This window comes from Oncorhynchus mykiss, chromosome 21 (genome assembly GCF_057628025.1).
Source record: "Oncorhynchus mykiss isolate SJ-2025 chromosome 21, ASM5762802v1, whole genome shotgun sequence".
NCBI classification, from domain to species: Eukaryota; Metazoa; Chordata; class Actinopteri; order Salmoniformes; family Salmonidae; genus Oncorhynchus; species Oncorhynchus mykiss.
In genome coordinates this window covers 53005594-53149772 of record NC_143042.1, presented here as the reverse complement: position 1 = coordinate 53149772, position 144179 = coordinate 53005594, and the positions used below count along the sequence as shown (strand labels likewise).

General features: G+C 43.7%; 1 protein-coding gene across 8 annotated transcripts; it reads right to left on the bottom strand.

The window, feature by feature from the left end:
- Window positions 1-28989: 28989 nt before the first annotated feature.
- Window positions 28990-116897, bottom strand: elavl2 (ELAV like RNA binding protein 2). Of its 8 annotated transcripts, none has more exons than XM_090214908.1 (8): window positions 116776-116897; window positions 62894-62984; window positions 52799-53042; window positions 46019-46122; window positions 42062-42215; window positions 40312-40537; window positions 38794-38832; window positions 28990-31829 (listed from the first exon to the last, which is right to left on the bottom strand). In XM_090214908.1, exons 1-8 carry the CDS (start codon window positions 116784-116786, stop codon window positions 31499-31501), a joined length of 1200 nt encoding a protein of 399 aa, XP_090071034.1. In that variant the 5' UTR covers window positions 116787-116897; the 3' UTR covers window positions 28990-31498. The 8 variants fall into 8 exon arrangements, with proteins under 8 accessions (XP_090071034.1, XP_090071038.1, XP_090071035.1 ...); XM_090214912.1 differs by having other exon boundaries at window positions 40351-40537; XM_090214909.1 differs by lacking the exon at window positions 116776-116897 and adding an exon at window positions 116604-116743.
- Window positions 116898-144179: the final 27282 nt, after the last annotated feature.

Sequence of the window (144179 nt, the reverse complement as noted above, 5' to 3'; positions counted from 1 at the left end):
CACTAGTCAACCTGGCTTGCTTAGCAATGTAGCTAGCTAATGTTACTCCATACACTAGTCAACCTGGCGTGCTTAGAAATGTAGCTAGCTAATGTTACTCCATACACTAGTCAACCTGGCTTGCTTAGCAATGTAGCTAGCTAATGTTACTCCATACACTAGTCAACCTGGCTTGCTTAGAAATGTAGCTAGCTAATGTTACTCCATACACTAGTCAACCTGGCTTGCTTAGCAATGTAGCTAGCTAATGTTACTCCATACACTAGTCAACCTGGCTTGCTTAGCAATGTAGCTAGCTAATGTTACTCCATACACTAGTCAACCTGGCTTGCTTAGAAATGTAGCTAGCTAATGTTACTCCATACACTAGTCAACCTGGCTTGCTTAGAAATGTAGCTAACTAATGTTACAGCCCTTACCTTATGCATTGATTCAGTACGCTCCCTCCTCTGTCAATAAATGTCCTTCTTGTCATTAGGGTTAGGAGGAATAATGGTCGGGGACTGTTTTTCATAGTTTGGGCAAGGCCCCTTAGTTCCAGTGAAGGGAACACTACGGCATACAATGACATTCTAAATAATTATGTGCTTTCAACTATGTGGCAACAGTTTGGGGAAGCCCCTTTTCTGCTTCAACATGACAATGCCCCCGTGCACAAAGCGATGTCCATACAGAAATGGTTTGTCGAGATCAGTGTGGAAGAACTTAACTGGCCTGCACATAGCCCGGACCTCACTAATGCTGTTGTGGCTCAATGGAGGCAAGTCCCCACAGCAATGCTCCAACATATAGTGGAAAGCCTTCCCAGAAGATTGGAGGCTGTTATAGCAGCAAAGGGGGGACAAAAACAGAAATGCTGAATTGTTTCAATGAGCACTTTGTATCATCTGGTAGGCTGTTTGATTCAGTGTCCTCTGTCTCTGTACAACCCTGTGTGGATGAACCAGTGAGAGCTGGTCAAACTTTTAGCTTTTTGCCATTCTCAGTGCAGGTGGTACATAAAGCCCTAAAATCCTTAGATCAGAGAAAGCCTGCAGGTTCTGATCTTTTGGATCCCTGCTTTTTAAATCTGGCAGCTGATTTCATAGCTGAATCACTTACATATCTGTTCAGTCTAACAGTGGAATGTAATGAAATTCCAAAGATCTGGAAATCAGCATTTGTCCTAACACTTTTAAAAGGGGGAGATCCAAAACTATTAAATAATTTTAGGCCAATCTCAAAGCTGTCACCCCTGTCGAAGTACTTGAAACCGTTGTTAGTGAACAGCTAAAATAGTTTTTATATACTAACTCTATTTTATCAATGTACCAATCGAGCTTCAGAAAGAAGCATAGCACAATTACAGCATACTGATGCAGATATTGTCGAACGTAGGTCTTTAGGAGCATGCAGTTGCATGGTTTGCTAACTATCTGTCTGATCAAACTCAATTTGATGGGCTCATGTCTGTTAAATTGTCTGTAATGGTGTGCCCCAGGGCTCTGTACTTGGTCCCCTCTTACTCCCCATTTATATAAATAATTTAGACAAAAATGTGCAAAATGCACAACTTCACTTTTATGCTGATGATACTGTCATTTGTTGTGCCTCGTCTCTCACAACAGCTTTCCAGAACTTGCAAACTGCTTTTTATACTGTTCAACATACCTTGTGTCAATTGAAGCTTTTCCTCAACACTGACAAAACCAAACGAATGGTGTTTTCTAACGCAATAAATATAATTTAATTTTAACTGATGATGGCCTCTCTTTGAAATTACATATTCAACAACTTACAAAAAAATTGAAGCTGAAGTTAGGATATTAGGAAGTTAGGAATAAGGCGTGTTTTTCTTTTGAAGACAGAAGGAGGCTAGTATCAGCTACAGTTATGCCTTTACTATGGTGATATTTTATACATGAATGATTCAGGTCAGTGTTTGAGATCAATTGACACCCTTCACCATGGAGCATTGACACTTATTTTGGACTGCAAAACCCTTACGCACCACTGCATTTTATATACGGGGCGGCAGGGTAGCCTAGTGGTTAGAGTGTTGAACTAGTAACCGAAAGGTTGCAAGTTCATATCCCCGAGCTGACAAGGTACAAATCTGTCGTTTTGCCCCACTGTTCCTAGGCCGTCATTGAAATGAAGAATTTGTTCTTAACTGACTTGCCTAGTTGAATAAAGGTAAAAATAAAATATACAAGGGTTGTCAGGCTTTTAGTTTTATTTAACTATCTTTTTATTGTTCAGAAATGTGGCGGGTCTCTTCGTTCACAGGACTTTATCCTGATAACTGTTACAAATGTCCAAACTGAATTTGGACACCATCGGCTTGGAACGCCTTACAAAATACTTTTAAACTGGAAGAACTTGTTCCGATTGGTATTTTTGATGAAATCATTGATGAAAGATTTTGAGGCTGATTCCTTTACCTGCCAATGTTATTAATTATCTGTTTTGTGATTTTGTTATACATAATTCTGCGTGTTTTTACTAGATTACCTGAAATTTTTCATGTTGTCTGTCTGTAATTGTGTAATGACTTGGTGCTGCCTATCTGGCCAGGACACTTGAAAAAGAGATTTCAAATCTCAATGAACCCTTCCTGGTTAAATTATTATTTTTATTTTTTTAAACTCCATATTAATTCCCATGATTTTCGAATGACATATGCAGGTCTTCGCATACATTTGGACATGTAGTCTAGCTACTGTAGTAGGTCAAAGCTGTATGCTGGAAAACCCTTGGTAGAGCACGGGTAGGGGAGAAGTTGTTTTAAACTATTTATGGTTGTGAAAGAAGTTATAGTAATGGGGTTATACAGTAGTTGAACAAGTACGTAGATTGATTGCATGAATGATAAATTGATTGATTGAATGAGATAGGATAGCATGAACATGTGAGATGTTCAAGAGTTATTTTCTGCACATTTATATAATTATAGATGATCAAAGTTTTTTTGAAAATGTGACGTTAGGATAGCCGGAACATGACAGTTGGTTTGGCATCTTTAGCTTGAACGGTTCAAGTGTTACTGTTGGTGAGTATACATTTGCATGAAATAATAGTAATAGTTGATAAAGAGCTTAAAGAATTTAAAGTCAGGATATCCTGAACATGTGGAAGTTGGTTTGGTGTCTCTAGCTTGAACATTATTAAATGTTACAATTATTGTTGTTGGGTATTACATGCTAATTCCTGCACATTTAATTGATAGTGCAGACCAGAGCAAGATTAGAGCAAGTGTGAACCAGAGCAGTAGTTGTGATCAGTAGTTCTTTGGTTGTGGTCAGTAGTTCGTTGGTTGTGGTCAGTAGTTGTGGTCAGTAGTTATTTGGTTGTGGTCAGTAGTTCTTTGGTTGTGGTCAGTAGTTGTGGTCAGTAGTTCTTTGCTTGTGGTCAGTATTTGTGGTCAGATGTTTTTAGGTTGTGGTCAGTAGTTGTGTGGTTCATTAGTTGTGGTCAGTAGTTGTGGTCATTAGCTGTGTGGTTGTGGTCAGTAGTTGTGTGGTCATTAGCTGTGTGGTTGTGGTCAGTAGTTGTGTGGTCATTAGCTGTGTGGTTGTGGTTGTGGTCATTAGCTGTGTGGTTGTGGTCAGTAGTTGTGGTCAGAATGATTGATTGATAAAAAGGATAGGATAGTCTGAACATGTGAAATTTGGTTTGCTGTGTCTAGCTTGAGCAGTTCAACAGTTACGGTTGGCAAGTCATTTATGCAAATTATGCACGTGTATATAAGTATAGTTATTAAGTTGGGATGGCCTGAATTTTTTTTTACAATCCTTCTTGTAGGTTAATTGGCCAAGAAGCAGGACCATTTTGAACAGCTAACACAGTATTCCTATGGTTCTCATTCAAACCCGTTGTTCATTTATGATAATTCAAAAATGTATAGTTCAAAAAGTATACACAGCATCCAAAACCCTTTGACAAAACCCTTTTAACCACTGAAATGCATCGAGAGCTCATTTAAATATTGTTATAGTTTTAAAAAAAGTAAAAAAAAAAAAAAATGTATTTTCTTAAGCAATCTAAGTTGGGGCAGTCTGGACATTTGGGAAGTTAGTTTTGTGTTAATAGCTTCAATTGTTTAATCTCTAGTGGGTGGAATAAATAGAATAACAAACGATAACAGTATGTACTGTAAAAAAAAATAAAAAATAAATCTAGAGTTGTGCTTTGCCCGTCAGCAAGCACACCTAATTATTGAGTGAATTCTAAAATGTATTCTTAGGGACAGCCAGCCACAGCATTTAAAAGGATTCGGCTTCTGTGCTAGCAGAATGCAGATTTATTTTACATTGGGAATCTTTATGGTGTATTTATAGCTATATGTTTTTGGTGTGTAGGCAGATGAGTCAATTATTTTGTTCTGCTCATGTTGGTCGATTTGTAAAAGCTCAATAAGCTCAATCTAAAACGTCCGCTTTTAACAAGAATGCGGAATATGAAGCGGTCATTGTCTAGTATATCAGAGGACAGTTTGTAACTGATGTATCCTCTTTTGTCGAGCCCTTCCCTGGGTTTACTGCACTACTATGTGTTTACATTATAATAAAAGTTCTCTCTTGAAAAGCAGTGTGCCTCTGCAGAATGTTATTTGCTCTTCGCTTCAGCACAGCAGAATGTGCAAACCTCAGTTGAAAAGTGTTATTTGACATCCCAGTCTCCAAAGGGATACATATTTCAGCCGCATAAAATAAAGGGATACATATTGTGGGAGAGGCAGGTACTCCTCATGGACTGTCCTATCTCCCCATGGACTCTCCCTATCTCCAGGCAAGATTTCTGTTGTTTGATGGAGCTCAACAGACTGAGGTAACGTGAAGGGGGAAACGACAATTATGCCCCCAGGGTAAAACATCTGCAGTTTGCCAAATCTGTTATAGTAGAAGAAAATCAAAGTCGTTCAGCATCTATATGCATTAATAAATATCACAACACAATATCACAAATGTGGTGTGCTTAATAGCTTGTGAAGTATTGATTGATAGGATAGACTCTGAAGATGTGAAAGTTGGTTTGGTGTCTCAAGCTTGAACGGTTCAATAATTATTTTATGCACATCTGTATAGTTACCGTTGATAAAGATTTCAATAGAATTTGGAGTTCCAATAGTCTGAACATGAAAAAGTTGGATCGGTGTCTCTAGCGTGAAGTTCAAGCATTAGTGTTATTCACTCTCTGAGGTCATTAAAGATCCCATGGCACGTAAGAGTAGGGGTGTTAACCCCGGTGTCCTGGCTAAATTCCCAATCTGGCCCTCAAAACCATCACGGTCACCTAATAATCCCCAGTTTACAAATTGGCTCATTCATCCCCCCCCCCCCCCCCCCCTCCTCCTCTCCCCTGTAACTATTCCCCAGGTCGTTGCTGCAGATGAGAATGTGTTCTCAGTCAACGTACCTGGTAAAATAACGGATAAATAAATCAATAAATTGAGTTATTATATGCAAATGTATGGCATCCTGATCTCTCAAATCTATCCGTGTAGCGAAATAGAGTTTAAGCTCACAAGATCGGGATGGTTCGTATGAGGCTAGTGTTCCCACGGTTCACATTTGAACCCATGTTCATTTTAAATCCTAATAGTTCAGAAAGTAAACCTTGTGTCAAAAATCCTTTGACAATCAATCTAAGTAGGGGTAGTCTGAACATCTCAACATTGGTTTTGAGTTGATCGCTGAAAAGATGAAATAGGAAGACAGGTCTACAATATGTTGTTATAGTTAAATGCTGTCAAAAAATATTTTCTCAAGCTGTTTAAAAGTTGGGGCAGTCTGGACATTTGGAAGTTGGTTTCATTTTAATATCTTAAATCGTTTTAGCTAGATCGGGTGGAATAAATTGAATAATAATTATAAGACTACGTAAGAAATCGAGAGTGGTGCTTTGCCTTAAGCAAGGACACATAAACACATTTTGATAACTAAAGCAACCAAAACAGTGGTGGATATAAAATCAAACCAATAACCTAACAACTCCAAACCGCCAACTCGGTTTTAAATCGATCGATACAATCCAGTTTTGACCAAGTTCAAGACTCTCATAGATGTCGAGGATGAGTCATCACTGTGGTCTATCTTTTTTCTGTCTGTCCTTTTTTTTTCCGTCTGCCCTATAGTGTTTCCTAAACCCACAGGTTCCCCCCCATCCCGCTGGCCTAGCTGTCCCTCAGTTTGCAGCCTTGCCTCCGGGCTGGGGATGTTGTATTAATTAACTTGCCTCACTGCACTCTCATCAAGCTGCTGGTAAATGGCTCCGGTCCAAGTTTCCCCTCCTGAAGCGTGTCAAGATGGCAGGGTTGTAAAACAACTTCCAAAATGTATGGTACCCACAGTCACAGCGTTCCGTACACATTGAAATAAGCCTTGGCTTCTTTGTATACGTTCAATTTTAGTGCTGCAGTGTTTTAATTTGTAAATGCATTTGCGCTGCTGTAGCCTACACTCAAGACTTTAACTGTACGAAAATACATTTGTGATTTGCAATTACATTTCGGGGGAAACAAAAGACAATCCATTTGCTGTTCGCTCCAGCATCAGGAATGCCTATTGCTTTCTGATTGTGAAGTCACAAACAATGTTACAATACCTTGTGGTATTGCCATTGTGATTAAAAAGTCAAGAGATTGTCTCAATATTAGCTTGAATTTGACAGGCTACGCTAACACTGCGCTGATGCTAATGTCTAGCAGTCAGAGAGAGGTACATAAATATTATGAGGTAAATAGTGCCACTGCGTTTCACCTTTTTAGGGTGTCAGAAGAATTTGAGCCGGGCTGCTGAGAGAGAAAACTCCCAGGAGGCCTCTGGGCTCCAGTTTAACTTTGATTAGCTGCAATAAATTACAGTCAGATTGGAAATTGTAATAAAGTGTGTTGTCAGCAAAACCAAACTAATTAATACCCAGGAACAAATTACTGCTGGTTTTTTTTCTCTTCTTCCCATCTCTCTGTAAGCCCCTGCGAGAGCAGTTTACCCCAATGGAGGTAATCATTTCTGATTGTTCAATGAAGCTCTGACAGCAGACGCTAACTAGGCCCCGCTTTTAATTTCCGGCAGTGGCAAAGACAGAAGAAGAAGACAAAAAAAAAAAAAACGCAACCCGGGATTTAGAGTTTAACATCTCTGGATGTTACAGTGAATAATTAGCAGATAATGGTGCTGGGGTTCATTATCCATAGTCCCTGTGTTTCTCTGGCAACAAATAAAAAAAAGGTACTGACTTCAAGATTATGGTATTTTCTTTTCAGAATGCATCCATATGTTTGCCTAACGCTTGACTCATAGCAATAGATTGAGGACTCTAGTGCCCAGAACTCAGTTTTACCATGAGCAGCGCCATTGAGGACTTCCACCATTTTGAAGTAAGTCAACTGGGTGGGCCTTCCTATGGGTTAAGGATCACATGATTCCATCCGGGTCGTCGGGGGGAAAATCAGCCAATGAATGCTCGTGAGCAAACGTTCCATAACTGCAGGTGGTACTAAAAATCTCCAACCTTGCCGAAAATGGAGACGGCCTCAATAGCGATACCCATGCTCTCACAGAAGCCATAATTGTACAGATACAATGATGCGATGTTTAATGTCGGACTTGAACTGCTGAGTTTATCAGAATAGGAAGTAAAAATTCAGCTCATGTGATTCTTATAGACTAGGTAGCTCAGAGCTTAACTCACACTAACCTAATTACAATTCTACTGCATAGGCCTACAGCTCTCTCTCTCTCTGCAGTGTATTGGCCTAGTGGTGCACTGCATGGATCCATCCTTCAGCTGGTCCTCACAAATAACCACTAGTGGGATGTACTCTCCTGGTGTTTCTGTCCTACTGGTAACAAGGGGGGCAGTGAGAGTAAATATCCCTTAGAGGCACACCTCGCTGTGAGTCAAATCAAACATCATTATTTCCTGACCAAATATTTGGAGAAGATGATATCTTGGTTCAACGCTGAGTAAAGGAGAGGAGAAGCCTCCTCCTGGTGATGTTTGGGCATCCTTAATTCAGCTCTTATTAGGAGATGAAAGCAGGAGCGACTAGCAGCCTCAATACTCGACACACAGGGCCGGCTCCAGGCATAAGTGACATTAGCGGCCGCTAGGGGGCCCCAATGACCCCCCACCCCCCCAAAAAACATATATATGCTTTGCCTTAAGCAAGGACACACAGTAACAGTCAAAGGTTTGGACACACCTACTGTTTCAAGGGTTTTTCTTAATTTTTTTCTACATTGTAGAATATTAGTGAAGACATCAGAACTATGAAATAACATATGGAATCATGTAGTAACCCAACATAATGTTAAACAAATCCAAATATATTTTACGTTTGAGATTCTTCAAAGTAGCCACCCTTTGCCTTGATGACAGCTTTGCACACTCTGGCATTCTCTCAACCAGCTTCATGAGGTAGACACTTATAATGCATTTACATTTACAGATGATAATTTGTGGAATTTCTTTCCTTCTGCGTTTGAGCCAATCAGTTGTTTTCATGACAAGGTAGGGGTGGTATACAGAAGAAAGCCCTATTTGGTAAAATAAGGAAAGACAAACGACAGAACTTCATTACTTTAAGACATGAAGGTCAGTCAATCCGGAACATGTCAAGAACTTCGAGTTTCTTCGAGTGCAGTCACAAAAACCATGAAGCATTATGATGAATATGGCTCTCATGAGGACCGCCACAGGAAAAGGAAGACCCAGAGTTACCTCTACTGCAGAGGATAAGTTCATTAGAGTTACAAGCCTCAGAAATGGCAGCCCAAATAAAGGCTTCACAGGGTTCAAGTAACAGGCACATCTTAACATCAAATGTTCAGAGGAGACTACGTGAATCAGGCCTTCATGGTCGAATTGCTGCAAAGAAACCAGTGCTAAAGGACTATAAGAAGAAGAAGAAACTTGTGCCAAGAAACACAAGCAATAGACATTAGTCTGGTGGAAATCTGTCCTTTGGTCTGATGAGTCCAAATTTGAGATTCATAGTTCTAACCACTGTGTCGTTGTGAGACGCAGAGTAGGTGAACGGATGATCTCTGCATGTGTGGTTCCCACTGTGAAGCATGGAGGAGGAGGTGTGATAGTGTGGGGGTGGATTGCTGGTGACACTGTCTGATTTATTTAGAATTCAATGCACACTAAACCAGCATGGCTACCACAGCATTCTACAGTGATACACCATCCTATCTAGTTTGTGCTTAGTGGGACTATCATTTGTTTTTATACGGGACAACGACCCAACACACCTCCAGCCTGTGTAAGGGCTATTTAACCAGAAGGAGAGTGATGGAGTGCTGAATAAGATGACCTGGCCTCAACAATCACCTGACCTCAACCAAATTGAGAAGGTTTGGGATGATTTGGACCGCAGAGTGAAGGAAAAGCAGCCAACAAGTGCTAAGCCATGTGGGAACTCCTTCAAGAATGTGGGAAAAGCATTCCAGGTGAAGCTGGTTGAGAGAATGCCAAGAGTGTGCAAAGCTGTCATCAAGGCAAAGGGTGGCTACTTTGAAGAATCTAATATATATTTTGTTTTGCTTAACACTTTTTTGGTTGAGGTCTTCACTATTATTCTACAATGTAGAAAATATTAAAAGAAAAATCCTTGAATATACACACAGTGGGGCAAAAAAGTATTTAGTCAGCCACCAATTGTGCAAGTTCTCCCACTTAAAAAGATGAGGCCTGTAATTTTCCCAAACCTTCTGTAATGAATGGGGCCATGTATCGTGAGATTGTGAGTGAAAAACTCCTTCCGTCAGCAAGGGCATTGAAGATGAAACGTGGCTGGGTCTTTCAGCATGACAATGATCCCAAACACACCGCCCAGGCAACGAAGGAGTGGCTTCGTAAGAAGCATTTCAAGGTCCTGGAGTGGCCTAACCAGTCTCCAGATCTCAACCCCATAGAAAGTCTTGAGGGAGTTGAAAGTCTGTGTTGCCCAGCAACAGCCCCAAAACATCACTGCTCTAGAGGAGATCTGCATGGAGGAATGGGCCAAAATACCAGCAACAGTGTGTGAAAACCTTGTGAAGACTTACAGAAAACGTTTGACCTCTGTCATTGCCAACAAAGGGTATATAACAAAGTATTGAGATAAACTTTTGTTATTGACCAAATACTTATTTTCCACCATAATTTGCAAATAAATTAATAAAAAATCCTACAATGTGATTTTCTTTTCTCATTTTGTCTGTCATAGTTGAAGTGTACATATGATGCAAATTACAGGCCTAATCTTTTTAAGTAGGAGAACTTGCACAATTGGTGGCTGACTAAATACTTTTTGCCCCACTGCATACACACACACTGACCAAAAGTATGTGAACACCTGTTTGTCGAACATCTCATTCCAAAATCATGGACATTAATGTAGAGTTGGTCCCCCCTTTGCTGCTACAACAGCCTCCACCCTTCTGGGAAGGCTTTCCACTCGAAGTTGGAACATTGCGGCAGGGAAATTCTTCCATTCAGCCACAAGAGCATTAGTTAGGTCGGGCACTGATGTTGGGCGATTAGGCCTTGCTCGCAGTCGATGTTCCAATTTATCCCAAAGGTGTTCGATAGGGTTGAGGTCAGGGCTCTGTGCAGGCCAGTCGAGTTCTTCCACACCATTCTTGACAAACCATTTCTTTATGGACCTTGCTTTGTGCCCTGGGGCATTGTCATGCTGAAACAGGATATCCCTTGCTTGGAACTAAGGGGCCATGGAAAAACAGTCCCTGACTATTATACCCCGTTCCCGAAACTTTACAGTTGGCACTATGCATTGGGGCAGGTAGCGTTCTCCTAGACATCCGCCAAACCCAGATTCATCCCTAGGACTGAAAGATGGGGAAGCGTGATGCATCACTCCAGAGAACGCGTTTCCACTGTTCCAGAGCCCAATGGCGGCGAGCTTTTACACCCCTCCAGCCGACACTTGGGCTTGTGTGCAGCTGCTCGGACATGGAGACCCATTTCGTGAAGCTCCCAACGAACAGTTCTTGTGCTGATGTTGCATCCAGGTACAGTCTGGAACTCAGTAGTGAACTCAGTAGTGAACTCAGTAGTGAACTCAGTAGTGAACTCAGTAGTGAACTCAGTAGTGAACTCAGTAGTGAACTCAGTAGTGAACTCAGTAGTGAACTCAGTAGTGAACTCAGTAGTGAACTCAGCACTCGACGGTCCCGTTCTGTGACCTTGTTGCTCCTAGACATTTCCACTTCACAATAACAGCAATTACAGTTAACCGGGGCAGTTCCAGCAGGGCAGAAATTTGACAAAATTTGACTTGTTGGAAAGGTGGCATCCTATGACGGTACCACGTTGAATGTCACTGAGCTCTTCAGTAAGGCTCTTCTACTGCCAATGTTCGTCTATGGAGATTACACACCTGTCAGCAACAGGTGTGGCTGAAATAGCCAAATCCACTCATTTATCCACTTAGTTTTGTACATATAGTGTATCAACACACACACAGTGGGAGGGTTATGGCCCCAGCTACTGCAATCTATAAGAGTGTCCGGTCTGTCTGCCATGGAGGGAGGAAAAATAGTCAGCTTCGCCTCCCTCACTCTCTAGTCTCCTCGGGCCCTCAATTACGTTTTACGGGGGCCCGGCGAGTGGCTGTGTGTGCCGAGGAAATGGAATGGGCATCGGCGGCAGGTACCTTTCTCTGTCAGGGGCCAATGCACAGTGGGACAAAAACAGGACTTTGGCTTTTAAAAAAAAAAATTTAATCGGTGGCACACAGGGACCCGCACTGCACAATGCCCCACGAATACGCCTACAGTACTTGTACAGTAGCTGTGAAACGGGCATTCTATTATGCGTTTGTATTGTTCCACTAGGCTGTATAAGAGAATGGCTGGTGTGTCGGCTGTTGTCGTGTGCGATCACAGTGCGAGTCCTCAGAAGATTGAATTCATATAATAAACCTGACATGCTCGTACTGTAGAGGTTCAGAGTGATGCTGCCTCGTACTGTAGAGGTCAGAGTGACGCTGCCTCATACTGTAGAGGTCAGAGTAACGCTGCCTCGTACTGTAGAGGTCAGAGTAACGCTGCCTCGTACTGTAGAGGTCAGTGTAACGCTGCCTCGTACTGTAGAGGTCAGAGTAACGCTGCCTCGTACTGTAGAGGTCAGAGTAACGCTGCCTCGTACTGTAGAGGTCAGAGTAACGCTGCCTCGTACTGTAGAGGTCAGAGTAACGCTGCCTCGTACTGTAGAGGTCAGAGTAACGCTGCCTCGTACTGTAGAGGTCAGAGTAACGCTGCCTCGTACTGTAGAGGTCAGAGTAACGCTGCCTCGTACTGTAGAGGTCAGAGTAACGCTGCCTCGTACTGTAGAGGTCAGAGTAACGCTGCCTCCATTGTCATTCAGGTCAGTGTTTGCATCCCGGAAGGAAATGAGCAGCGGCCTCCTCCACCATTCAGTAGATCTGGACATGTAGGTATGATGATTTCATAGACTTGATTACTGTAAGTCTGCTACTCTATGGAAGCATTGGAAGTTATAGGCCGTCTAGTAGTACAATGAAAAATGGTTGCTTTTCTTGACATGCTTGCCGATCCCAAAAGCAGACCACAGAATCATCCCGGCCATCCTTTCACCACGAAGACTGTGAACGACAGTCGACATGTCCCCCCCTGTTCTTCCTTGAGAACACCAGCTGAACCCTCGAGGAAGACTTGTTGATAATGAGCATTGGAATAGCCCTCACAGTAGCCCTCCCCCCCTTTGCTTCATATGGGATGATTACTGATGGGCAGCAGTCAGACGAATGTAATTCTTCTCCATTTCCTACCAACCGATATTGCGAGAGAGGAGGAGAGGAAAGGGCTGTTTTGTTGATGCTGTCCTCGCGCCAGCGGTCTTCCACCACAGAATGTTTCTTCTCTGGGCTTGTTTTTTTTTTGTGTGTGGGGGGGGGGGGGATTTTTCAGTCACACTGCGAAATGGGAAATGACATGCTTTCCCCCACGCGCGCCGCCTCATCGGCCTGATATGGATTAGTTAAGGATGTTATTCTAATCTTCCCCTCTTTTCTTCATAGCCTCATTATGAAATGGAGGTGCCAAGACCTCAGAGAGAGTTACAGTACAGAGCACAGCTCGAGTGCTTTCTAAAAACACATGCTTCTTCCTCACTGAAGGTGATCGCTACATCCGATGGCCGGGGCTCTACATCCGATGGCCGGGGCTCTACACCCGATGGCCGGGGCTCTACATCCGATGGCCGGGGCGCTACATCCGAAGGCCGGGGCTCTACATCCGATGGCCGGGGCGCTACATCCGAAGGCCGGGGCTCTACATCCGAAGGCCGGGGCTCTACATCCGAAGGCCGGGGCTCTACATCCGATGGCCGGGGCTCTACATCCGAAGGCCGGGGCTCTACATCTGAAGGCCGGGGCTCTACATCCGAAGGCCGGGGCTCTACATCCGAAGGCCGGGGCTCTACATCCGAAGGCCGGGGCTCTACATCTGAAGGCCGGGGCTCTACATCCGAAGGCCGGGGCTCTACATCTGAAGGCCGGGGCTCTACATCTGAAGGCCGGGGCGCTACATCCGAAAGGCGGTCGCTACATCTGAAGGCCGGGGCTCTACATCTGAAGGCCGGGGCTCTACATCTGAAGGCCGGGGCTCTACATCTGAAGGCCGGGGCTCTACATCTGAAGGCCGGGGCGCTACATCCGAAAGGCGGTCGCTACATCTGAAGGCCGGGGCTCTACATCTGAAGGCCGGTCGCTACAGCCGAAAGGCGGTCGCTACATCTGAAGGCCGGTCGCTACATCCGAAAGGCGGTCGCTACATCTGAAGGCCGGTCGCTACATCCGAAAGGCGGTCGCTACATCTGAAGGCCGGGGCTCTACATCTGAAGGCCAGTCGCTACATCTTAAGGCCAGTCGCTACATCTGAAGGCCAGTCGCTACATCTGAAGGCTGGTCGCTACATCCGAAAGGCGGTCGCTACATCTGAAGGCCGGTCGCTACATCCGAAAGGCGGTCGCTACATCTGAAGGCCGGGGCTCTACATCTGAAGGCCAGTCGCTACATCTTAAGGCCAGTCGCAACATCTGAAGGCTGGTCGCTACATCCGAAAGGCGGGCGCTACATCTGAAGGAGACCGCTACTTCTGACAGTAGGTGCAAACCCAAGTGGAGGTAATGGCTCCGCACCATATTACTCCAACTGTTGGCCAGTCGGATCCTTGATCACTTGGACTACGGAGGGCTAGGACGGAGACAGTGCCACTGACTGGCATGAATACAGTATGTGCCTTGTGAATGTGCAGTTCTGTTTTCTGTGAATTCTGTAGGTCTGTATGGAACAAATTAATCATTTCAGTCACTAGAGCAAAAAGGTTGTTCCACAGAACTGTGACCATCCTATCCACCATTTTACTCTGGCCTGCATGGTGTACACGTTTTAGCTCTATGTTACGTTTTAAACTGTCACCTCTCATTTTGATTGGCCTAAAATTGACAACAACCATAGAGTGTGAACCCAAAGTATTAAGCAATTATCCTTTTTAAACCTGCGTGAAAATGTCTAAACCTCGGTCGTTAATTACTACAAAAAAGGATGTTTCAGAAAGGTGCTTGTTGAAAAATCACTGCAGAGAGGGCCCTTGTGAATGTATCGTTGAAGTATCTGTGATACTTTGCCATTAAAAAGGACCACTCAACGTCATCCACTTAAGATCTTTTCATTTAATACGTCCAAGTGTTAAACCGGCAGATGAAAGACATTCGTATTAGAGGCCACGTTTTTTTTAATGAACAGCCGTTTCGTAGAGCTCTGGTCAACAGTAGTGCACTACAGTATATAGTGAATAGGGTTGCATTTGTGACACGGCCATTGAGACCCTCTGGGAATAGGGTTTCATCCTCTGCTTTTTTTAAACATGTATTTATTTAACTAGGCAAGTCTGTTAAGAATTTGGTTCTTATTTACAATGACGGCCTACAGGGGAACAGTGGGTTAACTGTTCAGGTGCAGAATGACAGGGATTTCATCCAGCAACCTTTCGGTTACTGGCCCAAAGCTCTAACCACTAGGCTACCCGCCGCCCCTCCACTCTAACCACTAGGCTACCCGCCGCCCCTCCACTCTAACCCCTAGGCTACCCGCCGCCCCTCCACTCTAACCCCTAGGCTACCCGCCTCCCCTCCACTCTAACCCCTAGGCTACCCGCCGCCCCTCCACTCTAACCCCTAGGCTACCCGCCGCCCCTCCACTCTAACCCCTAGGCTACCCGCCGCCCCTCCACTCTAACCCCTAGGCTACCCGCCGCCCCTCCACTCTAACCCCTAGGCTACCCGCCGCCCCTCCACTCTAACCACTAGGCTACCTGCCGCCCCTACACTCTAACCACTAGGCTACCTGCCGCCCCTACAATCTAACCACTAGGCCACCTGCCGCCCCTACAATCTAACCACTAGGCCACCTGCCGCCCCTACACTCTAACCATTAGGCTACCTGCCGCCCCTACACTCTAACCACTAGGCACTAGGATTCCATGCCAAAATATCTCTTGTTCACCGGACAAAATAAGATTGTCAAGCTTTGTGGTAGCTGTATCCATGGGGTACGATTACATTTGCACTGAAACAGTGACACCTTTAAAAATGTCCAAGTTCAAGGAAATAGAAAGGAAATAGATTAGTGCTGGTCTGCCCCTTCTTTCCCCACTGGGTGAATTCATACAAATATAGTTTTGGACATGGTGGTGCACGGTATCATGCAGATTTTTGTTTTTATACTGGGCTGTGTATAAATGTTCACATTTAATCCTTTTTCCTATATCCAAATAGGATACATTCATTTTATGGCATTTTGAATTACTCATTGATGCATACATTCTCACCGAATCATTAGACCACTATTGTATTGTAGGAGGATGCTCTTTATGCACAAAATATAGCTTTTCCAAACCCCATTCATTTGTTTTAATATATATATATATATATATATATATTCCTATAACAGTAAAATATATACTTTGCCTTCAGACTGTATTCATACCCTTGACTAATTCCAGATTTTGTTGTGTTACTGCTTGAATTCAAAATTGATTACTGTTTTTATTTCTCACCCACAATAACCCATAATGACCAAGTGAAAAGATGTTTTTAGACATTTTTGTAATTTTATTAAAAATGAAATACAGAAATGTCTAATTTACGCAAGTTCAAAACACCCTGCGTCAATACTTTGCAGAAGTCTTTTGGGGTAAGTCTCTTCACCTGGATTGTTCAACATTTGCCAATTGTTATTTTCAAAATTCTTCAAGCGCTGTCAAATTGGTTGATTAACTTTATTCTGTACAGGCATCCTTCTTTTCACACTGTCATTTAGTTTAGTATTGTGGAGCAACTACAATGTTGTTGATCAATCCTCACTTTTCTCCTGTCACAGCCATTAAACTCATGGTGAAATCCCTGAGCGATTTCCTTACTCACCGGCAACTGAGATAGGAAGGACGCCTGTATCTTTGTAGTGACTGGGTGTATTGACACATCATCCAACGTGTAATTAATAACTTCACCATGCTCAAAGGGATATTCAATGTCTGCTTTAAAAATAAAAACAATTTTTAAACCATCTACCAATAGGTGTCCTTTGCAAGGCATTGGAAGAACCTCCCTGGTCTTTATGGTCGAATCGGTGTTTGAAATGTACTGCTCGACCGAGGGACCTTACAGATAACTGTACTGTATGTGTGGGGTACAGAGATGAGGTAGTCATTAAAACTAATGTTAAACAATATTATTGTACACACAGAGTCCATGCAACGTATGTGACTTGTTAAGCACATTTTTACTCCTAAACTTATTGAGGCTTATCATAATAAATAGGAGTTGAATACAGCTTTTTACATTTTTTATTAATTAGTAGAAATTTCATAAACAAATTCCACTACGACATTACGGGGTATTGTGTGTAAGCCAGTGAAAAAAGGGGCCATGGGATGGGACTACTTTCTGAAGGCACTGTAGTAACACCCACCCGTAGAGAAAAGAGGAGACGAAAATGGCTTCATTGTCGTTCGCCTGCCGAGCAGTGTTGTTGACAGGAAGATAGGTGCTATAAATGAGTGTAATAGAAAATCCGGCGTACCATATATCACGTCGACAGACAGCCGCATGTAAATGTGTTTACGGCGTCTTGCTGACAGCGGCGCCAGACCGAATTTACTGACATGTCCCATTCCACCCCCCCACCCCCCGACTGTGATTTGAGCTAGGGGTGGGAGGAGAGCTAGGACGAGGGGTGGGAGGAGAGCTAGGACGAGGGGTGGGAGGAGAGCTAGGACGAGGGGTGGGAGGAGAGCTAGGACGAGGGGTGGGAGGGGAGCTAGGAGGAGGGATAGAAGGGATGGGAGGAGAGCTAGGAGGGGTGGGAGGAGAGCTAGGAGGAGGGATGGGAGGAGAGCTAGGAGGAGGGGTGGGAGGAGAGCTAGGAGGGGTGGGAGGAGAGCTAGGAGGGGTGGGAGGAGAGCTAGGAGGGGTGGGAGGAGAGCTAGGAGGAGAGGTGGGAGGAGAGCTAGGACGAGGGGTGGGAGGAGAGCTAGGAGGGGTGAGAGGAGAGCTAGGAGGAGGGGTGGGAGGAGAGCTAGGAGGAGGGGTGGGAGGAGAGCTAGGAGGAGGGGTGGGAGGAGAGCTAGGACGAGGGGTGGGAGGAGAGCTAGGACAAGGGGTGGGAGGAGAGCTAGGAGGAGGGGTGGGAGGAGAGCTAGGAGGAGGGGTGGGAGGAGAGCTAGGAGGAGGGGTAGAAGGGGTGGGAGGGGGGCTAGGAGAAGGGATAGACGGGATGGGAGGGGAGTTAGGGGGAGGGATGGGAGGGGAGCTAGGGGGAGGGATAGACGGGATGGGAGGAGAGCTAGGAGGAGGGGTGGGAGGAGAGCTAGGAGGAGGGGTGGGAGGAGAGCTAGGAGGAGGGGTGGGAGGAGAGCTAGGAGGAGGGGTGGGAGGAGAGCTAGGAGGAGGGGTGGGAGGAGAGCTAGGAGGAGGGGTGGGAGGAGAGCTAGGAGGAGGGGTGGGAGGAGAGCTAGGAGGAGGGGTGGGAGGAGAGCTAGGAGGAGGGGTGGGAGGAGAGCTAGGAGGAGGGGTGGGAGGAGAGCTAGGAGGAGGGGTGGGAGGAGAGCTAGGAGGAGGGGTGGGAGGAGAGCTAGGAGGAGGGGTGGGAGGAGAGCTAGGAGGAGGGGTGGGAGGAGAGCTAGGAGGAGGGGTGGGAGAAGAGCTAGGAGGAGGGGTGGGAGAAGAGCTAGGAGGAGGGGTGGGAGGAGAGCTAGGAGGAGGGGTGGGAGGAGAGCTAGGAGGAGGGGTAGAAGGGGTGGGAGGGGGGCTAGGAGAAGGGATAGACGGGATGGGAGGGGAGTTAGGGGGAGGGATGGGAGGAGAGCTAGGAGGAGAGCTGGGGGAGGGGGAGGAGGGTTAGTAAGTGTTGGGAGGGGAGCTAGGGGGAGGGATAGACGGGATGGGAGGAGAGCTAGGAGGAGGGGTGGGAGGGGAGCTAGGAGGAGGGGTGGGAGGGGAGCTAGGAGGAGGGGTGGGAGGGGAGCTAGGAGGAGGGGTGGGAGGAGAGCTAGGAGGAGGGGTGGGAGGAGAGCTAGGAGGAGGGGTGGGAGGGGAGCTAGGAGGAGGGGTGGGAGGGGAGCTAGGAGGAGGGGTGGGAGGGGAGCTAGGAGGAGGGGTGGGAGGAGAGCTAGGGGAGGAGAGCTGGGGGAGGGGGAGGAGGGTTAGTACGTGTTGGGAGGGGAGCTAGGGGGAGGGATAGACGGGATGGGAGGAGAGGTAGAAGGGATGGGAGCGGAGCTAGGGGGAGGGGGAGGAAGGTTAGTAAGTGTTGGGAGGGGAGCTAGGGGGAGGGAAAGACGGGATGGGAGGAGAGCTAGGAGGAGAGGTAGAAGGGATGGGAGGGGAGCTAGGGGGAGGGATAGACGGGATGGGAGGGGAGTTAGGGGGAGGGATGGGAGGAGAGCTAGGAGGAGGGGTGGGAGGAGAGCTAGGGGAGGGGGAGGAGGGTTAGTAAGTGTTGGGAGGGGAGCTAGGGGGAGGGATAGACGGGATGGGAGGAGAGCTAGGAGGAGGGGTGGGAGGGGAGCTAGGAGGAGGGGTGGGAGGGGAGCTAGGAGGAGGGGTGGGAGGGGAGCTAGGAGGAGGGGTGGGAGGAGAGCTAGGGGAGGAGAGCTGGGGGAGGGGGAGGAGGGTTAGTACGTGTTGGGAGGGGAGCTAGGGGGAGGGATAGACGGGATGGGAGGAGAGGTAGAAGGGATGGGAGCGGAGCTAGGGGGAGGGATAGAAGGGATGGGAGGGGAGTTAGGAGGAGGGATGGGAGGAGAGGTAGAAGGGAAGGGAGGGGAGCTAGGGGGAGGGATAGAAGGGATGGGAGCTAGGGGGAGAGGTAGAAGGGATGGGAGTGGAGCTAGGAGGAGAGGTTGAAGGGATGGGAGGGGAGTTAGGCGGAGGGATAGACGGGATGGGAGTTAGGGGGAGGGATAGACGGGATGGGAGTTAGGGGGAGGGATAGACGGGATGGGAGGAGAGCTAGGAGGAGAGGTAGAAGGGATGGGAGGGGAGCTAGGGGGAGGGATAGAAGGGATGGGAGGGGTTGACAATGGCTAAAACATCTGTGACCCTTATCGTCCTCCATTATCACTGAATCTTAAAAATATGGCTGAGAGCGAGACACACTAGTGAGATCACCTTTCGGAACCACATGCCTCGCCCATACGGGTGCAGTGATCTAGAGACAAGCTTAATGTTAGTAATAATACTATGAAGATAATACTTTCTGAAGGCACTGATACCCCCTTAACTAATTTAGCATTTTGTTGTGTTACAGCCTGAATACAACATTAAAATATTATTTCATCACCCATCTACACACAGTACCTCATAATGACAAAGTGAAAACATGTTTTTAGAAATGTTTGCAAATGTATTGACAATGAAATACAGAATTATTCACACCCCTGTACATTAGCCTGTATTTACACCCCCCCCCCCCCCCAAAAAAAAATGAAATGCTAATTAGCTGCTAAAGTGGCTATCATAAAGAACTACAAATACCATCATGATCTGGATGAGACTGCCGAATCGAGGCAACGGTAAGAATCTCTGGGATTAACTACAGCAGCTAACGTTACCTAAATGTAGTAATGAATACATTCTTTAAAAAAATGGACAAGTCTGTGAACTGTCTTGCGCAAGTTTTAAATTTACACAATATCTGTTAGCGAAGGTGTCAGTCAGCAAGAGATGACGTGTAGGAGCTTGCAGGGATTTGTAGTTTTGCATGATGTCTACTTTGCCACTAATTCCCAAATTTTAGAATCTGAGAGGAAATAGGGCCAAATATAATGATAAAAGTCGCCTTGTCCGAGAGAGATTTACACGATTCTCAAAACATCACTCCAGCGTAAGCCGATACGAAACACAGCCCTTATTTTTTGTTTTTCTAAAATTCCCTATGGAAAAAAATGACTGGTGGAAAAACTGTTAGAACCATTTCCTTGTTTAACAACTAGGTATTTATGGGTATTATGACACGCCCACAGTGGGGCTCTATACTTTCTAGAGAAGCATCTTTGGCAGCGATTACAGCTGTGAGTCTTTCTGGTTAAGTCTAAGAGCTTTCCACTCCTAGATTGCGCAACATTTTCCCATTATTATTTTCAAAAAATGTTCAAGCGCTGTCATCATTGGTTGATGATCATTGCTAGACAACCATTATGTCTTGCCATAGATTTTCAAGTAGATTTAAGTCAAAACTGTAACTCGGCCACTCAGGAACGTTCACTGCCTTCTTGATACGCAACTCTAGTGTCGATTTGGCCTCATTGTCCTGCTGAAAGGTGCATTCATATCCCACTGTCTGGTGGAAAGCAGACAACTATGTTTTCCTCTAGGGTTTTGCCTGTTCTTAGAGTCATTCAGTTTCTTTCTTCATCCTGAAAAACTTCCCGGTCCTTAACGATTACAAGCATACCTGTAACATGACGCAGCCACCAATATGCTTACAAATGGAGCGATACTCAGTAATGTGTTGTATTGGATTTGACTTCAGTGCCTTGTTGCAAACAGGATAAAAAAATATTTATATTCTGTTAAGGTTTCCTTTTCACGCTGTCAATTAGGTTAGTATTGTGGAGTAACTACAACATTGATCCACCCTCACTTTTCTCCCATCACAGCGATTAAACTCTGATTTAAAGTCACCGTTGGCATTATTGTGAAATCCCCGAGCGGTTTCCTTCCTCTCTGGCAACTGAGTTAGGAAGGACAGCTGTATCTTTGTAGTGACTGCGTGTGTTGATACACCATCCAAAGTGTACATAGTAACATTATCATGCTCAAAGGGATATTCAATATCACCTTTATTATTTTACCCATCTCCCCCATAGGTTCCCTTTTTTGTGAGGCATTGGAAAACATTCCTGAATTTGTCTGAAATTCAATGCTCGACTGAGGGACATTACATATAGATACTTGTGTGGGGTAGAGAGATGAGGTAGTCATTCAAAAATAAATATGTTAAACAATATTGCACACAGAGTCCAAGCAATTTGTGACTTAAGCACATTTTTACTCCTGAACTTATTTAAAGCTTGCCCTAACAAAAGGGGTTGAATACTTACTGACATTTCAGCTTCTTATTTTAAATTAATTTGCATAAATGTCTAAAAACATTTCAACTTTGACATTGGGTTTTGGGGTGTAAATTATTTATTTTTTTTATAAAAAAATTCCGGCTGTACCACAACAAAATGTGGGAAAAAGTCAAGGTGGGCGAATAGTTTCTGAAGGCACATGTAGTAGAAAATAAATAAGATACTGAATGCAGTTTAGCCCAATGGTCTTGGCTATTTTTAAACCATGGCTTTCAATCCAAACGCAATGTCATATTTTGGCCCCTGCTGCGTGCGCTGAAGGGTCACAGAAAATAAATTGCAGAGCTCTTACATTTTTAAAACCCATTCTAGCCCTTACACTTACTCATCATTCACTTCTGTGGCTAGCAACAACATCTGAATGGCTACTCGCTGAAAGAAAACTATATTAAAAAAAGTATCTTTGTAGAGAAATCACTCTCACAATATATTACCATACGTCAAAAGGATATCAACTTAAAACTAACCCTGTGAGCTGCTGTTTAGCCTCTGTAGTGGTATTCGCAAACTCCTGTCACTGTGTAAATCAAGACACCGCTAGCCTGTAGTACCTCAATCACGTTGTTTTCCGCCAGTCTGTCATGGTAATGAGAGTCTACAGCTGGGAACAACTGTCACAAGCGCGCATTGGAATAAGGGTACACACGGAGTCAGTCAAAGACGTCCGATATGATCACTTCTGTTGCCACAAGCAGACTTAAAATGGACCAGTGTGTTTGAGGATGCTTTAAAAGGCCCTAAAAGCACACAGATTAGTTCCCTTATCCTTTACCAGCCATGCAGAAACACTAAGATGACTTCATGATTGAGCACAAGGTAAATATTGTCTTCATTAAACTAAAGTGGTTTGGCTCTTTTAACAACCCCCCCCCCCCCCCCGGACAGACCAATCTGCAATCTGGGTTTCATAACACAAAATAAATCACCCCAACTTGTTTTTCTAAACAGCTGAAGGAAGTTCTATTTTTCAAATAATCAATTTCTATATTTAAACAAGTCCCCCCCAAAAAAGAACTGTTTACGACAGCTGTTGTATCCCTGCATCCATCCAATGCCACTTAAATGACAGACGGGCAGCGCGAGGTGTCTCCGCAGTGGGGAAGCGCACTTCAAAGCAGGTCATTTCATTGCAGAAGCGGTTGGCCCTCAAGTGGAGCGTGAGGTAAGGAAAATCAATGCTCTATATCAAGCTTTCCTACAGCCCTTTTTTTTTTGCCTGGCTCGGTGACAGCAGCAGTGCATTCTGGTGCCTGAACTATACTTCAATTAACTGTTGGGGGCAGCTCGTAAAACAGTTGGGAGTTTTCTAGGACTACGTTCCAAATGGAACCCCACTCCATGTATAGTCCACTACTTTTGACCATGACCCAGAGGGTGCCGTCTCAGGATGGTAAGTTGGTGGTTGAAGATATCCCTCTAGTGGTGTGAGGGCTGTGCTTTGGCACAGTGGGTGGGGTTATATCCTGCCCGTTTGGCCCTGTCCGGGGGTATCATCGGATGGGGTCACAGTGTCTCCTGACCCCTCCTGTCTCAGCCTCCAGTATTTATGCTGCAGTAGTTTGTGTCGGGGGGGCTAGGGTCAGTTTGTTATATCTGGAGTACTTCTCCTGTCTTATCCAGTTTCCTGTGTGAATTTAAGTATGTTCTCTCAAATTCTCTTTCTTTCCCTCTCTCGGAGGACCTGAGCCCTAGGACCATGCCTCAGGACTACCTGGCATGATGACTCCTGCTGTCTCCAGTCCACCTGGCCGTGCAGCTGCGCCAGTTTCAACTGTTCTGCCTGCGGCTATGGAACCCTGACCTGTTCACCGGACGTGCTCCCTGTCCCAGACCTGCTGTTTTCAACTCTAGAGACAGCAGGAGCGGTAGAGATACTCTTAATGATCGGCTATGAAAAGCCAACTGACATTTACTCCTGAGGTGCTGACTTGTTGCACCCTCCACGACTACTGTGATTATTATTATTTGACCCTGCTGGGCATTTAAGCACATTTGAACATCTTGGCCATGTTCGGTTATAATCTCCACCCGGCACAGCCAGAAGAGGACTGGCCACCCCTCAGTTTTTCCTAGCCACCGTGCTTCTACACCTGCATTGCTTACTGTTTGGGGTTTTAGGCTGGGTTTCTGTACAGCACTTTGAGATATCAGCTGATGTAAGAAGGGCCATATAAATAAATGTGGGATGTTCACAGACATCCAAGTTGAAGTCAAAGCAGCCCTCTAATCAAAGCAGAACACTGATTGGCATTCTTTAACGTCTACCATTCACGCTGCTTCTTCGGATAAAATCTTTACCAGACAAAATGCCAAAATCAACCGGAGCAACAGTCTTCACAATATAAAACATTCCACTATGGGAGATTACATTTCTAAAAATTGTTGCAAATGTCCACCATGCACCTCCAGTCAGAGTGTAACTTAGTGGTTTTTAGTGATTTCCTCACCACAAAGACCACCAGTGAAAGTCATAACAGCGGAGCCTCGATAGGTGAATGACCTGAGAAACTTAAAGCTACAGTCTACAGCCCCCACTTGTTTTGGTATACAGCTGGGTATAGGGGGTAGTGGAAATGTGAACCCGCTCAAATTCAGACAGCGCTCTAGACGCAATGATTGACAACTCATCACATCCGAGAGATGGGGGGGGGGGGGACGTTTTAACCCTATTTTGAAACTATACAGTTAACTTTTTTGGGGGGGGGGGGGTAACAATGGATTTATTAAAGTTTATATTTTGGGTAATTTTGAAGACCGTTGTGTTCCGCTCATGATTCATGTATTCGTTTTTTTCATCCAGGAACAATGGGAAAATATCAAGGACAGACATGACCAACGGACAGCTTTCCAAATCCAAGACCGTCGCTCTAAACACAGCACATGGGAGTGATCACCATTACTTAAAACAGGTGTCACAGGAACTATAGTAGCCCGGCGCTATAGGGGGGGAACCTACAGTAACCTGCTGATACGGGGGGGGGGGGGCACAGTAACCTGCTGATACGAGGGGGGGGGGGCACAGTAACCTGCTGATACAGGGGGGGACCTACAGTAACCTGCTGTTACGGGGGGGAGGCACAGTAACCTGCTGATACAGGGGGGGACCTACAGTAACCTGCTGATACAGGGGGGGGACCCCTACAGTAACCTGCTGATACGGGGGACCTACAGTAACCTGCTGATACAGGGGGGGGGACCCCTACAGTAACCTGCTGATACAGGGGGGGGGACCCCTACAGTAACCTGCTGATACAGGGGGGGGGACCCCTACAGTAACCTGCTGATACGGGGGACCTACAGTAACCTGCTGATAGAGGGGGGGGGGGGGACCTACAGTAACCTGCTGATACAGGGGGGGGGGGGGGACCTACAGTAACCTGCTGATACAGGGGGGGGGGGGACCTACAGTAACCTGCTGATACAGGGGGGGGGACCTACAGTAACCTGCTGATACAGGGGGGGGGGGACCTACAGTAACCTGCTGATACAGGGGGGGGGCCTACTGTAACCTGCTGATACATGGGGGGGGGACCTACAGTAACCTGCTGATACAGGGGGGGGGGGGGGACCTACAGTAACCTGCTGATACAGGGGGGGGGGCCTACAGTAACCTGCTGATACAGGGGGGGGGGGCCTACAGTAACCTGCTGATATAGGGGGGGACCCCTACAGTAACCTGCTGATACAGGGGGGGACCCCTACAGTAACCTGCTGATACAGGGGGGGACCCCTACAGTAACCTGCTGATACAGGGGGGGACCCCTACAGTAACCTGCTGATACAGGGGGGGACCCCTACAGTAACCTGCTGATACAGGGGGGGACCCCTACAGTAACCTGCTGATACAGGGGGGGACCCCTACAGTAACCTGCTGATACAGGGGGGGACCCCTACAGTAACCTGCTGATACAGGGGGGGGAGACCTACAGTAACCTGCTGATACAGGGGGGGGGGGGACCTACAGTAACCTGCTGATACAGGGGGGGGGGGGGGAACTACAGTAACCTGCTGATACAGGGGGGGGACCTACAGTAACCTGCTGATACAGGGGGGGGGGACCTACAGTAACCTGCTGATACAGGGGGGGGGGCCTACAGTAACCTGCTGATACAGGGGGGGGGACCCCTACAGTAACCTGCTGATACAGGGGGGGACCCCTACAGTAACCTGCTGATACAGGGGGGGACCCCTACAGTAACCTGCTGATACAGGGGGGGACCCCTACAGTAACCTGCTGATACAGGGGGGGACCCCTACAGTAACCTGCTGATACAGGGGGGGACCCCTACAGTAACCTGCTGATACAGGGGGGGACCCCTACAGTAACCTGCTGATACAGGGGGGGACCCCTACAGTAACCTGCTGATACAGGGGGGGACCCCTACAGTAACCTGCTGATACAGGGGGGGACCCCTACAGTAACCTGCTGATACAGGGGGGGACCCCTACAGTAACCTGCTGATACAGGGGGGGGAGACCTACAGTAACCTGCTGATACAGGGGGGGGGGGGACCTACAGTAACCTGCTGATATAGGGGGGGGGGGGGGGGACTACAGTAACCTGCTGATACAGGGGGGGGACCTACAGTAACCTGCTGATACAGGGGGGGGGGGCCTACAGTAACCTGCTGATACAGGGGAGGGGGACCTACAGTAACCTGCTGATACAGGGGGGCCTACAGTAACCTGCTGATACAGGGGGGACCCCTACAGTAACCTGCTGATACAGGGGGGACGGACCTACAGTAACCTGCTGATACGGGGGGGGCCTACAGTAACCTGCTGATACAGGGGGAGGGGGGCTACAGTAACCTGCTGATACAGGGGGAGGGGGGCTACAGTAACCTGCTGATACAGGGGGGGGACGCCTACAGTAACCTGCTGATACAGGGGGGGGGGGACCTACAGTAACCTGCTGATACAGGGGGGCACCCCTACAGTAACCTGCTGATACAGGGGGGGACCCCTACAGTAACCTGCTGATACAGGGGGGGACCCCTACAGTAACCTGCTGATACAGGGGGGGACCCCTACAGTAACCTGCTGATACAGGGGGGGACCCCTACAGTAACCTGCTGATACAGCGGGGAACCCCTACAGTAACCTGCTGATACAGGGGGGACGGACCTACAGTAGGGGGACGGACCTACAGTAACCTGCTGATACAGGTTGGACGGACCTACAGTAACCTGCTGATACAGGGGGGACGGACCTACAGTAGGGGGACGGACCTACAGTAACCTGCTGATACAGGGGGGACGGACCTACGGTAACCTGCTGATACAGGGGGGGACCCTACAGTAACCTGCTGATACAGGGGGGACGGACCTACAGTAACCTGCTGATACAGGGGGGACGGACCTACAGTAACCTGCTAATACAGGGGGGGCCTACAGTAACCTGCTAATACAGGGGGGGACCTACAGTAACCTGCTAATACAGGGGGGGCTACAGTAACCTGCTAATACAGGGGGGGCTACAGTAACCTGCTAATATAGGGGGGGGGCCTACAGTAACCTGCTAATACAGGGGGACCTACAGTAACCTGCTAATACAGGGGGGGACCTACAGTAACCTGCTAATACAGGGGGGGCTACAGTAACCTGCTAATACAGGGGGGGCTACAGTAACCTGCTAATATAGGGGGGGGCCTACAGTAACCTGCTGATACGGGGGGGACCTACAGTAACATGGTCATTTCTCAGGTTGCCTGAACACACACTTCCATATGGGTTGTGGTCTGACGCCTGCAACCTTGTGATATGGGCCACACCCTCAGGGCCAGGGACACTAAGAGTAGGAAGGACACTAAGACAGTCATCTTTAGAACTGTACCTACCAACAACAAAAAATCTATATTATCAGCAAAAATAAAAATAAATACCTCAAACTAATGACCTCCAACAAGGTTGAGTGCATTTTGCTGTGGCCAGGGATCATTGAGTCGAACTATCTACCAGGGCGGTCTTCCTACCTGCTCTGCCGTGTCTACTGTCTGGTGGCCAGGCACCAGCCGTTCCCTTAGGGGTAAAAAGCATTATAAAAACAGAATAATGAAGGGATGGAGATCAATCACAACCAACAATAAAGTCAAATCCACATGGACATGCTTTGCAACGCATTGCCTCTGGTATTTTCCACTAAATACACACAAGAGTATGTGGACGCCATTTCAGCTACTGATAGAGGTAAAAAAATTAAGCACACAACCATGCAATCTCCATAGGAAAACATTAGTAGTAGAACGGCCTTACTGAAGAGCTCCGTGACATTCCAACGTGGCAACGTCACATCTGTCCAACAAGTCCGTTTGTCAAATTCCTGCCCTGGTCAACGGTTAAGTACTGTTATTGCGAAAAATGGCAACATCGGCGCCAAGGCTCATCCGCGAAGAATTAGGCCACACGAGCTCACAGAACGGGGACAACCCGAAGTGCTGAAGTGTGTATTTTTTGTTGTTGTCTAACTCACTATAGGAGTTCCGAACTAACTTGAAGCAACAACCCGAAACCAGAACTGTTCGTCGGGAGCTTCAATGAAATGGGTTTCCGTAGCCAAGCAGCCGCACGTACACAAGCCTAAGATCCACCCCGTGCTCAATGCCAAGCGTCGGCTGGAGTGGTGTAAAGCTCGCCGCCATTGGGACTCGGGAGCAGTGAAAACGCATTTCTCTGGAGCGATGAATCACGCTTCACCATCTGGCAGTCTGACGGATGCAGCCGAGTTCGGCAGATGTTAGGAGACACTACCTGCCACAATGCAAAAGTGCCAACTGTAGAGTTTGGTAGAGGCTACGCCCCTTAGTTCAAGTGAAGGGAAATCTTAACGCTACAGCATACTATTGACATTCTAGATGATTCTGTGCTTCCAACTTTGTGGCAACAGTTGGGGAAGGCCCTAAGCCTGTTTCAGCATGACGAAGTGAGGTCCATACAGAAATGGTTTGTCGAGATCGGTGTGGAATAATTTGACTGGCCTGCACAGAGCCCTGACTTCAACCCCCTTCGAACACCTTTGTGGATGAATTGGAATGCTGATTTTGAGCCAGTCGTAAATCGCCCCAACATCAATCCCTGACGTCACTAACGCTCTTGTTGCTGTCCACAACAGCAATGTTCCAGCACCTAGTGGAAAACCTTCCCAGAAGAGTGGAGGATGTTATAGCTGCCAAGGTGGAGGGACCAACGCCATATTAATGCCCGTGGTTTTGGAATGAGATTTTTTTGACGAGCAGGTGTCAACACTGTTGATCGTGTAGTGTAATATGAGACATTTTGGAGAAGTTAACTTGGGGGGGGGGGGGGGGTGCTGAACACACAGGGTCCATCCACAGGGCTGCATTTCCCTTCAACGTATTTATTGATGTACTGAACATGAAAAAAAAAAATGTACAAAGTATTCCAAACAAAGAAAATAACATGTACATCCTCTTAAATACTCAAGATATATTCTATCCCCCCCAAAAAACGCTGTGGAACCAAGTAATACTGTACAACTTCAAATAAATAGTAATTCTCACATTTAGAATTTAAATAAAGTGGGGGGGGGGGGGGGGGGGCTCATTTTGCCATGCCTAGATCGTCAGAGCCCCCTCGGGTCCGTTAAGTTATCCTCAATCAAGACCCGTGAGAGGCCGGGCATGAAAAAATGGGCGGGGCCCCCCCTCCCCCACAGCAGCAATGTCACAGCTAATCTATAATCAAAATTGAACTTGTACAAGTAACAAAAACAACAAAATAAAGAACCAAATAAAAGTCTAAGAAAAGCAGTTGGTAAATATATAAATGTATATATATATATATATATATATATAAATAATGCACAGCACACTGCTCGATAAGGAGACGCATGACTAGTAATGAGCTCAAGATAAAGCAGGATGCAGGTGCAGTACTCAGTGCATCTAAGGGCTTGATCAGACTGTTTCGAGAGAAGCAAGATGTTGTTTGGCAATCTCTTGCAACTCTTTCTGATATGGTCATGGAACCGCTTCAAGTGAATAGAGCAATATATATACACACACACAGCTCTTACGAGTTTTAAAGACAAGTTATTATGCATTACGTATATATGAATGAAAGAAAGTAAATCAGAAAGCTAAAAAAAACGGGTTTATATCCATTCTTTACCACATAAATATATATCTATGATGTTTTATATATATATATATATATATATATATATATATATATATATATATATATATATATATATATATATATATATATATATAAAACAAACCAACTTAAATGTCTATAGTTTTCTTAATAGCAGAAGCAAGACCATCTAAAGACCAAATCACCAACAAATCTGACACTGTAATGCTAGTCCATAGGACAACAAATCAAGTATTTTAACCGAATGTGAACTTTCAAAGTCGAACTGAAATCAAAATAAGGCAATATCTCCCCTGAAAAAAAAAAAAAAAAATCAATAAATCACACTGTAGTTAATCAAATAAAAAAAGCACTTTGCCATAAAGTCCCCCCCCAAAAAAGAACAAATATGCTAGCTAAATAGTCAACATAAAAAAGGACTTATTTACATTGCGCTAAAGTCCAGGAGTAATCTTCCCCATCGTTCATTCAAACCAGTTTACTTAATCAGCTGCCTTCGTCAGCTCGTCCTCTCCCTCCTTTCATACAAAGTAAGGTAAAAAAACCTTTGTTTAATATAAAGACAAAATGGAGTAAATTATATAGTAAGTACACCACAAACCACCATGAGCTGTCTGAAAGGGAATTCTTTAGGAAGAACTGATTTTTTTAATCCTCCGCCCCCCCCCCCCTTTACCTTGGAAGATATTTCCAGTATAATTTTGCATGCACTTTTGCAAATAAACCTTCGTATTTTTTTTTCTGTCTGAATTTCCAAAAGCAAAAGTGAATGGGAGTTGCTAGTCATAATAGCCAGGATGATAGGACAACCCCACAGGTGATTATACAAATGAAACCATCACTGCCATTGATTCTAGAATTGAAAGATAATACAAAGATGTCAAAAAGGGTTCTCTCTTTTACATCAGAAATCTCTCCAGAAATGTCAACCACTGCAAACTTCCTGGTCAGGTGTCATATGAAGATATTTCTCAAAGTATCCCAAGTCAAAATATTTTTTATTTTTTTTCTCCCCCAGGTCCAGTAAAAAGTTTCTCCAAATTTGTCTTTTTATAAAAATAGATGCTTTTTAAACCCACATCAAAGAGGTTCTTAGCTCTTTGGCAAGGTACTGCTTTTTAAGACATATTTTTGTGTGTTTTTCTCCATTAACTTTACAATAAGCAATATTATGCAGCCAACCAATAACTAACTAACTCATATTACAATAAACATAATACTAACGTTTTTTTTTTTTTTAATTTAATTTTTTTTTTTTTTAAACGGAATAATCAAAAATAAAATAATTTGTTAACCACTTAAGACGCAGAAAGCACCAAGGCAAATCAAGACACAGAAAAAAAAATACAAAAAATAAAAATATTACTACACAAAGCCTTACAAAAACTTCCTGTTTTTTTTTTTTTTACAGCAGATGTGCAACAAAACAAAAAAAACAACCCTTTAGTAACATTTTAAAAGGTCCAGCTTTAAAGACAGGCGTGAAAACCTGCAGTATTTTTTTTTTCTCTTGGTTTTACCGCAAAGTATTTTAAGACGTTTCAAAGCCTAGCAATGAAGGAAAAGAAAGAAAACACACTTTTGGACGCTAAGTATAGTTTCCCTTCGTAACACTGATTTACAAAGATGTTTTTTTACTAATGTAGAAAGTTTTACGGTCGGTAGGTTTCCATTTTAGGGTTTTTTCCATTTTCTGTAGAGTTTTCTATAAACAATCCGAGATGGAGATTAGGCTTTGTGCGTTTTGTTGGTTTTGAACGAGACTTGCAGAACTCTGTCCCCAAGGCGGTATCCGTTCAAGCTGGCGATGGCCATGGCTGCCTCGTCGTAGTTAGTCATGGTGACAAATCCGAACCCTTTGCACTTGTTTGTGTTGAAGTCCCGGATGACCTTGACGTTTGTGACGGCGCCAAACGGCCCAAACATCTGCCACAGAATGCTTTCGTCTGCATCCGGAGCCAGGTTATAGACGAAGATGCACCAGCCGGTGCCCGCGTGCCCTGGGATGTTGATGCCAGCCAGGCTGGTCACCCCATCGATGGCCATGGGGGAGAACCGGCTGTAAAAAACAAAAACACAAAGACAAGCATGGGTCAGTACAAAACCCAGACAGCAGACGAGCATCATTGAAGGTGGTGACAGTAATATTTGTCATGAAATACAGTACTGCATTTCAGTGACTTTTCATTGAACTCATTAAATAGCTTTTAGGTTTATATAACTGCACAAAAACTAAGATGTTCACTTGACACAATCGCTTGCAACTTCATGTTTATGACCACATTTAAGGTTGAGCCAAAACATACCTCATTTAGGGGATGACCATTTTGGTCAATTTTGCTGCTGACAAAACTGACCCTCATTAAACCAGTCAACAGTAAACATGAAGTGACCAACAGAAAATACTAATCAGAGACCTGTATATAAATGACACGATGCTTAATGTTTCCCGACCCAAGGAGGAAGGCAGGTGACAAGCTTAGGCCCCAAAATAAGCATATAGAAACGCAAATGAGCTTATTTCAGGACAGATTTTGTTGAGCATGAAAACCTCTCGCTTCGCCCTCTCTGATACTACGCGTGTATACATGGACTGGACATTTTTTCCACACAAACAGCTTAATAGAAACCAGCAACAATAGCAAGCCTATCGGTCTTAGTTAAAAGGCTATATAGCCTAGTAATAAACATGTCAAAATGCAACTTAGAGGAAGACCACGTTCTAAAAACAACACGAGTAATTCCACGTGACATGAAAATCTCAGTTAGAAATATTAGAGGAATCTAATACCAACAACTACGACGGGTTGCTAATACGACCAGGATTGTGCCTCTGGCTTCTGGACAATGAAAGAACGTTGATCTGAAAACCGAACAGGAGAGAAATGCCGGTTAAATGGCATAATAAAACAATAATAATAATAATTGCCTCCACGTTTCTGTGGATGGACTTTCACTAGGCTACTTATCTAAAGTAAAGTAAAAACGTTGAGGTTTCAAAACAATTACGACGCCTCAAGCTCCCAGTGCGAAGCGGTCAAGCAGTAGGTGATACGCTGAGAGTCCAACGGTAGGCAGGAAGGATATGGTCGCAACCCTATTCAGTCGAACGGGAGGCGTGGCTTAATTACAAGTTGAGACTGAAAAATAATAAAATGGCTCCTTTAAAAAAAATAATAAATCATGGCCATCAAAGTTAACACTCGATTGCATCTAGAAATGGTTATTTGTTGTGTAATGACTGGGCTGACCAATGAATGGCCATACAAAAGCAGACTTCACTGCAGTAGTCTACAGACCTTTTGAAGATCTACTCTGGCGCAGTCTGACAGTTGGTAGACTATTCCTCTACTAGAACTAGTCTGTCTGACAGTTGGTAGACTATTCCTCTACTATAACTAGTCTGTCTGACAGTTGGTAGACTATTCCTCTACTATAACTAGTCTGTCTGACAGTTGGTAGACTATTCCTCTACTAGAACTAGTCTGTCTGACAGTTGGTAGACTATTCCTCTACTAGAACTAGTCTGTCTGACAGTTGGTAGACTATTCCTCTACTATAACTAGTCTGTCTGACAGTTGGTAGACTATTCCTCTACTATAACTAGTCTGTCTGACAGTTGGTAGACTATTCCTCTACTATAACTAGTCTGTCTGACAGTTGGTAGACTATTCCTCTACTAGAACTAGTCTGTCTGACAGTTGGTAGACTATTCCTCTACTATAACTAGTCTCTGTCTGACAGTTGGTAGACTATTCCTCTCCTCTAACTAGTCTGTTTGACAGTTGGTAGACTATTCCTCTACTATAACTAGTCTCTGTCTGACAGTTGGTAGACTATTCCTCTACTAGAACTAGTCTGTCTGACAGTTGGTAGACTATTCCTCTACTATAACTAGTCTCTGTCTGACAGTTGGTAGACTATTCCTCTACTATAACTAGTCTCTGTCTGACAGTTGGTAGACTATTCCTCTACTATAACTAGTCTGTCTGACAGTTGGTAGACTATTCCTCTACTAGAACTAGTCTGTCTGACAGTTGGTAGACTATTCCTCTACTAGAACTAGTCTGTCTGACAGTTGGTAGACTATTCCTCTACTAGAACTAGTCTGTCTGACAGTTGGTAGACTATTCCTCTACTAGAACTAGTCTGTCTGACAGTTGGTAGACTATTCCTCTACTATAACTAGTCTCTGTCTGACAGTTGGTAGACTATTCCTCTACTAGAACTAGTCTGTCTGACAGTTGGTAGACTATTCCTCTACTATAACTAGTCTGTCTGACAGTTGGTAGACTATTCCTCTACTATAACTAGTCTCTGTCTGACAGTTGGTAGACTATTCCTCTACTAGAACTAGTCTGTCTGACAGTTGGTAGACTATTCCTCTACTAGAACTAGTCTCTGTCTGACAGTTGGTAGACTATTCCTCTACTATAACTAGTCTGTCTGACAGTTGGTAGACTATTCCTCTACTAGAACTAGTCTGTCTGATAGTTGGTAGACTATTCCTCTACTATAACTAGTCTGTCTGACAGTTGGTAGACTATTCCTCTACTAGAACTAGTCTGTCTGACAGTTGGTAGACTATTCCTCTACTATAACTAGTCTGTCTGACAGTTGGTAGACTATTCCTCTACTATAACTAGTCTGTCTGACAGTTGGTAGACTATTCCTCTACTAGAACTAGTCTGTCTGACAGTTGGTAGACTATTCCTCTACTATAACTAGTCTCTGTCTGACAGTTGGCAGACTATTCCTCTACTATAACTAGTCTGTCTGACAGTTGGTAGACTATTCCTCTACTATAACTAGTCTCTGTCTGACAGTTGGTAGACTATTCCTCTACTATAACTAGTCTCTGTCTGACAGTTGGTAGACTATTCCTCTCCTAAACTCAAAGAAAATAAACTTCCCTTTTTCAGGACCCCGTCTTTCAAAGATCATTCGTAAAAATCCAAATAACTTCACAGATCTTCATTGTAAAGGGTTTAAACACTGTTTCCCATGCTTGTTCAATGAACCATAAACAATTAATGAACATGCACCTGTGGAACGGTCATTAAGACACTAACAGCTTACAGACGGTAGGCAATTAAGCTCACAGTTATGAACACTTAGGACACTAGAGGCCTTACTACTGACTCTGAAAAACACCAACAGAAAGATGCCCTGCTCATCTGCGTGAACGTGCCTTAGGCATGCTGCAAGGAGGCATGAGGACTGCAGATGTGGCCAGGGCAATAAATTGCAATGTCTGTACTGTGAGACACCCAAGACAGCAGTACAGGGAGACAGGACAGACAGCTGATCGTCCTCGCAGTGGCAGGCCACATGTATCACCTGCACAGGATCGGTACATCCGAACATTACACCTGCGGGACAGATACAGGATGGCAACAACAACTGTCCAAGTTACACCAGGAACACACAATCCCTCCATCAGTGCTCAGACTGTCCGCAATAGGCTGAGAGGCTGGACTGAGGGCTTATAGGCCTGTTGTAAGGCAGGTCCTCACCAGACATCACCGGCAACCGGGCACAAACCCACCGTAGCTGGACCAGACAGGATTGGCAAACGGAGCTCTTCTCTGACGAGTCGTGGGTTTGTCTCACCAGGGGTGATGGTCAGATTTGCGTTCATAGTCGAAGGAATGAGCGTTACACCGTGGCTTGTACTCTGAAGCAGGATCGATTTGGAGGAGGGTGGTCCGTCATGGTGTGTCACAGCATCATCGGACTGAGCTTGTTGTCATTGCAGGCAATCTCAACGCTGTGCGTTACAGGGAAGACATCCTCCTCCCTCATGTGGTACCCTTCCTGCAGGCTCATCCTGACATGACCCACCAGCCATACTGCTCGTTCTGTGTGTGATTTCCTGCAAGACAGGAATGTCAGTGTTCTGCCATGGCCAGTGAAGAGTCCAGATCTCAATCACATTGAGCATGTCTGGGACGTGTTGGATCAGAGGGTGAGGGCTAGGGCCATTCCCCCCAGAAATGTCAGTGAACTTGCAGGTGCCTTGGTGGAAGTGTGGGGTAACATCTCACAGCGAAAACTGGCAGATCTGATGCAGTCCATGAGGAGGAGATGCACTGCAGTACTTAATGCAGCTGGTGGCCACACCAGTTACTGACTGTTACTTTTGATTTGGACCCCCACTTTGTTCAGGGACACATTATTCAATTTCTGTTACTCACATGTCTGTGGAACTTTGAGTTTCTCTCAGTTGTTGAATCTTATGTTCATACAAAAATGTACGTTAAGTTTGCTGAAAATAAACACAGTTGACAGTGAGAGGATTTATTTGTATTTTTTTTGCTGAGTTTATAACTAGGCTCTGTACGCGGTCTGACAGGTAATAATCCTCTCAAATTAGGCTCTGTATGCTGTGCGCGTGATAGATAAAAATGCATGACGATTAGCAAAAATACACACATCAATTTAACTTCACTAAATTGTGCATATTAACCCAAAAGCAAATGTATTTTCGGTGACTAACCGATTAAACCACCATAACCCTACTTTCTCATTGCCACTTGACCACCTTAAGGGGGGAGAAGAAAAAAAATGGGATACTTCCAAAATAGCACAGTGGAAGAATTTCATGAAAAACCAGGAAGGAAATCCCACCATAAGAAATTAGATTTCAGGTTACAAAGACAATAATGAAGTCCCCTGAAATCTCAGCTCGTAGGTAATCGTGGTTTTGCAGTTTGAGAGAGAGAGAGAGAGAAAAAAAAAGCAAAGTGCACAGGAGAGCATGAATTATTTCCGCAGTTGTCAGATGAGATGAGCTGCTTCAGTTGTCCTCTCTGGGAACATGCATCATGACAGGTGTGCTCAGAGCATCACGGAACCAAGACACCAGCCCACGAGCAGTAAGAAATCACAAGTCTACCAGTGAAGGAAAGGAGAGCCTTCAGAAGGATTGAACTTCAATCAGACTTCGGGAAGAAAGGGGGGGGTGAAATGAAGCGGAAACAAAATGCCAGATTGGAGTCAAGTTCCTGAGAGGCGGCTGACACAGCCGTCTCGGTTGTTTAAAAACGGGACACGATTGTCAATAATGGATCAAGGTAAGAGCGCGAGAGGTAGAGCGCGCGCAAGAGAGAAAGGCGGAGTGAGAGCGAGAGAGAAAGGCGGAGTTGGAGAGGCAGAAAGAGTGCCCGGGCTTATAGGATCAGGTAGGCACTCACTGTCTGACATGTGACCCTTCACTGGCATCTCTCCTGCCAGCGTGAATCACCCTCAGAACCCAGCGGCGTGTTCACCCCTGACCGGCTCTCCTTCACACACACACACGATACGCGGGTTGACCCGCAGTTCCCACGGTGATATCCGTGGGGCGGGTCGAATCGCGAAAAAAAAATAAAAAATTGAAAAAAATCACGTTCTTGTGCAATTTCTATCTATAGGCTACATTGACGTTTTTCTTTTCATTAGTGAAGTCTATCTGGTATTAGTGAGTGAGTCTGAGCTTTAGAGAATAACTGTACATGGGGCCCAGTAACCTACACACCAAATACTTTTGGGGAGGAAGAAAAGGTCCATGTTCATCCACAGAGGTAAAAAAAAAAAAAAAGAAGGACAACGTCAACATTTAATTCAATAAGAGAAAGCCTGTGGAATGGAAAGTTGAAAAGGAGAGAGGCTCAGAACAGTATAGTGATTATTTTTAGGCTATCTGCCATTAAGCTTTAGGGCCTACCTTTACGCAAACCTAACAGCCAATTGCAAAAAAATGCTGTTGGGAACGAGCAGAAAAAGTTAACGTTGATCCACTGATGCAATGTTAGAGTTTAATCCAATAGGAGGAAGGCTGTGGAATGGAGATTTGAAAAGGAGGGAGGCTCAGAACAGTAATGTTTGGGAAGGATTTTAAGGGGTAAAAAGAGGATTGGTGGCGATGCCTATTTTTATGCGTGATGATTGTGAGGCGCTATACGAATTTAACAATCAAGATGGGGGACTTCAAATAGGCCTACGGCACCTTAAGGGAACTGTAGCCTACTGTTCAGATGGGTTAAAATGGAAACTGAAATCTGGACACTGACTGAAGGTTGACAACCTCTCACATAGTCCTTATTAACTCCTGCGGAATTAAGCATTTTACGCCAAATGTTTTGACTCGGGAACAGGAGTGTGAACATTTTTAATGTTTAGTTCATAAACATCTGTGTTGACGTGGAACTTTTATCGGCATCATAAAAGCTGATTGAAAAATACTAAAAACACATAAAATATGTATCCAAGCCGAACTGAAATCTTATCAGAAACATGTTGGGACGTTTTCAAAGCTTTCCATGACCTTACAACCGGTCAAACTGATGTCATTTTGGACATTTTGCACCAACATTTTTTTTTTTGTTGCATTTTCTCCCCGGTCCCTAAACATCTTTGTTCCGCGAAAGAAGCAGAGATCACAGAACTTTACAGATGTGAACTAGATTGAAGCATTCATTCTATCATTCTGGTGAGCAAGGGTTTATTTAGTCTTGCAGGGCAACATAATGACAAAAGAGAAGCTGCATGTATATCTAAATTATAGACAAGTTGACTAACAAATGGCTTTCCAAAATAAAATTACTGGAAGTTATACGCAGAAACATATCTAAAAATCAGGCCAATAAAATCCTGCATCCCCCTGTCAAAATCATACCACCATCAGACTGTAGCCTACAGAACATGTTCTATATTAGAGGGTTAGGGGTCGGGTGCAGCCCTCGGATTGTCACATCTAGTCGGGTGGTTGAGGAACAAACAGCTGACCCACACTCCACTAACACACACACACACACACACACACACACACACACAACCCCCCCAAAGCCCTCACTGGGTTTTCACAAAATGCCAGAATATTTGACCGACAACCTCAAAAATTCTAGTCAGTATGGGGTTCAGGGAACAGCTGAACACAGGTCATGGAAAATGATCTAGGCCTCACCTCGAATGGAAAACACCCAATGTGTCCCAAAGAATTTCCTAATGCAAAACTGCAACAGTAGTAATAGATGAATTACCTCTTGACTCCATATGCCATGTTTAGCAGATTGTCCAACCTGAAATGAAAGTGGAGTTAAGTTGAAGCAAATACTACACAGTCTCGCAGAACATTGATGAAGATCAACACATTCATGCAAAGAGAGACCCAATGAGCATGTTGTTGTTTTCAGAGATCGTCTCTCATAATTGACTGGCTAACGCGAGCTAAGCAATTTAACTCGCTGGGAATCCCCAGGGAAATTACATCCAAATGGCCTTGTTTACATTGTGTGGTATAGATGCACTAATGTTGATGTGAAAAGGACATGCCATTATATGGTTTAACAAGAATAATGAAAATACAAAGCCGTTGTGCACTACAAAAGTGTAACACATTAAATTAAAATAAAACATTTAAAAGGGCAATTTTTTTTAAATCAGTCACTAGGGAAGATAAGTATTGTTAAAAGTCCCAGTGCAGTCAAATGTGATTTTCCTGTGTTTTATATACACAATTCCACACTATGAAGGATGGAATTATATTGTGGAAATTATCATAATGTCATTTTAGTGTTTGAAAAGACCACCTGGATTCTCTGCCCGTTTTGGTGGGACGGAGTTTTGGCTTTGCATAGTGACCACCAATCACCATGCAGTAAATGAGCTAAATGACCAATAAGAGAGTTCCAAACCTCGACCAATAACAACAAATGTTATCTTTTGTCATGCCCACTCAGTCCTAGCTAAAGGCTTTTTTTTATATCACTTTAATTGAAAACAAAAATTACAGTAAAGTACTTAAATAATTCCCCAGAAGTGGTTTGATAGATTATTATTTATTTTTTTAAAGGCTGCATTGTCCCTTAAAATAAATATTCAGCTTTCATGATAGTTAGAATACACTACATTTCTTATACCAAGACTGCCAAAAATGTGCATTTGGACAGCTCAATGAGAAGTCACTCAGCAGCAATAGGAAGGGTGGCAATACAAAACATTAGCTAATTAGGTTTTGTTGTTGCCTCTTTTCCTTGAGGTGGGGTGGGGGGGGGGGGGCGGTGTTTCAAATAGTTAAGCGTTTTAATGACCAGAATACTAAAATCCCTCAGACCCACATTCAACAATATTAGATATTTGCAACAAGGAGGAGCACAAAGTAAAACTGTGAATAGCGTAATTATTTTTGAATAACTCTGGGATGTTTTGATAGTAAGTAAAAACAGAACGTTACAGCGTCATGTAGTCTAAAGTATTTCAATGTAAAGTGAGACAATTCAAATTAGGATTTTTTAAAATGTTTTCCCCCTGAGGAATAAATGGATTTCATGTCATTGTAGGTAGGCTATGACTTGGCTCTAATCATAAACGCAGTAGGTTTTTGGTATACCCCTTTACCTGAAGCGCCTGCGGTGGTAGGTGGGTTTGCTTTTGGTATACCCCTTTACCTGACGCGCTGTGCCTGCTATGGTAGGTGGGTTTGTTTTTGGTATACCCCTTTACCTGACGCGCTGTGCCTGCGGTGGTAGGTGGGTTTGTTTTTGGTATACCCCTTTTACCTGAAGCGCTGTGCCTGCTGTGCGAGGGGTCCGGGGTACCTTCGATTGGGCGACTGGTACAGCTGGGAGAGCAGAGCCTGGCTCGTCTTCTGGCTGGGGTTGTTGGCGAACTTCACGGTGATGGGCTCTGTGGCGCCCGGTGGCTTCTGGCCATTCAGGCCCTTGATGGCTTCTTCTGCTTCGATTCGCCGGTCAAACCGGATAAAACCCACCCCTCTGGAGACACCTGGGAAACACAAACATCATGTTTAGACAAGTGGCAATATTGTGGTGCTCTCTGACTTGGTTAGCTACACGTCATATTAGTAAGTAAGCCTAGTATGAGCCAGAAATGTGGAAAAAGTGAGACAACTTGACGTACAAGTACACCGCCTGGACAGGACACGAGTGAAGACGCTAGTTGCCAGGACCGTGAATAAGAAACACTGCTAGTTTATTGCAAGGCAATGTCAATATACTTGGGGGGGGGGGGGGGGAAGAAGAAAAGAAAGCTTTATAACAGATATTTGTGATCGACCTGGGTCATCAAAACATCAAGCCTACAACTGCTATTAGAAAATGTAGTTATTTTTCAAAACTCAGCGCAACAAATCCCATAAGGCAACGATATCGTTTAGTCAATAAGCTAACTGATTGAACCCATCCGCAGAAGCATGAATAAGATTCCTTCTCCAAAACCCACTGTTGGCACACATCCTTACAACAACAGAAAAATTATAATTGTATTGGCAACAAAATTACATTTGGAAGCCTTGTCCCTAACCCTTGACTGAATATTATACATCGCTACAGCAGAGAGGTTCTGTTTATTAGTATTTCATAAGGAGCGTACAGATTCCATTTCCACATGGCAGTTTGGAAACAGAGGCGATTTTAACATTTATATGATTTCAAGCCATGAAACGGGCATTACAGCTACACCTTCAGGGGCAATACGGAGGGAGAGCGAGGGGCAGAGAGCGAGGGGCAGGGAGCGAGGGGAGGGCAGGGAGCGAGGGGAGGGCAGGGAGCGAGGGGAGGGCAGGGAGCGAGGGGAGGGGCAGGGGCAGAGAGCGAGGGGATGGTAGAGAGCGAGGGGAGGGCAGGGAGCGAGGGGAGGGGCAGGGGCAGAGAGCGAGGGGATGGTAGAGAGCGAGGGCAGGGCAGAGAGCGAGGGCAGAGAGCGAGGGCAGAGGGGGAAGGGCAGAGAGCGAGGGGAGGGGTAGAGAGCGAGGGGAGGGCAGGGCAGAGAGCGAGGGTAGAGAGCGAGGGGAGGGCAGGGCAGAGAGCGAGGGCAGAGGGGGAAGGGCAGGGGCAGAGAGCGAGGGGAGGGGCAGGGGCAGAGAGCGAGGGGAGGGGCAGGGGCAGAGAGCGAGGGGAGGGGCAGGGGCAGAGAGCGAGGGGAGGGGCAGGGGCAGAGAGCGAGGGGAGGGGCAGGGGCAGAGAGCGAGGGGAGGGGCAGGGGCAGAGAGCGAGGGGAGGGGCAGGGGCAGAGAGCGAGGGGAGGGGCAGGGGCAGAGAGCGAGGGTAGAAGGAAGTTGTAGAGATAGAGGGAAGACGTACATACTATTAAATTACTACACTTCAATCTTTCTACTCTACAATCAATTTCATATTTTATCCAGCTATGTACATTAATGAAAGGCTGCAGCAGTACAATGGAATGTTGGGACCCAGTGGTTCCTCAGATTCATTCCTGAGGCCTGGCTGGGAGGGAGGGGGGTACTGGGACAAAACACAAAGAGAGAGCGAGTGGGGGCTTCCTACTCACCGGTCACTTGGTCCACCAGAATGCGTGAGGTAATGATTCGTCCATACTGAGAGAAGAGCTGCTCTAGTTCTTTCTGAGTCATGGTTTTTGGTAAGCCACTGACGTACAAATTTGCATCTCTAATGGAGGCCGAGCTTGGACGAGCGTAGGACACCTAGAGCGGGAGCAATTACAAGAGACTGGCTAAGTGTCCTCTTCAATACACCAACCACAGACTGGTGTATTGAAGAGGACACTAACCAATGACAGTTCACAGTGAAGAATACCACTAGTGCCCTTACAGAAACGGTGACGACAGTCTTGAGACACTACCAGCAGTGGAGAAACACGAGAACCCCCCCGTGTTTATGTCTAACGAGTGCAGGGAAAATCAAAAGCATTGAATTCAATGATAAACATTCAGTGCCCTGAATAAATTGTTCTTTATTTGAAAAAATAATAATAATAATCTACATCTGACACAATTATGGGGAAATTCATATTCACAAGTCTCAATCTCCATGCCGGTTTCTGGAATGTTCCAAACCCAAGGGAACAGAACCAGGGTGGGAGTGACATCAAGTGTTTTCTGCACTGATGAAAACATTTCCGGTTCCAGGCCTAGTCTGGTTCCAGGCCTAGTCTGGTTCCAGGCCTAGTCTGGTTCCAGGCCTAGTCTGGTTCCAGGCCTAGTCTGGTTCCAGGCCTAGTCTGGTTCCAGGCCTAGTCTGGTTCCAGGCCTTTTTGTAAACAGTAGGCTTGTTTAATATAAAAAAAGTATCGTAGGAGAATATTAATATTAAGTGGGCTTTTTCGTGAGGTTGTATTAGGGCACGATTATTCAAATATCCAAAAGGGATGTTAGTATTTGATCACTTGATTGAGTTTATTTGTTAGACCCATTTAACAAAAAAAAAACAGATTCAATTGTATTATCCTTGTGACATCGTCTGTCACGCACATATTACACCACAATAGTGTATTGAAAGCAGGTGGTTCCCCGAGTTGATTAAGCAATTAACATCCCATAATGCTTAGTCACTTATTAAAATGCTCTGTGGGCCATTATTTTGACTACCATGGGTATGCCCCCATAGGATGACAAAGCCCCCATCCACAGGGCACGAGTGTTCTCTGAATGGTTTCCATGAGCATGAAAACCCATGTAAACCACATGACCGTCTCAGTCACCAGATCTCAAACCAATTGAACATGTATGGGAGTTTCTGGAGCGACGCCCGAGACAGCGTTTTCCAACTTGGTTGTGTATGTTAGGGGTGAAGCCTCACATAGGGACCCTCTGGTCCAGAATCCGAAGGGATGTAGAACCTAGGGGGGGGGGGGGGGCAGGGAGAATCCGAAGGGGCGTAGAACCTGGGGGGGGGGGGGCAGGGAGAATCCGAAGGGGCGTAGGACCTAGGGGGGCAGGGAGAATCTGAAGGGGCGCCTGAAGAATAGAGTTCCAGACAGTTGTAGAATATATGTCAACTTGCGGCTGTTCTGGTGGCCCAAACGCCCAATTAAAAAAATGAAAAAGACAGCATGTTGGGGGTTTCCTTATTTACGGCGGTTACCTGTACCATGACATTTGACATGCTTACTTTAATAAAAACAAGTTGACCATCATAGGTGTTAGTGCGATGCACTAACTTCAAAATAGCAATTATTGGCTCGTACTCTTCCATCCAAGTTCTTCTGTACACAACCTGTAGGTGTGTTTCGCCTGAACACTGGGACCAAAACTACCTGCTCCGGGTTAGCCAGAAGAATGTGTGTGTGTGTGTGTGTGTGTGAGATAGTTTTTTTTAAACACACCCATGCAATAGAAAACACAAGGATACCAGATAGTCCACTAGACATGAATATCAATAGAATACACACCTCAAGTCACCTCATTATCTGAGGATACCAATCCCCTTCTACGCAGGGCACGTACGCACAGAGTGAGAGTTTAAGCGTGGGGACAGTGTTGAGCAGTGTGGGTTGCTGCCTCGTGGCTGCCCACAAGGTCTGTGTGATCTGGACAGTTTACCACGGCCCTATTTCATTAGGCGTCAAACCTGCTAAAACGGTCCTCTACCAAAAACAGCTTCGCAATCTGGCCCGATGGATTTGATCAATAAAAAAGTCACTCACTCCAATTGAACTCCAAATAGGAATCCCCCCCCCCCCCCCATCCTCACATTTGATGCCAATACAAAGTACCTTCTACTGGCTCATGTTTTTTGCACTTCTGAAAGAGCAGCTGGAGAATTGTGTGCAATACATCTCTATATCTCTCTCACACTTTCAGTGTATGTGGACAACGCTTCCAAATAGTGGATTCTGCTTTTTCTGCCACGCCCCGTTACTGACCGATGTATAGAACCGAGCACAGCCACGCAATCTCCACAGACAAACACTGGCAGTAGAATGGGCCTTACTGAAGAGCTCAGTGACTTTCAATGTGGCACCGTCATTAGGATGCCACCTTTCCATAGAAGCAAGTCCCGCAGCAAATGTTCCCAACATCTATTGGAAAGCCTTCCCAGCAGAGTAGAGGCTGTTATTGCAGCAAGGGGGGGGGGAACAACAACTCCATATTAATGCCAGTGTGCTAATTTCAGAGTAGGGACAAGTATTCAAAATAATTTCACCATTCAAATAATAAAAATATGGATATCGAGATAGCATCAAGTTTACGAACCATTCATTGAGGACTTTCTGCGCAGCCTGGGCAACTCGGGAGAGAAGGTGCAGAGGGAGATGAGCAGGGGCTGGCATGTGACATGGGGCATAGGAGAGATACAGTAGCTACAGCCAGGCTAGCTCAATACTTGTAGCTGCCATAGGTGGTCTATGAACTGACCTGTAAGAGGCCGTCTTTAGCGCTACGTTAGCTAGCCAGCTAGGCTAACTGGAGGAAGTGTTTTACTTTGCTACACCCCTCATCTGCTACAACAACGCCATTCAGATTAAAACATGCTCCCCTGTTGGTTACTTGTTGTAGCCTACTCCTAATTTAGCTAACTTACCTCCGCTCATTTATTTAATTCTATGTTGCATCTGCGATCTCCCACTTCACGTTGCTCCACACGGAACCTCTGACTAACGCGCGCAACTAGCCTAGTGGTTAAGAGCGTTGGACGAGTAACCGGAAGGTTGCAAGATCGAATCCCCGAGCCGACAAGGTAAAAAAAATCTGTTGTTCAGAGGGCTGTCATTGAAAATAAGAATCTGTTAATGGACCTGCCTTGTTAAATAAAGGCTATTTACTTAACGTCCCTTTGTATATTTTAATAAAATGTGCCCATTCCTATTTAAGAGGTTTGGAGGGGGGGGGGGGGGGGGTTAGAGACGCAGAACACGTTTTCACAAGCAGCCATTTTCTCCCTCTCTTGGATCAGGCCAGTGTATGTACCGTGGTAAATCACATCCAATAAAAATCAGCCCCAGCGTTCACAGGTCCTGACGCACTGCATGAAGCAAATGAGTTTCTCCAGCACATCAATACCGGCTCTGCCACACGAATACCAATAAGAGAGCCACCTCCCTGTACCGGCATCATACACAGGCGCTCGGGCACACTACAGCAGCACATGCAACCATAGAAACAGCTCTGCTCTACATATTACAGGCTCCCTCTCCTTGCTTCACAATGACTCTACTTAATACCAAACAGGAAGTTAGAACATTTGGACAGTGCACAATTACCGTGCAATGGTTCTTTTTTGCAACTGGATACTAAGCGTATGGAAATGGCTTAGAATAACAGAATAGAACAGAGTAACATAATAGAACATTGTTATATTCTAAAGTAACATAATAGAACATTAGAATATAACAGAGTAACATAATAGAACATTAGAATATAACAGAACATTAGGATAACAGAATAGAACAATAAGAATTAAGTTACCAGGTTAAAATTCCATCATAGTGGACAATTGGATGAAGAATCCCATGTGATACTTGAGGGATCGGTGGGTGTTTGCTTACCTTAATGGTTTTGGTCTGTAGTCTCAGGCCATTTAATGTGTTAATGGCTTTCTCTGCATCTTTCGGGTCCACGTAATTCACAAATCCATAACCTAGGCTCTGCCCTGCAATCAGAAAACAAAACCAATTAGAATTACTAAAGTTAAAACTGTGGGCAGGTCAGGTCTGTCTTTTATTTAACTAGGCAAGTCAGTTAAGAACAAAATTGTTATTTACAATGACGGCCTACCGGGGAAAAGTGGGTTAACTGCCTTGTTCAGAATGACAGATTTTTACCTTGTCAGCTAGGGGATTTAGATCCAGCAACCTTTCGGTTACTGTGCCAACGCTCTAACCACCAGGCCTACCTGCCACTCCACCCACACACACACACACCAATGCATAAAGACTGGAACTGTTGTACATCTATCTACTTTAAAAAGAGCCTATGATGAACTTGAAGCCTCAAAATGGTTCTGAGCTTAAAGTCACAAAAAAAAACCCCACCAGATTCCCAACTTTGAATACCACAGATTTAGAAGGTGTTTGGAAGTCAGAGTCTGTTGAACAGAGGAAAACAGGTCCTGGAGGCCTCATTTCTCTTCATGTTCTGTTTGAACTGGCTGGTGATTTAGAGTCTCCCATGGCCCAGTGTATTTAGCTTAAACCGTATGCTGCTCGTGCTAACTACCTCAGATGTTGGGTAAATCACGAGACCTCCCTCCCCCTTCTAGCTTACAGCCCCGCACGTCCCTCCCCCTTCTAGCCCCGCACGTCCCTCCCCCTTCTAGCCCCGCACGTCCCTCCCCCTTCTAGCCCCGCACGTCCCTCCCCCTTCTAGCCCCGCACGTCCCTCCCCCTTCTAGCCCCGCACGTCCCTCCCCCTTCTAGCCCCGCACGTCCCTCCCCCTTCTAGCCCCGCACGTCCCTCCCCCTTCTAGCCCCGCACGTCCCTCCCCCTTCTAGCCCGCAACCCTGTACGTCCCTCCCCCTTCTAGCTTACAACCCTGTACGTCCCTCCCCCTTCTAGCTTACAACCCTGTACCTTGAATATCTACAATAGAGGACATCCCATGTCTTTCAATAACAATGGATTCAACCACAGGATATTCTTAAAAAAAATGAATCCACATGCCAACTGGCAACATTTGAAACAGCTATTAAGGGCTAGGCTCAGAATCTTGGCCCATCTTGACAAAAGGTCGTGAAGTCACCAATTGCCGGAAGATTCCTCTGCTTCGAAGTGAGTCATCTGACACAGACGAGCGCCGAGGTTCAACGTGTTCCCCCTCTATCATACATTTCCAAAATCTACAATAGATTTGACACCCACTCCTTATGGGCACACTGTCAATTCAATTTCCTCCACCCACTCCATTTAGTCTGCAATTCCACCGGTGGTCAAGTTCACAAGCAACTTCAAAATATATGAATAAATATAGATATTAATAAATTAAGATATGGAAACCTAATATGAGATTAGATTGAAATATTGGGAGGGAATTTTCATAATCCCATGGTAGCACCCACAAATGACCCTTTAAACTAAATGCACAAAATGTACACCTTCAATGTGGGATGCAGATTCAACAAAAAGGGTGACTTTCTACCGGCCTCTCTTCAGTCTGTCATTTTACATGCTATATAAAAGAAGGAAAAAAAAAGATCCACTCCCATTCTGGCTCAAATGTGGGCCATCACCGTGAGTCAGTGCTTGCACGGGGTTCCTCAACTGCTATAACGAACAGTTGATAAACTCAAATTCACCTTGCATAAAAAATTTTTAAAAAAAATCGGGGAACGCTATAGCCAGGAGAAACACAGTGAGCCTTTGAAATGAGCTGGTGAGATGACGCTTCCATTTGAGCCTGGAGGGGGGGAAACAAATCCTGACTGGATTCTGCCGTGTTGAGAAAACGACAGAGCTTCCTATGGATAGTCCTTTCCTATGGATAATCCCTTTGTTCTGATTAGGCAGATGTTTGAGGAGCCCATACTCTAAATTGGTTCCCCAGACATTGCAGGCAATCCGTTAAAAAAGAAAACATGGAGATTAACCTGTATGTCCTCTAGTGCAATCTCTCAGGATGTCTGGTGATTACTCAACAATCTGGAGGTAGCTAGCACGAGACACTTCCTGTTGTTCACACTCGTCTGAAGATTTAAAAATAATAATAATAATTTAAATCCATACCCAACTTGCCAACAGCTAAAAGCTTACCAACGCAGGCAATCACACTTAGTCCAAACCATTATAACAGTCCTTAGCCACCTCATAGTTACATTGTTTAAAAGACATTTGTGACAGATTAACAATTCAGACGTATTCCACACATGTTCCACTAATAAATCTTGTCTGTCAAAAGTAACACACCACTCAAGACTGATCCGTTTGTTTTAGAAGACGACCAAGAGAATAAAAGAAAAGGGGCTTCAATGTAAATAGCGTAATTTAAGATTATTAGAGCCGGGGACAATGCCAGTATTGCAATTTGTTTCATGGCAACAACAAAAAAAAATTGCTAAATTTGTATAAATAGTGTGATTATAGCTTGGATGACAATGTTTCCGACATTAGGTCCGATTTCCTAAAGAAGTTAAAACCACACTGCGTTTTAGTTCCTTGCCACAACAAGAATGTGTATTGCGTCGCTAGTATCGTCCCGATCCCCCCCCTATCCATTATGCATTCATACGGTTTCCATACGCATCTCTCATGGGAGAAAAGGCCTATTGCAGACATCATCCCGCGTGACAGTCTAAATAGTATAGCCGGTATACATGCAAATGCATCACTTTTTCAAAATGGAACAAGCAGAATATGGCACGAAGCACAGTAATTTCACAGGTTGTTAGCCTCGCTGCGTATTGTGTATAATTATGGAGAGTGGCTTTCCCCCCCCCCCCAGAGAGAAATGGGTATCCCTCATTAGAGACAGAGCACAGTGTAGTACCGGGCATGCAGGGACATGGATGCATTTAGCTCAAAACACAGAGAATTATATTTTTAGACCCTGAACACACCATTATGGAGATGGAGTTACGGAGAAGCACAGGAGCCTACCAGGAGAGCGTCTTTCTTTTGAAAAGCTTCTCAGCTATATGTATGTAAGCATGGTAAAATATTCAACACCATTCATATTTTAGAAGGGAGAGGGTTGTTCGTGTACAGGTTAAGGCCTATTTAATGAAGACGGGCTACACCAGGAATAGATCAACGTCATTGACAGTCACCTACGGCTCTATTTCAAATGGGACTAGTGTTACTAGAGATGTTGGTTGTGTAATTCTTAACCGTGCAGGTGCCTGATTCATAAGGACGATTGACACAGGATTCCTTTTTCCAAACTACTCCATGTAAAAAACAATATATATACACACTTTTTTTTACTTCTCTCATTCAATTGATTCATGAGCTGGAGACTTTATTCTAGGTATGAATATCGTCAACAACCTGTCTAGACAACGTACGGCTACAGTAATAACTCGTGCTACGCTTCCAAATGTATAGGTGTCCCCATAATATTTTGAGGCGGTGTGATCATTATTTTAGCGAGTTACAGTAGACGCGCCCCCCCCCCCTCCTAATGAAGACACACACCACCACTCCCCCCCCCCCCCCCGCTCGTGAGATGCTGAACAGCTCACTTGAGATGCGTTATTAGGAAGTGAACTTGCCGTTTCCAAAAAGTTTACCTCAGTGGGGAAACCTGGGATTTTTATTGCCATTTAATTAAAACTGATGGATTTGGAGACGTTTACTTTCTGTTCATTGGCATAAAACTCGCTGTGAAACTTGATAAAATAATGTAGGTAATTCATATGAACTATATGCACAGCACTTTATCAAAATCAGTTGTTTTCTTGCTCAAACTGCATTTGTCAAAGGAACGTCTGGTAAAACACAGGCCTGTTGCACGGGGCTAGTATTATCAGAGGACCTTGGCGTTTGCCAAAATAAATCAATAAAACCACTCGCCCGCCATATCAAAAAATAACCGAAAAGGCAGGTACACACACACACGGGGCTAAATTTTACAAACTTATGAACGTTTGCTCAAATATATGTTGCACGGAGCAAATTTGTTGTGCTGGGCGAGAACTTGAAAGTTGTAAAAACGCCAACTTCCAGCGCTCATTTACTGTGAACACGGAGGCTGTACCCGTTTTTAATGTTAGTAGCCTGTTTGGCCACTGTTAAAACTACGGCTATATTAAAAATGTAGGCCTACCATCAAAAACAAAATGGAGAAAAAGCATGCCATTACATTTTACCAGCTGTTCTGTCAGTCAGCATACAGACTATTGGCTAATACATTGACCACCACATTGGCTATGTAGAATCCATGACAACAACAAAAAAAAAAAAATGTACCTTCCATGAGACTTTTGAAAAAAACATGCACCCGTTTATCCACTTGTCCTTCATACACAGTGAATTTTTGTACATTTTTACCCCCTTTTCCTCCCCAATTTCGTAGTAATTACTATCTTGTCTCATCGCTACAACTCCCATACGGGCTCGGGAGAGACGAAGGTCGAAAGCCACGCGTCCTCCGAAACACAACCCAACCAAGCCACACTGCTTGCAGTGCCCTAGACCACTGCGACACCCGGGAGGCTTGTGACTGAATGTTTGACGCAAGAAACCTCTAACAAATAAAGACGCATAATTCCCATAATATTATTACAGAAGACGAATTATACTACCCTCTTCCTATTGGCTAATTCAAGTCATTAAACTACAACACCCCTTTAAGACAAATAAACAAAAAGCTCGCTTTTTAAATACGTATAGAAATGCACACATTTTGTGCTCTTGTAGGAAGCAATCGGACCCCAATAAAATAACTGGGCAAATAACTCACTAACTAGCAAAGAATATGAACTAAATCTTCACACGTGGCTACAGTACATGCAGGGGGGGGGGGGGGGGTCTTATGATCTTCAGAGTCTACCAACGGTATAAGGCAACGCACTGTACTGAGGCACAGTAAATGTTTCAGGTTCAAACGCAAATGAAAACAGATAGAATTCTCGCTATAGCTACAGACTCACTACCAAGTCCCTGTGTGAGAGTTATAACCAGCTGTGATGTCTAGGTAACCTTAATACACTGAGCAGTCACGGTCCATCAACGTCGGCCTCATCTGGGGTCTCAAACTCTTTCCATGGAAGGTCTAGTGTCTAGCTGTTTTTTTTTTACCTTCAATTAAGACCTAGACAACCAGGTGAGGGGAGTTCCTAACTAATCATTGACCTTAATTCAATCAATCAAGTACAAGGGAGGATCAAAAACAGGCAGACACTCTTCCCTCAGTGGAATGAGTTCTGACACGCGATCTACAGTCATGTCCGAGACGTCATGTCAATGTGTGCTTAATGCCTTTTGCTTGAGCTCTGCAGCGTTTCCCCTTCCTTCACACAGCCACGGATCTAAAAAAAAATTGTGATATTCAGATTTCCACCTAGAAAAGCCATTCAAACAAATACAGGTGTATTGCAGTGAAAAATGTCACCTCAGGTAAACATTTCTGGACAAAAAAAAAATCCTGTGAAATGTTAAGCCTAGGAAGTAGTCGTTTTCCATTAAAAACGAAAACTAATGTTTCATGTCCAGATACCCAAAGGGTTGTCCAGAAGCCCCCCCCCCCCTTTGCCATTGCTTGTGACAGAATGGATGACAGGAGCAAGCCATCTTAAAAAGAACAAGTTAAACCAGTGATATTTAACCTTTTTTTTTATTTTTTTTATTTTAAAATCAGTCCTTTCTCGAGTAAGTCAATCTCTGGTTTACTGCTGGGTAAGTTTCATAATGGCTTTCACTTAGAGATGTCATCTAATTATAACATTTTGCTCAGAGACTTATCGCCTCACTAAATATAATCTTTAAAAAGCAAGATCCACGCTTTAATTGGGGATAAAAAGCACAACGTTCCATAATTCATAACACTGGAGAATAAAATGGTATCACGTTAGCGAGGGGGGGGGGGGGGGGGGGGAATGTATGCAATAGAGACAAATGCCCATGACATCATCCACCCATAAACCACCACATGGCTGTTGTCTCAACTGATAAACAACCCCCCCCCCCCCAAAAAAAAATTAACATTTACAACTTTGAAAGAAAACAATTGAGCACCTGTTAACAATTCACCATAGCATCTCCCACCTGCAGCACACGCTCCAGCAGGTATATCTCTCTAGTCACCCCCAAAACCAATTCTTTCTTTGGCCGCCTCTCTTTCCAGTTCTCTGCTGCCAATGACTGGAACGAACTACAAAAATCTCTGAAACTGGAAACACTTATCTCCCTCACTAGCTTTAAGCACCAACTGTCAGAGCAGCTCACAGATTACTGCACCTGTACATAGCCCACCTATAATTTAGCCCTATCAACTACCTCTTTCCCAACTGTATTTAATTTATTTATTTATTTAGCTCCTTTGCACCCCATTATTTTTATTTCTACTTTGCACATTCTTCCATTGCAAAACTACCATTCCAGTGTTTACTTGCTATATTGTATTTACTTCGCCACCATGGCCTTTTTTGCCTTTACCTCCCTTATCTCACCTCATTTGCTCACATCGTATATAGACTTGTTTATACTGTATTATTGACTGTATGTTTGTTTTACTCCATGTGTAACTCTGTGTCGTTGTATCTGTCGAACTGCTTTGCTTTATCTTGGCCAGGTCGCAATTGTAAATGAGAACTTGTTCTCAACTTGCCTACCTGGTTAAATAAAGGTAAAATAAAATAAAAAAATAACAATTCAATGGCATCTGCATACCTTACCTGTTATTTTGTCTCGAACTAATTTACAGGACTCAATTTCCCCGATGCTCCCAAACAAACTCTTGAGCTCTTCTTGGGTCATGTTCTGAGGCAGGTAGTTTACTATCAAGTTAGTTTTACTGTCCTCCATGCTCCCCGACTCGACCGGAGATGAGCAGTTGTTTGAGATTGTTGAGGGGCCGTTGCTCGTGTTGTTGCAAGTGGGCCCATTGGACAGCTGTGTTTCCATGGCTGCAATTACCTGCTAAAAAAGAGACAGAAAAATAGAAAAAACTACTTCAAAAACATTAATTACTTCTACATACAGTCAAGGTTTATCTCTTTTATTTGAAAATACAAATTCGTTAATATCAAAAAAGTGTAATTAAAACTTGGAAAGCATTTTAAATTATAAAATGCATTTACCTCTAGGGTAGGGGGCAGCATTTGGAATTTTGGATGAAAAGCATGCCCAAATTAAATGACCTGCTACTCGGGCCCAGATGATACGATATGCATATAACTGGTAGATTTGGATAGAAAACACTCTAAAGTTTCCAAAACTGTTAAAATAGTGTCTGTGAGTATAACAGAACTGATTTAGCAGGTCGAAAACCTGGAGAAAAATACATTCAGGAAGTTTGTTTGTTTTTGTTTTGTAGTTTTCTATTCAATGCCATAGGACTCAATTTGCAGTTCCTATGCCTTCCACTAGACCACTTCTTATAAATGAGGGAGTAAGACCAGTCTGAACGAGTGGACCTTAACGTGCCGCAGAGTTTTTTTCAGGTGCATGTGCATTTCTTGTTTACCTTTTATATTGATGACGTTATTGTCCGGTTGAAATATTATAGATAATTTAGGCTTAAAAAAAAACAACCTGAGTGAGGGTTGAATATAAACATCGTTTGACATTTTTGTCTGCCTGTTTTGACTGAGTTTGAGCCTGTGGATTACTGAAGAAAACACACTAACAAAACTGAGGTTTTTGGATATATAGAGACTTCATTGAACAAAAGGAAGATTTGAGTAAATGAATGTCTTCTGATTAACACCATATGAAGATCAAAGGCAAGGGGTTAATTTTCTCTCTATTTCTGAGTTTTGTAACCCTTCTGCTTGGCTGGTTACCGTTTGTAATAATTTGTCAACCTGGGCTATGTTCTGGGCTAGGTATGCTTTTCGCCAAAAAGCAATTTATAAATATGACACTGTGGTTGGTTTAACAAGAAGTTCATCTTTAAACCTATGTAAAACATGTTTGGTTTTCTGAATGTTTATAATGAGCATTTCTGTATTTAATTTGACGCTCTGCAACCTCACTGGATGTCGGCCAGATGGGACGCTAGCATCCCACATACCCTAGAGAGGTTAACCCCAGTATTTGAAAACTGTAAAATACAAATTTTGGTAAACTTTCACAAATAACCCTTAAAATACTCAAATAAAAACACTTGTATATTTAAATGCGCACAGTTATACAATTAAAAAGTTATATTAAATACCAGATACTCAAATACACATGTATTTGAAGCAGGCTAATGTTAATAAATCCAACAGCAAGCTGACAAATTGGATAGTTAAAAAGGATGTTCTTCACATGGAGGATTGCATTCAAACTGAAGCCATATCACACTTATAGCCTCACTTTTGGGAAGAGTAAAGTTGGACCTGAACTATAAAAATCAACAGAATACAATTACATGAACACCAATTTATAAAAAGGCTATTGAACACTATGCTAGTTATCACAGAGTACTCAAGGTTATTACTATTAGGCCTAAATAACTTAAAACCTGAAAACACATCCCTCCCAGATCCGTGTGTTACAGGCATAGGCTATTGTATCCCCATTATATAATTCGGTGGCTGGGGTTCCAGAATATGTGGAACTAAAGACTGTTTTTTTTGTATATCCTGCACAAAGTAGGGGAGTGGATCAGAAATTTGATCACCATTTGCAACACATTTTCACAGAGTTGATATGGCTATTGATCATGGCCTGTGGAATGCTGTCCAACTCTTCAATGGCTGTGTGAAGTTGCTGGATATCGGCGGAAACTGGAAAACGCTGTCGTACACGTCGATCCAGAGCATCCCAAACATGCTCAATGGGTTACATTTAGCTCACTGGAGAACAGGGACATTGTCAGCTTCCAGGAAGTGTGTACAGATCCTTGCGACATGGGGGCCGTGAATCATCATGCTGAAACATGAGGTGATGGTGGCAGATGAAGGTCATGACAATGGGCCTCAAGATCTCGTCACGGTACCTTTTTGCGCAAAACATTTGAGAGAAATAAGTTTTGTGCATCTGGAAAATTTCTGGGCTCTTATTTCAGCTCATGAAACCAACACTTTACATGTGGCATTTATATTTTGTTCTCATCACAAACACAAAAGTTTGGCGTCACTTAGAAATGTCCTTGTTTCCGAAAGAAATGCCCTTATGTTCCATTAAAATAACATCAAATTGATCAGAAATACAGTGTAGATATTGTTCATGTTGTAAATGACTATTGTAGCTGGAAACGGCTGATTTTTTAAAATTGAATATGTACATAGGCGTACAGAGGCCCATTATCAGCAACCATCACTCGTGTGTTCCAATTGCATGTTGTGTTAGCTAATCCAAGTTTAACATTTCAAAAAGGCTAATTGAGAATTAGAAAACCCTTTTGCAATTATGCTAGCACAGCTGAAAACTGTTGTGCTAATTAAAGAAGCAATAACACTGGCCTTCTTCAGACTAGTTGAGTATCTGGAGCATCAGCATTGTGGGTTCAATTGCAGGCTCAAAATGACCAGAAACAAAGAACTTTCTTCTGAAACTCAGTCTATTCTTGTTCTGAGAAATGAAAGCTATTCCATGTGAGAAATTGCCAAGAAACTAAAGATCATACAACGCTGTGTACTACTCCCTTCACAAAATAGTGCAAACTGGCGCTAACATGAGTGGGAGGTCCCGATGCACAACTGAGCAAGAGGACAAGTGCATTAGAGTGTCTAGTTTGAGAAACAGACGCCTCACAAGTCCTCAACTGGCAGCTTCATTAAATAGTATCCGCAAAACACCAGTCTCAACGTCAAAAGTGAAGAGGCAGCTCCGGGATGCTGGCCTCAGTTATGCACCGGGGCCTCCCACTCCTCTTTCTACTCTGGTTAGAGCCAGTTTGCGCTGTTCTGTGGAGGGAGTAGTACACAGCGTTGTACGAGATCTTCGGTTTCCTCCAAAAACAAGGACATTGCTAAGTGACACTTTTTAACGGTAGTCATTTTTTGTATTTATTTCTGAACCGCTGAAAAAAAAAACCTGGTGGTGATTTGAATGAACAATCATATCTATCTATCTATCTATATGATTGTTGAGGTAGGCATAGGGTACATCATGTAGATCAAATGGGTTGAGGGTTCAGAAGGAGGGCGAGAGCAAAGCATAGTGAAACTTGAATGTGTAAAATAACACGCGCAAAAGGTGATTTGGATCCTTAGTTCTGAGAAGTAAGTTTCCAGAAGGGCGAAAACTATTTGTACCCTCTGCCCAGGGCCTATATACATTTCACTTCTAAGACTATAGCAGAGGTTATAGTCTTAGCAGCAATGTGTAATTTCCCTTCGTGTAACAGGGATGGGACCTTAAAAGGACCATGAAAAGTGCAATGTGTTACTGTAATCAAGTTATCAACTTCCTGGTTCCATAATTACCAGTTAAATTGGCCCTTGGTCAAGACTTGTCAGAAATAAATAAATTCCGTCCATTTTAACTAACCCATCCTTCAAAACGGCATCGCAAATATGAGAGAGGTGCATTGACTGCCTTTGAATAAGTGTTAAGTGGAGAAGTGTTAAGGGAAACCAAAATGGCTGCTGCAGGCTGCGGTCCTTTCCTCTTAAGAGGCCAATAAGAGAAACTCATCATTGTCAAGCGGATATCAAGCTGGCAGAAAAAAAACACTGATCAACTGAATGTGGATCAAATATCGCTATTGAGATATCCAAAACAAAACTTGGGTGAACTGTTAGAATCATAGCAATGAAACAAGTATATGATTGGAATAGTGTTTCCCAGGGGACCCTAGTGACATTTGAACACTGAAAATTCTCCTCCCGTTCCTGTCCGATTCAGAACATGTGGTAGCACAAATATGCAGATCTAGGTATACCACCACTGTATTAGAGCTAAAGTTTTCTAACCAGAATTGCATATGTGCAGCTTGCTAAGACTAACTAGCATTTTGCTGATAGCAATTTGGAAACGAACAGTAATCTGCCGGAGAACTGGCACCTGTGCCTGCCTGATTGAGTGACAGGGAAAGGGGGATACCTAGTCAATTGTACAACTGAATGCCTTCAACTGAAATTTGTCGTCCGCATTTTGCCCAACCTCTGAATCAGAGAGGTGCCGATGGGCTGCTTTTCTACATTGGCAGTAGAATGGCCTCACTGAAGAGCTCAGTGACTTAATGTCGCACCGTCATAGGATTCCACCTTCCCAACAAGTCAGTGTCAGGTTTCTGCCCTGCTAGAGCTGCCACGGTCTACCGTAAGTGTTATTGTGAAGTGGAAACGTCTAGGACAGGGCTGCCCAACCCTCTTCCTGGAGATCTACAGTCCTGAGGGTTTTCAGTCAACCATAATTTAGCATATCTGATTCAGCTAGTTAAGGTCTTGTTGAGCAGCTACATTAGTAGAATCAAGGTGTGTTAAATTAGGGTTGGACTGAAAACCCACAGGACAGTAGATCTCCAGGAAGGTGGTTGAGGAGCCCTGATCTAGGAGCAAAAACGGTTTGGCCAGGAAGTGGTAAGCCACACAAGTTCTCAGAATGGGACCGCAAAGTGCTGAAGCATGTAAAAACAGTCTGTCCTTGGTTGTAACACCCACTACCGAGTCCCAAACTTCCTCTGGAAGCAACATTAGCACAAGGACTGTTCGTCGGGAGCTTAATGAAATGGGTTTCCGTGGCCGAGCAACTGCACACAAGCCTAAGATCACCATGCTAAGCATTGGCTGGAGTGGTGTAAAGCTTGCCGCCATTTAACAGTGGAAATGCGTACTCTGGAGTGATGAATCACACTGCACCATCAGACACCGACAGACAAATCTGGGATGCCGGAAGAACTCTACCTGCCCCAATACATAGTGCCAAATGTAAAGTTTGGTGGAGGAGGAATAATGGTCTGGGCTTGTTTTTCCATGGTTCGGGCTACGCCCCTTAGTTCCAGTGAAGGGAAATCCTAACGACAGCATAAAAAGACGTTAGATGATTCTGTGCTTCAAAATTTGTGGTAACAGTTAGGGAAGGCCTTTTCCTGTTTCAGCATGACAAAACCAGGTCCATACAGAAATTTAAATTAACTAAAATGATTTTACCTTTAACTAGGCAAGTCAGTTAAGAACAAATTCTTATCTACAATGACGGCCTACTGGGGAACAGTGGGTTAACTGCCTTGTTCAGGCGCAGAACGACAGATTTTAATCTTGTCAGCTCGGGGATTCATTTACTGGCCCAACACTAACCACTACTCTACTTGCCGCCCCAAAAGTGACATACTAGATGGTTTGTCGAGATCGGTGTGGAAGAACTTGACTGGCCTGCAGAGCCCTGACCTCAACCCCATGGAACACCACTGGGATGAATTGGAAAGCAGACTGCGAGCCATGCCTAATCTCCCAAAATCAGTGCCCGACCTCTAATTCTTGTGGGTATATGGAAGCAAGTCCCCGCAGCAGTATTCCAACATCTAGTGGAAAACCTACTCAGAAGAGTGGAGGCTGTTACAGCAGCAACGTGGGGGGACTAACTCCATATTAATGCTCATGATTTTGGAATGAGATGTTCAACGAGCAAGTGTCCACATACTTTTGGTCATGTAGAGATGGATATATAGATACACGCACACCAAGAATAAACGCAACATGTAAAGTGTTGGTCCCATGTTTTATTAGCTGAAAGACCCTATAAAATTGTTCCATACACACAAAAAGATTATTTCTCTCAAATTTTGTGCATAAATGTGTGTTTGCATCCTTGTTAGTGAGCATTTCTCTTTTGCCAAGATAAACCATCCACCTGATATGCCACACATATCAAGAAGCTGATTAAACAGCATGATCATTGCACTGGTGCACCCTGTGCTGGAGACAAAAGGTCACTAAAATGTGCAGTGGTCTCACAACACAATTTCACAGATGTCTCAAGTTAAGAGAGCAATCGGTACAATTGGCATGCGGACTACAGGAATGGCTCCCAGAGCTGTTAGATGATCATTTCATGTTCATGTCTCAACCATAAGCTGCCTCCAACGTTGTTTGAGGATTTGGCAGTACGTACAACTAAAAACACACAATCACGTTTAACCAAGCCAGCCCAGGATATCCACATCTGGCTTCACCTGTTGGATCGTCTGATTGGCTGGGCCTGGTGTCCCAGTGGCTGCACCCATGCACAGTTGTGAAATCCATAGATTAGGGCTTATTGAAATTTAAAATTGACAAATTTATGTATATGAAGTATAACTTGAAATTGTTGCATTTATATTTTTTGTTCAGTATGTATGCATACAAACACTGCATATGGAAAGTTCAGACCCCTTGACTTTTTCAACATCGTTAGGTTACAGCCTTATTTTAAAAACAGATTAAATAGTTTTCCCCTCAATCTACACAAACAATAATGACACACCAAACACAGGCTAAGAATTTTTTGCAAATTTCTATACATTTAAAAAAACATTTTTTTTAAATGAAATACTCAGTACTTTGTTGAAGCACCTTTTGCAGCCTTGAGTCTTACCAGGTATGACGCTACAAACTTGGTATACCTGTATTTGGGGAGTTTCTCCCATTCTTCTCTGCAGATTCTCTCAAACACTGCCAGGTTGGATGAGGAGCATCGCTGCACAGCTATTTTTCAGGTCTCAAGAGACGTTTGGTCAGGTTCAAATCCGGCCTCTGGCTGGGCCACTCAGGGACATTCAGAGACTACCCACTCCTGTGTTGTCTTGGCTGGGTGCTTAGGGTCGTTGTGAACCTTCGCCCCGTCGGTGGTCCAGAGCACCCTGGAGCAGGTTTTCAAAGAACTCTGTACTTTGCACCGTTCATCTTTCCCTTTATCCTGACAAGTCTCCCAGTCCCTGCAGCTGAAAACCATCCCCACAGCATGATGCTGCCACCAAGCTTCACAGTAGGGATGGTTTTGGCCAGGTGATGTGCGGTGCCTGGTTTCTTCCAGATGTGACACTTGGCAGTCAGGCCAATTAGTTCCAACTTGGTTTCATCAGACCAGAGAATCTTGTTTCTCATGGTCCGACAGTCCTTTAGGGCTCCCGAGTGGCGCAGCGGTCTAAGGCACTGCATCTCAGGGCTAGAGGCATCACTACAGACAGCCTGGATTTGAAATAGGGTATCCCAACCGGCCGTGATTGGGAGTCCCATAGGGTGGCGCACAAGAGAGGCAGGTTAGGCAGGATGAGGTTAGGCAGGATGAGGCCGTCATTGTAAATACACATTTGTTCTTAACTGACTTGCCCAGTATATATCAGTGTTTTATTTAAGGTGCCTTTTGGCAAACTTCAAGCGGGTTGTCATGTGCTGTTTACTGAGGAGTGGCTTCCATTTGGTCACTACCATAAAGGCCTGATTAGTAGAGAGTTGCAGAGATGGTTTTCCTTCTGGAAGGTTCTCCCATCTCCACAGAAGAACTGTCAGAGAGACTATAGTTTTTTGGTCAATTCCCTGACCAAGGCCCTACTTCCCTGATTGCGCAGTTTGGCCGGCCAGCTCTAGGAAGAGTCTCGGTGGTTCCAAAATTCCATTTAAGAATTGAGGCCACTGTGTTCTTGGGAACCTTCAAATGCTGCAGACATTTTTTGGTACCCTTCCCCAGATCTGTACTGCGACACAATCCTGTCTGAGCTCTACGGAAAATTCCTTTTGGCTTGGTTTTTGCGCTGACATGCACTGTCAACTGTGGGACCTTCCAAATCATGTCCAAACAATTGAATTTACCACAGGTGGACTCAAAGTTGTAGAAAAATCAAGGTTGATCAAAGAAAACAGGATGCATCAGAGCTCAATTTCAAGTCTCATAGCAAAGGGTCTTTAATACTTATGTAAATAAAAGGTGTTTATTTTTCATAAAAATGTGCAAAAACTTTAAAAACCTGTTCTCTTTGTCATTATGGGTTAGTGTGTGGATTGAAGGGAAAAAAATATTTAATCCATTTTAGAATAAGGTTGTAACGTAAGAATGCACTGTGTGTATACATACAGTTGAAGTCAGAGGTTTACATAAACGAGTTAAGTGTTTCAACCAATCCACAAATTTCTGGTTAACAAACTATAAGTTTTGGCAAGTTGGTTAGGACATTACTTTGTGCATGACAATTTTTCCCAAAAATGTTAAGACAGATTATTTCACTGTATCACAATTACAGTGGGTCAGAAGTTCATACATTAAGTTGACTGTGCCTTTTAAACAGCTTGGGAAAATTCCAGAAAAGTATGTCATGGCTTTAGAAGCTTCTGATAGGCTAATTGACATAATTTGAGTCAATTGGAGGTGTACCTGGATGTATTTCAAGACCTACCTTTAAACTTAGTGCCTTTTTTGCTAGGTTGCGTTAGTCAGCGCTAGTTGGCTTGACATCATGGGAAAGATTAAAAAATATCAGCCAAGACCTCAGAAAAATAATTGTAGACCTCCACAAGGCTGGTTCATCCTTGGGAGCCATTTCCAAACGCCTGAAGGAACCACGTTCATCTGTACAAACAATAATATGCAAGTATAAACACCATGGGACCACGCAGCCGTCATAACGCTCAAGGAGACGCGTTCTGTCTCCTAGAGATGAATAACAGCCAAGGACCGTGTGAAGATGTAGGCCTTGAAATACATCCAGAGGTACACCTTCAATTGACTCAAATTATGTCAATTAGCCTATCAGAAGCCATGACATTTTCTGGAATTTTCCAAGCTGTTTAAAAAAGGCACAGTCAACACAATGTATGTAAACTTCTGACCCACTGGAATTGTGATAGTGAATTTTAAAAAATAATTAAAAAACATTTTTAAATTAAAAATAAAATAGGTCTGTAAACAATTGTTGGGAAAATGTCCTAACCAACTTGCCAAAACTATAGTTTATTAACCAGAAATTTGTGGAGTGGTTGAAAAACTATTTTTAATGACTCCAAACTAAATTGTATGTGAACTTCCGTTTTCTGATAGAAATGGGGCATTATTTGACAAAAAATTGCAAGGGTGCCAATATTTTTGGCCACGACCGTATATATAGTAATGATTGGGGGGGAAATGTAATTATAATTTTAAAAAGGGGGGCATACCACAATATTATTTTGGCCGAAATATCGCTACTTTGACTCCAAGGATTTATCAATTTTTTGCTAGGTTGCGTTAGTCAGCGCTAGTTGGCAGTAACTTCGCCAAAACTCAGGTATTTTTCATCCTGTAGCTTGTTCTCCATCTTTGTAAATAGTGAGCCATCATTTTCCTCAGCATTTATTTCCATGACTGATCAAAATCACATTTTCTTATTCTCACACGTCTCTGCAGCAGACCTAGTGAGCAATATGTTTGGAACATCAAATCGCAATATTGAATCACAATACATAAAGAAATCGCATAATATATCCTATCGCCACCTAAGTATCGTGACGTCCCTGGCAATCCCCAGCCCTAACGGACCGTGAAAATCAGTAGGTCATCTCCATCATTCAAGTCAGTGTTGTGAATACAAATACAGTTGCTAGACTACAACCGTGAAAATACTGGGACTACAAAAACAAAAATGTGCAAGGGGACCTTCTACAAAAAAACTACATCTCCCAAAAGTATTTCAAATGCTATACTGCTTTAAGTGCATACATTAACAGTCATTATCAAAGTGACAGTTTTAGACCATACCAAAGGGACAGACTACCACAAGTTTCTCGTAACCAAAGTGGAAAAAGCAACCGTAAATTAGCCTAATATTGAACACAAAAGACATTTCTGGCAAAATTGGTGAGAGCTAGTCAGTCCTTGGTATGGCCTTGACACGATGAGCATTTAAAAATTTGGCCCAAATGAATTGAAGATGAAGTGCAACCAACCCCAGTCCAAGGCTCTGCCGCCCACGAACCACTTCTAAGCAGAGAAGCCACGTCGCACAGTCTGACTGCCATGTTAGTTTGGAGTTGCCGTCTGCAAATATGGGACACAAGAAGCACTGCATGTTAGATTCAACGGAACAAAAGCAAGTCGGGGGGGTGGGGGATCACTTCATTGTTGGGAGAGGGTAGGTCATAATAAGTAAGTCATCTTTAGGAAGGAGCAGAAATGAAAACGGGAGGAAATATCTGTAGGGAGTTGAAAGAAAAAAAAAGAAATCAGGCCACGCAAAACAGGAACAACAAGCATGAGTAATGATAATTAGTTGAATGGATGGGCTGCGTCAGAGTAAAAACCCATAGAGTTGCACAGTACAGCTTACATCTGAAGCTCGCCCGATATAGAGCCACTGCTTTTTATTATGTTGACAGTCACTAACCAATGATCAAGTAGCTCACAAAGCACTTAAAAGCACCTCCCCCCCAATCTGATGTCAATTCAAAATGACATTTTGCTTGATCACATGAGACACATTGGGCTACAGTCAGGTCTTTATAACCCTAAGCCAGGTTATAACCACAACAAGTCAGGTAAATCCAAGCCTTGCGATCTAGAAGAAAAATAAACGCACACCTATTTAGGCGAGGTGCTGGCTAGCGGAGTAGAAAACTTAATAAAAGAGCCGCACACTCTAGGAGCTCAGATGCAAAAAATGTAATTAGCAACGTATCGACAGCCAAGCTGTCTTCATCAGGGTAGACAAGGCTGTCCAAGCCTTGCTACATCAAAATCACTAATAATCAAAGTGGATACGTTTCGCCACAGTCGAAGTCTGAGGAAGGTCCAGTTCAACCACAACAAAGCATGACAGATCTCCCTCTGGAGACTATGGTATTACAAATATATATATATATATATTTTTTTTAAAGCTGTAGTCAAATGGAAACATCACCTAGTTAAAAAATAAAATAAAAAATCTTTAACTGCTATAAATGTAACCAGAAAACAAAGCTAAGCATGACTTGGAAAAAGGAAACCTCTCAAAGCAGTGGAAGTGTTAAATCACTGACCCCCCCAAAAAAATAGAGGCAACCATTTCAAAGGCTGTTACAGTTCATAGAATTTATTTTTTTTTTAAATAAAAAAATTCTCATTGGTCAATTAAAATATATTAATTAGGCCCCAAGCTATGGGGATGTCACATGACTGGGAATACAGATATATATCGGTTGGTCAGATACCTTAAAAAGGTAGGGGTCAGGTGGATCAGAAAACCAGCCAGTATCTAGTGTGACCATATCTAATGCAGCGTCACACTTCCGTCACATAGAGTTGATCAGGCTGTTTATTGTGTCCTGTGGAATGTTGTCCCCCTCCTCAATGGCGGTGCGAATTTTGCTGGATATTGGAGGGAACTGGAAAACTCCGTCGTGGGAGTTGATCCAGAACATCCAAAACATGCTCAATGGGTGTATGAGTATGCAAGCCATGGAAGAACTGACATTTTCAGCCTCCCGGGAATGTTGTACAGAGCAGTGCGACCTTGGCCCGTGCTTCACCATGCTGAAACATAAGGTGATGGCGGCAGATTCAGGATCTCAAGGTATCTTTGTGCATTCAAATTGCCATTGATAAAATGCAATTGTGTTCATTGTCTAGCTTATGCATGCCCCATACCATAACCCCACCATGGGGCATTTTTTTTCCCACAATGTCGACATCAGCAAACTGCTCGCACACACGATGCCATACACGTGGTATGTGATTGTGAGGCCGGTTGAAGGTACTGCCAAATTCTCTAAAACGACATTGGAGGCGGCTTATGGTAGAGAAATTAACATTCAACAGTGGACATGCTTGTAGTCAGCATGCCAATTGCACGCGCCCTCAACTTGAGACATCTGTGGCATTGCGTTGTAAGAAAACTGCACATTTTAGTGCCCTTTTATTGTCCCGAGGACAAGGTCCCCCCCTGTGTATTGATGATGCCGTTTAAGCAGATTCTTGATATGCCACAGCTGTCAGGTGGATGGATTATCTTGGCAGCGATAAACAAATGTCAAATTTTGGGGGGGGGGAGAAATAAGCTTCTCGTTCGTCTGGAACATTTCTGGGATCTTTTATTTCTGCTCATGAAACCAAAACACATTACATGTTGCGTTTATAATTTTTGCTCAATGTACATGTATCAAGCGCTACTCAGTTTAGTGCAAACATGCAATCAGCACACATGGGCTCTTATCGTGAAGTCACTACCTTTGCGACTAATAAAACCAATGCAGAAACACAGTCAAAAATCGTAATATGGTACAGTTATGTCTGAGCCCTGATGACCAGCACGCTCTAATTTACACTTACATTTCAATATGATGTTTAGGATAATGACAAGTCAATTAATGTATGCATTTCTTTAAAATATGAACACAAGACTAAGCCCCTGTGTCGCATTTTAAAAATCAATATTTTATCGGTAGGAACAGGACTGTTTGAGCTCTTGAAGTCACAACTGCAAAATGGTTCGATACTCAGGGTAGTTTAATAGACACGAGAATCTGCAGCCCACTCAAATACATGCACAAAAGTGCAATCCAGAAGCAATGTTGCCACTGGCAACAGACCGACATCGAACTATGAAAAGACAGCTTGCTTTGAATTGTTTGAAACAAATACACTTTAAAATCAATGGTTTATCGTCTCCCCATGAACTCCAATAGTCACTTATGTTTACTTAGCCGGACAAAGCTGAAAAGAATAAAACACCTTCAGTTTTACCCATGACTCTTAGCGCTGTACATCATAACCCACATGATGTACCTTAACACATCTCAATTGAAACTAACCTTTCTGTATTTACCCATTGGCTACAAGTGTTCGAGGAAGATTACATATTACTGAATTTAGATGAGACAAAACCAAGCTAGCGTGTTTTCTTGTTAGATAACTATAGTTGAACAACAGGTTGAAGGTTAAGTTGTTAGACGGCAGCATTTCTAATGAATATTTAGAGTATTATCACAATGCATGTTTCCCCTAGATTTACGTTTCAGGCAGTCAAAAAAAAAGCCAAAGCCAGCAACCAGGACAGTCAACCTAAAACCAACAGAGTATGCCAAACTTCTACAGTGAGGCAACATCAACAGGCTTTTAGGTAGTAATGTCCCCTCTACCAAGGTCAATGCTGTCAACTAAACTAGGGCTCTACAGCTGACCGCACAGAATTACACAGCTCTTTACAACAGTAGTGGCAGTCACAAGGACACCATAATGAGATCAGTTAGGCTGAACATGGCGGGACTAGAATTATTTCCAACATGGTGTGTACTCTGGCTTTTCTGCTCTTAGTCATGCTTGAACAGCCCTTCATCTGACTGGTGTGGCTTTTATCATTAAATGGATAGCCCTTCAGATGATCAAAACAATGGATTAATTTCATTTTCATCTCCAGACCAAATATCAATGTAGGGCCTACACTTCACCTCAAGGTTAATAATCCATTGAGTCGTTAGAATTTATAAAAATTAAAAATATATTTAAAAAAAAAAGTTGACTGTCAGAACTGGCTGGTTTAATGAAAAATACTTTTGGCCATGTAGTGTGTGTGTACGTGGAACATCCCATCGAACGGCTCATTACAAAATCACGGGTATAAATATGGAGTTGGTCCCCTCTTTGCTGCTATAACAGCCCCTGAAGAGTGGAGAAGGCTTTGCACTAGATTCCGGAACATCGCTGCAGGGACTTGCTTCCATTCATGAGGTCGGGCACTGATGTTGGGCGATTAGGCCTAGCCTGAGATCGGCGGTCCAACTCTTCCCAAAGCTGTTCGTTGAGGTTTCGGTCAGGGCTCTGTGCAGGCCAGTCAAATTCTTCCACACCAAATCGACAAACAATTTCTGTACGGACCACACTTTGCGCACGGGGGGGGGGGGCAATGTCATGCTGAAACAGGAAAGAGACTTACCAAAAACCATTGCCACAAAGTTGGAAGCACAGAATCGTCTATGATGTCATTGTATGCATACTGTTGCGTTAAGGTTTCCCAGTCACTGGAACTTATGGGCTCAGCTCAAACCATTATTAATCTGCCACCAAACTTTACAGTTGCCACTATGCATTGGGGCAGGTAGTGTTCTTCTTGCGTCAGCCAAACCCAGATTCCACTGTCCCAAAGTCCAATGGCAGCGAGCGTCACACCACTCCAGTCGACGCTTTGCATTGCGCATGGTGATCTTAAGTCTTGTGCTTAGTCTTCCATGCTCAGCCATGGAAACCCAATGCATGAAGCTCCCAACAAACATTTATTGCGCCGACGTTGTGTCCAGACGCAGTATGGAACTCCGTAGTGAGTGTTCCAACCGAGGACAGAATTTTTACGCGCCAAACACTTCAGCGGTCCCATTCCGTGAGCTTGTGTGGCCTACCACTTTGCAGCTGAGCCGTTGTTGCTCCTACACTTTTCTACTTCACAATAACAGCACTTATGGTCGACCAAGGACGCTCTAGCAAAGGGGGGGGGGGAGACATTTGGCAAACTGCCTTTTTGTAAAGGTGGCATCCTATGACGGTGCCACATTGAAAAAAAGTCTGAGCTCTTCACTAAGGCCATTCTACTGCCAATGTTTCTCTTCGGAGAGGGCGTGGCTGTGTGCTTGATTTTATACACCTGTCAGCAACGGGTGCGGCTGAACTAGACAAATCCACTCATTTGAAACTTCACAAGAGCTCCATCTCATCTCCTAGGTTGACAGAAAACTGCCTTCACTCTTAGCTGTAGCCTCTGCAGAGTCCAACTACAAACTCCTCCTCCACATTTACTGGATTGGTTGAACAGTGCAGAAGAGAACCTCCCCCCCTCCCTCCCCAATGTAATGGCTGGAGCGGAATCAAATACATCCACCAGTTTCCATGCGTTTGATACCATTCCATTATTATGAGCCATTCTCCTCTCGGCAGCCTCCACTGAAACCTGGCTGATTTGTTAAGAAATAAATCCCATCAATAAATGTAAAAAAAAATACATTAAGCTGAGAATACCAAGAAAATCAGGTTGTAAAGTTAGGCACCGCTACCCCCCCCCCCCCCCCCCACTCCGGTCCTCAACATCTTAACAGGCACCGTATTCACAGCAATCTAGGATCAGATTAGCCTTTTTAGATCATAAGAACCTGATCCTAGTTCAGCACTTCTGTGCAACACTGAATACAGGACCCCGACGTGTAAAACAATGCAACAGGTGAAAGGTAAAAGCCCATAATGCTTTCATACCGGTCACCCTTTTACAGGTCAGTGCGGACGAGAACGAGGGAATGAAGACCATTTACATATCAACTCGCTCTGCCCTAATAGAATGTTAACATTACGTCCCAACAAACACAAAAACAAACAAAAAAAAGCCTTGTCTCTCTAAATTGGGCCAAAACAGACAACGGTGCCACCAAACACCCAGGGAATGAAGGCCATTTACATATCAACTCACTCTCCCCTAATAGAATGTTAACATTACTTCAACAAAAACAAACAAAAAAAAGCCTAGTCTCTCCAAATTGGGCCAAAACAGACAACGGTGCCACCAAACACCCAAATGAAACACCCAAATGTTGAGGGAAGAAAGACTCGCTTTGTCACCTCCCATTCTTAGCGTCACCTTTAATTAGAAGTACAGAAGTATAAACATTGGCCATTGTCCCACTGGAGACAATGCCACAAGGCACGAATATTTCATTTAGATAAACACTTAGAAAATGGAACTTGGCAAGGCTCTGCCTCAAAATCTGTCCCAGTACAGGCTTTGTGCGTGTGCAGCCAACCAGCAGCCTCATCCCTGGCATTTGAGCATGGTGCATCTTGTCCCCCTGGAGGCCTTGCTGAGCAGTTCTTTAAAAAAAAAAAAAAATACGCAGTTTTTTGTTTGTTTTTTTAAACCAGTGTGCTAGGCTAAACCCATCCACCTCCATTTTACCTCACTGAGCAGACTCCCTTGAAAAAGACTAATTAAGATGCAGCATGCTTAGTTACTGGTTCTCTTGAATCCCACAACCCTTTTCACACAGGGGGGGGGGGGGGGGGGGGGGGGGGCTATGCACGTCATGAAAACCAACTACACCTGGCAAAGACAGTAGAGAAAGCTTAATTTAAAAAAGGGGTAAATGTGTCCGTTTAAATAAGGTGAAAAGATGTCTACTTCTGACACTCTTACTAGTCAATATTTCATGACCAGCTGCCTTTAGAACCTAAACATACTGGCTCGGTCATATTATCATACAAAGTTAGTGTTGCACTACTGAAATCTGGCTCCAGGTTACATGTCGTTTCAGTTAGTCGGATTATGTACCTCTACTCAAGCCTGGTCTTGGAGGGCCAAAGGGGGGGGGGGTGCAGGTTGTCTCATTGATTAGTGTCCAGGCTAATTAATAGGGTTCAGAAGACACTTTGCTGGGGTGTTTAAGTGGGAAAGACATTCTACTGAATGAATCATGCCAGTTAATCAATAGAGACAGTGGGACAATGGCATCCTGTGGATGCTGCAATCCCTCTGAACTTTCGATTAGCTCCAAATGGACTGCTTTCACGACGGCAAAAGTTATCCATCGCCATTTCTACCCCTTACTAAAATACACTGAACAAAACTATAAAAATGTGACCATTTCAAAATACTTCACTGAGTTACAGTACATAGAAGGAAATCAGTCAATTGAAATAAATTCCTTAATCTCCTATGGATGTCACATGGCTAACATATGCAGCCGTTGGTCACAGATGCCTTATTGTTTTTTTTTTTATTAAGTAGGGGTGTGGATCAGAAAACCAGTCAGTATCTGGTGTGACCATTTGCCTCATGCAGCGCAACACATCTCCTTCGCATAGAGTTGATCAGGCAGTTGATCGTGGAATGTTGTCTCACTCCTCTTCAACGCCAAGATGATGATATTGGAACACATTGATCCGGAGCATCCCAAACTTGCGCAAATGGGTGACATATTTTGTGAGTCTGCGGGGCACAGAAGAACTGGGACATTTTCAACTTCCAGGAATTATGTACAGATTCTTGCGACATGGGGCCGAGAATCATCACGCTGAAACATGAGGTGATGGCGGTGGCTGAATGGCACGACAATGGGCCTCAGGATATTGTCAGGGTCTCTGTACATTCAAATTGCCATTGATAAAAATGCAATTGTGTACCATTACCCCAGCATTGGGCAATCTATTCACAACATTGACATCAGCAAACCGCTCTCCCACACGAAACCATACACGTTGTCTGCCAAAATTCTCTAAAACAATGCTGGAGGCGGCTTATTTTAGAGAAATGTCTATTCAATTCTCTGGAAACATTCCTGCAGTCAACATGCCACTTGTACACTCCCTCAAAACATGAGACATCTGTGGCATTGTATGGTGTGACAAAACTGCACATTTTAGAGTGGCCTTTTGTCCCCCAGCACAAGGTGCACTAATGCAATGACTGTTTAAAAATCAGCTTCGTGATACGCCACACCTGTCAGGTGGATGCATTATCTTGGCAAAGGAGAAAAATGCTCACTAACAGGAATATGCACAACATTTGAGAGAAATTATAAATTGTGCGTGTGGAACATTTTCTGGGATCTTTAATTTCAGCTCATGAAACATGGGATCGACACATTACACGTCGAGCTTATATTTTTGTTTAGTACATACACACGTGTAGGTGGTGACTAATAACAGATATGCAGCTTTAAATTTTCCCCCTAAGAATAGACTCATTGTGCACATGATGCTTTTTTTATTTAATATGACAAAGAATTCTACCACTGCAGAATTACCAACTACAAAGAACTGCTACTAACATGAGAATCAAAAATTAAAAAAATAAAAAGGTGGCAAGATTTATTACAGCCTGTGATTAAATGCAATAAAAGCCTTTACAGAAATAACATTAGTTCCAACAAATACTTCCAGGTTAAAGTTCATTAATAAAACTTGAACTAGAGCTGCAACCCAGTGTTTTCCATTAGAGCCGGCCTTTACGTGGTCAGACTATATTTTTTTCCCCGACTTCATATTAACTTCGCTACTTCTCTTTTTAAAAGTTTAAAATTAGACGAGAGCGCTCGACAGACTAAGCTAGAATGAGCGATATGCATCTTCTCGCGATCTGTTGATAGGATAGGAAGGAGCCTGTCGAAGCAGGCGATGACAGGGAAACGCAGTCTGTCCTGCCTCCCGGGGACAATTTGTGGGTGTTGTGGTTGGTTGCAGTAAAATTTCTTTACACGGAGGAGAGGGAAAAAGCATGACCCTAGTGAATTTGCACATCCCCATGTAATGCAAGTGGTACCGATGAATCTAAACCCACTTAGCCTAAATTGTTGACACATTTTATTTTGCACGTTTCATACAGCCAGCCAGAGTTGTGGCGCAGTCTATTGTTGTCCTGAGCTGTGATTGACAAGTGAACAGCAAGTGTTGACTCTTTTTTTTTTTAAAGGTGTCCGATTGGATAGTCTCTCTCCTACGCCCCTTTCGCCGTTCAAATCCTGCAATGTGGATGGATACATAATATTATAAACTGGGCGGTTCGAGCCTCGGATGTTGATTGGCTGACAGTCTTAAGCTCCTTAAAAATGTGCATATGCTACTGGCCTAGAGGCCTAGACTTGTTGGCGATTACCTGCAAAAAAAACAATATGAAAACATTTGAAGATGGCAAATCACTGCAGGAACAGTAGGTAGTGGAGAGCCTCATTCCAAATATGACCATTACGGCCCTCACGGAATCAAGGCATTGAAACACGTTTCAAAAGTATTTCTCTTAGGGAACCAACTAAATGGATTGAAAATGAACTAAATTTGCCCAAGTGTATCATAAAAACATGAACAGAATGCATTCATGATTCGTACTTCCTGCAACTTTCTCAAGAGGCAATGAGAAACGTCGCCGTCTGCGATGCTCTCGTCTCCCTCTGTGTAGCCGTTAGCGATGACGCTAGTGAAAACAGGCTAACCTTATCAAAATGTTAACGACGAAGTAGCCTACCTGCCAGAATGACGATGATTATTTTAAAATCAATCTAGTGGGTACTTGCTTTGTAAACTCGACCATTAAATGTGCGCTACAAAACACATCGCTATACAACAACCGACCTCTCGCTAAGTGTGAATTAAAAATGTTAACTACACCCATAAATCTACATTCATCATATTTTTCCCCAGACCTTCAACATGTTCTCCTGGTTTAAACATTGTGGACAAAAAAAAAATATATTTATATATTTGGGAAAAGCCCAAGATGGAATCATGCAAAAACTGATTTTATAGAGCCCAACCTAATGATAATTTATTAAATTTAGGCTACATAAAACCATAAATATATAATAAGACCGGGGCTCTAAATAAATAAAAACGTGGCACTGATACTCCCAACAAAGTAAGGAACACCAAAGAAAGATTTATTTTTATTGATTGAGATAACTACAATTCATATCGGCCCAATAAAAGGCTACTTTTGAAGCACGCGGTGGGCTAGAAACTAATATGTAACCCTGAAAATACATTTATTTATTATAAAGAGCCATAATGTTCATACGAATACCCGTCGTTGAGATTACAAAGTCATTTGTGGACTATTAGGTTGCCACATTGTGTAAAAGCACCATTTCTTGTTGAGATGCCATTTACATAGAAAATTGTACACCGTCTCTTTAAGAACATCAAGTTCTCACTGTGCCCCCAAATGTATGGATCTACTGTTCAGGTTACCAGGTTTAGCTAGTTAGCCAATGAGATAGCACGACTGAACAAAGAGGAAACAAATGGTTAACGGCATCGAAGCATGAGTAGTTTTAGAACAGCCCACTATGTAAAAAGCAGTCCCAGTGAGCCGCTATAGGAAGTTTAAAAAAATGTTGCGCTCTGTAATACAGGTCAGATCTGTTGACCTGGTTGAACTAGAAGGAGGCCGTCTCCACTGTAGTAATGGAGCGACCAAGACGCTAAACGACTTTGCATTTGCTCGTCTCTAGGGCACTCAACACTACAGCGAATCCACATGACAATAAATCATCATCTGGGAGACTTTTTCCCATAGTCGCATAGCCCAAAATAAAAAAAAACTCCTGGTCACAAAGCAAACTATCTAGTTGCATATGCCAGGTCGCAATTGTAAATGAGAACTTGTTCTCAACTTGCCTACCTGGTTAAATAAAGGTGTTCTCAACTAGCCTACCTGGTTAAATAAAGGTAAAATAAATAAATAAATATGCGACCAAATTGGTGGCACTTTAGACCACTGCTTAAGACTGAAAACCCTTTCAATTTAAACATTAATTTAATTTTTCAAGATAAAGGTGGGCCATTTACGCAATTTGTTTTAACCTTGACTAGGGGGCAGTATTTTCATTTTTGGAGAAAAACATAGTAAACGGGATATTTTGTCAGGACAAGATGCTAGAATGTGCATATAATTGACAGCTTAGGATAGAAAACACTAAAGTTTCCAAAACTGTAAAAATATTGTCTGAGTATAACAGAACTGATGTTGCAGGCGAAACCTGGTGAAAAATCCAATCCGGAAGTGCCTCATCTTTTGAAAGCGCTGCATTCCAATGCGTCCCTATTGAGCAGTGAATTGTCTATCAACCAGATTACTTTTTCTCCGTATTCCCCAAGGTGTTTACAGCATTGTGACGTAGTTTCACGCATTTATGTTGAAGAATACCCGTAGGCGGCTACATTGCACAAGTGGTCAACAGATGGCTACCAGGGTGACTCTCGCGTAAAATACAGAGGTAGCCATTACTCCAATCGGTCCTACTGAAAAACGAATTGTCCCGATGGATATATTATCGAATAGATATTTGAAAAACACCTTGAGGATTGATTATAAACATTTGCCATGTTTCTGTCAATATTATGGAGCTAATGTGGAATATTATTCGCCGTTTTCGTGACTGCAATTTCCGGGCGATTTCTCAGCCAAACGTGAAGAACAAACGGAGCTATTTCGCCTACAAAAATAATATTTTTGGAAAAAAGGAACATTTGCTATCTAACTGGGAGTCTCGTGAGTGAAAACATCTGAAGCTCATCAAAGGTAAACGATTTAATTTGATTGCTTTTCTGATTTCCGTGACCAAGTTACCTGCTGCTAGCTGGACAAAATGCTATGCTAGGCTATCGATAAACTTACAAATGCTTGTCTAGCGTTGGCTGTAAAGCATATTTTGAAAATCTGAGATGACAGGGTGATTAACAAAATGCTAAGCTGTGTCTCAATATATTTCACTTGTGATTTTCATGAATAGGAATATTTATGTCCATTGCGTTATGCTAATTAGTGTCAGATGACAACGGTCCCGTTCACGGGATGGGGTCTCACTAGAGGTTAATAGATAACATGAACAGTGACAATTCATATATCTTGCAGTAAAAACTGTAAATAGGACTAATCAAGAAGACAGGTTTAATGTTCTCTTAGAAAATAGGTCTGATCATATATGCCTAGAGCCCTAGACGATACCCAAAACGACTAAATACACTGAATTCATACATTTAAAAAACTGTAAAAGTTGTCTTTCTACACTGTCACAAATTGTTTCTATCTGGGACGTACACGCGATAAAGTTCTCCATTTCGCTGTGTATTTCGGATGGAGAAAAAAAAACAAAAAAAATCTAACTCTGGGGGGGGCAAGCACTCATGGATCGGGGACGCCTGGCTGGCTACTCTATGTACTTGTGGAAAACCCTGGTAGCGTACGGGCCAGATAATTCCACTACACTAGGCAGTTTAGAGTTAAGAGCATGCTGTGGGAAAAGAAACCTCACCTTCCACACAAGCCACATCAAATCAAGGAATTGTTTTTAAAGAAATATGAGCAGGTACAGCAAATGCAGATTAAGGCAATTTTCTGTGAACAGAAAAAAAAAAAACTTTAATGGATTTAATATTTTCTGTTTTTCAGATTGTGAAAAACAGAGTAGCCTAAATACGTTTCTCTGGTGAGTGCTTTGCAATGACCACTGATTGACATCAGTGAGTGCATCTAGTTAAGTGTACAAATGCATTGCACAGACTTGCAGATATTAGCAGTAGGTTTCGCACTATTAGTTTACACTGTTAACGTAAGTCTACTTGGGTATGTGAGTTAAAGGGATAGTTCAGGATTTTGGCAGCGAGACCTTTTATTTACTTCCTCAGTCAGATGAACTCATGGTTAACATTTTTTCATTTGTCTGTGTGCAGTTTGAAGGAAGGTGCTAGCACAATTGCTAACTAGCGAAACCACCTAATGTCCTTCATACTGGACGCAGATACATAAAACCGTCATGCACGAGATCAGACTCTGGGGGGGGGGGGGGGGGGGGGGAGTAGATAGGCCTCATTTGCCTGAACTCAACGGCGTTCCATGTTCGAAGTATACGATATTTCTGAAAGAACGTTTCTGAAATCGATGCCGATGCGAAACAAACATCTGCTAACTAGATAGTCAGCCACCCACTTCAAAATGACGGCAAAAAAAACAGCCCCTCAGTGTTTCTCAGCTAAAATGACACTATTGATCTCTTAGGACTGCAGTTAGCACTTCATGGAAGGAGCATGCAGATGCACAGGCCGTACTAGACTACGGGAGAATCATAGTTTTGTGTTGATAAGGTCAGGGTGTTCCAAAGGGCCCTTTTCAGTGTGTGTGTGTGTGTGTGTGTGTCCTTGAACATTAATGCATAGCACTTCATCACTTACAATGAGCCCTGACATTTATTTTGTTCACGTCACAGGAGTAGCTACTCTACCACCACAAATTGGCTAAGACAACCAAGCCCCACACACACACACACACGACTCTTGCTATTACAGCACTGCAATAGTTACAGAAATGGCACCTTTTGAGAGACAGGACTAAGAAAATACAACACACACACGTAAAGTGTTGGTCCCATGTTTCATGAGCTGAAATAAAATTCTAGAAATGCTACATACGAACAAAAAAAGCATATCTCTCAAAATGCACAAATGTGTTTCCATCCCTGTTCAAGAGCATTTCTCCTTTGCCAAGATAATCCATCCACCTGACAGGTTTGGCATATCAAGAAGCTGATTGAACATGATCATTACACAGGTGCACCCTGTGTTGGGGACAATAAAAGGCCACTAAAATGTGCAGTTGTCACAACGCCACAAATGTCTTAAGTTGAGGGGGCATACAATTGGCATGCTGACAGCAGGAATGTCCACCAGAGCTGTTGCCAGAGTTTAGAATGTTCATTTCTCTACCATAAGCCGTGACCAATGTTTTAGAGAATTTGGCAGTATGTCCAACCGGCCTCACAACGTTAGACCAAGTATAACCACGCCAGCCGAGGACATCCAAATCTGGCTTCACCTACGGGGGGGGGGGCCACACGGACAGCTTATGAAACTGAGTATATCAGTCTGTAATAAAGCCTTTTTGTGGGGAAATACTCATTCTGACTAGCTGGGCCTGGCTCCCCAGTGGGTGGGCCTGGGCTGCACCCCTGCTCATTCATGTGAAATGCGTAGATTAGGGCCTAATGAATTTACTACTTCTACTTAATAAGCTAAATCATTTTACAAGCAAGTAAAACATTTTATATATATGTTTTTTTAAGTAAGCCCTAGGAGTTCTACTTGAGTGTGTGATGTAAACATTTATGAAAAAATAAATAAAGCTATTGCTATCTGCTTTGACCACTGCATTAGAAGGCAGAGAAGTTTAGTCATGGCTAAACAGCATCTGCTTCATTTTTGGGGGGGGGGGACCACATGCCATGAGTTGAGGGTGGTCTACCATGACGCAGATACAGGTCCAAGGACACTGCGGCTGCTGGCCTTGGGTAATGACCTGCACACACTGTGGGGAGGGACACCTTGTGGCCAACATATAGCGCGAGGGCGTGAGCCCCACATACCATCTACACCACAGGACTCAACCTTCCTTCACTGCAGAGAGAAAGGAGATAGAGCTGGGACCTTGGTTTTGACCAGTGGTGATTGTAACACACGTCCTTTAAAAAAAACGCACATTTTGAAATTGTTCACATAAAAATGGGCAATTTTTGAACAGGAACTTGTTTCGAATTTTCAGGAGTAACATTTTTCAGCTGGAACCACCCACTGTAAACTAACCCATTTCTCTTGACAGGGCTGCACACTGACATGGCCTTTGGAAGTTCACTCACTCTCATGCGCTTTAAGCGTTCTGTCAGCAGCCTTTTATTTAGAAAAGGCTAAAATGTCTGGGCTCAAAAAGAAACAGCAAGACAACCACTCGTATCCCCTCTTATGTCCCTCACAGTATCTGTTGAAATCATGGAAGGAACATGATATATGAGGAAGGGAATTGCCCAAACAGCATCTTAGGCCAATGAATAACAGCAATTCTTGGAAACTTTTAGAGACTTGCAGGAAAGATTCAAAAAGAAAGTAGTTCAATTTATGTTCCCCGAACATCAACTTAAAAAATAGCAAGCAAATTCTAGTTTATATTTACCAACTACCACCTTGCCAATGAATTATTTTAAACCTATTTTTTATTTTTTAACTTTGTCCTAAGCCAGCATTTCCACAAACTCAAGTCTTCAGGACCCCAAGGGGGTGCACATTTTGTATTTTGCCCTAAAACTACACAGCCGATTCAAATTATCAAAGGATGATTAGTTGATTACAGGAATCAGCTGTGTAGTGCTAGGACAAAAAAAAACAAAAAAAAAAACATGCAAACTTGGAGTCTGAGGACCAAGTTTGGGAATCCCTGGCTTAGTGTGGCAATATTGTTCAGGGAGAAGAGATGAGACTTGAGCTAGCTACAAGAGGGAAGCACTGAACCACGCCCTCCCACCACCCCTCCCTACAAGACCAGAGAGGACACATGAGTCAGCAGCCTCCTAGTAAATAGTCACTGGCCACGTTTCCAGTTGCTTGCCTTGATGATTCGTAATCTATTCATGACCTTCTGACTGATTACTCACTGCAGACTGCCTACTCACTGGAAAACAAACGCCCGAGACAATGCTGAAGCATCTCGACAGACACTGCTTGTTCAGTACCCAAGGTCAGATAACAACCGTGAGCACTAGGGATGCCAACTGAGTGTTGTTTCGCTGGTCGAACTATAAGAAGACCAATAAGTAACAGAATCTAACAGAAACTGATAAACCACTAGATGAAAAGTTGTTTCCCCATGTGTCCATACACTACTTTCATGAGAGGTGTGGACAAATGGTATAACAATATGAGTGAACTAATGTCTAAATACAGTAATAACACGTTTTAGATGTTTAAGAAGTTCGGGCATTGAACCCGGTTAGTTTCATGTGCTACTTCTATTCAAGCATATTCTGATTGGAGGCCGTTTCAGATTAATTATAAACTGGGTGGTTCGAGCCCTGAATGCTGATTGGCTGACAGCCGTGGTATAACAAAACCGTTTACCACGGGTATGACAAATAATGTATTCGTAACGCTCAGAATTACATTGGTAACCAGTTTATAATAACGGTAAGGCGTTGCGTCATGCCATGGTATATTGGCCATATACCACACCCCCTCGTGCCTTATCGTTGCATTAAAGCATCCATGTGAGGCGTCAACCTGGAACACAGGCCTTACAATCACATGAGGGTGGGATGCATAATGTTATATTTTAATACCATAGCTAGCTATAAAAGATTGCAAGTTCGAACCAACCAGAACCAGCAATTACCTCAATAGCTGGAATATACCTCAATTAGGTGCGCGCTTCACGGAGAGGAATGCCACACTGCATGCAGGGAGACGAGAGCTGCCATTACAATTAGCTCATCTTTGCCACCTGCGTTAATTGCTCGAGTAACAAAATGTGCTGACCTCGCGCTGCATTACCAATCAATTGTCTCCTACATCGTGTGCTATGGGTGAATATGCACCCGTGATTTGTTATCTCGAGTCTGTGCATATAAACTAGATACAAGTACTAATATTAAATGTATTGACTGTGTGACAAGCCAACTCGTGGGTACACATCTTGATATGAACCGCATGACAATCTGCATGCCGGTATAACGTTACTGCATAGCCAGCAATTGACCCGTGGCTAATTAAAAACACGCTGCCTGTTTCAAATGGCCTTCAACGAAGCAGTAGACAGTCAACTATTTCAACCCAGGTTCCTCAGCCGACCGGTCACTAACTAACATTATAGCACTGCGTTGCCTATCAAATAAGTTAACCAGGTAACTAAACCCGTGACTGAAATTTGGTTAACTAGACTAACAGTAAGCGGGTTAACTAGTGTGGCCACGTCGTTAATATATTGTCTACGGCAGCTAACGTGACCTATTTAGTTAGCTGGCATACATTGGTTCACTTTCTAAATGTTAGTCGGCTACAATGGACTAGCTATCTGGACCAGTACAAAACATTGACTAACAACAACAAAAAAAGGGCAAAAACATCATGCATGTGCAAATTGTAGCCGGCTGACGTTAGAAAGTGAACCAATACATACTGTGGATAGCCACGCTGAGATGTCCCTGCAAAAGGTTGGCTCACGACCAAACTAGCTAGCAACTTTAGCATTTGAAAGAGCATGCCATTTTCTTTAGTTGTTTTTACGGTTTGGTTTCTTCGTTGGATACAGTAAAATATTATTTACAGTTCTTACCTTGGGTAATAAACACAGTTTTACAACAATTTGTATAATTGACGAAAGTCCATGCAACTAATGACCGGTCCTTCTCCAAAGTTTGCAAGGTCGAGAATGGTTGGACAGTGGCGGGAACGTAACCATCCTAAATAAAGCGACAAGATAGGCAGCCAATAGCAGAGTTATCTTACTTGGATTTGTAGGAATTGGAATATTCCACTTGTCAACCAGCCCAAATAGAAGGGAGGCACATTTTAATTTGCTTCAGGTGCACAGACCATGGGTCATCCAGGTCCCAGACAGTAAAATAAAAACTAGCTATTCATGAATCAAAATGAAGACCCTGTAGCCTAGTGCAATGAATTGTTTATTTTTTCCCTCGTTTTTTTTATTTATTTTTTATAATTTGAAATTCCTTCAGTTTGACTAATTGAAGGGCCAATCTGCAGTAGCAAACAACAAAGCCCATTCCCGCCACTGTTTTTGGTTAACAGCTGAGGAATTCTTAGACAGATTCAATGGATACAAACACTGACCCTCCATGAAATTCAAATGATAGTTTTAAACCATGTTGAGGTCATAGTGTTTGTTTACAAACAATAGTAAACAAATGTATTCTGGGTTCTGATAGGGTACCACAGTTGACCTAAGGGGAATGTATCAATATTAAATAATCTATGGCTATATAATTAATTTAAAAGTTAAAATTGATGTATCAATCTCAGATTGCCCATTTAAAGCAGGGTGCAGGTGAAAGGATTGGGGTACTTTTAATTATGCTTTTAAAAATGGATAGAGCCCTTGAAAGTCCCACCACTGCATCTCTGATTTACGGCCTTTTTTTTTTGAAGAAATCACAGGAAGATGGTGGCACCTTAATTGTGGAGGACCGCTTCGTTGTAATGGCTGGAGTAGAACGATATGAAGTACATCAGAACACATGGTTTCCATGTGTTTTGATGCCATTCCATTCTCTCCGTTCCAACCATTATGAGTGAACCTCCCCTCGGCAGCCTCCTTTGGTAGACATCCACCTGAATGTGGGTCTTCGTGGTGCATAGGCTAGTCTCAGGTAGTCTGGATTTAAATGCAAATCGCACGTGAATTCGCAAGCAAAATGTTTCACACCTTAGATCTACATCATCGATTCTTCAATTAATTCCAGGGCCTGTTTAAAATAGCCAATCCAAATCGTATTGTCAAACGAGTGAGTGCATAAATGACATGCGTTTAGTTGTATTTATCAATTAGTGTATTCAGGGATTAATGCACCAAGTTTTAAATCGATGAAGCAGGCAAGGCTACCACCATCCATAGTTGACCCCCCCCCCCCAACAAAAAAAACTATGGCACTTTTTTGTCGTGCAGTTTAGACCATAACCTATCCTAGTTACGTAGTATAGGGTCTGGGATTGCGACCCTAATCATGTAAAACTGGTAATAAGCTAAATAACCATCCATGTGCAGAGACCGGCTTACTAATCAGTAAATGTGTCACTCCCATTGTATAGAAAAGAAGACTACAGAATACATAACCAGTTTAACCAATACTATTGAAGACAACGCGCTGCCTATAGCCCATCAAATGCATATTGTAGTATTCACACTCGTGGCTTGGTTACCAATAAGACATGCGAAACCCAAAGATTCGCGTTCACCTGACACACATAATGTAGCTTGACATGGGTAGCAAAGAATCTAGGCGCAGATGGATTGATCTAATCGAGATATTCATATTTATGCATCGCAATTCTACACAATTAATCTCTGAAAAAAAAAATAGACCACAACGAAAATGTAACTGGAACATTTGGCTATGGTTCTCATGCGATGAGAGTGCAGGCTACGATATTAAACAATAGCCTACAATCATATTGTTATAAAACTTGGAAGTCACAAAATATCGATTTCACATAGGCTAATAATGAATAAATGTCTTACCGTTTCTACAAATGAAAGTTACGGACGTCCTTAGCCAAACAATCTCTTTAAAAATAGAGAATGAAGAAGACACTTGCAAATAGGCTATAAAAAGATGAATTCGGCCTTTCTCTTAGTTCAAACTTGGAAACATAAATCAACACATAAATAAGATAAAATGATTAAATTAAATATTTATTTAACCAAAATACAGAAATGAGTCCCTTTCAGCCAATGGATTAAATAAAATCAAAAATAACTGAAGAAATAAAATGAATCAAATAATTAAAAAAGCTGGCTTCTGCCTGTCTTGCTCTTTACAGGTTCACCACACAAATACGCGACATCACTAAGTGAAAACCAATGTAAGGAGGAGGTTGTCTTTAAAAGGAAGATAGTCCTGTCAGCAAATATATAGGGCCGTATCACAGCAACGCTATACCTCTCCGCTCTCGTTGTTTCATCCATTCAACCTACACACACGAGCACGCATGCACGCGGAAGTATACCCGGAGTAGCTCCGTCCACCGTGATGCATCGAGATGCCTGAATGTAATTGGCTATAACGCGTCCTCGTCGGGCTTCTCATTGGTTCTATTTGATGCCATTTAAAAAAGATCAAGTTTTTTTTCTCCTTAATATGGAATTTGATGTCTAACAATACCGAATTGCCACATAATATCTGGCACGCAGGAATGACAAAATGTCTTGCTTGATAATTAATTTGTCGTGGATTGAACAGAAAAATACGCTTTAAAATCTTGCCGTTTTATAGGTTACAGTAAGATCCTTTACCTATTGAAAGAGTCGATCACGTAAGGACACATTTCCAACACGTGGGAACGTATTTTCAATTGAACGAAGTAGGCTATAATCTAAAGCCCCTCAACTTTTCGTTATTCGTTGAGGCATCTAAACTGCCAACTTGAAAAGCTGTGAAGTAAAGTCAATATAGCCTAGTCTACTCCGTGTGCCATAGGTCTACGATATTAAAATGCTATATCCTACAGATCTTTACTGCACATTATAAAAGCCAATATGTTGCACCAACGCAAAATAGTGTGTGGAATAAGAGGCATTGCTGTCGTATTTCCATGCACACCGCACGAAGAAATCCTGAAATCGGCATTCAGCCCCACAGCTTTCAGCACCAAGGACAGCGAACCAGAGTTCTGACAGAGAACACGAGGTTTTCCTATGCGCTTTGTACTTCCTAAGCGGGTGTAGACATTTCGCCTACTGCTTTCCCCACAGCGTTTTAGCTATGTTATTCATAACAAGGTGTACGTAAGCGTAAGCATTACCCCAGTACAAGTAGAAGTCACGTTTTCAAAAGATCTACATGTTGAATAGTGGATAGACCTACATTGTGCATCATAAAAAATGGTATGGATAACTATACTGTGTGTGGAAACCTACATAACCTATAATAGGTTATTGCCCCCAAACAACAGGTCCAAGACCTGTTTTGTTGTTTATCTGTGCAATGGTTAAAGGCAGGGCTAAGGGCGTGAAACATGATCCTAGATCAGCTATGAAAGGTCGAATATATAGGACTACTAAGTCTTTTAGTGATGGGCAATTCCAACACAGAATGATAATGACTCAGATTTTTCACTTTAAAATGTATGCCAATCAAAAACCAGTGATTGCAAAGTTAAACATACCATACAACTTTATCCACACAGACGACTTGTAAAGGCCCAGTGCAGTCCAAAACATGATTACCTGTGTTTCATATACATTTCCACACTATGAGGTTGGAATAATACTGTGGAAATTATGATAATGCCCTTTTAGTGTAAGAGCTGCTTGAAAAGACCATCTGGGATTTTTAAGGTTTGAGTTTTGGCCTGCCTGGTGACATCACCTGTCTGTAAATTAGTTAGTAGTCCAATAAGAACGAGAGTTCCAAACCTGTCTGCCAATAACAGCTAGTTTTCAGTGCTCCCCTCCCCACTCAGACCACTCCCAGACAGTCCCAGCAACATTCTTGCTTGAGAAATTGATCTTTGCTAAGAAGCTATTTGTTTTAAATTAAAATGGTCAAAAATAAACAAAATCACAGTAAGGTACTTAAATGTTACCCAGAAAAGATTTGATATTGAGATAAAAATGGCTGCATTGAACCTTTAACAATTTCCCCAGAACATTTGACAGAAACACATTTACTTGAAGAACAGTGCAGATGCAAAGTTTGGTAACAGAATGACGGCACCGACAGCACAATTGACACATTCTAAAGTGATAAATCTGAGTATCAGCATCACCCTGTGCATTTTTCATGTTCTCAAGATGGTCGTCAAGCAGGCCTACATAATATAAGCCTCGTCTGCATTTACATCAGAATTAATTTGAGCACTCAGTGTTTTATTTAGGTAATGCAACCTGATGGTAATTCGTCAAAGTGCTGCACGTTGCTTTGTTGTACTGAATGACAATTTCAAATTGCATCAAAAAGTTCCACTGGCACAGCCATAACAGTGAATTATGTTACACAATGGCCTCGTTAAAACACTTTAAGAATACATTTCTCCTTTCTGCTTTCCTTAACGAAATCCTTGTTGTGACATGGCTGGATTGGTTGTGTTTACACCTATCAATTTGTGCTCAATCTGGGATTAGTTCATGGAAGGGAGAAAATAGTGTTTTAAAGCAGTGTTTCCCCAACCCTGGTCCTCCAGCACCCCAAACAGTACATATATTTTTATTTGAAACCCTGGACAAGCACGCACACACACACGATTCATCAAGCCCTTGTGTCCAGGTCTACATCTATAATTTGTACTGTTGGGGGTACTGGAGGACTAGGGTTGGGAAACACTTTTAAAAGTATTGAAATTGGACTATATTCTCGAATAGTTTAAAAGGACATTAAAAAAAGTGCTGATAGGAAGATGAAAGAAAATCTGACCGCATTTTTAACAACAATTGTTTTTCAAAAGCTTCCCTCTTTCCTTGAAATAATCACAATACCCCCTCATAGATCTGTGATTACCTCAAGGAGACAAGAAAGGATAGATGTATTTGTGAAGGATTCTAACCAGGCCATGCGTCTTCCTCTCCTCTATCCTCGTGGTAGTTTATTCATCAGTGATCAGGAACGTCATTGGAGGAGTCAAATCAAGGTATCCACCCAACTGCTCATCATTGGAGGAGTCAAATCAAGGTATCCACCCAACTGCTTTTACCCATGACCCTCTCTGATTACACTCAAAAGGTTAACCCCACAAGTATATAAATATGGATGTTAGGTAGCCTAGTATTTAAGAGCATTGGTCACTGGTTCGAATCCCCAAGTCGACTTGGTGGGGAAAAAAAACATGTTGATGTGTCCTTGAGCAAGGCCCTTCACCCTTTAATTGCTCCTTTAAGTCGCTCTGGATAAGAGCGTCTGCTAAATGACTCAAATGTGCAGTGCATTCGGAAAGTATTCAGACCCCTGGACTTTTTCCACATTTTGTTGCCTTAGTCTTATTCTAAAATGGATAAAAAATAACATTTTAAATCCTCATCAATTTACACACAATACCCCATTAAAACAAAGCGAAAAACAGGTTTAGAAATGTTTGCAAATGTATTAAAAAAATGAATAAATAGCAATACCTTATTTACATAAGTATTCAGACACTTATAATGAGACTCAAAATTTAGTTCAGGTTCATCCTGTTTCCATTGACCATCTTTGAGATGTTTCTACAACTTGGAGTCCACCGGTGTTAAATTCAATTGATTGAACATGATTTGGAAAGGCACATACCTGTCTATATAAAGGTCCCACAAAAACCAAGCCATGAGGTAAAAGGAATTGTCCGTAGAGCTCTGACACAGGATTGTGTCGAGGCACAGATCTGGGGAAGGGTACCAAAAAATGTCCCCAAGAACTCAGTGGCCTCCATCATTCTTAAGTGGAAGACGTTTGGAACCACCAAGAATCTTCCTAGATCTGGCCGCCCGGCCAAACTGAGCAATCGGGGGAGAAGGGCCTTGGTCAGGGAGATAACCAAGAACCTGATGGTCACTCTGTGGAGATGGGAGAATCTTCCAGAAGGACAACCATCTCTGCAGCACTCCACCAATCAGACCTTTATGGTAAAGTGGCCAGACAGAAGCCACCACAAGATTCTCTGGTCTGATGAAACCAAGTTTGAACTCTTTGGCCTGAATGCCAAGCGTCACGTCTGGGAGACTACTCAAGATCGAGGGAAAGAGGAACAGAGCAAAGTACAGAGAGATCCTTGAAGAAAACATGCTCCAGAGTGCTCAGGACCTCAGACAGGGACAAAGGTTCAGCTTACAACAGGACAACCACCCTAAGTGCACAGCCAAGACAACGCAGAAGTTGCTTCGGGACAAGTCTCTGAATGTCCTTGAGTGGCCCAGCCAGAGCCCGGACTTGAACCCAATCTAACATCTCTTGAGAGACCTGAAAATAACTGTGCAGCCACGCTCCCCATCCAACCTGTCACTGTACATAGATTTTTCTATTGTGTATTTGACTGTACGTTTGGTTTATCCCATGTGTAACTCTGTGTTGTTGTTGTTTTTGTCACACTGCTTTGCTTTATAAATAAAGGTAAAAATAAAAATAAAAATCTTGGCCAGGTCGCAGTTGTAAACGAGAACTTGTTCTCAAATGTCCTACCTGGTTAAATAAAGGTGAAATATATATATACACAGTGCCTTGCGAAAGTATTCGGCCCCCTTGAACTTTGCGACCTTTTGCCACATTTCAGGCTTCAAACATAAAGATATAAAACTGTATTTTTTGTGAAGAATCAACAACAAGTGGGACACAATCATGAAGTGGAACGACATTTATTGGATATTTCAAACTTTTTTAACAAATCAAAAACTGAAAAATTGGGCGTGCAAAATTATTCAGCCCCTTTACTTTCAGTGCAGCAAACTTTCTCCAGAAGTTCAGTGAGGATCTCTGAATGATCCAATGTTGACCTAAATGACTAATGATGATAAATACAATCCACCTGTGTGTAATCAAGTCTCCGTATAAATGCACCTGCACTGTGATAGTCTCAGAGGTCCGTTAAAAGCGCAGAGAGCATCATGAAGAACAAGGAACACACCAGGCAGGTCCGAGATACTGTTGTGAAGAAGTTTAAAGCCGGATTTGGATACAAAAAGATTTCCCAAGCTTTAAACATCCCAAGGAGCACTGTGCAAGCGATAATATTGAAATGGAAGGAGTATCAGACTGCAAGTCTACCAAGACCTGGCTGTCCCTCTAAACTTTCAGCTCATACAAGGAGAAGACTGATCAGAGATGCAGCCAAGAGGCCCATGATCACTCTGGATGAACTGCAGAGATCTACAGCTGAGGTGGGAGACTCTGTCCATAGGACAACAATCAGTCGTATATTGCACAAATCTGGCCTTTATGGAAGAGTGGCAAGAAGAAAGCCATTTCTTAAAGATATCCATAAAAAGTGTAGTTTAAAGTTTGCCACAAGCCACCTGGGAGACACACCAAACATGTGGAAGAAGGTGCTCTGGTCAGATGAAACCAAAATGGAACTTTTTGGCAACAATGCAAAACGTTATGTTTGGCGTAAAAGCAACACAGCTCATCACCCTGAACACACCATCCCCACTGTCAAACATGGTGGTGGCAGCATCATGGTTTGGGCCTGCTTTTCTTCAGCAGGGACAGGGAAGATGGTTAAAATTGATGGGAAGATGGATGGAGCCAAATACAGGACCATTCTGGAAGAAAACCTGATGGAGTCTGCAAAAGACCTGAGACTGGGACGGAGATTTGTCTTCCAACAAGACAATGATCCAAAACATAAAGCAAAATCTACAATGGAATGGTTCAAAAATAAACATATCCAGGTGTTAGAATGGCCAAGTCAAAGTCCAGACCTGAATCCAGTCGAGAATCTGTGGAAAGAACTGAAAACTGCTGTTCACAAATGCTCTCCATCCAACCTCATTGAGCTCGAGCTGTTTTGCAAGGAGGAATGGGAAAAAATGTCAGTCTCTCGATGTGCAAAACTGATAGAGACATACCCCAAGCGACTTACAGCTGTAATCGCAGCAAAAGGTGACGCTACAAAGTATTAACTTAAGGGGGCTGAATCATTTTGCACGCCCAATTTTTCAGTTTTTGATTTGTTAAAAAAGTTTGAAATATCCAATAAATGTCTGAAATGTGGCCTCTTGGCTGAACTGTATATATATATATATTAAATGTATAAAAAACACCTGACAGAGCTTGAGGATTTGCAGATAAGAATGGGAGACTCTCCCCAAATACAGGTGTGCCAAGTTTGTAGCGTCATATCCAAGACTTAAGGTTGTAATCGCTGCCTAAGTTGCTTCAACAAAGTACTGAGTAAAGGGTCTGAATACTTATGTAAAATGTGATAGTCTATTTATTTATTTTATTTGCAAAAATGTCTAAAAACCTGGTTTCTGCTGTGTCATTATGGGGTATTGTGATGTCGTTATGGGGTATTGTGTGTATATTGATGAGGGGGAAAAAAATCTATTTTAATCCATTTTAGAATAAGGCCGTAATTTAACAAAATGTGAAAAGGGGGTCTGAATACTTTCTGAATGCACTAGTAGGTAACTAACATTCCCTCTTAATAACATTGGAGAAGCGTTTGAGTTAACTGTACCGGTTAAGCAGCAAGTGTCCCACGTTGGAAGATATCTATAGACTGTAGACGGTTATTATTAAATTGGCAACCCTTACATCACAGAGCAGTTCCCCATAAAGTATTATATCCAATTGTTAGATGCTACGCCCCCCTCTTCAGATCAGTCACATGCTCCGTTATACTTCCTGTCTCTGTCAGCATGGCGCCCATACTGTGAGGCTGATTAGCTCGGACAAATAGGTAAAAATACAACTTTTATTGGTCACATACTGTACACATATTTAGCGGGTGTATCGAAATGCTTCTGTGAAATGCAAAGCGAAAACACAACATGGAGTCTGTTAGATTTTTATTTGGGGGGGAGGTGTTAGCATCTAAAAATTGGATTAAACTGCTGTGGGGTTAAATCAGGGTCACACTGAGTGTTTCTTTGTAGTCTTAAGCAAATTGACTTTGAAACTAAAGTATATCCACCTCACACGCATGGTTATGGACTTAAAAAAAGAAGACACCTGTACCGTGTCAGATATAGAGTTGAAATGTATTCAATTTGCATCCCAATTTTACACTTTATATACATCACAGAAGACTGAAAAATAATGAAACTGTTTGACATAGAAACATCGTATGTGTTATTTAAAATAAAAATAAAAAAACATTATTAATTGTGAAATTGTGAAAAAATATGAATAACATTCCACCCATGAGGCAAAAGAGGGTGTTTTTGATCATTGACTGCAGGAAAGGTCTATGTCGCATGGATTGCTAGCGATATGCTCAGACCTCGTTCATCGAAGTCTACGATATGAGATATCAAAAAGTTTCTGATCTCAGTATTTTTAATACCACTGTTTAAAAAGGAAAACAAACAAACAAAGAGTTAAATGGACATATCCAGTCCTCTCACCACAAGTCATTGGCTCCATCCTGATTCTATGCCCTTCTCCCGAAGTTCGTACCTGCGCACTTTGTGTCATTAAATGGTGGGTCGTTCCTCCTCAAAAAGTAGAATAAAGAGGATTTCCACCACCTCAGATTGTTCTGAAATCGTTTCTGTTGTTGGAATCAAAATTAGCATTTCGGAAACATTCTTTGTTGAAAAATAACAAGATCTGAGAAATTAAGCTAATTGATTGCACCCAAATTGGCCATTTTCAGTTATAGGATTCATAGCGATCCAAGATGGCGTAGCAGTAGGACGTGTTGTCGTGTCCCTTGTATATATCGTTTGTTTTCGTTTCGTTTTCGTTTTTTTTCTTCACATATCTTTAAAACTTTTTGCTGAACCTCAACTTCTTCTAAATACTCTCCTGCAACCCGCCTCACCCAACGTAGCTTTTTTTTCCTAAAGTATTTATATTTACTTCGGATCTGTAACCCCTCAACTGAAGCTAGCCAACTAGCCAACTAACAACCAGCTTCAGCAAAACATTGCTAGCGGTCTTCAGCTAACCGGTCAGCTAACCGGTCATCAGCTAACCTTTAGCTCGGAAAGCTCTCGCCAGTTCGAACAACGCGACTCTAACCAGAGCATAACGGACCTATCTATTATTTTATTTTTATTTTTCACCCCCGGATTCCCATCGCAAACGGAACATTTTGAGCTCCTGGGCTACAATATCCAGACCCACGACCGGTCCATTGATGTCACCGCATGAAGAGGAATAAACAGACTCCCCCCATCGCGACGTCCCCAAAGGCTAACTCTCTAGCCCTTGCTATCTCCTTGCTTGCAAATTCGGCCTGCTAACTGCTAGCTTGTTTAGCCCGGTCCGCTAACTGCTACCGTGTTTAGCACCGTCTACTAACTGTTAGCTTGTTAGCACAGGCCTGCTAACCATCTGAATCGCCGCGTCCCAAACACTCACTGAACCCATATTTACTTTCTATCCCTTTTCGATTTTTAATTTGTTTATACCTTCCGGTAACCTGCCTCACCCAATGTGATACGGAACCGCTATTATCTTTACATTTTTAGAACACACTCAAGAACCTTCAGAAGCTAACCAGCTAACTGGCTACAAGCTATTTAGTCATTGTTAGTTTTCTAACCTGGATAACACTCGCCAGTCCAGCTTCCCTGCCCCATCCACCGCTGCCCCTTGGACACTGATCACTTGGCTACATAGCTGATGCATGCTGGACTGTCCATTAATTCACGGTAATCCATTCTGCTTGTTTATGTTTTATCTGTCGGCCCCAGCCGCACTTAGGCTCTGTGTGTAGTTAATCCGACCCTCTCTGCCTAATCAATCGCCATTCTACCTGCTGTTGTTGTGCTAGCTGATTAGCTGTTGTTGTCTCACCTACTGTTTTAGCTAGCTCTCCCAATTCAACACCTGTGATTACTGTATGCCTTGCTGTATGTCTCTCTCAAATGTCAATATGCCTTGTATACTGTTGTGCAGGTTAGTTATCATTGTTTTAGTTTACAATGGAGCCCCTAGTTCCACTCTTTATACCCCTGATACCTCCTTTGTCCCACCCCCCACACATGCGGTGACCTCACCCATTACAACCAGCATGTCCAGAGATACAACCTCTCTCATCATCACCCAGTGCCTGGGCTTACCTCCGCTGTACCCGCACCCCACCATACCCCTGTTTGCGCATTATGCCCTGAATATATTCTACCATGCCCAGAAACCTGCTCCTCTTATTCGCTGTCCCCAACGCCCTAGGCGACCAGTTTTGATAGCCTTCAGCCGCACACTCATACTACTCCTTCTCTGTTCCGCGGGTGATGTGGAGGTAAACCCAGGCCCTGCATGTCCCCAGGCACCCTCATTTGTTGACTTCTGTGATCGAAAAAGCCTTGGTTTCATGCATGTCAACATCAGAAGCCTCCTCCCTAAGTGTGTCTTACTCACTGCTCTAGCACACTCTGCTAACCCTGATGTCCTTGCCGTGTCTGAATCCTGGCTCAGGAAGGCCACCAAAAATTCTGAGATTTCCATACCCAACTATAACATCTTCCGTCAAGATAGAACTGCCAAAGGGGGAGGAGTTGCAGTCTACTGCAGAGATAGACTGCAAAGTAATGTCATACTCTCCAGGTCCATACCCAAACAGTTCGAACTACTAATTTTGAAAATTACTCTCTCCAGAAATAAGTCTCTCACTGTTGCCGCCTGCTACCGACCCCCCTCAGCTCCCAGCTGTGCCCTGGACACCATTTGTGAATTGATCGCCCCCCATCTAGCTTCAGAGTTTGTTCTGTTAGGTGACCTAAACTGGGATATGCTTAACACCCCGGCAGTCCTACAATCTAAGCTAGATGCCCTCAATCTCACTCAAATCATCAAGGAGCCCACCAGGTACAACCCTAACTCTGTAAACAAGGGCACCCTCATTGACGTCATCCTGACCAACTGGCCCTCCAAATACACCTCCGCTGTCTACAACCAGGATCTCAGCGATCACTGCCTCATTGCCTGTATCCGCTACGGAGCCGCAGTCAAACGACCACCCCTCATCACTGTCAAACGCTCCCTAAAACACTTCTGTGAGCAGGCCTTTCTAATCGACCTGGCCCGGGTATCCTGGAAGGACATTGACCTCATCCCGTCAGTTGAGGATGCCTGGTCTTTCTTTAAAAGTAACTTCCTCACCAGTTTAGATAAGCATGCTCCGTTCAAAAAATGTAGAACTAAGAACAGATATAGCCCCTGGTTCACTCCAGACCTGACTGCCCTCGACCAGCACAAAAACATCCTGTGGCGGACTGCGCTAACATCGAATAGTCCCCGCGATATGCAACTGTTCAGGGAAGTCAGGAACCAATACACACAGTCAGTCAGGAAAGCTAAAGCCAACTTCTTCAGGCAGAAGTTTGCATCCTGTAGCTCCAACTCCAAAAAGTTCTGGGACACTGTGAAGTCCATGGAGAACAAGAGCACCTCCTCCCAGCTGCCCACTGCACTGAGACTAGGTAACATGGTCACCACCGATAAATCCATGATTATCGAAAACTTCAACAAGCATTTCTCAACGGCTGGCCATGCCTTCCGCCTGGCTACTCCAACCTCGGACAACAGCTCCCCCCCCCCCGCAGCTACTCGCCCAAGCCTCTCCAGGTTCTCCTTTACCCAAATCCAGATAGCAGATGTCCTGAAAGAGCTGCAAAACCTGGACCCGTACAAATCAGCTGGGCTGGACAATCTGGACCCTCTATTCCTGAAACTATCCGCCGCCATTGTCGCAACCCCTATTACCAGCCTGTTCAACCTCTCTTTCATATCGTCTGAGATCCCCAAGGATTGGAAAGCTGCCGCAGTCATCCCCCTCTTCAAAGGGGGCGACACCCTGGACCCAAACTGTTACAGACCTATATCCATCCTGCCCTGCCTATCTAAGGTCTTCGAAAGCCAAGTCAACAAACAGGTCACTGACCATCTTGAATCCCACCGTACCTTCTCCGCTGTGCAATCTGGTTTCCGAGCCGGTCACGGGTGTACCTCAGCCACGCTCAAGGTACTAAACGATATCATAACCGCCATCGATAAAAGACAGTACTGTGCAGCCGTCTTCATAGACCTTGCCAAGGCTTTCGACTCTGTCAATCACCGTATTCTTATCGGCAGACTCAGTAGCCTCGGTTTTTCGGATGACTGCCTTGCCTGGTTCACCAATTACTTTGCAGACAGAGTTCAGTGTGTCAAATCGGAGGGCATGCTGTCCGGTCCTCTGGCAGTCTCTATGGGGGTGCCACAGGGTTCAATTCTCGGGCCGACTCTTTTCTCTGTATATATCAATGATGTTTCTCATGCTGCGGGCGATTCCCTGATCCACCTCTACGCAGACGACACCATTCTATATACTTCCGGCCCGTCCTTGGACACTGTGCTATCTAACCTCCAAACGAGCTTCAATGCCATACAGCACTCCTTCCGTGGCCTCCAACTGCTCTTAAACGCTAGTAAAACCAAATGCATGCTTTTCAACCGTTCGCTGCCTGCACCTGCACGCCTGACCAGCATCACCACCCTGGATGGTTCCGACCTTGAATATGTGGACATCTATAAGTACCTAGGTGTCTGGCTAGACTCTAAACTCTCCTTCCAGACCCATATCAAACATCTCCAATCGAAAATCAAATCAAGAGTCGGCTTTCTATTCCGCAACAAAGCCTCCTTCACTCACGCCGCCAAACTTACCCTAGTAAAACTGACTATCCTACCGATCCTCGACTTCGGCGACGTCATCTACAAAATTGCTTCCAACACTCTACTCAGCAAACTGGATGCAGTTTATCACAGTGCCATCCGTTTTGTCACTAAAGCACCTTATACCACCCACCACTGCGACTTGTATGCTCTAGTCGGCTGGCCCTCGCTACATATTCGTCGCCAGACCCACTGGCTCCAGGTCATCTACAAGTCCATGCTAGGTAAAGCTCCGCCTTATCTCAGTTCACTGGTTACGATGGCAACACCCATCCGTAGCACGCGCTCCAGCAGGTGTATCTCACTGATCATCCCTAAAGCCAACACCTCATTTGGCCGCCTTTCGTTCCAGTTCTCTGCTGCCTGTGACTGGAACGAATTGCAAAAATCGCTGAAGTTGGAGACTTTTATCTCCCTCACCAACTTCAAACATCTGCTATCTGAGCAGCTAACCGATCGCTGCAGCTGTACATAGTCTATTGGTAAATAGCCCACCCATTTTCACCTACCTCATCCCCATACTGTTTTTATTTATTTATTTTTATTTTTCTGCTCTTTTGCACACCAATATCTCTACCTGTACATAACCATCTGATCATTTATCACTCCAGTGTTAATCTGCATAATTATAATTATTTGCCTACCTTCTCATGCCTTTTGCACACAATGTATATATAGACTCCCCTTTTTTCTACTGTGTTATTGACTTGTTAATTGTTTACTCCATGTGTAACTCTGTGTTGTCTGTTCACACTGCTATGCCTTATCTTGGCCAGGTCGCAGTTGTAAATGAGAACTTGTTCTCAACTAGCCTACCTGGTTAAATAAAGGTGAAATAAAAATAAAAATAAAAAATATAATATTCAATCATTTTAGTACCTAACATTCGATTTGGACCAAACATTTTTCGAACAATGAGTAAGACATGAGGAATACAAATAAGTTGTCAAAAGCCATCCACGCACCCCCCACACTGCACTCTAATCCCACCTCAACAACGAGTATACAGTATCAGTTCTCTATGTTTTACAAGTAGTATGGAGCTGCGGCTTAGAGTATTGTTTCTTCATCCTATGTAATGTATTCGGTGATGCTTTTTTTTCCCCCTGTTCAGAGAAATTAGTAATTTAGGTTTTTGGGTTTAGCCAGCCGCCAGAGGAAAAGGAAGAGATTCCATGATGCGACCTCTCAAGAGGAGACGGCTCAGGACAGTGCAGCAATGGTGTTTCGGTAACACAGTGTTTATGTCCCATCCTACGTTCTGATATTACTAGGTTCTGACCACTAGACGGTGCTGTTCCTGCTATTAGGTGTTGTTTTTTAAACAATCCCCCCCCAACCCCGATTGTTAAATGGGACCATGCCTCAGGACTACCTGGCATGATGACTCCTTGCTGTCCTCAGTCCACCTGGCCGTGCTGCTGCTCCAGTTTCAACTGTTCCACCTGCGGCTATGTTCACTGGACGTGCTAACTGTCCCAGACCTGCTGTTTTAAACTCTCTAGAGACAGCAGGAGCGGTAGAGATACTCTGAATGATCGGCTATGAAAAGACAACTGACATTTACTCCTGAGGTGCTGACTTGCTGCACCCTCGACAACTACTGTCATTATTATTATTTTACCATGCTGGTCATTTATGAACATTTGAACATCTTGGCCATGTTCTGTTATAATCTCCACCCGGCACAGCCAGAAGAGGACTGGCCACCCCTCATAGCCTGGTTCCTCTCTAGGTTTCTTCCTAGGTTTTGACCTTTCTAGGGAGTTTTTCCTAGCCACCGTGCTTCTACACCTGCATTGCTTGCTGTTTGGGGTTATAGGCTGGGTTTCTATACAGCACTTTGCGATATCAGCTGATGTAAGAAGGGCTATATAAATAATACATTTGATTTGATTTGATTTAAAGGGACAGTTAACCCAAATAAAATGACATATTGGTTTTCTTACCCTGTAAGCGGTTTATGGACCAGGTATGAAAACAACCCATGATTTGGTTTTGTTTACCAGTACACTGTTTCAAAATGCTAACCTTTCAGCATTTGTGTCACAAATCCAATGCAAGTCAATGGTACCTATATTAGCATTTTCATCCTTCAAGCATCCTTTCCATTCCCCCCCGTCTCCAATAGATTCTCGCAGAGGAGGTACAATATCAATAGCGGTTCTTTTGAGACATTAGCATGCTCTGTATTCGAGACCCTTCAGTGCCAATGGCTCCCGTGTTGCATTCAGGTGATTACAATGTACCCCACTGGGACCAGAGTGAAATATGTCAGTGTGTCCTTCCCCGAACAAGGCTGAAGGAGATAATGAGCATAATTATTGTTAAAGACTGCTTTTAAAAAGAGCCTGTTACTTGGCTACCTTATAGGCAATGATCACGATGGATGTTATACACAGGGAGAGACAGACCAGAGGGAAATTGAAATGAGATATCATACATTTCTGCCAAATTGAGATTTGAAAGGTAAGCTGTGAGAAGGTTTCCCACTGTAATAGATTTTGATGGGTGACCTCTGAGAATATTTGATGAACTTAACGAACAGTAAATCAAAATCAAATGACAATAGTAAAACATATTGTCTCCCATGAATGAAGCAGTGTATCCCCTCCCCCACATGGGCCAATTGAGATATGTGTCAGTAACACATTTTCTGTTAATTACCATAGCTCTTGCATTGAGCCATTCACCCAAGTTTCGTGAAATTTGTCCCAGTCCTGTCTGAGATATCGCATGTGACCAGGGGTGCCGTATGGGGGGGGGGGGGGGGGGGGGGGTTCTAACAAATTATTACAACATTAGGTTATTAATTTAATATTGAAAAAAAGTACCTATCATTATTAATATAATATTTTATTTACAATTCACTAATAAAACTAACGGTTTCTTTTTATGTTCTTGTTTTTGGCAAAACAGTTAACATCCAGAGAGTCTTTGCATTGCCCAACTCCCCTCTATTTACATGAAAAGGTTTGGTCCTGCCCCCCAAACCAGGCGCGAGCGGTACTCGCTAGCAGTGAATTGCAAGTGAGGAGTGGCGGTGGGTCATCATGTCTCAGCTTCCTAAAGAAGAATCTGGTTTCCAAAAACGAAAAGGAAAGACAGGAGAGAGAAGGAGAAACGGTGATGTCACCCAATGTTTCACAAAGGAAGGTCCGTGAGTGGTGGATATTAACCTGATAGCTTAGTCCGTGAGTGAAATAGGCTACTTTTGCTCCCCTAACATTCAGTTACTTAATATCTTCACAGAAAATTCTGAGTGTTCACATTTCGCTCCTATTTTAGTCGACATTTAATAAAATGCAGGAAAACTTTTAGCAAGCTATTCATAATAAATCAGTTCTCCCTGTCCCTGCCTGGTGCCAGGCCCAACAGATACAGCTTCAGGCTCAGCAGCCCTGTCTCCCCATACCCCTGAACCAGCCCTGTCTCCCCATCTCCATGAACCATCCCTGTCTCCCCATCCCCATGAACCAGCCCTGTCTCCCCATCCCCATGAACCAGCCCTGTCTCCCCATCCACATGAACCAGCCCTGTCTCCCCATCCACATGAACCAGCCCTGTCTCCCCATCCCCCTGAACCAGCCCTGTCTCCCCATCCCCCTGAACCAGCCCTGTCTCCCCATCCCCCTGAACCAGCCCTGTCTCCCCATCCCCCTGAACCAGCCCTGTCTCCCCTTCCCCATGAACCAGCCCTGTCTCCCCTTCCCCATGAACCAGCCCTGTCTCCCCTTCCCCATCCCCATGAACCAGCCCTGTCTCCCCATCCCCATACCCCTGACCCAGCCCTACTCCCAACTGAAGAAGGAGCTGAGCAGCATTGTGTTGAATGACACATCAGTTGGCATAATTGCAGGTACTGCAATGCATTGAGGACAAGAATGTGATTCTCCAGTCATGAAAAATCTCACTTGACACAGATGCAGGCTCTTAGAGATGGATGAGAGTCTCTCCTGTCTGAGGCAACACTGATTGCCACGCAAATGGATGTTGCACCTCAATTTATCAAGGAACACAGTCGCCAGAGGAAAGGGAAGAGATTCCATGATGAGACCTCTCAAGAGGAGACGGCTCAGGACAGTGCAGCAACGGTGTTTTGGAACACAGTGTTCTTTACTGCTATGGAAAACATCATAAGTGACTTGGACACTAGGTTCCACACCACTGCAACAAAAAAAAAAAATTGTAGAATAATTTCCTGCTGTTCTGAAAGTTGGGCAGATTAGTGAGGATAAAGTCCCTTCTGTGTACCAACCACTGATCATGAAGTATTCCAGAGATCTTACACCTGAGTTTCAACATGAAGTAAGACACCTGAACACTGTATATGCTGCTCCCCTCCTAACTTGTCCCCTCTTGGTCTCCTGACACCTGGACACTGTATATGCTGCCACTTTCTCCTCTAGCTTGTCCCCTCTTGGTCTCCTGAACACTGTATATGCTGCCACTTTCTCCTCTAGCTTGTCCCCTCTTGGTCTCCTGAATGCAATTTGTGAGATGCAGCTGCAAAGTATTTTTGGGAGAGGTGTGCATTGCTTTACGGATATTTTGCACACTGCCTGTGACTGTTCCTGGTGGCGAGGGAGCTTTCAGTGAGCTAAAACTGATAAACAACGATTTGAGGTCCACTATGTCCCAGGACAGGCTTTACAGTCTTGCCATGCTGTCCATTGAAAGTCCGTTAGCTAGAAAGCTGGACTTCAAAGACTTGATCAGTGTCTTTGCTAGCAAGAAGGCTCGGCGCTGGGCTCTTGGTGAGTAAGGCTGAGCGAGGGCCAGTGATAACTGTTTAATGGCTATGGATATTGGATCACGACACACATGATGCCCACAGGCTGAGAATTAAGACTGAGAACAAGATAATGGCTGGATTGCCATAAAAATTTGTTGAGCACAATCAAGACCCCCAAGTGAAAGAAACCAGTTGATTTGGTGACCTCTTGACCTTTCCTCTAGCGCCACCTTCAGGCCTTTTCCATTTCCACTTTTACAGCTGATTATTGTCTCGTTGGTGTGTAAACTTAGTTCAAAAATCTGCTGCCGATTTTATTATTTTGTTTATTATATCGTTCTATAGATGATAATGTTATTTTGTTTTTATTGAAGAGGAGTTACTGTATATTTAAAGTTATTTAAAAAGTTATTCATTAATGTTAAGAGAATTTCCCATTCAATAATTTTTACCATTAAAATGACATTTAGACTGTTAAAAGATGGCCTTAGGCACATTTCTTATAGAGGGTATCAGTCTTGCATCAAATAGTGAATTCCACTGTATGCAGACTGTTGCATGCATGTCTGCACAGTGTTATGCTTTCACAGCTCACTGTCGGTAAATATCGTACAGTAAATATTGACCTACAAGATGAGCTGCAAGCCTGCAAAAGGTAGGAGTTATTTAAAGCTTTGAATGGGTCGATTGGGTTCTGACAGTGTGTGGTTCCAGCAATTTCGCAAGGTTGGTGTGGCTTGTGGTGGTGGGGCCCAATGTGATATCTTTTCATAGTGGCCAAAATCCCCGGCGGCGCCCCTGAGTGTGACTAACGGTACAAATGAACGGACCGAGACAGATCCACAGTCCCCTGCCCCATTTCATTGTGCAGGACAAAATACAAGTACATTAAAATTGTTATTTTGTATTCAGTTTAGATTTAGAAAACGTGGTTGTGATGAAGTGATTGGGACCCGATGCCAGATGTATTTCAACTTCAACCTGATGTTCATCTTCATCTTCACAGAAGCCCCAGCACTCAAGGAAACGTGACTTGCGGCCTGTTTGAAATGCATCCTTCCTTGAAGTGATCACAGATCACATTTGATTTTGGATTGGTTAATGTAAAGGGAGAATGACCTTACATTCAGGTATCCAATCACAGTGCCTTTGGAAATTATTTAGACCCCTTGACCGTTTTCCACATTTTGTTACGTTACAGCCTCATTCTAAAATTGATTAAATTGTTCCCCCCCTCATCAATCTACATACAATAACCCATAATGTAAAAACAAAAACAGGTTTTTAGAAATGTTGGCAAATGTGAAATATCACATTTACATAAGTATTCAGACCCTTTACTCAGTACTTTGTTGAAGCACGTTTGGCAGCGATTACAGCCTCGAGTATTCTTGAGTTTGACGCTACAAGCTTGGCACACCTGTATTTGGGGAGTTTCTTCCATTCTTCTCTGCAGATCCTCTCAAGCTCTGTCAGGTTGGATGGAGAGCGTCGCTGCACAGCTATTTTCAGGTTTCTCCAGAGATGTTAGATCGGGGGTCAAGTCCGAGCTCTGGCTGGGCCACTCAAGGACATTCAGACACTTGTCCCGAAGCCACTCATGCTTTGTCTTGGCTGTGTGCTTAGGGTCATTGTCCTTTTGGAAGTTGCATCTTGGCCTCAGTCTGAGATCCTGAGCACTCTGGAGCATGTTTTCATCAAGGAGCTCGCTGTACTTTCCTCTGTTCATCTTTCCCTCGATCCTGACCAGTTTCCCAGTCCCTGCCGCTGAAAAACATCCCCACATCAAGAGGCTGCCACCACCATGCTTCACCGAAGGGATGGTGCCAGGTTTCCTCCAGACGTGACACTTGGCATTCAGGCCAATGATTCAATTTTGGTTTCATCAGACCAGAGAATCTTGTTTCTCATGTTCTGAGAGTCCTTTAGGTGCCTTTTGGCAAACTCCAAGCAGGCTGTCATGTGTCTTTTACTGAGGAGTGGCTTCCGTCTGGCCACTATCATAAAAGGCCTGATTGGTGGAGTTTTGCAGAGATGGTTATCCATCTGGAAGGTTTTCCCCATCTCCACATAGGAACTCTGGAGCTCTGTCAAAGTGACCATCAGATTCTTGGTCACCTCCCTGACCAAGGCCCTTCTCCCCCAATTGCTCAGTTTGGCCAGGCGGCCAGCTCTAGAAAGAGTATTGGTGGTTCCAAACTTCTTTCATTTAAGAATGATGGAGGCCACTGTGTTCTTGGGGACCTTCAATGATGCAGACATTTTTTGGTACCCTTTCCCGGATCTATGCCTCGACACAATCATGTCTCTGAGCTTTTTTGGAGAATTCCTTCGACCACATGGCTTGTTTTTTTTTTCTCTGACATACACTGTCAGGTAGACAGGTGTGTACCTTTCCAAATCATGTCCAATCAATTGATTGGACCACAGGTGGACTCCAATCAAGTTGTAGAAACATCTCAAGGATAATCAATGGAAACAGTCTGCACCTGAGCTCAATTTCGAGTCTCATAGTAAATGGTCGGAATATTTATGTAAATAAGGTATTTTCTTTATCATCGTTAATACATTTGCAATTTTTTTGCATTTTCGTTGTGGGGTATTGTGTGTAGATTGAGGAGGAAAAATGTATAAATTAATGTAATCCATTTTAGAATAATGTAATGTAACAAAAATGAGGAAAGAGGGAAGTGGTCTGAATACATTCCTGTATATACACTGAATATGCATTGTGTGCTCACATCGAGGAAACAAGGACGGACACATTAGAACAGGGCTTTGATTTATAGTCACCTTTGACCCTGGGCCCCTATTTCATGTCGTTATTATTCCCTTACCCGGAATGGCTCAGAGAGTTGGAGGTGGAACTGAGATCATTTCCTTCTATGGCACTCCCTAGGAGGTCTGGTTGATGCTGGACGATGTCATTGATTGTAGCACATGCAATGTGGCTCCTGCTGGGATGTAAGAGTTCCCACTGTGGCCATTATGGACAGCTTGAGTGATGTCACACCAGGGACGAGAGAGAGAGAGAGAGAGAGAGAGAGAGCGAGAAGGCCTGTCTGGTCACAAATATACTGTAAGTACAGTAGATATGGGCATAGCGGAAAAATAACACAAAGGGGTTTTAAAAAGTATCTGAACATTATTTAAAAAAAAAAAGATAAAGTGTATAATCATATATGCATGGAGAAAAACGGTATAATGGAAACATAATCTGTTGATGTATACAGCACCTGGTGTATAAATATTTGTTTTATAGAGCAAGGTTATCTTTGGTAATTTATCCATCTGATACATTGTACTGTATTTGTCCTGCTTACATAGGAAGGACTCAGTATCACAGAGAAGAACATATCCATCCCGTGCCTATAAGACATCCTGGGCTTTGACTACAGCATGTAAAGGATTTTCCCAAATAATGCACAGCATGGGGTAAACAGAGTCCCTTAAACTATCATAATGTCAAAACAGAATACAGGGACTATCATACAGGGACTATCATAATGTCAAAACAGCATACATGGACTATCATAATGTCAAAACAGTATACAGGGACTATCATACAGGGACTATCATAATGTCAAAACAGTATACAGGGACTATCATACAGGGACTATCATAATGTCAAAACAGAATACAGGGACTATCAAAATGTCAAAACAGCATACATGGACTATCATAATGTCAAAACAGCATACAGGGACTATCATAATGTCAGAAAAGAATACAGGGACTATCATAATGTCAAAACAGCATACATGGACTATCATAATGTCAAAACAGCATACATGGACTATCAATGTCAAAACAGCATACATGGACTATCATAATGTCAAAACAGCATACAGGGACTATCATACAGGGACTATCATAATGTCAAAACAGCATACAGGGACTATCATAATGTCAAAACAGCATACAGGGACTATCATAATGTCAAAACAGCATACAGGGACTATCATAATGTCAAAACAGCATACATGGACTATCATAATGTCAAAACAGCATACATGGACTATCATAATGTCAAAACAGAATACAGGGACTATCATAATGTCAAAACAGCATACATGGACTATCATAATGTCAAAACAGCATACATGGACTATCATAATGTCAAAACAGCATACAGGGACTATCATAATGTCAAAACAGCATACAGGGACTATCATACAGGGACTATCATAATGTCAAAACAGAATACAGGGACTATCATACAGGGACTATCATAATGTCAAAACAGAATACAGGGACTATCATAATGTCAAAACAGCATACAGGGACTATCATACAGGGACTATCATAATGTCAAAAGACAATACAGGGACTATCATAATGTCAAAACAGAATACAGGGACTATCATAGTGTCAAAACAGAATACAGGGACTATCATAATGTCAAAACAGCATACAGGGACTATCATAATGTCAAAACAGCATACAGGGACTATCATAATGTCAAAACAGCATACAGGGACTATCATACAGGGACTATCATAATGTCAAAACAGAATACAGGGACTATCATAATGTCAAAACAGCATACAGGGACTATCATAATGTCAAAACAGCATACAGGGACTATCATAATGTCAGAACAGCATACAGGGACTATCATAATGTCAAAACAGAATACAGGGACTATCATAATGTCAAAACAGCATACAGGGACTATCATAATGTCAAAACAGCATACAGGGACTATCATAATGTCAAAACAGCATACAGGGACTATCATAATGTCAAAACAGCATACAGGGACTATCATAATGTCAAAACAGCATACAGGGACTATCATAGTGTCAGAACAGCATACAGGGACTATCATAATGTCAAAACAGCATACAGGGACTATCATAGTGTCAAAACAGCATACAGGGACTATCATAGTGTCAGAACAGCATACAGGGACTATCATACAGGGACTATCATAATGTCAGAACAGCATACAGGGACTATCATAGTGTCAGAACAGCATACAGGGACTATCATAATGTCAGAACAGCATACATGGACTATCATAGTGTCAAAACAGCATACAGGGACTATCATAATGTCAAAACAGCATACAGGGACTATCATAATGTCAAAAGACAATACAGGGACTATCATAATGTCAAAACAGCATACAGGGACTATCATAGTGTCAGAACAGCATACAGGGATTATCATACAGGGACTATCATAATGTCAAAACAGCATACAGGGACTATCATAATGTCAAAACAGAATACAGGGACTATCATACAGGGACTATCATAATGTCAAAAGACAATACAGGGACTATCATAATGTCAAAACAGAATACAGGGACTATCATAGTGTCAAAACAGAATACAGGGACTATCATAGTGTCAAAACAGCATACAGGGACTATCATAATGTCAAAACAGCATACAGGGACTATCATAATGTCAAAACAGAATACAGGGACTATCATACAGGGACTATCATAATGTCAAAACAGAATACAGGGACTATCATAATGTCAAAACAGCATACATGGACTATCATAATGTCAAAACAGCATACAGAGACTATCATAATGTCAGAACAGCATACAGGGACTATCATAATGTCAAAACAGAATACAGGGACTATCATAATGTCAGAACAGCATACAGGGACTATCATAATGTCAAAACAGCATACAGGGACTATCATACAGGGACTATCATAATGTCAAAAGACAATACAGGGACTATCATAATGTCAAAACAGACTACAGGGACTATCATAATGTCAAAACAGAATACAGGGACTATCATAATGTCAAAACAGCATACAGGGACTATCATAATGTCAAAACAGTATACAGGGACTATCATAATGTCAAAACAGCATACAGGGACTATCATAATGTCAAAACAGAATACAGGGACTATCATAATGTCAAAACAGAATACAGGGACTATCATAATGTCAAAACAGAATACAGGGACTATCATAATGTCAAAACAGTATACAGGGACTATCATAATGTCAAAACAGCATACAGGGACTATCATAGTGTCAGAACAGCATACAGGGACTATCATAATGTCAAAACAGCATACAGGGACTATCATAGTGTCAAAACAGCATACAGGGACTATCATAGTGTCAGAACAGCATACAGGGACTATCATACAGGGACTATCATAATGTCAGAACAGCATACAGGGACTATCATAGTGTCAGAACAGCATACAGGGACTATCATAATGTCAGAACAGCATACATGGACTATCATAGTGTCAAAACAGCATACAGGGACTATCATAATGTCAAAACAGCATACAGGGACTATCATAATGTCAAAACAGCATACAGGGACTATCATAATGTCAAAACAGCATACAGGGACTATCATAGTGTCAGAACAGCATACAGGGATTATCATACAGGGACTATCATAATGTCAAAACAGCATACAATATATACTTCGCTCTATTCACTTGTTGAGACGAGTACTTGTTGACACAGTTTAAAAAATTGGAGCCTTGGGCTTTCAAATGCTTTAGTTACCTCATCAAAGAGCTTGCGAGCAGTAAAAGATGTTTGTGACTATCTTGACAAATCCATGCATGCAGACTAATAAATTGTGATGGGAGCTTGGTGTTATTTCCATGTCCTGTGAGCCTTGATCAATAGTTGATTGGGACTAATTTATTCAGCAACTTTCAAATAAACAAAATAAAACACAGGCACTTTGTATACTAAATAAAAGAGGCACATCTCATTGAAAAGCTGTTCTGCTCTGATAAAAAAAAAGTCCTTAAAGAAACAACCAAATAATCCCAGAAAACAGTTTCTTTCATCTTGATCCTGTGGGAAATTCCCCTGCTTGTGGTGCAACGAGCGAGTTTTTGGATCGTGGGGCAAATAGGGCATGAAATCTCAGTGAAACATCCTGAAGATCCTGATAATTTTCAACACTTGCCCTTCCCCTCTCTCTCTTGTGAGACATTGAGGAGATCCTGTCCAACCTGAAGCTCCATTCCCTCTCTGAAATAGCCTGGTAGAGTTTTTAAACAACTCAATTGACCAAGGTTGTTTGAAGTTTTAGAATTTATTTATTTACTTTTTTGGTGCTCAATGCACACATTGTGCAGTTTCTCTAGAGGTAAATCAGATCAAGCCCCAACTGTGCGATGTAGTAATTAGAGTTGTAGTTTCCAAAAGGCCAATATTTCTACATAGTTCAGCGCAGAAAATGTGGTCATTAATGAACTACAACGACCATAATCCATATTGCACGCCTACTTGTCCGGTCTGTGTGTTTCTTTAACACCTGCTATGTTAGGTTAGTGTGGGGCACACCGAGGTAGGTCGGGCAGATAAGGAGAGCAAGAGAAGAGACAGATGAATTCCTTTTTTCGAGAGAGATAGAGAGCAGTTGCTTCGCCAGGTGTCTCTACCTGAAAATAAATGATCTAAGTGATTGATAGTTGGCATTCAGCAGTCATAGTAGTATGTCTTATTTACTTTGAAGAACTACTAAAATAGTGATTTTTGTCAGACAACAGACAGGTCTATCGAGATGAGATGACTTGGAATCAAATAAAGTCATCATATAAAACCAATGTAATAAACACAACACTGAAACATTTTCCTAAAGTAAACGAATGTGAATAAATGATGGTTAATAAGTGATCAGCACTAATGTACAGTCACTACCATCATGGGGACTTTTATTACAGTCACTACCATCACGGGGACTTTTATTCATTGTTTTATTCTGTGTTGTTACAGCATTCAACCCATAATGAATAGCGCATTTAATGTATTGTACTTTTTTTTAATTTATTTTTTTTAAATCGAAAAACTGAAATCGAACTGACCTCAAAAGCACTAATTCACTCAGCACGTGCAGGGGCTTCCAGGGGCTTCCAGGGGCTGAAGCCGTAGGGGGCCCAGGAGGCAAACAAAAATAAACATGAAAGAGTGTAGTACATATTATATATGCAGTTTATCTTTTCTGCAACCGCCAACCACAGGTGGACTCAGGAGCTCTCAATGAGTATAGACAGCCTGCTCTCAATGAGTATAGACAGCCTGCTCTCAATGAGTATAGACAGCCTGCTCTCAATGAGTATAGACAGCCTGCTCTCAATGAGTATAGACAGCCTGCTCTCAATGAGTATAGACAGCCTGCTGCTGCCGGTTGGGGGTAACTTGGGAGCCCCATCTTGGTTGGGTAACTGATTCAGGGCCCGTCCTAGCCTTAAATAAAACCCAAACAAAGCCCCGGGGAGCGCAGGGGAGAGGAGCAGGTGCAGGGGGAGATACTGATCGATTTGGTTGTCCGCCGATAAAATAAGAAATCAGGGCTTTACTCGGCGCTGACTTGGCAAGCCTTCAGAGGGCTGAGGAGATTAGAAAAGAGAATTTCCCGACAACAAACAAAGGGCATGGTTAAAGAGCCCAGTCCTGACCGCTTGTCCCTTTGTCTCTTTCTAAGTGTGATTAGATCGGAGTCTTTCCATCCTGTCTGGGAGGAGGGGGGGGGGGGGGGGGGGGGAATCTGAACTCTGGCTCTATAAATGTCAATATACTCTTGTTTTAGATGACTTGATTCTTCTGAGATGAGACACAGTGCTGGAGAACGTTCAACGTTACAAAAAAACAAAAGCAAAGTGACGTTCATCTGCGTCATGTGTTCTAAAGTTCCTCTCACACACACACACACACACACACACACACACACACACACATACATACATATACACACACACACACACACATACATATACACACACACACATACACACACACACATATACACACACACACACATACACACACACATACATACACACACACACACACACATACATACATACATACATACATACATACATACATACATACATACATACATACATACATACATACACACACACACACACACAGCTCAAAAAAATAAAGGGAACACTTAAACAACACAATGTCACTCCAAGTCAATCACACTTCTGTGAAATCAAACTGTCCACTTAGGAAGCAACACTGATTGACAATAAATTTCGCATGCCGTTGTGCAAATGGAATAGACAACAGGTGGAAATTATAGGCATTTAGCAAGACACCCCCAATAAAGGAGTGGTTCTGCAGGTGGGGACCACAGACCACTTCTCAGTTCCTATGCTTCCTGGCTGATGTTTTGGCCACTTTGGAATGCTGGCGGTGCTTTCACTCTAGTGGTAGCATGAGACTGAGTCTACAACTCACACAAGTGGCTCAGGTAGTGCAGCTCATCCAGGATGGCACATCAATGCGAGATGTGGCAAGAAGGTTTGCTGTGTCTGTCAGCGTAGTGTCCAGAGCATGGAGGCGCTACCAGGAGACAGGCCAGTACATCAGGAGAAGGCCGTAGGAGGGCAACAACCCAGCATCAGGACCGCTACCTCCGCCTTTGTGCAAGGAGGAGCACTGCCAGAGCCCTGCAAAATGACCTCCAGCAGGCCACATATGTGCATGTGTCTGCTCAAACGGTCAGAAACAGACTCCATGAGGGAGGTATGAGGGTCCGACGTCCACAGGTGGGGGTTGTGCTTACAGCCCAACATCGTGCAGGACGTTTGGCATTTGCCAGAGAACACCAAGAATGGCAAATTCGCCACTGGCGCCCTGTGCTCTTCACAGATGAAAGCAGGTTCACACTGAGCACATGTGACAGACGTTACAGTCTGGAGACGCCATGGAGAATGTTCTGCTGCCTGCAACATCCTCCAGCATGACCGGTTTGGCGGTGGGTCAGTCATGGTGTGGGGTGGCACAGCCCTCCATGTGCTCGCCAGAGGTAGCCTGACTGCCATTAGGTAGTCAGGCTACATATGCTGGTGCGGTTGGCCCTGGGTTCCTCCTAATGCAAGACAATGCTAGACCTCATGTGGCTGGAGTGTGTCAGCAGTTCCTGCAAGAGGAAGGCATTGATGCTATGGACTGGCCCGCCCGTTCCCCAGACCTGAATCCAATTGAGCACATCTGGGACATCATGTCTCGCTCCATCCACCAACAGACTGTCCAGGAGTTGGCGGATGCTTTAGTCCAGGTCTGGGCAGGTGATCCCTCAGGAGACCATCCGCCACCTCATCAGGAGAATGCCCAGGCGTTGTAGGGAGGTCATACAGGCACGTGGAGGCCACACACACACTACTGAGCCTCATTTTGACTTGTTTTAAGGACATTACATCAAAGTTGGATCAGCCTGTAGTGTGGTTTTCCACTTTGATTTTGAGTGTGACTCCAAATCCAGACCTCCATGGGTTGATAAATTTGATTTCCATTGATAATTTTTGTGTGATTTTGTTGTCAGCACATTGAACTATGTAAAGAAAAAGTATTTAATAAGAATATTTAATTCATTCAGATCTAGGATGTGTTATTTTAGTGTTCCCTTTATTTTTTTGAGAGGTGTACATATTCCTCCCCCCCTACTACCATACTCCTTTCAAAAGGCACTTAAATCTTTTGTCTTGCCCATTCACCCTCTGAATGGCACAATCAACGTCTCAAGGCATAAAAATACCTATTTAACCTGTCCTCTCCCCTTGATTTAATAAGTGACATCAATAACGAATCATAGATTTCACCTGGACTCACCTGGTCAGTCTATGTACTACAATGTACTACATCACAGTGCTAGAGGCGTCACTACAGACCCGGGTTCGATCCCGGGCTGTATCAAAACCGTCCGTGATCGGGAGTCCCACATAGCGGTGCATAATTGGCCCAGCGTCGTCCGGGTTAGGGAAGGGTTTGGCCAGGGTGGGTCGTCATTATAAATAAGAATTTGTTCTTTACTGACAAATAAATAAATAATGATTAAATAATGGTTAAATAAAATAAAAAATACATGTACAAAAAGAGCAGGTGTCCTTAATGTTTTATACACGGCAGGTAGCCTAGCAGTTAAGAGCCAGTAACTGTTTAGTCGCTTGTTCGACTCCCCGAGCTGGCATGGCAGTTAACCCCCAGCAACAACTGCTTCCCGGTGCCAATGATGACAGCTAAGGCATAACCCCCCAATATTTTTGAAAACAACGTATAGCCTCAGAACTATGATTTAGATCTCATGGATGGTCAGTCTTTGCATCTATTGTGCAGTCTATGAATTGGAGAGTGGTTACAATTCTCGGACTACCCAAAGATTCCTAGATGCCCTTCCAGACTCCCTCACCTACCCAAGGACGTCAGAGGCCAAAAATCAGTTAACCACCTAACTGAGGAACTACATTTAACCTTGCTTAATACCCTAGATGCAGTCGCACCCCTAAAAACAATAAATATTTGTCATAAGAAACTAGCTCCCTGGTATACAGAAAATACCTGAGCCCTGAAGCTTCCAGAAAATGGGAACAAAAATGGTGCCACACCAAACTGGAAGTCTTCCGACTAGCTTGGAAAGACAGTACCGTGCAGTATCGAAGAGCCCTCACTGCTGCTCCATCATCCTATTTTTCCAAATTAATTGAGGAGAATAATGAAAATCCGAAATGTATTTTTGATATTGTCTCAAAGTTAACTAAAAAGCAAGCATTCCCCAAAGAGGGGATGGCTTTCACTTCAGCAGTAATAAATTCATGAACTTCTTTGACGAAAAGATCATGATCATTAGAAAGCAAATTACGGACTCCTCTTTAAATCTGCGTATTCCTCCAAAGCTCAGTTGTCCTGAGTCTGCACAACTCTGCCAGGACCTAGGATCAAGGGAGACACTCAAGTGTTTTAGTACTATATCTCTTGACACAATGATGAAAATAGTCTTGGCCTCTAAACCTTCAAGCTGCATACTGGACCCTATTCCAACTGAACTACTGAAAGAGCTGCTTCCTGTGCTTGGCCCTCCTATGTTGAATATAATGAACGGCTTCCTAACCACCGAATGTGTACCGAATTCACTAAAAGAGGCAATAATAAAGTCTCTCTTGAAAAAGCCAAACCTTGACCGAGAACATGTAAAAAAAACTATTGGCCTATTGGCCTTGAATCTCCCATTCCTCTCAAACATTTTTGAAAAAGCTGTTGCGCAGCAACTTACTGCCTTCCTGAAGACAAAACAACGTATACGAAATGCTTCAGTCTGGTTTCAGACCATGTTATAGCACTAAGACTGAACTCGTAAAGGTGGTAAATAACCTTTAAATGGCGTCAGACCGAGGCTCTGCATCTGACCTTAGTGCTTCTTTTGATACCATCGATCACCACATTCTTTTGGAGAGATTGGAAATTCAAATTGGTCTACACGGACAAGTTCTGGCCTGGTTGAGATCTTATCTGTCGGAAAGATATCAGTTTGTCTCTGTGGATGGTTTGTCCTCTGACAAATCAACTGTAAATGTCAGTGTTCCTCAAGGTTCCATTTTAGGACCACTATTGTTTTCACTATATATTTTACCTCTTGGTGATGTAATTTGGGAAACATAAGGTTAACTTTCACTGCTATGTGGACGATACGCAGCTGTACATTTCAATGAAACATGGTGAAGCCCCAAAATTGCCCTCCCCGGAAGCCCGTGTTTCTAACATAAGGAAGTGATTGGCAGAGAGATGATAGTTTTAGGTCCCAAGAAACAAAGAGATCTTCTGTAGGATCTGACAATTAATCTTGATGGTTGTACAGTCATCTCAAATAAAACTGTGAAGGACCTCGGCGTTACTCTGGATCCTGATCTCTCTTTTGATGAACATAATCAAGAATATTTCAAGGACAGCTTTTTTCCATCTTCGTAATATTTAAAAAAATCTGACATTTTCTGTCCAAAAATTATGCAGAAATATTATCCATGCTTTTGTCACTTCTAGATTACTGCAATGCTCTATTTCCGGCTACTCGGATAAAGCACTAAATAAACTTCAGTTAGTGCTAAACACGGCTGGTAGAATCTTGAAAATAACCCAAATATTTGATCATATTACTCAAGTGCTAGCCTCTCTACACTAGCTTCCTGTTAAGGCAAAGGCTGATTAAGGTTTTACTGCTAACCTACAAAGCATTACATGGGCTTGCTCCTACCTATCTTTCCGATTTGTTCCTGCCATACATCCCTACACGTATGCTATTCTGTCCCTAGAGTTTCTAAGCAAAAGCTGGAGGCAGGGCTTTCTCCTATAGAGCACCAGTTTTATGGCATGGTCTACATATCTATTGGAGAGACGCAGACTCGGTCGGGACCTTTAAGTATTTATTAAAAAGACTCATCTCTTCAGTAAGATTGATTGTAGTCTGGCCCAGGGGTGTGAAGGTGAATGGAAAGGCACTGGAGCAACGAACCGCCTTTGCTGTCTCTGCCTGGCTGGTTCCCTTCTTTCCACTGGGATTCTCTGCCTCTAACCCTATTACAGGGGCTGAGTCACTGGCTTACTGGTGCTCTTCCATGCTGTCCCTAGGAGGGATGCATCACTTGAGTGGGTTGAGTCATTGACGTGATCTTCCTGTCTGGGTTGGCAAGCCCCTCGGGTTCGGGAAGGTCTTTGTGGGCTATACTCTGCCTTGTCTCAGGGTAGTAGGTTGGTGGTTGAAGATATCCCTCTAGTGGTGTGGGGTCTGTGCCTTGGCAAAGTGGGTGGGTATCGTCGGACTGGGCCACAGTGGCTCCCGACCCCTCCTGTCAAAGTCTCCAGTATTTATGCTGCAATAGTTTGTGTCGGGGGACTAGGGTCAGTCTGTTATATCTGGAGCATTTCTCATATCTTATCCAGTGTCCTGTGTGAATTTAAGTATGCTCCCTCTAATTCTCTCTCCCTCTCCTCTCGGAGGACCTGAGCCCTAGGACCATGCCTCAGGGCTACCTGGCATGATAACTCCTTGCTGTCCCCAGTCCACCTGGTCATGCTGCTGCTCCAGTTTCAACTGTTCTGCCTGCTGCTATGGAACCCAGACCTGTTCACTGGACGTGCTACCTGTCCCAGACCTGCTGTTTTGTACTCTCTCTCTCTACCGCAACTGCTGTCTCGAACTCTGAATGATCGGCTATGAAAAGCCAACTGACATTTACTCCTCAGGTGCTGACCTGTTGCACCCTCTACAACCACTGTGATTATTATTATCTGACCCTGCTGGTCATCTATGAACATTTGAACATCTTGGCCATGTTCTGTTATAATCTCCACCCGGCACAGCCAGGAGAGGACTGGCCACCACTCAGAGCCTGGTTCCTCTCTAGGTTTCTTCCTAGGTTCCTGCCTTTCTAGGGAGTTTTTCCTAGCCACAGTGCTTCTACATCTGCATTGCTTGCTGTTTGGGGTTTTAGGCTGGGTTTCTGTACAACACTTTGTGACATCGGGTGATGTAAAAAAGGGCTTTATAAATACATTTAATTGATTGATTGATCCCTACTGCCTCTGATCTGGTGGAATCACTAAACACAAATGATTAATTTGTAAGTGATGCCTGAGTGTGCCCTTGACTCTCCGAAAGTAAAAAAATAATAATTGTGCTGTTTGGATTGCCTAATATAAGTAATTTGAAATGATTTATACTTTTTTTGCAATTACATTTTGATACCTAAGTATATTTAAAACAAAATACCTTTACTTTAATTCAAGTACTATTTTACTGGGTGACTTTCACTTTTACTTGAATAATTTTCTAATAAAAAAGGTATATCTTTACTTTTACTCAAGTATGACAATTGGGAACTTTTCCCACCACTGTGTAGGTTCAAGTCGTCACCGTGTAGGTTACAGGCGTCACCGTGTAGGTTACAGGCGTCACCATGGCAACTGTGTGTGTATTGCCACTTGCTCAAAGCCGATTCCGTCACGTCAGAGTACAGGAGCTCAAGTGAGGTTCACAGTAGAGACGAGGGTTTTTCCGTGGGGAGTTGTTTGAATACTCGGGCTGACATATTGTGTTAGAGCCCCGTCGGAGAGACAACCCTTTTACAGTAGGTGGTTTCCTCCCTCAGGTGCCATGAGTGTGACAGGAAATGATATGTTGACACAGCCAATGGCAACGTGTGTGACAGATGACATAGAAATGACCCCACAGTGTCACAGCACCAAGACCAACCAACCTGTTTCATACTCACCAAGAGTCAGTGTACGGCACTGGAATTCACTATAGAAAGAACATTATGGGGCCTATGTAACATTCAGGAGCAAGGGCTATTTAAAACAGAATGCTGTGTGGTGCTGTCTTTGAGCCAAAATGTCCGCCGCGCTTCACCCAGGTACATGTCCCAAGGTGTCCCCGACCTTGTATTAAAAATGCCATAAAAAATACAATGTATTATGCATTAGCCCTAATGAAATTCACTTAGGATGTTGCAGGCCTAAACACAGAATCATCAGAGCAGTAATATTTTTCAAATTAAAAAAGGGACGATTTCATTAGAAGACAAAAACAAAAAAAGTGGATAAATGTTATACATTGCTGGTCAAACAAACGAGTGATGGAATGTTTATTCAGTCGTGGCAATTTGCTGAGGTAATGGATTCTTTGGCCAATAAAGAAATTTAACAAAATAAAAAAAATTCAAACAATTACGCCCCACCATTTCAGTTATAAATTGTTAGCGATGTCACATCAATGCAGATCGCTGTAGAACGGTTTGTTCAATCTATGCAATTAGACCAGTGGTCACCAACCGGTCGATTAAAAAACCCAACAAAGCTTTTCACATTTCTATTTTCATTTATCTGGCGCTGTTAAAGGTAGGTGGATTCAGCTGCACTGCATGCTGGGTAGGTGAACTATTACAATTTCATGTTGTCTGACGGTACAAACTCTGCCTTTCCCGGTGGGCCCGGGAATGCAAATCAAGTGCACTATAATGCACTATAGTGCACTACAATGTCTGCAGTAACGTATCAGGCCTGAAAGAAAGTTAAAGCAAAGACTGTGTCCCTTGAATGCACCATTTACCATGGCAGAGGTGAAAAGGGCAATAGGTACGGCTGGGTTAACTTCACCTGGGAAAGATGAGGTGTTCTATATTATGTTGGCCCATCTTAGCGATGAGGCACTGGATAAGGTATTGGTGTTGTACAACAGAGCGTGGGAGGAGGGGAAACTACCAGGCAGCTGGAAGGAGACAGTAGTGGTACCAATCCACTACCAGACAACAAGAAGGAGACAGTAGTGGTACCAATCCACTACCAGACAACAGGAAGGAGACAGTAGTGGTACCAATCCACTACCAGACAACAGGAAGGAGACAGTAGTGGTACCAATCCACTACCAGACAACAGGAAGGAGGCAGTAGTGGTACCAATCCACTACCAGACAACAGGAAGGAGACAGTAGTGGTACCAATCCACTACCAGACAACAGGAAGGAGACATTAGTGGTACCAATCCACTACCAGACAACAGGAAGGAGACAGTAGTGGTACCAATCCACTACCAGACAACAGGAAGGAGACAGTAGTGGTACCAATCCACTACCAGACAACAGGAAGGAGACAGTAGTGGTACCAATCCACTACCAGACAACAGGAAGGAGACAGTAGTGGTACCAATCCACTACCAGACAACAGGAAGGAGACAGTAGTGGTACCAATCCACTACCAGACAACAGGAAGGAGACAGTAGTGGTACCAATCCACTACCAGACAACAGGAAGGAGGCAGTAGTGGTACCAATCCACTACCAGACAACAAGAAGGAGACAGTAGTGGTACCAATCCACTACCAGACAACAGGAAGGAGCCAGTAGTGGTACCAATCCACTACCAGACAGATGGAAGGAGACAGAAGTGGTACCAATCCTTAACATCACATGCATGTAAAATTATGGAACGTATGATTACGGAGAGGCTAATTTACTTCCTGGAGAGCAGGGGGTTAGTATCGCTACACATCAGAGTGGATTCAGGAAGGGAAAGGGAACTATGGACCCAGTGCTCTGCTTAGAAACAGAGGCCAGGAAGGCTCGGGTGTACAAGGAGACTGTTGTAGCTGTCTTTTTGTGATGTGGAGAAGGTGTATGATGTGGAAGGAGGGGTTGGTAATCAAGATTGATATTACGGGGGTAGGAGGAAGAATGTACAACTGGATAAAGGACTTCTTGTTTGGAAGGTCTATCCAGATGAGGGTGGTGAAGTCTCTCTCAGGCAGCTACCTGGTGGATAACGATACACCACAGGGGGGCGTGATTAATCCTTGGTTGTTCTCAATCATGATCATGATGCTTACTCTCAGGTACGTCCGTATATTAGGTCGTTATTTGCAGATGATGGTGCCTTATGGAAGAGGGGGGGGGGGGGGGGGGGTGCCATACATAGTCAGGAAGGTACAGGAAGCAATTGATGAGGTAGAGCGGTGGGCATTTAATGTGGGGATTCAGGTTCTCTGTAGAGAAAACTCAGACAGTGTTCTTTACCCGGAGGAAGGTGGGATATGAGGTATGCTTGAGGTTGTATGGGAGAAAGTTGGAGAGGGTGGGAGCCTTCAGGTTCCTTGGGATTTACTTTGACACTAGACTGACCTGGGCAGAACACATTGAGAGAGTGGTGGGAAAGTGTAAGAAGGTGATAAATGTGATGTGCTGTATGACGGGGAAGGAGTGGGGGGGCTGGGCGTTCCTCATTCAGCACCATGTATGTTGCATTGATCCGGTCTGACAGGAAAGGAGTGGGGGTCTGGACGTGCCTCATTGATGACCATGTATGTGCATTGATCTGGTCAGACAGGAAAGGAGTAGGGAGCTGGGCGTTCATCATTGATGACCATGTATGTGCATTGATCTGATCTGACAGGAAAGGAGTAGGGAGCTGGGCGTTCCTCATTGAAGACCATATATGTTGCATTGATACGATCTGTAATGGACTATCGCAGTATAGCGTATGGTTCGGCAGCCCGGACATCATTAGAACGGCTTGATGTCATACAGGGACAAGGAATCTGCATATGTAGTGGGGCGTTTCGGACGTTCCCAGTGGCTGCACTACAGGTGGAGATGGGGGAAATTCCATTGCAGATTGGGAGGGGAGAACGGCAGGAAGGCACAGAAGAGAGGAGGCTATATTTACAAGATTAAGGGTGGGACCCAGCCAATTGAATAAGACCTTACATGTGATAGGAAAGCATCCAACAGGAAAGTGTGATTATTGCCAGGAAACAGAGACCGTGGAGCATGTACTGCTACAGTGTGGGCAGTATCAGAGGGAAAGAGAGATGCTGAGATCGAGTATGAGAGAGAATGGGATACAGGAAATTAGGAGTATAATTGAGTAGTACGTCATTAGATATAGTCTCAAATATTTTGTTATCTTTTTTTAAGAGCAACGGGGGATGGAAGGTAGGATTTAGATCCTCCTTGTCTCTAGCCCACACTCCAGTACATTAGGTGGCGATAATGCACCATAATGTTGGATGCAAACTGCTGATAAACCCCCACAGATGAAGAAGACTGTCCTTTTTGGTCAGTGTCAGCGGAGGAACGTTGACAGGCAGACCTCAGTCTGCTAAACTCTCCCACGGCTGAGACTGACTGTCAGACGCAGGCACCATCAGCCCAGTAAAATACAAATAAAAAAGCACAGTATTTAAAATGTACACTCACTCAGCTATGTCTCACAAGTAATACAACAGCGGATCCATGACCTGTATGATCGTATAGCCTACCTCAAATAAAACAAATAAGAACACAAACAAATGGTCTCACCAACAGTGCATTGGCAGGGCAATTCAAGAAAATAAAGAAAGATCTTACCAGTGCAGTTGATCGGTTCAGAAAAATGATCAGAAGGAAATCCACAAAGGCCCCACCCCTCAAAACATTTATAGGCCTGTGGAAATAGCCTTTCAAAAACTTGTCAGACAATCCACAGAAAGGAAAAAAACGTTTTCTTAATTCTCCAATACATGTATGTGACAAGTCTCACCTGTCCAGCATCACAAGAAAACTAGGTTCTTCCAACTAACAGAAGTTTCCCGGGCAACAAAATCTTTATTCTCCCACCTTTCTCCTGTCAAAATCCATGCTGGACTTGACACACCCACTTCCTATAGCCACTCAAAGCAGGAAGTGACAATGGGTGTGTCTAGGCCTAGGGAGTGATCAGGGTGGAGCCTACAGCCCCAACACATCAAGAAACTATAGAACCTTGTAGGTTACACAATGATAATGTATTGGGCCTATAGCCTACTGCACAAACCTCATTGCTATAGTACTGTTTTTATTGTTGCATAGGCTTGGGCTACGTTTTTAAGTCATGGTAAAAAAAAAATCTGAATGGTAGATAAAAAAATTTACTTTAAAAAGTGATATTGACTCAGATAATGTTGGTGACCACTGAATTAGACAATCCATCCCAACCCAATGAATGGCCAATGTATTTCATTTATTAAGGGCCTAAGGCGGATCGTTTCTCCAGTTGTTGTGGTCTTGTTTAGGGGGCGCTATGCACCCCTAAAATCTAAGGGGGCACAAAGTATGTGAGGATGGCTAGGGTGTGGTCTGGAGGCTGTCTGGGCCACCTGACTGTAAATTGGAGAATTCTATTTTAATCGTATTTATTATAATTTTTTGCACTGACTCTCTTGCACAGGCTTGATGTATACTCACTGGACTTTAACCACGCTCTAACACATAATACGTTGACACTCACACACACGCACGCACACGCACGCACACGCACGCACGCACGCACGCACACACACACACACACACACACACACACACACACACACGGGAACGTATTCAAGCGCCTTGACCTTTTCCACATTTAGTTTCAGGCATATTCTAAAATGTATAAAATAGATTTTATCCTCATCAATCTACACACAATACCCCATAATGACAAAACAAAAACAGGTTTTAGACATTTTATCAAAGTTATTAAAAAATAAAAAGCTGAAACATGACATTTACATACATTTTCAGACCCTTTACTCAGTACTTTGTTGAAGCACCTTTGGCAGCGATTACAGCCTCGAGTCTTCTTGGGTATGACGATACAAGCTCGGCACACCAGCATTTGGGTGTTTCTCCCAATCTTCTCTGCAGATCTTCTCAAGCTCTGTCAGGTTGGATGGGGATCGTCGCTGCACAGCTATTTTCTGGTCTCTCCAGAGATGTTCGATCGAGTTCAAGTCCAGGCTCTAGCTGGGCCACTCAAGGACATTCAGAAACTTGTCCCGAAGCCACTCCTAGGTTGTCTAGGCTGTGTGCTTGGTGTCGTTGTCCTGTTGAGGTGTTGAGCACTATGGACTAGGTTTTTTCAAGGATCTCTCTGTTCATTTTTCCCTCGATCCTGACTAGTCTCCAAGTCCCTGCAGCTGAAAAACATCCTCACAGCATGATGCTGCCACCACCATGTTTCACTGTAGGGATGGTGCCAGATTCCCTCCAGATGTGACGCTTGGCATTCAGGCCAAAGCGTTCAATCTTGGTTTCATCAGACCCTTTAATCTTGTTTCTCATGTTCTGAGAGTCTTTAGGTGCCTTTTCGCAAACTCCAAGCAGGATGTCATGTGCCTTACTGAGGAATGGCTTCCGTGTGACCACTAGTGCTGTAGTGCTGCAGAGATGGTTGTCCTTCTGGAAGATTCTCACATCTCCATAGAGGAACTCTGGAGCTCTGTCAGAGTGACCATTGGGTTGTTGGTCACCTCCCTTACCAAGGCCCTTCTCCCCTGATTGCCCAGTTTGGCCAGACGGCCAGCTCTAGAAAGAGATTTGGTGCATCCAAACATCTTTAATTTAAGAATGATGGAAGCCACTGTGTTCTTGGGGACCTTCAATGCTGCAGACAGTTTTTGGTACCCTTCCCCAGATCTGTGCACCGACACAATCCTGTCTCGGAGCTCTACATACGATTCCTTCGACCTCATGGCTTGGTTTTTGCTCTGACATACACTGTTAACTATGGGACCTTATATAGACAGGTGTGTCACTTTCCAAATCATGTCCAATCATGTACCTGAGCTCAATTTCGAGTCTCATATCAGAGGGTCTGAATACTTATGTAAATAAGGTATTTCTGTGTTTTATTTTTAATACATCTGCAAACATTTCTAAAAAGCTGTTTTTACTTTGTCATTATGTGTAACGGCATTCTTCCTCCTCTTCTGAGGAGGAGTAGCGAGAAGGATCGGAGGACCAATGCACAGCGTGGTAAGTGTCCATAACGTTTATTTTAAGATATAAACTGAACACTATGAAACAATACAAAACAATAAACGTGAACATGAACGAAACCGAAACAGTACCGTGTGGCAACAAACACTCACACGGAAACAAACACCCACAACTCAACAGTGAAACCCAGGCTACCTGAGTATGATTCTCAATCAGAGACAACTAACGACACCTCCCTCTGATTGAGAACCATACTAGGCTGAACTCAAAACCCCAACATAGAAAAACACACATAGACTGCCCACCCCAACTCACGCCCTGACCATACTAAATAAAGACAAAACAAAGGAAATAAAGGTCAGAACGTGACATTATGGGGTATTGTGTGTAGATTGAGGAGGAAAAATATTTATTGAATCCATTTTCAAATAAGGCTGTAACATAACAAAATGTAGAAAAAGTGAAGGGGTCTGAATACTTTCCCAATGCACTGTACGCTGCTGCTACTCTGTTTATTATCTTTCCTGATTGTCTAGTCACTTTTACCCTTACCTACATGTACAGTACCAGTCCAGAGTTTGAACACCTACTCATTCAAGGGGTTCCTTTATTTTGACTATGGATTAACACATATGGAATCATGTAGCAACCCCCCAAAAAGTTTTTGTCTTAGATTTTAGATTCTTCGAAGTAGCCACTCTTTGCCTTGATGACAGCCTTGATGACACTCTTGATATTCACTCAACCAGCTTCACCTGGAATGCTTTTCCCACAATCTTGAAGGAGTTCCCACATATGCTGAGCACAACAGAAGCTGTTTAGAAGCTTCTTGGATCTAGACTTGGCGCTCCGGTACCGCTTGATGTGCGGTAACAGGGAGAACAGTCTATGATTACGGTGACTGGAGTCTTTGACAATTTTTTGGGTATATATGGACTTGGTATTTTACCAAATGGGGCTATCTTCTGTATACCCACCCTACCTTGTCACAACACAACTGATGGGCTCAAACGCATTAAGAATGAAATAAATTCCACAAATTAACTTTTATCATGGCACACCTGTTAATTGAAATGCATTCCAAGTGACTACCTCATGAAGCTGGTTGAGAGAATGCCAAGAGTGGGTTAAAGCTGTCATCAAGGCAGCATCATGAAGAAGAATCTCAAATATAAAATATATTTTTATTTGTTTAACACTTTTTTGGTTACTACATGAATCCATATGTGTTATTTCATAGTTGTAATGTCTTCACTATCATTCTACAATGTAGAAAATAGTAAAAAATAAAGAAAAACCCTTGAATGAGTAGGTGTGTCCAAACTTTTGACTGGTACTGTATGTGTTTTTAACAGGACAAATCTGAGGGGTTACGTGTCTCTGTGCCCCCTACTGTATAGGCATGACACCTGAAGCTGAAAGTATACATTGTTCCTAACAGTTCTAGGATCAGATTACTCAACCCCAAATCTTTACCTTAATCTCTAAACTGACAAACATGTATCTGACCCTGGACCTGTGCTTAGGGGAAACTTCCACCAGCTCCACATAACCAGGAAGGGTGTTGAGAATGGAGGGTGATGAGAATGACCAGGAAGGGAGGGTGTTGACAATGGAGGTTGGTGAGAGTGACCAGAAAGGGAGGGTGTTGACAATGGAGGTTGGTGAGAATGACCAGGAAGGGAGGGTGTTGACAATGGAGGTTGGTGAGAGTGACCAGAAAGGGAGGGTGTTGACAATGAAGGTTGGTAAGGATGACCAGGAAGGGAGGGTGTTGACAATGGAGGTTGGTGAGAATGACCAGGAAGGGAGGGTGTTGACAATGGAGGTTGGTGAGAGTGACCAGGAAGGGAGGGTGTTGACAATAGAGGTTGGTGAGAATGACCAGGAAGGGAGGGTGTTGACAATGGAGGTTGGTGAGAATGACCAGGAAGGGAGGGTGTTGACAATGGAGGTTGGTGAGAATGACCAGGAAGGGAGGGTGTTGACAATGGAGGTTGGTGAGAGTGACCAGGAAGGGAGGGTGTTGACAATAGAGGTTGGTGAGAATGACCAGGAAGGGAGGGTGTTGACAATGGAGGTTGGTGAGAATGACCAGGAAGGGAGGGTGTTGACAATGGAGGTTGGTGAGAATGACCAGGAAGGGAGGGTGTTGAGAATGGAGGGTGCTGTGAATAGAGGGTGGTAGGAATTGAGAACTACAGGTGTCAATCATTACAGGTGTCAATCTCACATGGAAAAACCAATGTCCATTTACTTGAACCCTCAAGAGGGATGTGTATCCTTGTGACTGTTTCATGAGTCACAAGGATACACATCCCTCTTGAGGGTTCACACACTGATGATGTTGGCTTGATGTGATCTCAATGGCCACAGTGTCAGAGGCGTTTGCAATCAGAGGTACAAACATTCTCTTCACATAGCTTGCGTGACCAACAACCAATAGCACATCTTAGTTTGGACATGAGCCAGAGCTAAATAGCTTTGTTTGTGTTTTAGTGTAAGCCAGCTCAGAGGTAAGCCAGTTCAGAGATAAGTCAGTTCAGAGGTAAGCCAGTTCAGAGGTAAGCCAGTTCTGAGATAAGCCAGTTCAGAGGTAAGCCAGTTCAGAGGTAAGCCAGTTTTGAGGTAAGCCAGTTCAGAGATAAGCCAGTTCAGAGGTAAGCCAGTTTTGAGGTAAGCCAGTTCAGAGATAAGCCAGTTCAGAGGTAAGCCAGTTCAGAGATAAGCCAGTTCAGAGGTAAGCCAGTTTTGAGGTAAGCCAGTTCAGAGATAAGCCAGTTCAGAGGTAAGCCAGTTTTGAGGTAAGCCAGTTCAGAGATAAGCCAGTTCTGAGGTAAGCCAGTTCAGAGATAAGCCAGTTCAGAGGTGTAACTTTTGTTTTGAGCAAAATCTGGAGAGAACTGAAAAGTAAGCCTGAGACATTTGAGTCATTTCACCGTAAATCTTCAATTAGATGCGGACTCTTAACTAGCCACTTGCCCATTTTAATAGCCAGGCAACGCCGGCCATTCCAGCAAATAATCGCCTGTTTCAAATAATTGCCGGGTCTAAATGCATTGTTTAGGATGTTACCATGAATTGTTTACAAGGTTTAATGTTTTATGTGTAACAGTAAATAATTCAGTAATGACAAAAAAAAATTATGGAAATCATCTGTTTTTATCGCCAGTAAGAAACTGCTAGCCATTGGCTGCTAACATCTGAGAACTGCTAGCCATTGGCTGCTAACATCTGAGAACTGCTAGCTAACTGGCAAGCACAAAAACATTCAACAGCTCTGGGAGTACAGACCCCCCAGAAATCGGCAGTAAAGAACTGCCAAAAATGCACAATCAAAGAGGAGAATAATTATTCTGTCAAGGAAAAGTTTTTTTTCTTCTCTCTCACGAAATAGAGGCATACTAAGACAAAAGGAAATGTGGCACAGTGTGTAAACGATAACACATTAGTGCAGGAAATTAAGAAATTTATTAAAATGCTTGAAAGAAACAATTAACTGTGGCAAATTAGCAAAAGCTGTGTGTATTAACACATAGAAGTGAATTTGTCCCAATACTGGAGTAAGGAGCCAAAACAAAACAAAACAAAAAACGAGTCACTGTCCCAATGCTTTTGAAGCTCACTGTAGTGCCTTTTCCCCCCAACACTAACTTCACCAGAGCAAAACCTTCATTTAAAATTCGCTTCCATGAGATTCCCTGAGAATACCACTAGTACTGGCCAGTTTAGGCAGCTCACAATAGGCCTAGTACTGTGTTTGGAACCATACTTCCTGTTGGAATTGTCATTGATACCCTGCAGCCTCTCACAGAGAAATCTGTCTTGTCAGTCTTGTCTATTGTTTGGATGTTCCCTGTGACAGTTACAATGTGTAGGACTCCACTGTCCTATTAATGTTACCGCATTTAATATAACGCTGTGAAATACCACAGAGCGAAGGACCCAAAATGGTGAAAAAGATGGCGCCTCGTTTGGTACAAGAATGATGATAAGTCTTCAAGAAGTGTTTTTTTTCACATCGCAGAGAGAGAGAGAGAGAGAGTAGAACTCCTGCCACCTACTACTAGACAATAGGGACCAGGACTGAAATAAAATGATTAAAAACACAAAATGGCCTGCGTTTACATGATTAGTGTCGTCGATGACTGGCCTAAAAATAGAAGACGATTTTGGGTAACACAGCGATTGCTCTTCTGTTGCCATTGGTAACCAATTTGTGCACCTCAACCTTTTGTTGCTCAATTAATTAAATGTGTATTATAGGCAGCCTTACTATAACTCTCACAAAACAGAATGTATACTTCCTGGAAGTTAAAAAAAAGTATTTGAGTAAAATCCACTACTGTAACTGGGGGAACTGAGGCCTCCTGGGAAGAGGAGAAGACAGGCTTTTTTTGAGAACATTAAAATCAATAATAATCTACTAAAGGGGAAAATCTCACAGCATTAATCTTTGCCATTCACCAATGAGGCATAGAGTAATTAATCAATGCTGAAAACGAGGGGAAATTGCCAATTAATCTTTAATTCTCTAAAGAGACAGAGGGAGTGAGGCTATAGCGAGACTACCTTCAGTTAAAAGCTTGGGGTTCTTTTCAATACCAACATGCATGGAAGATGGAAAAGAGATGTTATTTATTTCAGCTGATTCGGCTCATCCGGTCGGTGTAGTTTGCACTTTTGGCACCATTCCATTGGTCCTAAAGTGCGAAAACCACACAGCTGGCATGCCATGTTAAATGAAACACACACAGGACAGGTAGCCTGGAGGATATAGAGGCGGAGTCAGCAGGCGGAAGGGTCGGACGATAAAAATAAAAAAAAGGGAAATTAACTGGCAGCTGGAGGACAGATCATCTCTCTGATCCCAGGATGAACCACTGCTGTTGAGCCCATGAGCAAGGCACTTAATCCTTACATTGCTCTCCATCCAGGTTAGATAGCCTACAACACAGCTGAACCTATGTCCTTTAGTGTGTGTGTGTTTTGAGGTGTTTGGTTAAAGGCAGAAAACACATTTCTATTCCAAACTCACAACTTTGCTGTATGTGGCTTAACAACAGGAACTGAGACTGGTACAAGTACACAGTACATACAGTACCAGTCAAAAGTTTGAACACGCCTACATTCAAGGGTTTTTCTTTATTTTTACTATTTTCTACGTTGTAGGGTTAGGGTTAGGGTTAGGGTTAGATTTGGTGATTGTTGAAACCAGGTCATCTGATGCAGCACTCCATCACTCTCCTTCTTGGTCAAATATCCCTTACGCAGCCTAGAGGTGTGTTGCGTCATTGTCTCATTGAAAAACAAATGATAGTCCCACTAAGCACAAACCAGATGGGATGGGGTATCGCTGCAGAATGCTGTCACAAAGACACGGTGGTTGGAACCAAACATCTCAAATCTGGACTCATCAGACCAAAGGACAGATTTCCACTGGTCCAAGCAAGTATCTTCTTCTTATTGGTGTCCTTTAGTAGTGGGTTCTTTGCAGCAATTCGACCATGAAGACCTGATTCAGTCTCCTCTGAACAGTTGATATTGAGATGTGTTTGTTACATGAACTCAGTGAATAATTTATTTGTGCTGCAATCTGATGCTGGTAACTCTAATTAACTTATCTTCTGCAGCGGAGGTAACTCGGGGTCTTCCTTTCCTGTGCCTATACCCATAAGAGCCAGCTTCATCATAACGCCTGATGGTTTTTGCGACTGCACTTGACAAAACTTTCAAAGTTCTTGAAATTTTCCGCATTGACTGACCTTCATGTCTTAAAGTAATGATGGTCTGTCGTTTCTCTTTGCTTATTTAACGAATTAAGAAGGAACGAAATTCCACAAATTAACTTTTAACAAGGTTAATTGAAATGCATTCCAGGTGACTACCTCATGAAGCTGGTTGAGAGAATACAGAGAGTGTGCAAAGCTGTCATCATTGAAGAATCTCAAATCTCAAATATTTTTTTGATTTGTTTAACACTTTTATGGTTACTACATGATTCCATGTGTTATTTCATAGTTTTGATGTCTTCACTATTATTCTACAATGTAGAAAATAGTTAAAAAAATTAAGAAAAACCCTTGAATTAGTCAGTGTGTCCAAACCTTTGACTGGTACTGTATCTGCAGTTCCCTCTCCTGTGACATGCAGGCTCATACCTGACTAAAACCTTTTCCATTTTTGGCCAGAACAAAAAGACTCCATAGAGTTAAATCAGTAAGGTCCACTTGTGCCGATCCACTTGACAGGTATGTGCAGAGTACTGAGTGCTCCAGAACGCCCCCCCCCCCCTCCACTCTCTCTCTCTCTCTCTCTCTCTCTCTCTCTCTCTCTCTCTCTCTCTCTCTCTCTCTCTCTCTCTCTCTCTCTCTCTCTCTCTCTCTCTCTCTAGTCTCTCTCTCTCTCTCTCTCTCTCTCTCTCTCTCTCTCTCTCTGTCTCTCTCTCTCTCTCTGTCTCTCTCTCTCTCTCTAACTCTCTCTCTCTCTCTAGTCTCTCTCTCTCTCTCTAGTCTCTCTCTCTCTCTCTAGTCTCTCTCTCTCTCTCTCTAGTCTCTGTCTCTCTCTAGTCTCTGTCTCTCTGTCTCTCTCTCTCTCTCTCTCTCTCTCTCTGTCTCTCTCTCTCTCTCTCTCTCTCTCTCTCTCTCTCTCTCTCTCTCAGCTTCTTGACATTCTCAGAGAAATAGTGCCATACTGAAGAAAAGCACAGCTGAAGGTGCATGAAATGAATGCACTCAACATCTTCAAGCAGGAAAAATGGGAGGGATGAAGGGAATGAGAGAGAAAAAACGAGACAGTCGTGATGATGTCCTCCATCCTGCCTGTTCCACTTTTCAAACTCATTCTTTAATTTATTACCTGTTCTTGTATTTATTTATCCACTTACTTAAACCATACCAACCGAAATGGCACAACAGTATTCTGATTCAACCATACCAACAGAAACAGCCTTCGAGGACACTGCCTGACTCTACATCTCACTGTAACAGCCTTCGAGGACGCTGCCTGACTCTACATCTCACTGTAACAGCCTTCGAGGACGCTGCCTGACTCTACATCTCACTGTAACAGCCTTCGAGGACGCTGCCTGACTCTACATCTCACTGTAACAGCCTTCGAGGACGCTGCCTGACTACATCTCACTGTAACAGCCTTCGAGGATGCTGCCTGACTCTACATCTCACTGTAACAGCCTTCGAAGACGCTGCCTGACTCTACATCTCACTGTAACAGCCTTCGAGGATGCTGCCTGACTCTACATCTCACTGTAACAGCCTTCGAGGACGCTGCCTGACTCTACATCTCACTGTAACAGCCTTCTAGGACGCTGCCTGACTCTACATCTCACTGTAACAGCCTTCGAGGACGCTGCCTGACTCTACATCTCACAGTAACAGCCTTCAAGGACGCTGCCTGACTCTACATCTCACTGTAACAGCCTTCGAGGACGCTGCCTGACTCTACATCTCACTGTAACAGCCTTCGAGGATGCTGCCTGACTCTACATCTCACAGTAACAGCCTTCAAGGACGCTGCCTGACTCTACATCTCACTGTAACAGCCTTCGAGGACGCTGCCTGACTCTACATCTCACTGTAACAGCCTTCGAGGACGCTGCCTGACTCTACATCTCACTGTAACAGCCTTCGAGGACGCTGCCTGACTCTACATCTCACTGTAACAGCCTTCGAGGACGCTGCCAGACTACATGAGGGAGTGGTTTAGAATGAAACTGCCAGGAACTGACAGCTTCGGAGCCCAGAGAGAGAGAGGCACAGACATAACAGGAAGCACTGTCAAACTCCGGGGCCTGCCGTTCAGCTCCCTGCCTCTCATTAGAAGCGAAGGATGACACAGACACAGGCACTGGAGGAAGAGAGAGGAAGAAAACGTGAAGATAGTGAGAAAGAGGGGAAGGAGAGAGGACATGGAGAGAGAGAGAGAAAGAGAGAGAGCTCTTCTCCCGAGCTCCCACTGATAAGCTTTCTCGAGCTCAGTTCCACCCAGTGATACCACTAAAACAAAGCTTTGAGCGAGGAGCAGGATTTACAATGTAGCTTAGTATGTATAGTGTGGCCGGTAGTTCTCAGCTACAGCATCCACAGTGTGCACACTGCATGTGGATTTGTGTTCATTCTGTGTTTATTATGTTGTCTGTATATCCTGTTTATTGTCTGTCTGTATATCCTGTTTATCATCTGTACATCCTGTTTATCATCTGTCTGTACATCCTGTTTATCATCTGTACATCCTGTTTATCATCTGTCTGTACATCCTGTTTATCATCTGTATGTCCTGTTTATCATCTGCACATCCTGTTTATCATCTGTACATCCTGTTTATCATCTGTACATCCTGTTTATCATCTGTCTGTACATCCTGTTTATCATCTGTACATCCTGTTTATCATCTGTCTGTACATCCTGTTTATCATCTGTACATCCTGTTTATCATCTGTCTGTACATCCTGTTTATCATCTGTTTGTATATCCTGTTTATCATCTGTCTGTATATCCTGTTTATTGTGGCTGAACCATTTCAGTGAGTCAAATTCCTGTACATGCAAATGTATTTGGGGATTCTGATTCTGAGAAGAGGGGGAAAAAAACACGTAATTGAAAATTGTACTATGATAGGCCAACGTGGTTCCCACTGAGTAACAGCCCATCCCACAGAAACCAGTAGCAGCAGCTTCTGGTGAATGTATCTCCAGTGTGTGTGTCTGAGCTTGGAGAAGCAGCCCCCCAACATGCGGAAGTCTAGAAAGCAAGTAGGGTTGTGAAAAACGGAGACAGTCGGCTCTACCGTCCTATTATCAGTTCTAGTGTATCTTACGTCTCTGTGTTTCCAAAATAGTTCTATACATCTATAAACACAAAGATACGTAACGAGTACTTAAGAGTACGTTTGTGTATTTAATGAAAGGCTTGTTGTGATAGTCTGTGTGTTGTTGGACTTCTGCTCTTGTTGCATCTAACGGGCACTCAAGGCAGTGGAAATCTGACAGTTTTCCTGTTGGGATCCATGGAAGCACAGAGTGACGAATCTGTATGCATGGTGATAAAACCAGCCCATCGGTGGCGTGAATGCCGCTGTCATAAACTGTGAAGACGGTTGCCAGACGCTGTCAAACGGCAGGTACTGAGTCGCGCTGTCTGTAACTATGACATTTTATGCTCCACCGAACACGCAAGGACCACCCGTGTCACAGCTCTGAGAGAAAGGACCATCGGTGTCACAGCTCTGAGAGAATAAATACAAGCGTTTGGCAGACACCAACCGCAACAAAATGGCCTCCTGTTTGAATGGGTCAGGAGAGAGAGAGTCAAGGCAGAAGTTCTTCTTTCTCTTTTGACTTTATATATATATATAGGTTTTGAGAAACTTCAGAACATATTTTCTAACGTTATTGCATTGTGAATATTTAATTTAACCTGGACTTTAACTCACTGACCAATGGCAGCTACTGTGTCTCTGTCTCGGAATCTGTATGCTCACAGGGCCAATCACCAGAGCATGAGCGCTGAGGGCGCAACAGTTTTTCACCTACCAAAAATGTATAACACTACGAAAGAAAATCATTGTCTGACTGAACACAAAGATAAACCAAAAGTTATGTCTCAGACACAACATTGTATTACTCAAGCTTGACATGACTGATGCCCTCACTAATAGCATTTACTTGCATCTTGCTGGCATCTTGCTGGCATCTTGCTAGAATGAATCTTTCAGTTTCATACTGTTCTTTGCACAGGTCAAGAAATAATGACCTTTTCTTCATAGGGTATCCTCTTCATAGGGCATCCTCTTCATAGGGCATCTTCTTCATAGTGTTTCCTCTTCATAGGACATCCTCTTCACAGTGTTTCCTCTTCATAGTGTTTCCTCATCATAGGGCATCCTCTTCATAGGACATCCTCTTCATAGGGCATCCTCTTCATATGGTATTCTCTTCATAGGGTATCCTCTTCATAGGGCATCCTCTTCATAGGGCATCCTCTACATAGGGCATCCTCTTTATAGTGTTTCCTCTTCATAGGGCATCATCTTCATAGTGTTTCCTCTTTATAGGGCATCCTCTTCATAGGGCATCCTCTTCATAGGGCATCCTCTTCATAGGTTATTCTCTTCATAGGGCATCCTCTTCATAGGGCATCCTCTTCCAAAATATAGAATTTGTAGATAATTGGCCCTCTTTCTGGAACTCACCCACAAACAGGACCAAGCCTGGCCTGTTGAGGAGTGAAGGACATCATCCTAGCTGGAGGGATGCTCTCATCTTATCTACCAACATAGACAGGGCTCTAACTCCTCTAGCTCCACAATTAAATAGGGTGCAGGCCAGGCAGCAGGCTAGCCAGCCTGCCAGCTTAGTAGAGTATGCCACTAGCACAGTCAGTGTAGTCAGCTCAGCTATCCCCATTGAGACCGTGTCTGTGCCTCGACCTAGGTTGGGCAAAACTAAACATGCCACTGTTCGCCTTAGAAATCTCACTAGAATAAAGACTTCCTCAATTCCTGTCATTATTGAAAGAGATCGTGATAACTCACATCTCAAAATGGGGCTACTTAATGTTAGATCCCTCACTTCAAAGGCAGTTATAGTCAATGAACTAATCACTGATCATAATCTTGATGTGATTGGCCTGACTGAAACATGGCTTACGCCTGATGAATTTACTGTGTTAAATGAGGCCTCACCTCCTGGTTACACTAGTGACCATATCCCCCGTGCATCCCGCAAAAGCAGAGGTGTTGCTAACATTTACGATAGCAAATTTCAATTTACAAAACCCCCCCGACGTTTTCGTCTTTTGAGCTTGTAGTCATGAAATCTATGCAGCCTACTCAATCACCTTTTATAGCTACTGTTTACAGGCCTCCTGGGCCATATACAGCGTTCCTCACTGAGTTCCCTGAATTCCTATCGGACCTTGTAGTCATAGCAGATGATATTCAATTTTTTTGTGATTTTAATGTTCACATGGAAAAGTCCACAGACCCACTCCAAAAGGCTTTCGGAGCCATCATCGACTCAGTTGGTTTTGTCCAACATGTCTCTGGACCTACTCACTGTCACAGTCATACTCTGGACCTAGTTTTGTCCCATGGAATAAATGTTGTGGATCTTAATGTTTTTCCTCACAATCCTGGACTATTGGAGCACCATTTTATTACGTTTGCAATCGCAACAAATAATCTGCTCAGACCCCAACCAAGGAGCGTCAAAAGTCGTGCTATAAATTCTCAGACAACCCAAAGATTCCTTGATGCCTCCCTCTGCCTACCCAAGGACGTCAGAGGACAAAAATCAGTTAACCACCTAACTGAGGAACTCAATTTAATCTTGCGCAATACCCTAGATGCAGTTGCACCCCTAAAAACTAAAAACATTTCTCATAAGAAACTAGCTCCCTGGTATACAGAAAATACCTGAGCTCTGAAGCAAGCTTCCAGAAAAGTGGAACGGAAATGGCGCCACACCAAACTGGAAGTCTTCCGACTAGCTTGGAAAGACAGTACCGTGCAGAATCGAAGAGCCCTTACTGTTGCTCGATCATCCTATTTTTCCAACTTAATTGAGGAAAATAAGAACACTCCTAAAAAATATTTTGATACTGTCGCAAAGCTAACTAGCAGCTTTCCCCAAGAGAGGATGGCTTTCACTTCAGCAGTAATAAATTCATGAACTTCTTTGAGGAAAAGATCATGATCATTAGAAAGCAAATTACGGACTCCTCTTTAAATCTGCGTATTCCTCCAATGCTCACTTGCCCTGAGTCTGCACAACTCTGCCAGGACCTAGGATCAAGAGAGACACTCAAGTGTTTTAGTACTATATCTCTTGACACAATGATGAAAATAAACTTGGCCTCTAAACCTGTTACGGTGAGTGAATGAGGACCCAAAAGCGAACTAACTTAAACAGAGCTTCTTTAATAACCAAACATAGGTAGGCTCAGATAGACCGGCAGATTCCGACAGGACAGGACAAGGTTACAGCAAACATGACGATAGTCTGGCTCAGGCATGAAACACAACAAACAAGAATCCGACAAGGACAGGAACAAAAACAGAGAGAGATATAGGGGACTAATCAGAGGGAAAAGGGGAACAGGTGGGAGAAGGGGTGACGAGGTAGTCAAGAGGAGACAAGGAACAGCTGGGGGAAAGCGGGGGAGAAAAGGTAACCTAATACGACCAGCAGAGGGAGACAGGGTGAAAGGAAAGGACAGAAAGACACAACATGACAATACATGACAGTACCCCCCCACTCACCGAGCGCCTCCTGGCGCACTCGAGGAGGAAACCTGGCGGCAACGGAGGAAATCCTCGATCAGCGCACGGTCCAGCACGTCCCGAGAGGGAACCCAACTCCTCTCCTCAGGACCGTACCCCTCCCAATCAACGAGGTACTGGTGACCACGGCCCCGAGGACGCATGTCCAAGATCCTGCGGACCCTGTAGATGGGTGCGCCCTCGACAAGGATGGGGGGGGGGGGGGAAGACGAGCGGGGGCGCGAAGAACGGGCTTAATACAGGAGACATGGAAGACCGGGTGGACGCGACGAAGGTATCGCGGAAGAAGAAGTCGAACTGCGACAGGATTAATGACCCGAGAAATACGGAACGGACCAATGAACCGCGGGGTCAACTTGCGAGAAGCCGTCTTAAGGGGAAGGTTCTGAGTGGAGAGCCAAACTCTCTGACCGCGACAATATCTAGGACTCTTAGTTCTACGCTTATTAGCAGCCCTCACAGTCTGCGTCCTATAACGGCAAAGTGCAGACCTGACCCTCTTCCAGGTGCGCTCGCAACGTTGGACAAAAGCCTGAGCGGAGGGGACGCTGGACTCGGCGAACTGAGATGAGAACAGCGGAGGCTGGTACCCGAGGCTACTCTGAAAAGGAGATAGCCCGGTCGCAGACGAAGGAAGCGAGTTGTGGGCGTATTCTGCCCAGGGGAGCTGTTCTGACCAAGACGCAGGGTTGCGAAAAGAAAGACTGCGTAAGATGCGACCAATAGTCTGATTGGCCCGTTCTGCTTGACCGTTAGACTGGGGGTGAAAGCCGGAAGAGAGACTGACGGAAGCCCCAATCAAACGGCAAAACTCCCTCCAAAATTGAGACGTGAATTGCGGACCTCTGTCCGAAACGACGTCTGACGGAAGGCCATGAATTCTGAAAACATTCTCGATGATGATTTGTGCCGTCTCTTTAGCAGAAGGAAGCTTAGCAAGGGGAATGAAATGAGCCGCCTTAGAGAACCTATCGACAACCGTAAGAATAACAGTCTTCCCCGCTGACGAAGGCAGTCCGGTGACAAAATCTAAGGCGATGTGAGACCACGGTCGAGAGGGAATGGGAAGCGGCCTGAGACGGCCGGCAGGAGGGGAGTTACCGGAATTAGTCTGCGCGCAGACCGAACAAGCAGCCACGAAACGACGCGTGTCATGCTCCCGGGTGGGCCACCAAAAACGCTGGCGAATGGAAGCAAGCGTACCCCGAACGCCAGGGTGGCCGGCTAACTTGGCAGAGTGAGCCCACTGAAGAACGGCCAGACGAGTAGGAACGGGAACGAAAAGAAGGTTCCTAGGACAAGCGCGCGGCGACGGAGTGTGAGTGAGCGCTTGCTTTACCTGCCTCTCAATTCCCCAGACAGTCAACCCGACAACACGCCCCTCAGGGAGAATCCCCTCGGGGTTAGTGGAGGCTACTGAAGAACTGAAGAGACGAGATAAAGCATCAGGCTTGGTGTTCTTAGAGCCCGGACGATAAGAAATCACGAACTCGAAACGAGCGAAAAACAGCGCCCAACGCGCCTGACGCGCATTAAGTCGTTTGGCAGAACGGATGTACTCAAGGTTCCTATGGTCAGTCCAAACGACAAAAGGAACGGTCGCCCCCTCCAACCACTGTCGCCATTCGCCTAGGGCTAACCGGATGGCGAGCAGTTCGCGGTTTCCCACATCATAGTTACGTTCCGACGGCGACAGGCGATGAGAAAAATACGCGCATGGGTGGACCTTGTCGTCAGAGAGGGAGCGCTGAGAAAGAATGGCTCCCACGCCCACCTCTGACGCGTCAACCTCGACAACGAACTGTCTAGAGACGTCAGGTGTAACAAGGATAGGAGCGGATGTAAAACGATTCTTGAGGAGATCAAAAGCTCCCTGGGCGGAAACGGACCACTTAAAGCACGTCTTGACAGAAGTAAGGGCTGTGAGAGGAGCTGCCACCTGACCGAAATTACGGATGAAACGACGATAGAAGTTCGCGAAGCCGAGAAAGCGCTGCAGCTCGACGCGTGACTTAGGGGCGGGCCAATCAATGACAGCTTGGACCTTAGCGGGATCCATCTTAATGCCTTCAGCGGAAATAACAGAACCGAGAAATGTGACGGAGGAGGCATGAAAAGTGCACTTCTCAGCCTTCACAAAAAGACAATTCTCTAAAAGGCGCTGGAGGACACGTCGAACGTGCTGAAGATGAATCTGGAGTGACGGTGAAAAAATCAGGATATCGTCAAGGTAAACGAAAACAAAGATGTTCAGCATGTCTCTCAGGACATCATTGACTAATGCCTGAAAGACAGCTGGAGCGTTAGCGAGGCCGAAAGGAAGAACCCGGTATTCAAAGTGCCCTAACGGAGTGTTAAACGCCGTCTTCCACTCGTCCCCCTCCCTGATGCGCACGAGATGGTAAGCGTTACGAAGGTCCAACTTAGTGAAAAACCTGGCTCCCTGCAGGATCTCGAAGGCTGAAGACATAAGAGGAAGCGGATAACGATTCTTAACTGTTATGTCATTCAGCCCTCGATAATCTATGCAGGGGCGCAGAGACCCGTCCTTCTTCTTGACAAAAAAAAACCCCGCTCCGGCGGGAGAGGAGGAGGGGACTATGGTACCGGCGTCAAGAGCTACAGACAAATAATCCTCGAGAGCCTTACGTTCGGGAGCCGACAGAGAGTATAGTCTACCCCGGGGGGGAGTGGTTCCCGGAAGGAGATCAATACTACAATCATACGACCGGTGTGGAGGAAGAGAGGTGGCCCTGGACCGACTGAACACCGTGCGCAGATCGTGATATTCCTCCGGCACCCCTGTCAAATCACCAGGCTCCTCCTGTGAAGAAGAGACAGAGGAAACAGGAGGGATAGCAGACATTAAACATTTCACATGACAAGAGACGTTCCAGGAGAGGATAGAATTACTAGACCAATTAATGGAAGGATTATGACAAACTAGCCAGGGATGGCCCAAAACAACAGGTGTAAAAGGTGAACGAAAAATCAAAAAAGAAATGGTTTCGCTATGATTACCAGAAACAGTGAGGGTTAAAGGTAGCGTCTCACGCTGAATCCTGGGGAGAGGACTACCATCCAGGGCGAACAAGGCCGTGGACTCCCTTAACTGTCTGAGAGGAATGTCATGTTCCCGAGCCCAGGTCTCGTCCATAAAACAGCCCTCCGCCCCAGAGTCTATTAAGGCACTGCAGGAAGCTGACGAACCGGTCCAGCGTAGATGGACCGACAAGGTAGTGCAGGATCTTGAAGGAGAGACAGGAGTAGTAGCGCTCACCAGTAGCCCTCCGCTTACTGATGAGCTCTGGCTTTTACTGGACATGAAGTGACAAAATGACCAGCAGAACCGCAATAGAGACAGAGGCGGTTGGTGATTCTCCGTTCCCTCTCCTTAGTCGAGATGCGAATACCTCCCAGCTGCATAGGCTCAGCTCCCGAGCCGGCAGAGGAAGATGGTAGTGATGCGGAGAGGGGGGCAACGGAGAACGCGAGCTCCTTTCCACGAGCTCGGTGACGAAGATCAACCCGTCGCTCAATGCGAATAGCGAGTTCAATCAGGGAATCCACGCTGGAAGGGACCTCCCGGGAGAGAATCTCATCCTTTACCTCTGCGCGGAGACCCTCCAGAAAACGAGCGAGCAAAGCCGGCTCGTTCCAGCCACTGGAGGCAGCAAGAGTGCGAAACTCAATAGAGTAGTCTGTTATGGATCGATTACCTTGACATAGGGAAGACAGGGCCCTGGAAGCCTCCTCCCCAAAAACAGATCGATCAAAAACCCGTATCATCTCCTCCTTAAAGTCCTGATACTGGTTAGTACACTCAGCCCTTGCCTCCCAGATTGCCGTGCCCCACTCACGAGCCCGTCCAATAAGGAGAGATATGACGTAGGCGACACGAGCAGTGCTCCTGGAGTAAGTGTTGGGCTGGAGGGAAAACACAATATCACACTGGGTGAGGAACGAGCGGCATTCAGTGGGCTCCCCAGAGTAACACGGCGGGTTATTGATTCTGGGCTCCGGAGATTCGAAAGCCCTGGAAGTGGCCGGTGGATCGAGGCGGAGATGGTGAACCTGTTCTGTGAGGTTGGAGACTTGGGTGGCCAGGGTCTCAACGGCATGTCGAGCAGCAGACAATTCCTGCTCGTGTCTGCCTAGCATCGCTCCCTGGATCTCGACGGCTGAGTGGAGAGGATCCGGAGTCGCTGGGTCCATTCTTGGTCGGATTCTTCTGTTACGGTGAGTGAATGAGGACCCAAAAGCGAACTAACTTAAACAGAGCTTCTTTAATAACCAAACATAGGTAGGCTCAGATAGACCGGCAGATTCCGACAGGACAGGACAAGGTTACAGCAAACATGACGATAGTCTGGCTCAGGCATGAAACACAACAAACAAGAATCCGACAAGGACAGGAACAAAAACAGAGAGAGATATAGGGGACTAATCAGAGGGAAAAGGGGAACAGGTGGGAGAAGGGGTGACGAGGTAGTCAAGAGGAGACAAGGAACAGCTGGGGGAAAGCGGGGGAGAAAAGGTAACCTAATACGACCAGCAGAGGGAGACAGGGTGAAAGGAAAGGACAGAAAGACACAACATGACAATACATGACAAAACCTTCAAGCTGCATACTGAACCCTATTCCAACTAAACTACTGAAAGAGCTGCTTCCTGTGCTTGGCCCTCCTATGTTGAACATAATAAACGGCTCTCTATCCACCGGATGTGTACCAAACTCACATAAAAGTGCCAGTAATAAAGCCTCTCTTGAAAAAGCCAAACCTTGACCCAGAAAATATAAAAAACTATCGGCCTATATCAAATCTTCCATTCCTCTCAATTTTTTTAGAAAAAGCTGTTGCGCAGCAACTCACTGCCTCCCTGAAGACAAACAATGTATGCGAAATGCTTCAGTCTGGTTTTAGCACTGAGATTGCACTTGTGAAGGTGGTAAATTACATTTTAATGGCGTCAGACCGAGGCTCATCATCTGTTGTCGTGCTCCTAGACCTTAGTGCTTCTTTTGATACCATCAATCACCCCATACTTTTGGAGAGATTTGAAACCCAAATTGGTCTACACGGACAAGTTCTGGCCTGGTTTAGATCTTATCTGTCGGAAAGATATCAGTTTGTCTCTGTGTCCTCTGACAAATCAACTGTAAATTCCGGTGTTCCTCAAGGTTCCGTTTTAGGACCACTATTGTTTTCACTATATATTTTACCTCTTGGGGATGTCATTCGAAAACATAATGTTAACTTTCACTGCTATGCGGATGACACACAGCTGTACATTTCAATGAAACATAGTGAAGCCCCAAAATTGCCCTCACTAGAAGCCTATGTTTCAGACATAAGGAAGTGGATGGCTGCAAACGTTCTACTTTTAAACTCGTACAAAACAGAGATGCTTGTTCTAGGTCCCAAGAAACAAAGAGATCTTCTGTTGAATCTGACAATTAATCTTGATGGTTGTACAGTCGTCTCAAATAAAACTGTGAAGGACCTCGGCGTTACTCTGGACCCTGATCTCTCTTTTGACGAACATATCAAGACTGTTTCAAGGACAGCTTTTTTCCATCTACGTAACATTGCAAAAATCAGAAACTTTCTGTCCAAAAATGATGCAGAAAAATTCATCCATGCTTTTGTCACTTCTAGGTTAGACGACTGCAATGCTCTACTTTCCGGCTACCCGGATAAAGCACTAAATAAACTTCAGTTAGTGCTAAATACAGCTGCTAGAATCCTGACTAGAACCAAAAAATTTGATCATATCACTCCAGTGCTATCCCCCCACACTGGCTTCCTGTTAAGGCAAGGGTTGATTTCAAGGTTTTACTGCTAACCTACAAAGCATTACATGTGCTTGCTCCTACCTATCTTTCCGATTTGGCCCTGCTGTACATACCTACACGTACGCTACAGTCACAAGACGCAGGCCTCCTAATTGTCGATAGAATTTCTAAGCAAACATTTGGAGGCAGGGCTTTCTCCTATAGAGCTCCAGTTTTATGGAATGGTCTGCCTACCCATGTGAGAGACGCAGACTTGGTCTCAACCTTTAAGTCTTTACTGAAGACTCATCTCTTCAGTGGGTCATATGATTGAGTGTAGTCTGGCCCAGGAATGTGAAGGTGAACGGAAAGGCTCTGGAGCAACGAACCACCCTTGCTTTCTCTGCCTGGCTGGTTCCCCTCTCTCCACTGGGATTCTCTGCCTCTAACCCTATTACAGGGGCTGAGTCACTGGCTTACTGGTGCTCTTCCATGCCGTCCCTAGGACGGGTGCGTCACTTGAGTGGGTTGAGTCACTGACGTGATCTTCTTGTCTGGGTTGGCACCCCCCTTAGGCTGTGTCGTGGCGGAGATCTTTGTTTGCTATACTCGGCCTTGTCTCAGGATGGTAAGTTGGCAGTTGAAGATATCCCTCTAGTGTTGTGGGGGCTGTGCTTGGCAAAGTGGGTGGGGTTATATCCTGCCTGTTTGGCCCTGTCCGGGGGTATCATCGGACGGGGCCACAGTGTCTCCTGACCCCTCCTGTCTCAGCCTCCAGTATTTATGCTGCAGTAGTTTATGTGTCGGGGGGCTATGGTCAGTCTGTTATATCTGGAGTACTTCTCCTGTCTTATCCGGTGTCCTGTGTGAATTTAAGTATGCTCTCTCTAATTCTCTCTTTCTCTCTTTCTCTCTTTCTTTCTTTATCTCTCTCGGAGGACCTGAGCCCTAGGACCATGCCTCAGGACTACCTGGCTTGATGACTCCTTGCTGTCCCCAGTCCACCTGGCCGTGCTGCTGCTCCAGTTTCAAATGTTCTGCCTGCGGCTATGGAACCCTGACCTGTTCACTGGACGTGGTAACTGTCCCAGACATGCTGTTTTAAACTCTCTACAGACAGCATGAGCGGTAGAGATACTCTTAATGAACGGCTATGAAAAGCCAACTGACATTTACTCCTGAGGTGCTAACTTGTTGCACCCTCGACAACTACTGTGATTATTATTATTTGACCATGCTGGTCATTTATGAACATTTGAACAGCTTAGGCCATGTTCTGTTATAATCTCCACCCGGCACAGCCAGAAGAGGACTGGTCACCCCTCATTGCCTGGTTCCTCTCTAGTTTTCTTCCTAGGTTTTGGCCTAGCCACCGTGCTTCTTCACCTGCATTGCTTGCTGTTTGGGGTTTTAGGCTGGGTTTCTGTACAGCACTTTGAGATATCAGCTGATGTACGAAGGGCTATATAAATACATTTGATTTGATTTGATGATAGTGTTTCCTCTTCATAGGGCATCCTCTTAATAGGGCATCCTCTTCGTAGGGTATTCTCTTCATAGGGCATCCTCTTCATAGGGCATCCTCTTCATAGGGCAGCCTCTTCATAGGGCAGCCTCTTCATTGGGCATCCTCTTCATAGGCCATCCTCTTCATAGGGCATCCTCTTAATAGGGCATCCTCTTCGTAGGGTATTCTCTTCATAGGGCATCCTCTTCATAGGGCATCCTCTTCATAGGCCATCCTCTTCATAGGGCATCCTCTTCATTGGGCATCCTCTTCATAGGACAGCCTCTTCATAGGACATCCTCTTCATAGGACATCCTCTTCATAGGACATCCTCTTCACAGGACACACGAAAACCACATGTTGAGATACATATAGTCGAGATACATAACTGTATCCCCGCCAAAATTTGCTTCACAGCCATTATAGCTTTTAACAGTTTTAATTAATCCTAACCTTAACCCGAACTTTAACTAGCCTGACTTAACATAACCTTAACCCTAACCTTAACGAAGCTAACCCACTTGCGATTTCGCCAGATGTGCTGCGTTTTGGCCGAATGTCATTTTTCAGTGTCTTTGCCTCATTTTGTCACGTTGGAAAACACATTAAACTGTACCTTAACTTTGGTACTACACGACAGGGCTTCTCAAACCTTCATCTTTGGTACTACACGACAGGGCTTCTCAAACCTTCATCTTTGGTACTACACGACAGGGCTTCTCAAACCTTCATCTTTGGTACTACACGACAGGGCTTCTCAAACCTTCATCTTTGGTACTACACGACAGGGCTTCTCAAACCTTCATCTTTGGTACTACACGACAGGGCTTCTCAAACCTTCATCTTTGGTACTACACGACAGGGCTTCTCAAACCTTCATCTTTGGTACTATACGACAGGGCTTCTCAAACCTTCATCTTTGGTACTACACGACAGGGCTTCTCAAACCTTCATCTTTGGTACTACACGACAGGGCTTCTCAAACCTTCATCTTTGGTACTACACGACAGGGCTTCTCAAACCTTCAACTTTGGTACTATACGACAGGGCTTCTCAAACCTTCAACTTTGGTACTACACGACAGGGCTTCTCAAACCTTCATCTTTGGTACTACACGACAGGGCTTCTCAAACCTTCATCTTTGGTACTACACGACAGGGCTTCTCAAACCTTCAACTTTGGTACTACACGACAGGGCTTCTCAATTCTTCAACTTTGGTACAATACGACAGGGCTTCTCAAACCTTCAACTTTGGTACAATACGACAGGGCTTCTCAAACCTTCAACCTTGGTACTAAACGACAGGGCTTTTCAAACCTTCAATTTTGGTACAATATGACAGGGCTTCTTTCTGGGGCTGGGGATTCCTTTTGTGATAGCAAATTCATCAGAGACCTTATCTCATAATCAGAACACAACTCGAGTGAGATAAAAAAAAAATAGCATACAAGGAGTTGTACTATGACTTCAGCAGTGCATGGCCGGATGAACCAAGTCTCGGGCCCTGGCAAGGAACATTTTAAAAGCCTGCCTCTTGGCATTGGAGAAAATGTTTATCAGTTTTCAAGCTAATTTCCTGCAATTCTACACATTTTCCCATAAGGCAGAGAGATGTTGTTGTTTTAGCTTTAAAACAAATATCCTGAAATTCTACACATTTTCCCATAAGGCAGAGAGATGTTGTTGTTTTAGCTTTAAAACAAATATCCTGAAATTCAGCACATTTTCCCATAAGGCAAAGCGAAAAAGTTGCAGTTTTAAAGCTTAATTTACAGTGTTTAATTTTTTTTTTTTAAAGTATTGAGTGGAAAAATTGAGGCCTATAGGTCTACTGTGAATATCCCTGTGAGCCTCCCAGGCACGTTACCCAGGGTTAACAACATTATCTGATGATTACTAATATTATATTGTATTGTATTGTATTACACCCTCTACAGTTACTCCACAGATCCCTTGGCCAAAATGAGTTTAATCTGTTATTGCTAGTACTGTTCATAAAACACACACACGTAGCGCTTGATGGTTTTTTGCAACTGCAGTTTGAAGAAACTTTCGAAGTTCTTGAAATTGTCCGGATTGACGGACCTTCATATCTTAAAGTAATGATGGAATGTCGCTTCTCTTTACTTTTTCGAGCTGTTGTTGCCATAATATGGACTTGGTCTTTTACCAAATAGGGCTATCGTCTGTGTACCACCCCTACCTTGTCACAACACAACTGATTGGCTCAAACGCAATAACAAGAAAATACATTCCACAATTTAACTAATAACAAGGCACACCTGTTAATTGAAAGGTATATATATATATATATATATATATATATATATATATATATATACAGTGGGGAGAAGTATTTGATACACTGCCAATTTTTCAGGTTTTCCTACTTACAAAGCATGTAGAGGTCTGTAATTTTTATCATAGGTACACTTCAACTATGAGAGACGGAATCTAAAACAAAAATCCAGAAAATCACATTGTATGATTTTTAAGTAATTAATGTGCATTTTATTGCATGACATAAGTATTTGATACATCAGAAAAGCAGAACTTAATATTTGGTACAGAAACCTTTGTTTGCAATTACAGAGGTCATACATTTCCTGTAGTTCTTGACCAGGTTTGCACACACTGCAGCAGGGATTTTGGTCCACTCCTCCATACAGACCTTCTCCAGATCCTTCAGGTTTCAGGGCTGTCGCTGGGCAATACGGACTTTCAGCTCCCTCCAAAGATTTTCTATTGGGTTCAGGTCTGGAGACTGGCTAGGCCACTCCAGGACTTGAGATGCTTCTTACGGAGCCACTCCTTAGTTGCCCTGGCTGTGTGTTTCGGGTCGTTGTCATGCTGGAAGACCCAGCCACGACCTATCTTATTGAGGGAAGGAGGTTGTTGGCCAAGATCTCACGATACATGGCCCCATCCATCCTCCCCTCAATACGGTGCAGTCGTCCTGTCCCCTTTGCAGAAAAGCAGCCCCAAAGAATGATGTTTCCACCTTCATGCTTCACGGTTGGGATGGTATTCTTGGGGTTGTACTCATCCTTCTTCTTCCTTCAAACACGGCGAGTGGAGTTTAGACCAAAAAGCTACATTTTTTGTCTTATCAGACCACATGACCTTCTCCCATTCCTCCTCTGGATCATCCAGATGGCCATTGGCAAACTTCAGACGGGCCTGGACATGCGCTGGCTTGAGCAGGGGGACCTTGCTTGCGCTGCATGACTATTGATGCCCCACGAGGTGAGATCTTGCATGGAGCCCCAGACCGAGGGTGATTGACCGTCATCTTGAACTTCTTCCATTTTCTAATAATTGCGCCAACAGTTGTTGCCTCACCAAGTTGCTTGCCTATTGTCCTGTAGCCCATCCCAGCCTTGTGCAGGTCTACAATTTTATCCCTGATGTCCTTACACAGCTCTCTGGTCTCTTGGTCATTGTGGAGAGGTTGGAGTCTGTTTGATTGAGTGTGTGGACAGTTGTCTTTTATACAGGTAACGAGTTCAAACAGGTGCAGTTAATACAGGTAATGAGTGGAGAACAGGAGGGCTTCTTAAAGAAAAACTAACAGGTCTGTGAGAGCCGGAATTCTTACTGGTTGGTAGGTGATCAAATACTTATGTCATGCAATAAAATGCAAATTAATTACTTAAAAATCATACTATGTGATTTTCTGCATTTTTGTTTTGGATTCCATCTCACAGTTGAAGTGTAACTAGGATAAAAATTACAGACCTCTACATGCTTTGTAAGTAGGAAAACCTGCAAAATCAGCAGTGTATCAAATACTTGTTACAAATACTTGTTCTCCCCACTCTATATATATGGGGTCCGTGCCAGATAATAAAATAATTATATATATGCAGTACCTCCGCGGACCGCACTTTGAGAACCCTTGCTATACTAAATGGCATGATGTTGTGTTGTAAAACTACAATAATAATGTCCATTTCCATCCCGCTTTCCATTTCCTGGAGTTTTGTTAAGTTACCTGCATGTGCAGGGGGTTCATTTCAGACTAACCATTTCCAATGAGAACAGCAGTGAGGAGGTAAGAGCAGCATTTAAGGCCCTGTGATGTGGTTGATTACTCCTTGTGGTCTCCACCACTTCAACATCAGCGTTTCCCCTCCCAGGTTTAAATCGGATACGCAGAAGATTGATGTACGGCTCACGATGTCACCCAACCCCAGCAGCAGTCAACCAGAGCATGGCGGGAACACTAACACCCCGGGGAGATGACCACAACATCACTTCCTGAACAAGAGAAGGAAGAGAAAGTAAGAGAGAGACATCGTCCGAAAGGGGGCGGGGCATCGTCATGACAGAAGCCAGAAACATTTAGCACGTCCTCTCCATATGCTGCTAAATTATTGATGGGTTTTATGGTGTGACTAAGATGTGGCCAAGATGTGGAGGGGAATTGGCACAGTAGCCGGGATCCAAAACAGCAACCGTATGGGAGACTTCCTTACATCCATTCCCTAAAAGACGGAGAGGGAAAGAGGCACGTTTTGGTGGAAGCAATAACATTTAAATGTCAAAAAATAATTCCTGCTGTAATATTTTATAACATTAGAGTATCCACAGCAGTAAAGGCCATGAATGGCCACAGGGGTAAAGGACATAAATTACTACTTCCTCTGACAGTTCATAATTCCATTTCCAATATCTTTTCTTTTAAAAGTTTAAGGTCGCTTTTGATAGCTGTACTTGCCGTATCTGATATATGGCATTGCAATGCTCCCCCCCCCCCCCCCCATCAAGTCTGATGACACATGACAAGCAGAGTGAAATCTCCATTATTACGGCCGGCCGTCTGGCTCCCTGCATAATCTTACACATTTGAATGCACCATAATTACACCTATTCGCAAAGGGTATCTGACGCAAGCCTTTATTATTAAGGATAATGAATATTGACTTTAACAACAGACTTCAGGTCAGAGGAAATGGCTTTTTGTAATATGTAATATTTGAATGGTGTCGTAGTGTTTTTTTCAACCTCCAACGTTTCCTCACATGGCGGTATGAGTCACCGTCGCTAAAGAAATCACAGGAAATAGAGTGTGCACAATATAAAACGTGTTGCTATAGCAGCACACAACAGGAGATCAGGACATTGACTGGACACCATATAAAACACAACAGGAGATTAGGACACAGAGTAACACCATATAAAACACAACAGGAGATCTGGACATTGACTGGACACCATATAAAACACAACAGGAGATCAGGACATTGAGTAACACCATAAAAAACACAACAGGAGATCAGGACATTGACTGGACACCATATAAAACACAACAGGAGATCAGGACACTGAGTAACACCATACAAAACACAACAGGAGATCAGGACACAGAGTAACACCATACAAAACACAACAGGAGATTAGGACACAGAGTAACACCATACAAAACACGACAGGAGATTGGGACACAGAGTAACACCATATAAAACACAACAGGAGATCAGGACACAGAGTAACACCATACAAAACACAACAGGAGATTAGGACATTGAGTAACACCATACAAAACACAACAGGAGATTAGGACACAGAGTAACACCATACAAAACACAACAGGAGATTAGGACACAGAGTAACACCATA

Bases quoted from the DNA above. Each gene is read 5' to 3' on its own strand.
- elavl2 (XM_090214908.1), bottom strand. The intron at 53,043-62,893 runs GTTGGTTGCACT...TCTCTTTTTTAG, and splicing joins CGGCAGAGCCTTGGACTGGG to CAGGTAATTGCAGCCATGGA. The intron at 31,830-38,793 runs GTAATTCATCTA...TGTTTTTTACAG, and splicing joins ATGGCATATGGAGTCAAGAG to CCGGTTCTCCCCCATGGCCA.